The 118,122-nt window shown below is 36.2% G+C and overlaps 13 protein-coding genes and 1 non-coding gene across 21 annotated transcripts; 7 read left to right on the top strand and 7 right to left on the bottom strand.

The window, feature by feature from the left end:
- Positions 1 to 14,973: 14,973 nt before the first annotated feature.
- LOC110751580 (uncharacterized) lies at positions 14,974 to 16,075 on the bottom strand. Its single transcript, XM_021952066.1, has 3 exons — positions 15,861 to 16,075; positions 15,658 to 15,794; positions 14,974 to 15,569 (listed from the first exon to the last, which is right to left on the bottom strand). The coding sequence occupies exons 1-3, from the start codon at positions 16,073 to 16,075 to the stop codon at positions 14,974 to 14,976; spliced, it is 948 nt and encodes a 315-aa protein (XP_021807758.1).
- A 5,310-nt stretch (positions 16,076 to 21,385) lies between these two features.
- Positions 21,386 to 28,338, top strand: CHR17 (chromatin remodeling factor17). The gene is made up of 25 exons (XM_021952068.2): positions 21,386 to 21,752; positions 22,322 to 22,456; positions 22,565 to 22,671; positions 22,900 to 23,012; positions 23,130 to 23,227; positions 23,411 to 23,590; positions 23,684 to 23,905; positions 24,155 to 24,289; positions 24,377 to 24,659; positions 24,754 to 24,827; positions 24,958 to 25,178; positions 25,280 to 25,367; positions 25,457 to 25,550; positions 25,642 to 25,830; positions 25,954 to 25,985; positions 26,107 to 26,180; positions 26,268 to 26,357; positions 26,467 to 26,536; positions 26,649 to 26,703; positions 26,791 to 26,849; positions 26,930 to 27,095; positions 27,183 to 27,361; positions 27,460 to 27,675; positions 27,809 to 27,907; positions 27,996 to 28,338. The coding sequence occupies exons 1-25, from the start codon at positions 21,513 to 21,515 to the stop codon at positions 28,011 to 28,013; spliced, it is 3,237 nt and encodes a 1,078-aa protein (XP_021807760.1). The 5' UTR covers positions 21,386 to 21,512; the 3' UTR covers positions 28,014 to 28,338.
- Positions 28,339 to 29,398: 1,060 nt separating this feature from the next.
- On the bottom strand, positions 29,399 to 35,382 carry LOC110751582 (Protein kinase superfamily protein). The gene is made up of 5 exons (XM_021952069.2): positions 34,861 to 35,382; positions 33,740 to 33,936; positions 33,321 to 33,510; positions 30,761 to 31,152; positions 29,399 to 30,626 (listed from the first exon to the last, which is right to left on the bottom strand). Exons 1-5 carry the CDS (start codon positions 34,988 to 34,990, stop codon positions 29,997 to 29,999), a joined length of 1,539 nt encoding a protein of 512 aa, XP_021807761.1. The 5' UTR covers positions 34,991 to 35,382; the 3' UTR covers positions 29,399 to 29,996.
- Positions 35,383 to 43,666: 8,284 nt separating this feature from the next.
- On the bottom strand, positions 43,667 to 44,381 carry LOC110748526 (monothiol glutaredoxin-S10). The gene has a single exon (XM_021948498.2). The coding sequence runs from the start codon at positions 44,143 to 44,145 to the stop codon at positions 43,837 to 43,839; it is 309 nt and encodes a 102-aa protein (XP_021804190.1). The 5' UTR covers positions 44,146 to 44,381; the 3' UTR covers positions 43,667 to 43,836.
- Positions 44,382 to 50,976: 6,595 nt separating this feature from the next.
- On the top strand, positions 50,977 to 51,795 carry LOC110744533 (Thioredoxin superfamily protein). The gene has a single exon (XM_021944522.2). It carries the CDS (start codon positions 51,221 to 51,223, stop codon positions 51,527 to 51,529), a length of 309 nt encoding a protein of 102 aa, XP_021800214.1. The 5' UTR covers positions 50,977 to 51,220; the 3' UTR covers positions 51,530 to 51,795.
- Positions 51,796 to 62,581: 10,786 nt separating this feature from the next.
- LOC110760711 (Galactose oxidase/kelch repeat superfamily protein) lies at positions 62,582 to 68,606 on the top strand. The gene is made up of 17 exons (XM_021963023.2): positions 62,582 to 62,716; positions 62,886 to 62,974; positions 63,163 to 63,241; positions 63,322 to 63,474; positions 63,591 to 63,668; positions 63,824 to 63,928; positions 64,233 to 64,299; positions 64,393 to 64,454; positions 64,931 to 65,070; positions 65,206 to 65,332; positions 65,457 to 65,571; positions 65,779 to 65,867; positions 66,401 to 66,484; positions 66,561 to 66,908; positions 67,168 to 67,692; positions 67,795 to 67,854; positions 68,190 to 68,606. Exons 2-17 carry the CDS (start codon positions 62,937 to 62,939, stop codon positions 68,262 to 68,264), a joined length of 2,145 nt encoding a protein of 714 aa, XP_021818715.1. The 5' UTR covers positions 62,582 to 62,716; positions 62,886 to 62,936; the 3' UTR covers positions 68,265 to 68,606.
- Positions 68,607 to 68,977: 371 nt separating this feature from the next.
- APC7 (tetratricopeptide repeat (TPR)-containing protein) lies at positions 68,978 to 76,125 on the bottom strand. Its single transcript, XM_021963012.2, has 18 exons — positions 75,920 to 76,125; positions 75,747 to 75,815; positions 75,609 to 75,659; positions 75,166 to 75,300; positions 74,988 to 75,050; positions 74,499 to 74,614; positions 73,658 to 73,742; positions 73,213 to 73,272; positions 72,765 to 72,810; positions 72,440 to 72,513; positions 71,784 to 71,834; positions 71,360 to 71,560; positions 71,237 to 71,281; positions 71,028 to 71,121; positions 70,731 to 70,876; positions 70,420 to 70,649; positions 70,001 to 70,061; positions 68,978 to 69,542 (listed from the first exon to the last, which is right to left on the bottom strand). The coding sequence occupies exons 1-18, from the start codon at positions 75,986 to 75,988 to the stop codon at positions 69,456 to 69,458; spliced, it is 1,683 nt and encodes a 560-aa protein (XP_021818704.1). The 5' UTR covers positions 75,989 to 76,125; the 3' UTR covers positions 68,978 to 69,455.
- Positions 76,126 to 77,703: 1,578 nt separating this feature from the next.
- LOC110760692 (RING/U-box superfamily protein) lies at positions 77,704 to 80,408 on the top strand. Of its 2 annotated transcripts, none has more exons than XM_021962994.2 (5): positions 77,704 to 78,103; positions 78,195 to 78,314; positions 78,403 to 78,463; positions 78,566 to 78,819; positions 79,353 to 80,408. In XM_021962994.2, exons 1-5 carry the CDS (start codon positions 77,754 to 77,756, stop codon positions 79,426 to 79,428), a joined length of 861 nt encoding a protein of 286 aa, XP_021818686.2. In that variant the 5' UTR covers positions 77,704 to 77,753; the 3' UTR covers positions 79,429 to 80,408. The 2 variants fall into 2 exon arrangements, with proteins under 2 accessions (XP_021818686.2, XP_021818688.2); XM_021962996.2 differs by having other exon boundaries at positions 77,707 to 78,103; positions 78,406 to 78,463.
- Positions 79,968 to 84,749, bottom strand: FASS (tonneau 2 (TON2)). The gene is made up of 12 exons (XM_021962993.2): positions 84,422 to 84,749; positions 83,529 to 83,620; positions 83,283 to 83,345; positions 83,085 to 83,183; positions 82,668 to 82,826; positions 82,504 to 82,575; positions 82,211 to 82,343; positions 82,066 to 82,130; positions 81,863 to 81,938; positions 81,423 to 81,524; positions 80,962 to 81,154; positions 79,968 to 80,405 (listed from the first exon to the last, which is right to left on the bottom strand). The coding sequence occupies exons 1-12, from the start codon at positions 84,561 to 84,563 to the stop codon at positions 80,165 to 80,167; spliced, it is 1,437 nt and encodes a 478-aa protein (XP_021818685.1). The 5' UTR covers positions 84,564 to 84,749; the 3' UTR covers positions 79,968 to 80,164.
- On the bottom strand, positions 80,640 to 80,759 carry LOC148297326 (small nucleolar RNA snoR104). The gene has a single exon (XR_015833176.1). It is a non-coding gene; the product is annotated as a small nucleolar RNA snoR104 (small nucleolar RNA).
- Positions 84,750 to 88,276: 3,527 nt separating the features above from the next.
- Positions 88,277 to 91,136, top strand: LOC110760707 (putative serine/threonine-protein kinase PBL21). 5 transcript variants are annotated; one of them, XM_088247638.1, is made up of 9 exons: positions 88,300 to 88,564; positions 88,656 to 88,765; positions 88,919 to 89,118; positions 89,210 to 89,466; positions 89,663 to 89,789; positions 89,871 to 89,942; positions 90,028 to 90,211; positions 90,320 to 90,452; positions 90,737 to 91,136. In XM_088247638.1, exons 3-9 carry the CDS (start codon positions 88,965 to 88,967, stop codon positions 90,980 to 90,982), a joined length of 1,173 nt encoding a protein of 390 aa, XP_088103764.1. In that variant the 5' UTR covers positions 88,300 to 88,564; positions 88,656 to 88,765; positions 88,919 to 88,964; the 3' UTR covers positions 90,983 to 91,136. The 5 variants fall into 5 exon arrangements, with proteins under 5 accessions (XP_088103767.1, XP_088103764.1, XP_021818709.1 ...); XM_021963017.2 differs by having other exon boundaries at positions 88,301 to 88,564; positions 88,656 to 89,118; XM_088247637.1 differs by having other exon boundaries at positions 88,301 to 88,829.
- A 4,179-nt stretch (positions 91,137 to 95,315) lies between these two features.
- On the top strand, positions 95,316 to 101,185 carry EMB269 (GTP1/OBG family protein). Of its 3 annotated transcripts, XR_002527285.2 has the most exons (8): positions 95,316 to 96,416; positions 96,976 to 97,249; positions 97,707 to 97,998; positions 98,181 to 98,334; positions 99,218 to 99,326; positions 99,460 to 99,599; positions 100,665 to 100,922; positions 101,017 to 101,185. XR_002527285.2 is itself a non-coding variant. In XM_088247334.1 (7 exons), exons 1-6 carry the CDS (start codon positions 95,371 to 95,373, stop codon positions 99,553 to 99,555), a joined length of 1,971 nt encoding a protein of 656 aa, XP_088103460.1. In that variant the 5' UTR covers positions 95,316 to 95,370; the 3' UTR covers positions 99,556 to 99,599; positions 101,017 to 101,185. The 3 variants fall into 3 exon arrangements, 2 of the variants coding, with proteins under 2 accessions (XP_088103460.1, XP_021818680.1); XM_088247334.1 differs by lacking the exon at positions 100,665 to 100,922; XM_021962988.2 differs by lacking the exons at positions 100,665 to 100,922; positions 101,017 to 101,185 and having other exon boundaries at positions 99,460 to 99,693.
- Positions 101,186 to 109,241: 8,056 nt separating this feature from the next.
- On the top strand, positions 109,242 to 110,570 carry PUCHI (Integrase-type DNA-binding superfamily protein). Its single transcript, XM_021962987.2, has one exon. The coding sequence runs from the start codon at positions 109,355 to 109,357 to the stop codon at positions 110,447 to 110,449; it is 1,095 nt and encodes a 364-aa protein (XP_021818679.1). The 5' UTR covers positions 109,242 to 109,354; the 3' UTR covers positions 110,450 to 110,570.
- A 1,519-nt stretch (positions 110,571 to 112,089) lies between these two features.
- LOC110760686 (Zinc finger C-x8-C-x5-C-x3-H type family protein) lies at positions 112,090 to 116,442 on the bottom strand. Its single transcript, XM_021962986.2, has 7 exons — positions 116,014 to 116,442; positions 115,715 to 115,857; positions 115,301 to 115,366; positions 114,947 to 115,066; positions 114,527 to 114,832; positions 114,129 to 114,452; positions 112,090 to 113,145 (listed from the first exon to the last, which is right to left on the bottom strand). The coding sequence occupies exons 1-7, from the start codon at positions 116,099 to 116,101 to the stop codon at positions 112,750 to 112,752; spliced, it is 1,443 nt and encodes a 480-aa protein (XP_021818678.1). The 5' UTR covers positions 116,102 to 116,442; the 3' UTR covers positions 112,090 to 112,749.
- Positions 116,443 to 118,122: the final 1,680 nt, after the last annotated feature.

Below are 118,122 nucleotides of genomic sequence, written 5' to 3'. Positions count from 1 at the left end.
CATGTTCACCATCTTCCCGTCGCCGGACTTCACCGGCAAGGCCCAACTCGTCTAAGCTTGGAGCTTTCATCACCCATCTTGGCCGGAGTGATCTAGGTGGTTTTGTCTCAGGTTCATCTAGCCATTCTTTGACCTCTGCTCTAAGCCATGGACCAAAAGGTTTGAAATCCCCATGGTTACTAGCGGACTCCCGAAGTGAACACTGGTTTAGGACATGATCACAAATGCCACACAGATAACAAAATTTTGGTAGCTTTTCGTATTTGATCAAGATAAGATGACTCCCAACCTCTGGGAAAGTAAACCGCAAAAATCGTTTCAGGGGTTGAGTCACGTCGAGAATAACCTTAATTCTCAAGAAACTCCCCAAACAAGTACCTCCTCTTCCAGAATCAGCCTCAAGAAACCGCCCCAAGATATCACTAATGAGTTGCCCAGTACTCCTCTCCATATAAGCCAAAGGAACACCCTTCACTCTAATCCAGAAAGGTTGTGTAGTGAGGGGCACTTGATGGGGGTCTTCAAGTCCATCAGTTTCACCTAAGATCAAAAGAGCATTCTCAAAGGTCCAAGGGCTTCCTTTGAGCACACAATTTCAGTCGCTTTCTGATAGAAAGGAAAACAAGAATCGACCATTCTCCAACTGGCAGATCTCTACACAAGCTCTGGGTGACCAGAGCTTCTTCATAGTCCTCATAAAGAACTGTACCTTAAACTCCTTCAAGGTGAGAAGCCTTCCAACCAAGAAGAAGCGTCGAACCTGCCCATTGTTACCCAGAGGACGCTCAACTACTATAGGCCTGTTTTCATCCTCGGTGAGATTGAGTTGCATAGTAAGTTTGTCCACAATCGCATCCATGGCAGCAAGTAGACAGTCAAAACTTTTACCCAACCAAAAGAATAAAGCCAACCACAATGACATACACTCAACTACAGTACCAAAGTTCTTGGACTCTCTCGCAGGAACTCAATTTTCTCTCAAATACTGTAACCTCTCACGACTCTTAGCAAGAAGGAGAGACTGCTCTTAGCAAATTATCCTAAAATTGATTATGACTATCTTGGCAATCCATGTTCTACAATGATACATAAGATTTTTATAAATTTGTAAGGACATCGTTTAAAGACTCAAACTATTGTTTTGTCCAACAAATATCATTACAAAGAATGTTCACAAATAAAAGCTGTCATAAAATCATCTCAGTCCAAAATTGACTTTGAGCCCTCTTTCCTTAAATAATTCAAGGGGATATTTGTGAGCCCATACAACATTTAATTATGGATCACTTCACCAGTTTTATTGAATGTGCCTACTAAAATGGTCACATATTTGTCTCTTGTCAAGACGCTTACGAGAACAACTCCCACATTATCCAATACAGTCAATTTGACTTGATAATGATGATGAGTTTATTTTCCTAAATTTTGAGACAATTTTCCCGCTGTTAGGGGGAGTAATGACAGTTCCTGAAGAACGTCGTAAAATAGTGTTGAATCGGTCCGCTTTTGTCTCATCAAAGGTTAATGCATATATAAGTTATACATATACTAACATGGATTGATATTCTCATATCACAATCCATTAATATGATAACTATATATATAATGCATGCCTGGAGCATGATAGAAATATAAGTTCTAAAGACTTATCTCTCAGAAGTGGAGATTATTTGAAATATTCATGCCCTATAAAAAAAATAACGCTATATAGGAGGTTATGATCCACATATTCTAAATAATTCATCGTAAAAGAGATGTTTGTCCCATAAGTGACAACATAAGCCTCTGAAGAGGCATTGGTACTCCAAAGCAATGAGATGCTTATAAATTATGCATGCGCATGCACATGAGAATTATGGGATCACGAATTGATGATACATTTGGTTTATTAGTAGCTACTACAATCATCAAGGGCTATGATTATATTAAATTTTGCCTTATGAATGTCGACAAGTTAAGTGATTGGCCAAAAATGGAAATAGGCAATTCCATTTATCACTAAATATAAAAGGTTGGATATTGAACCTATAACTCAAACACCAAATTACAAATGTTAAGTATGAAGATTACGGATTGGTGTTTGTGAAGTGAAATAAGATCACTAATATGACATAAGGTTTCCTGGTAGAGACATGGCTTTAGTCTCCCTTCTCATCGTAGATGCATCCACATTTCTATAAGTACATTTTTTATTTTAAGGCAAAACTTATAGCGTGTGTTAAATGCATATTTATTAAGACTGTATGGTACATAGAGATCCTCAAAGCTCATGAAATATTTGAGATATATCGCATGAAGCAACTCCTTGAAGGATATAAAGTACCACAATATTCTTGATTAAGAGTTAACACTAAGAGTTTGAGTATTTTGAATTCAAATTTAATATTGTTGTAACATTTTCTAACTATTAGATTAGTTGTTGATGCTACTAAAGAGTTCAATCATTTGAAAAGTGAAAGACAAGTCGAATAGTGTGATAAACGATCATGTATGAAGACAATGTTTCTTGTATTGCTCAAATCAGAGAAGGGTTTATCAAAGGTGATAGTTTCAGAAAAAAAGTCAAGAGATTGGAGTCAAACAAATTTCTTCACAAGATAATATGGCGAACATTTTTACCAAAACTTTTCCGAAATCTATATGCCAGAAGTTATTGAAAATCAATGAGAGATATCAATCAGGGGGAGTATCCTAGTTCTACCACATATAACACATATGCGTGTTGTACTCTTTTCCCTTCTATTAGGTTTTTGTCCCACTGGGTTTTTCCTAACAAGGTTTTAATGAGGCAACATAAGCGCATCCAACACCATATCAATGATCCAGAAGAAAGTTTCACTCTTTTTACCTTCGCTTTGGTTTTGTCCCACTGGGTTTTCAAAGCAAGGTTTTTAATGAGGCAACTATGTCATTGTATGGTGGACATCCAAGGGGGAGTGTTATAAATGCATGAGTTGGTGGATAACCACCATACCTCTTAGTATTCCACCGTTGGATTTTATGTAACATATGCACTAAGTATTTGTAATTAGTGCTTGTAACCTATAGATATATTGTAAATGATGGTATTCAATCTCCTATCTTGTAAGCCTATAAATAGGTGGTTCTACCAAAGATTAATAACGATAAACATGGTGAAACTTTATCCTTAGCATATCATTTCTCTCTATATTTTCCTCATCTAGTTTTATAACAAGAGATAGTTTATGTTTGATATAATTAAATGTATGTTTAATTTTGGTTTGTATAAATGTAACTTGGGAAATCTTTTATGTTTTATGTATACATATACATTGTAACAAAAAATAGATATACATGTACATCTAAAACGAAATAAAAGTATTTCACGTGGTATTAGCTAATGACAATTTAATAGAAAAATAATTTAGTATTGCTCTAGATAAGCACACATATATTCCTATCATGATTCATAGGTAACAAACACACATATGCATTTTTGTTATATAGTATAGTCAAAAATACATAATCTTAAAGTGATATGTATGCACATATATGTATATATAATAAACTTAAGTATATATAGGCATGTGTATAATTATGATGTATACATGTATGTGTGTTTTATATATACACATACATTATAACAAAAAATAGATACACATATAATACTTAAGTATACATGCATTGTTGTTATATAGTATGTTTGCATATGATAACCACACATATGAATTTTTGTAATATTCAAACAAAAATGTTAGCCAAAAATACAGTCTTAAAGTAATATATACTCCTATGTTTAGTATACATGTATATATGAATATTTGTATGTTGGAGGGCACTTAAATATAACAAATAAGAAATGAAACATATATAGGACCTATAAACATATGTGTTAGTGGTAATAGACACTCTATGTGATGAGTGACTTAGCACACTCTTGATTTTTCCATTATCTAGTTTAAATAGGTTCCACACATCTTTAGCAATTGTCTTACGAGATGGCGGATCAAACTTTGGTTGGACTTCTCTCATTAAATCTCTAAACCCCACATCCTCTTCATGACTAAATGGAAGCTCATCACGAATAATCATCTATACACATGCAAGTCTAGATCTCTCCTTACTAAATAACAAACTCACTATACTACCCCCATCATCCTTCTTGTCAAACGATAAGAGTTTTTTACTTTTGTCATCTCTAAGTTGAGATGTCTTACTGATCGGTTCATAATTGTATATCATTTTGTACCCTTCTAGCTTATGAATTGTTTATGTTTTTGAGTTAAACTTGTTCTTTTAATCCCTTTTGTGTTTATCTTTCAGTTCATTGAGCTCTTAGGTAGCAATGGTGGTTTTGGATAGGAAAAGATGCAAAATGGTGCAAAAATGAGCAGACTGAGTTAGCAATTTGTTTCAGCCTTAACTTCTTCCTCCCAACTTGTATTGGCCCAAATAATATGAGGTTGGAAAGAGGAGATTCTGAACTGAAAGATGGACTACTAAAACGTATCAATTAATGAAGCCAAGCCCAATCCGTGGGCCCATCAAAATGCACACCATGCTTAGGATTGCAGCTGCCAGCTGTTGAGCCTTGTCACCTCCTTTAAGCCATGTGCCTCACCCCAGCTGTAACTGACTTTGGACCCAACATATTGAGTAAAGTAGGGAGACATTTCAGCTATGAAAGTCTAAAGGAGCAAAAACAAGGCATTGTGGGAAACATGTTTGGATAAATCAAGAAGCACTTTCCAGGCTGCTGATGGGATTAGTTGGTACATGCTGGAGCTATTAAAGAGAAAGAATGTGCATGGATGTGAAGCAAAAAGAAAGGAAATAAAAGAAATGAAGTCAATTCCAGTCTATTTTCGGCAGTCAACTTGCAAGGCCCAAAACGTACACTTTCACTGCTCAGATGAGAATACATTCTTCATAAAAATTGTTCCAATGGGTGTCTATTATGACATAACCAAATTTGAGCCCCATTGGATACATATTGAAACCTCAGGCCTTCCTACACCAAGCCTGTTTCAAAAGAATCGTTTTTTTCAGCAACCAAAAGAAAACCACATGGGTTGGTAGCAAAAGGCAGCCACAATTGAACACCTTTGAAAACCCATGTAAAGAAAGCTTGAGTTGCAGCAGCAAAAGAAGAATGGGATGGAATTAATTCCAACCACACTAACATAGACAAGATGAAGTGAGAGTTATGGATTGTATTAAAAGAGGAATGATGGTGTTGGAATTCATCATGATGTTCCTCCCTCTTAGCCCTATAAATAGAGAAGTCTTCAAGCTTCAAAACACTCCCATCAACCCCACACACTCTAGGTACACAGCCTGGGAATCATAATCCCACAAAAATCCTCTCCTTCCATCCTCAAACACTCCCATCAACCGCATACACTCTATGTACACAGCCTGGGAATCACAATCCCACAAAAATCCTCTCCTTCCATCCTCAAACACTCTCATCAACCTCATACACTCTAGGTACATAGCCTGGGATTCACAACCCCCACACAATTCACCCCAGCCATCCTCCACACTTCTATCATTCCATCAACACATCCAGAAATCATCCTCAAACATTCCCACAACCCCCAAACACTTCAGCAATCAACCTAATACTCTAAATTGCCCCAAATCACCAAAACAGCTCCAGAAAGCCTCCCTTCCATTTCCCTATGAATTTCCTCTTTCTCAGCCATTACCACTCACCCAAACTCATCCCAAATCTCCTACTAGTTGTCATACATTATTCTAAACGTGGGAAAGCTCTTGGAGAAGCATTAGACGTGGAGAAGCACTTGAAGAAGTCTTGGACACCACAAGAACATCAGAAAAGGGGTTTTTCTACTCTTACTACATTCCTTATGTTTTCTCATTTCTATCTAAGTTTCTTTCCATTATGAGAAGCTAATTTCATAACTAGGGCTTCGATGTAACCTAACATGAATATTCTGGGTTTATAAGTTTGAAGTTTGGAGTTTCAAGTTGGATTCATGATTCATGTTCTTATTCGTTATGCTTATCAGTTAATATGCTTGTTTGAATTATTGATCACAATTAGAACTTGTATGGTTTGAATTAAGAGTAGACACCATGCTTTAATTCGAATTGAAATATGAATAGGAAGAGTATGTATGGACATTCGACAACAGGGATTAGATACATGCTTGGTTGTTTAAATTGTTCTTCTATGTTTAATGGGTTCCTAATGCTTAATTTTAGGTTAGACAACAGATGATCAAATTAGGGAATAAGGAACACAAGGTTAGAACCATACACCATGGCCTAATCATACTTTAGCTAGAATCAATCTTTGATTATGAATTAGACTTGTTACTTGACTCCTTATAACCCAGAATTGAATTGTTATGGTGATTCGAATCCCCTAGTCTCCAAGTCTGTTTTCCAGCTCTTAAAACCACTCTTTGTTACACTTACTTACTTTGCTTTTGTTTGCAATTTCATTTTGCTTCTTTTGTTCAACAATCACAACCACTCTTGCTTTAAATTCTGTTTTAGACATAACCTCCTACTTTCTTGAATTTGGTAATCTAAGTACATAACTAGTTTTAACTTCTCAGTCTTCGTGGGTACGACCTCGTACTTGTCTTGCTATACTACTAATTGCCCAGTACAATTGTGAGTTAACATAATATTAACAACACTTACATGTACTCTTTAAATGATACCATAAGGAAGAAGTACCGTTATGGGAGTCACATCCATAATCTTGCTTACAATACTTACATATGCACCTAGTTCATCATCATTCATATCGTCTTTTTCCTGTATCTTATCAAAATATTCCCACACATTAGACAGAGCTGTAGTTTTTCATTTGTGGACGTGGGGAAATGACATTTGATGAACTATCTGCAATTAGTGTAGAGCTTGGTGTTGGGGTAGAACTTGGGTTTGATCTCTTACTCATTTGTAAATTGTACTTACAAGAACAAGCCTAATTGTATTAATAAACAATTATTCAGTCCAACCAACATCATAAAATAAATTGATATTTAATAAAGTATATGGACTTATTTAACAAACAATTATTCAATTGAACAAACAATTATTCAATTAAAGAAACTGGCTTGAGCATGTGCAATTATTATTATAATTTCTATGATGAAATTTGAATATTAGAAAACAATAAATTACTCATGAATATAAATACATGTGCAATTGAAGCAGAGCCTAGAGGACCCAATTTCGTAAAAACAAACCTCACGCAATTGAAGCAAAGTCGAAATGATGTCACACGGGTTATAGACAACAACGGTGCTTGCTTGTGGGTTAGAGACGTGGTGTAGAGGGGTTGATTTGAGCTGATAGAGAGACGAGATATCAGATGCTTAGGGGCTTAGAGATTGGGTGTTTGAGGTTTGAGCGGCTGAATGAGAAACTAAAAGTGGCAGAGCTAATTTTAGGTTATGGTGTGCTGTGTTCTAGTGTTTTGCAACATATGATAACTTTCAACTCCACCACTAATAAGTTGACATGTGTATATTAATATTTAAATAATAAAATAATTATAAATATTGGATTGGTACAGGTTTCCTTCAAGTTAGGGATATTGTTAGGGGTGGGCACGGTCCGGTTTGGATCGATTTTCTTAAATAAAAAAAATGAAACGTGAACCGAAAATGAAGACAAGTTCGGTTTGGACCAATTTTGCTAAAAATCCATACATAAATCCAAACTAGCCCGGACATGTTCGGTTCTGGTTCGGTTCTTGCGATTTCGGTTTAAGCCTGGGCCCAAAATTTTATTTTATAATTTTTTTACAGACCTGCCCAAAATGTATTTATATACTAACATACCCCAAATTTGAGCTTCCATCAAGCTTTCAACACATCAAAAGGAATCAAACTTCAACAAAATACAATCCAAATTCAATCCAACTTCAACAACATATAAATTACAACTCAAATTCAATCAAACTTCAGCAAAATAAGTTCCAAAATAAATTACAACCCAAATACAACCTAAATTCAATTCAAATATATATTACAACCCAAATTCAATCCAACTTCATTAAATTCCTCCTAACATTGAAAAGTAGCTAGAGTAGACTTGGTAGGTGTGGATGAACTCATAATATCTACATAAAAAAACATAAACCCATTAAAACTTTAGTCAAACATACATATTATATAATACATTAATAAAACACATAAAATTATAAAGACATACCTAATTCAATCAATTGATAGAACTCCATCTCTTGAATTTTTGGCTCATATTGTAAAGAGGATATGTCATCTGACCTTAACCAATTTTGAGAGCAAATTAAGGCCTCCAAAACCTTAGGAGTCAAAGAAGCACGAAATGAATTAACTACCCGACCACCCGTACTAAAGCATGATTCCGAAGCCATCGTTGATACTGGGATGGCAAGCACATCATTTGCAATAAGTGCCAACCCCGGATACTTAACCCCATTCAATTTACACCACTTCAAAACATCAAATTCGTCAACCATATATTCAATAGGGTCGGTGATGTATCTATCAATCTCATGCTCCAATATCACAACATCATTTGCTCAAGTCTCTTTTCTCCAATTTTCAGTCATTTGCCTTCGTTTCTTTTCCCCTAGACTTAGGCTACTATTTGTATTCATGGTAGTAGTATCACTAGAACAATAACTACTACTTTGAGTTGATGGTGGTCGTGGTGGCGGCGGCATGACATACTTCTCATAAAGCTTTTTTAAAATCTCTTTGATCTCATTCTTCTTTTTAACCGCATCTTCTGGATTTTCAAACTAGTTCTTCAAGATAAACCCCAAGTTCCACAATTTGTATCGAGGGTCAAGAACAAGAGCAACCATCAAAAGTTGGTTCAATTTATAAAGGTTATCCCAATACTTTTTTAATTTCATCTTCATGTTAAGTGTCATGTCCTTCAAAACCTTGGAGGTTTGGGTTTCACTTAATATTTCCTCCTCTTCCATCAACAAATCCTCAATTTCTTCTTCTATTGCAATCAAGTTGTGAAATGTGGTGTGGGAAACGGGATGCAAAGTGACACTCATCTTCAATGTAGTATCATAAAATACCTTTAAAAATTTCACAAAGGTACGAGCATTGTTCCAATCCTCATTAGTTGGTGGCCCTTCCTTCTTTCTAGAGTAATGAGACATAACTACCCATCTTCGAGATCTGGTTCATCTTCACCAAACCAAGAAATATATGGGCCTTCATCATCTTCTCCCATTCTCCAAAAGGCTTTTTCAAACTTTAAAGCGGCTTCCAACATCATATATGTGGAATTCCACCTAGTTGGCACATCCAACACCACAAGCCCTTTGCATTCAATTTGCTCATTTTTAACACAACTCTTAAAGTCCTCTAACCTTTTGGGAGAAGATCTTACATACTTCACTGCATTTCTTATACACAATATGCTTTTCTCCAATTTCTTCAACTCATCACGGACTATCAAATTCAATATGAGCACAACACCTAATGTGCATGTACTTTCCCTCTAATACAAGACTACCATTTCCGCGACGACCCATTTTCGACTTCAAGTAATCTATTGCCTTTGTGTTTGAAGAAGCATTATTGGTCGTGATGGTTAGTATTTTCTTCATATCTCAATCAAGCAAACATGACTTGAGGAGTTTACCGATTGAGTTCCCCTTGTGATTGGAAATGACACAAAAGTTCAAGATTCTTTTGTGCAAGTTCCAATCACCATCTATGAAGTGTGCCGTGATGATCATGTAATTTATGTTTTGAACACTTGTTCAAGTGTCCGTTGTGAGGCATACTCTATGTAGTGCTAATTCTGCTTTCAATTTTTGTTTCATGGCATCATACATTACTATGAAATGCCTCACAAGTGTCCTACGAGATGACACTTGGAAATGGGGGTTCAAAGAATTACAAAACCGCCTAAACTTTTTTTCCGTCAACCACACTAAACGGCATCTCATCCATTACTTTCATCTCTACGCATGCTTTTAACCACTCTTCTTTACCATGCATTGCTGATGTAAGAACCCCATGTTCTTGGTCAAAAGACAAGAGCTTTTGCCGTTTATCTTTAGGAACCCTCCCCGGATATTTCTTACATAAGTTTTCAATATGCTTCCTCAAATTTGAGGTCTCATTTCTAGTAAAGTCTGCCGCATAGCTCATAGTGCAATACTTGCACCTAGCTCTCTTCTTAGTGGTTGCATATTTGCTCTTATCCTCTTTCACACTCTCAACCACATCTTCATATCTCTTAAAGTGATCTCATACTTCCGATTTTTCTCTTCTTGGGCCGGAATGAGGTAATGGTGGAAAACCACTAGGTTAAGGTGGTGTTTAGGCATGAGGTGTATTTTGAGTTGGTGTTTGAGGGATGGGTAAATTGGGTAAAGGTGTTGATGCAGATGCGGATGCGGATGTGGATACGGATGCGGATGACGAACCAATATCATATTGTTACTTGTTAACCAAACCAAACGTTTCAGTACGGATCGGATCGGAATAAGTAAAATTAAAAAATAATTATTTAATTAAATCAAACCAAACCGTTGGTACGATACGGTCGGTATGCGGATAATTCGGATGAGATGCCCATCCCTACACAGAAGCTACTTGCCAAAAATTGTTAAGAGGAGGGGCAACATTTAAAAGGCTAACAACTCCACACACCCAAAAAAAAAAAATTTACTTTAAAAATTTTGAATTTTTTTATACAAAAACCACCGTATAATTCAAATGATACTGTTATTATTCATAATTTATGAAAGAAACAATATTTTCTTATTAATTGAAAAAGATTACTGATGAATTTTTTGTTTTTGTTTTTGTTTTTGAAGGACTTACATGATGCACATTCATGTTTTGAATATATTGATTAATTGGATTTACAATATTGTAACGTATATATGAACTAACAAAATATTCTAGTATGCTTTAATGACCACTCTACCCTCAAACTAAAGCTGCAACATGTTGTGGTCTTTAATAGAACAAAAACTAAAATACATGTAGTGCACATAGTGATTTTAAAATATATTAATTTTGTTTTGGCTAGATCATTAAAAAGAAAAATAGATCGTGCTGCCTTGTTACTTTGTTGCTCTTCATTCCAGCTGTCACGCCCCGATTCGAAAATAGGAATTATCTCCAAATTAAGGCATGAATCATACCATATTTATAGAAAGAAGCTTCTATAACTATGTTATGATAAAGTAGAGTCAACAATATTACAAACTTATTTAATAAATACAAAGTCAGAGTCGCAGTAACTCAAAGTTTGTTACACACACTAGAGTAATATTCCAATAATTTATTCCTTAATAATTTACAAACAGTAACTAACAACACTGATCTAGTCCTCCGGTGAAACTTCTCCTTTCTCAGGATTTGCATTGGGACCTGCATCATCTATTAGGGTGTGAGCATTTTAATACCCAGTAGGGTACTGTAACATCCCCCCCCCCCCCTCAAAGCCAGGTATCACCCCTAATCAAAGTGACATGCATTAAACAATTACTAGATAAATGTGCTATGCATATGTGATGACGTCATGAACTCACTCCCTTCTTGTTTGTACCATATCTGACCCTCCACTCATTCAGTGACATGTGGATTAGTGAAACTCCCCAACTGCCCAAGGCTGCGAACAAACGGTATCGGCTACCGATGATATTACCCCAAGGCAGCGAACGGTCGACACCGCCTAGCAGAGTCCACAATCGGTACCCTCTACCGATTCTGCAGAATCAATCTCGAAGGGCCCGCTCGAAATATCTAAAGACTCGTGTCAACCTCATAGGGCCCTCTCACGAGTCCCACATCGAAATTAAGTATTAAGAGCATACCAAATGCCTTTTATAAATAGGCCCCTTCACTACAATACAAGGGTAAGACTTTTCAGCTTGACTTTTATGCTAAATACATTGTCAATAGCAAAAGCTCTTAGAAACAAACTTACTTCGGCATCAGAGGGTCTTAGGCTGGTTCCACACCAGTTCCGTAGACCTCACGTGCCTCGGCTTCCTTCTATTCAGGATCAGCATCCAAGGACAGGAAGAACCTGCGTCAAGCACTCAATCGATCTCTAGATCGTCCACATCACTTGTAAGTTGCACTCATCTCTACCTGTTCAGTTTTTAGTGCCAACACTTCTAAACCCACTAATTCATACTTTAAGGCATCAAGCCTACATGTCTCATACCATGTATTTTACCACTATGGCTCCGAATATCCTAAACTATGAAGTAGTGCCCATCTATCCCTTACCCCATGTTTATTTTGTTTACGAATTTCTCAACTTTCACTTTTCATTAGAGGCCCTGCTCCCATCACCTCAATATATTCAAGCCCTACTCTCGTCACCTGAATATATTCCACATTTTTTTTACTCAGATATATCTAAAGTCTTCCCCTACCCCTTAGATATACCTTAAACTACACACAAACCCAGCACAATTGTATTTATGATCCATATGTAATGCAGCTCAAACGTTCATTAATCTTTGCAAAATGATAATAATTCAAATAAAATCATAATATTTCAAATTTAATCACATGGATAGTAATATACTAATATTCATCTAACATCACATAATACTCAATAAACATTCATAAAACAAAACAATAGTATTCACCAAACAATATCCACCAAGCAAAACAACAAAATATTCATGTTTAGTACTATATATAAACGCTAAGATTAAAAGTGATATAGTCTAATCATTGGGGAAAAAGTTAGATACCCTACCTCGTGTCTAATAAGCTAAAATGACGAAATTACCCTTAAGAGGTTGCCGGGTTCTCTCCCGTTCCTAGATTTGAAAAATAAATAGCATATATGATGTTAGAAATTTTTATAAAAACACTTTTTCTCTTAACATAGAGAGTGCACTCCACTCTCCAAGCTAAAACCCTCAAAACGACCCAAAACCTACACCATTGGACTCGGATCAAGAAATCGAGTCGGATGGACAAAAAATATGGCGTTGGAGGCTGTCAGAACAGCCGCCATGGGCCGCCACTTGCTGAAGCCACGAGTGGGCTTGTTTCCGGTTACTGTTTATCGTTTTAAAAAAAATCCTGCAACTTCCCCTGTTTTCCAGATTAAATCCCAGATTTTGTGAAGCATTTTGACCGACCAAAAGTTAACGAAAATGGGCAAACTTGTAGTGGTCTTGAAGCTTAATATCTCTAATTTCTAACTCAACAAACCACACTGAAAACGAAGCTAAAACGATGGAGAAAACCAGCTCCAAAGTTGGGATCGTGGCTGGTTTTCTGCAGAAAACAGATTTTTTTCCAAACTTTGCACATGTGTTTGACCTATCAAAACTCAACCAAATTTGACGAAACCAATTGTTTTTTGTTCCTTGCCATGTCTAGTTTAAAACCCAACAATTGACTTCCTCAAACACTCAAAGTATTATGAGAAAAAGAGAGCCAAAGTGAGGCTCGCGAGCTGAAATTTTTTCGAAAATGACATTTTCCAGATTTGTTTCAAAGTTGTTTTCAACCATTCTAACACCCCCATATTGTTCCTAAGGCTTCCAAAACTCTTCTAAACTTCATACATATCGTAGAACTCATCAAAAACTCAAAATGGAACCAAAATCAACAACACCCACACTTGAAAAATTGCTCTGTCCACCCAACCCGAAAATAAAAATTCAACATCTTCCAATTCAATTTTCTTAACACTCACATAACTCAAATTATTCTTTAAGAGACGAAAATCGCACAACCACAAAGTAAGAACCAAAATTTTCGAAATTGACTCACCTTATTGATTTTTTTCTTCTCTTCTTCCTATTCTCCCTTCTCTTCCTCACCTCAAATTCTATCTCCTTCATCCTATCTTATCTTAATTTATGCAATTAATACTCTTAGCCTAGACTAGGTGATTCATCTACAATAGGTTTACAACTCATCCAAATTTGAGATCAAAACCAGATTCTTTAAGAGATTGTATGAGGGAAAGGGGAAAGAATTAAAGGAATAACAAAGGTTTGGCTTACATGTTGCTTTTCTTTTTTTCTTTTTCTTTTTTAACATTTATAAATTTTATTTTAAACTCATAATTAAGGTTAAATAAATATATTTTATTATTATCTTTTTTTATAAAAAATTTTCCTAGATGTTACACTGGTATTTCCACAAACATGTTGTGGGCATTCTTGGCCAACCACCCAGCAGCCTAAGAGATTAAGATGATTGACTTCTATGGTATTTTTAGGAGAGAAGAGGTGCAACTGCACCTTTTTGCGCCTCTATGAGTCCACCACTGCATGCATGTACTCAGTGGCGAATCCAGGAATTTTCCTTCCAAGGATCAACGTCTAAAAGGTTAACAAATTTCTATCAAAATGGACTAAAAAATGAAATGATAATATTATAATTCCTAATTAATTGAAAAAACCACATTATAATTGTCTACGACGAGTTTTCATATTATAAAAACATCACATTATAGTTTCGTTATCAATACAAGTAGAACATCGTTCTTAATATAAACATGTAAGCAATCACTCAACCATTGATCTCCTATTCAGTTGCGAAGTGGACCTTTCACAATATTCATCGCATAAAATGCTCTCTCTAAATAAGCAGTTGCAACCGGTAGAGTTATGACTAATGTGAGAAGCAAATAAATATAATTAAATGTTATATGCAACCATTTCTCTACCATTTTTCTTGCAAGGCTATCAATCCCTTGCAATTGAGAAAAATTACTCCTCGTACGCATATGATGAATATAAATTCCAAGTTGATCTTCGAGTGCCAAGAGGTCTCGGGGAATAAAATCTTGATGATAAAATTCAGCAAAACGAAGTAGCTTTTGTTTGTCAAAAACTATGAATGAATCATTCGGACTCAAACATGTCAAACAAAGAAGCAACTCAGTATTTACCTCACTGAAGCGATAATTTAATTCTACAAGTTGCCACTTAATGATTCGAATAACGATGTCCACAAGATAATGATGGAGGTGTGTTATTCTAAGAGCTCTCCAATGTGATCTCTATTAAGCTACATATGCATCATCCATGTTTGAAACCTTAGTATCATGTTTGCCACAAAAGGAAGATACTTGATCAAGCAAGGCTTCAAATGCATTCTCTCTCATGTGTTGTAGTTGGTCCTTAGAATCTTTGACTAAAGTCATTGCATTCCCAATATATTGGTCTTTTCTTTGTAATGCTTGTGACAAATCATTTGTGGCTTCCAATATAGATCTCATGAAAAATATGTGAAATACAAACTCAAAAGATTGTATTTCTCTCAATGACCTATTTACTTCACCTATATTATCAGTGAAGCCATCCTCAATAATCAATTTAAGCACTTTCACCACAGATTTGAACATGGAAATAATACTGAGTAATGTACTATAATGTGAGTTCCAACGTGTATCACCAGGACACTTGGGAGGAGTTTCTTGATTTAAGCCCTGCCATGTTGGAAGAGTATATTTTTCAAGAGCTTTCGTAATATCCTTTTGTAGTTGATCTCTAAGCATGTCACGACGCTTACACGATACTCTGACAATATCAATCAACCTATTGCAAGATGTGAAGAAAGTGGCAATATCAGCATTTTCCTTTGCCACGACCACAAGAGCTAATTGAAGTTGATGTGCAAAATAATGAATATAATAGGCACAATGATTTTCTCTCAAAATATGTGTTTTAAAGACCATTGAACTCACCATTCATATTACTAGCTCCATCAGATCCTTGTCCTATTAGCATGGAAATACTTAATTCCTCTCTTGAAAATAATGTGTCAGTAGCCTCATTTGGTGAGTTCGATGTAGTGTTGCCAACACGTTGAATGCCCACAAACCTTTAAATTACATTCCCACTTTTGCCCACATAACGAAACATCACCGTCATCTGTTCTTTTACTAACACATCAGGTGATCCATCAACTAATAAAGAGAAGAATGCATCATCCATATCCTTAATGATTTTCTTAATAGTTTCAGTGGCACAAGCATTCACAATATCTTTTTGAATTGTTGAAGCTATTAGCTTGAGATTCCCTTGAGCATTTTCTAACACAATGGCCTTAACTTTCTCATCATGACCAGTAAGAAATTGTAAGAGCTCCAAATAATTCCTCATGTTTTTTGAAGTGTCACTCTCATCATGGCCACAAAAAAGAAGACCTTGCTTCAACAAAAATCTCACGCAATCAAGATAAGATGTCTAGCAAATGTGATAATCAATATGAGTTTGGTCTGATTGTTTTTTCAAAACTATTTGAATATGTTGGTTCTGATTCATAAGATCCAAACAATATTGTCTAGATTGATTATGAACACTTCCAGCACCTCCAACATGTTGCCTACTTTTATCTTTTTTCTTCCAATTTCTGAAACTCATCTTTGTGAAGGCATTGCTACACCCTTGACCAATTTTGAAATTGGATTTGAAGGGATAACAATAAAGGTAAAATGAAGCATCTTTACTTATACTATACTCCAACCAGTCAAACTCATCTAACCACTTGACATTAAATCGTCGATCATATCCTGAAAGATCGGTTTGTGGAAATATGCAATCCTTAGGCTAACATATACTCTTTTGTAGATATGCTCTTCGAACTTCGTCTCAAATGTTAGGATTATAATCCAACATTTGAGGTCGAAGTCCAAGGTCTACAGGAAGATTAGCAATGACATATGCAATTCACTTTCTTTCGAACTATCCACATCTCTAGAAATACCCACATCTCTCGAACTTGAATTGCCCACATTATCCAAACTAGAAGTAGTTAATGATAACTTTCTCTTGAGGTATCGTTTTATAACTGTATTGGTAGAAATAACCAATCAAGCATCAACAACCAATCCACCAACCAATTGAATAGATAAAAACTAATCCAATTTTCCAAGAAGATACAATCTAATTAAAGCATAAAAACTAACAAATACAATTACAATCTATTCAAAAACCCCAAATTTATTCAAACTAACCAAAATAAAATCTCAACAACCAATTAAATTTAGGATATAATCTAACATAAAACCCTAATTTATTCAAATTAACTAACCAAAATAAAACCTCATCAACAACAACTAATCAAGAAAAACAAAACCATATAAGAATCTTTATTAATTAAATAAAGCATAATGAGATTGGATAACATACTTTCAAATTTGCGGGACAAATACATCTTTGAAATCAAATTGATTTTGGGGATGAATTTTTTACTTTGCTGATGCTGCTGCCACCGCCACTATGAGGATGTCGCCGCCGGCGTCAGATTTGTAGGGGAAGCTGCCATCAAATTGGGTGAACCGGTGTCAGATTTGTAGGGGAAGCTGCCATCAAATTGGGTGAAGGATGGTTTAATAGGTTTAGGGGTTTGGTCGTTTAGGGTTGAGAATTGAAGAAATGAGTTCAAACTCATTTGGGGGAGCTTAAATATCGGGCATCAATTACTGCCTTTTTTATTATTATTTAAATTTTGTTTAAACCTATGCCAAAACGACGTCGTTTTGCCTGGTTTATATATATATAAAAAGGTGCTGCGCTCTAAAGGAAGGAACAGCCTACGATGCGTGCCCTTTGGGGCCTTTCATCTAACAGTTTGCGAGGGTCAAGTTTTTCCCCTTTAATGGGGGATTCCAGAGGTTGTGGGGGTCAATTAACCATAGCTTCTCTATGGATCTGCCCCTGCATATACTTACAAAGCAAAAACCCCATAATGTATGCATGCAAGTTAGAGTTGTAACACTAGTTACCACCATATGTGTTGGAAGCATGCATGATCGATCAACTTGCTATATATGTTCATTTTTGGACACCTCGACCACATTTATTGTCACGCATGGATCTCATGGAGAGTATAGGAAGCTTACATAGGTGGTGACGGTGCTTAATGGGGCCATCTTACTAAGTTCTGCTTCATCTCCCTTTGCGCGCCGCCAGATCGATAATGAACTGACCACGATGCGTTTTGACGTCGGGGCTTATTCCAATGGCTTTGATGGATGGGAGAATAATAATATCTAGTAAGACAAGCATTATAGAGGCGGCCCATGCTAGTACAACTCAGATTGCCATTCTATGTGTATGTGTGCCCCTTCTATTTTTGGGTAGTGTGTTACTTGCTAATTAAGTAAAGCATAGGATAAAGTGCACCCTCAACCAACCTCAGTTGTTGATGAGAAAGAAGCTGTAGGTAAGGCATAAAAATAAAGTTTATCCATTATGTATAATATAAGTAGTAAATTTGGCTTATCCCCTCCAAATTGAATTTTCATTACCCGCAATTCATCACTTTTTGTTCATATTAATAAAACCCAATTTTGATAATTAAAAACCCATGATTAGGATCCAATTCATCAAGTTACCTCATTAAGCTCAATATCTGATTTATTATAATGTTTAAATTCCCAAAATACCCTTATTTACAATTCAACGTGTTATGTGGTGGCGTTTTAATTTTTCATTCCCCACTTTATTGTGGTGATCCCTAGGGGTGGGCAGGGTTCGGTTTGGATCGATTTTTGCCTCAAATTAGAATCGATTCGGTACTATTCATCCAATTTGGTTCGGTTCGATTTTAATTAAAAAAAATTCAAAAACTGTCCGGTTCTTGTTGAATCAGTTCCAGTTCGGTTCAATTTTGAACCGGTTTATAAAAATTATTTTTTGATACAATTTTTAACTGAAATTTTCTTTTTTTGACTTGAAAATTAACAAATTATTTAATTTCATATAAAAATAAATATTAAAGCTAGAAAAGAGAGATATTTTGAAATTGAACTTGGATAAATATTAATTATGAGATTAAAAATATAGCATTGAATATAAATAAATATTGAAATTTTATACTTTTTAATTTGACCGGTTCGGTTCGGCCTGGTCCGTTTTTGAAGACATAGAATCGAAACCAAAATCGGTCCAGTTCAGTTTTTGACCCGTTGTTGACTTTTTGGTCAACTCGATTTTTTTTCGGTTTGGTTCGGTGCAGTTTGGCTTGGATTTCCGGTTCACCAGTTTGAATGCCCACCCCTAATGATCCCCACTAGAATTTTTGTCTGCAATTAATTATTCGTTTTAATGATGGGGTTGATTTCCATATACCTATTATCTTTTATAAATAATAATTTATCTATTATCTTTTATAAATATTAATAATGTACCTATTATCTTTGATTTTCGATTTAATTTACCTATTTTTCTATACAAATAATGTACCTTATTTTATACATAAATTTGTATCTATCTATTTACCTATCTTGTATTAGATATGTAGGTAAATTATTTTTTGCATGTATCGCCATAATTTTCCAATAGACAATTACCTAATCAATATACTTTTAGACAAAAAAGATTAACTTGTAATAGGTATATATTATCATTGTTTAGCTATAATATTGTTATGATTTAGGTAGTATATTACTGTACTGTATGTATTACATTGTTATTTATGTATTCATTAATTTATTTTTTGTCAAAACATTTCAATATTAAATAGGTGCCTAACTAAAAACAGTTAAATATAAATGCTAAACATAAGGAATTTGACAAGTTGGTAGATGGCATAGTGTATAAATATTTTATAATATTATGACAACTATTAACCTATATTTAAATTTGGGTTTTTGATAATAGTTTAAAAATAGATTGATTTATGTCTAGGATATAAGAGTTACAATGGTAGCCAATATATAAGTGGAAGCTAAGCTAGCTATATATGTTATGTAATAATCCCCACTACTTTATTTTAGCTTAATTAAATTTGATCACCCTTTTGTCTTTCATCTTCTAGATATAATTAAATGATGTACATGATGACGATTTAGGCGTTGTGAATGCTTTATATATATATATATATTGTGAAATTATAGAATTGCATTTATGATTTAGCCAAAAAAGTCACTAGTCACAAATGACAATATAAACTAGTTACAAAAGTCATTACAATTATGGGCGGAGCCAATTAGGCCCACAAAGGTCACTCGACCCTTCTAACTCTTTGATAATTTGTTTATGTATGTATTGCATTTGACTCAATTACTTTCTATATTACATGGCTGACCCTTCTCATCTTTTGAGTTTACTCACTTTCTCCCTTTCTCCTTTTCTTTGTTTACTATTTAAATCGCTGGACTATAACAATTAACCAAGTACACTACAAAATCCCTCTTGGCTCTAGTAGTATCTTTTTTCGAACACAACATCACATAAACACACCTCATAATTCCTAAGATTTCTCGTGATTTCTTTAATCGAATGAGCCAATCAATTAGGCAAAATTCTCACTCACTATTTAAGGTTGACCCTCTTTAATAAAATTTCTTGCTTTGCTACTAATTACAATAGCGGAGAAATTTTAAATATTGACAAATAAATTAGCTGATGTACATGATGATCAAGACGCTTCTAATTAATACACTTATTTCAAGGCATATGTATAAATTAAAAGTTTCTTAAGCCATTGATTTTTCTGTTGTACTTGCATAATTAATATACACATTTTTCAGACTCTTAGCAGTACATAATGTATAGAGTAATGGGGTAATGTTTGAATTTGTGCATGATTCAAAGATACTAAACACAAAGAAATCACCAGCAAGTTTATCTTTTAACATACTAAAACAAAGATGAACTTGAACGAGTGAGAATGATATCCTTCACATATAATGATTAATTAGCATTTGATTGCTTGAGGCTTGAGTGAGAGTAAGTATAGAATTACCACTATAAGGAATTTCAATATGATTTCTAGAAGTATGTTTCCTCCAATATTTTAATTTAATAATGGAGTTTTGCATTCTTATGTGACACACAAATGCAAATATATATTGAAAAAACTAATTGTTTAAAAAGAGTGGATAATTTAATTAATGAAGGAACATGCAATTAGACACAATACAGATTTTCATCTTCCTTTTACATACATCTTTATGAGAACATTTTGAAAGTGGTTAAAAGCATTTAATCCTATATTTGATATTCTAAGGGCTCGTTTGGAAGTAATTCTAGATAGGCCAGAATCACTTTTGGGGAGAACCACCTCCCATGTGATTCTCCATATAATCACTTTAAGTTCGATTCCTCTCTCCCCAATATCCCGTCCCTTGTATATAAAAAATAAAATAAAAATCATTATAGCCTCACACAAACCCACAGGAAAGCAAGCCCATTTGCTAGGGGACCAGCGTTGAAGCGCATTTACGACCCAAAAAAGATGGAGGCTCGAGCCGATAAGCCTACGGGTGCCCGACCCAAAGACCCGGAGTACCAACCCAATTACACACGAGCGGGAAATCACGTTTCCTTATTATTGGCGGGAAATTCTCACTTTTCTCCCTCTCCCCCAAACGCAATTCTATACCGCACATCTCACATTTCCAAATCGGACGGCTACAAACGCAATTATTTAATAACCCACCCCCAAGCGCACCACTCTCTCGCATTTTTCAATTTTTCATTATTTTCGCCGAGTGACTTCTAAATTCTAAAATTTAAAGTCGGTCCATTCTCTCCTCCTGAGCGTCTCCTCTTTTTCAATTTACGAAACCCTCGATCTGAGAAAAGAACTATGGCGAGAGCCTCGAAGCCGCAGGTGTCGTCCGATGAAGCCCTATCCAACGGCTCTAATTCGTCCGACGAGGAGCCGATCAACGACCAGGAGGAGGAGGTGGACGAGGAGGAGCTCGAGGCCGTGGCTCGCTCCGCAGATTCTGACGACGACGAGGCCGCCGCCGGCGACGCCTACCCTGGCTCAGACGATGACGTGGCTGCCGATGAGAACGGCGATGACGGCTTTGAGGAGGATGAGGTATGCATTTACTATTCTGCCTTTGCGGCAGCTTCTGTGGAGGGGTTTTGGGGTGTCGTTTTGTTGGATCTGAGTTCGGTTATGTTACTGCTTGTGTGTACTAGGGTTGTTTAATTTATTTTAGGGAACTTTTGCGCTAGGGTTTTGGTGGTCTAGGGATTGGTTATTTTTGCCCATATTGGGGTCAGAAGAATAGCGAAGGAAGGAGAGAAACGAATACTTGGGATCCGGGTTTTTTATATGATTTATCTCCATTTCTATGTTCTGCATGGTGGTCCTTTGTTTCGAAGCTAGAGATGAGTAAAGGAGAGGAAAAGCAAGTTTCTTTACGCGTTTACTGTATCTTCTGGTATGAAAGCTGAGAAACCGATGCTAGTGGTTGATTTTTGGTTGGCTTTACCGGATATTTCTTCTGAAATTTCTCTAAATTAGTTTTCTTTTGGTTGATAATCATTGTCATTGTCATGTTTAATTGAGTTTGTGTCTTCAAGGTTTGGTGCTGTAAACGCCAAACCATTTGGGTGCACCTTTTCTTCCCTCATGTCCTCTTTTGCATGATCGTCTTGCAGGATGACGACACTAATTTGAGTAATGCTGAAATTGGAAAACGTGAAAAGGCCAGGCTTAGAGACATGCAACAAATGAAGAAGCAAAAGGTTCAGGAAATATTGGATACGCAAAATGCAGCCATTGATGCTGACATGGTGAGTATGTTGGAAGGGCTAATATGGTTGGCGTAGTTTACTTGGTATTGGATATTTATAGTCTGTTTTTTACGGTAGCTGATTCTGTCGGTGTTGGTTTAATGACAGAACAATAAGGGGAAGGGGCGGTTGAAGTATCTTCTGCAGCAAACAGAGTTATTTGCCCATTTTGCCAAAAGTGATCAATCTGCATCCCAGAAGAAAGTGAAGGGAAAGTAAGTTCAACAACCATTTAAGAGTATTGCATATTCATAATTCTTACTGTATTGGGTTATTGATTATTGTCGCTGGTGATTTATTTACCTTGAAGAAATAAATAGGAATGCTAGAGTTTCCGACGCTCCAAAAAGTAGGATGAATGCCTTTAATGGGTTACTATTGTTGCATGAATGAATTTTTTAAATGTTCTTACTGGTGCTTTCTTCCTTTTTCACACAAATTAGAGGTCGCCATGCTTCAAAAATAACTGAAGAGGAAGAAGATGAAGAATGCCTTAAGGAGGAAGAAGATGGTTTGTCTGGGACTGGAACCACACGACTGTTGACGCAACCTTCTTGTGAGAGATTTCTCTTAAATTTAGTTGTTTTTTGAAGGCTTTTATTTAATGACAAACTTCACAGTTCAGGGGCAGCTTAAAGTTGAACCCTTGCTTTTCCCTTTTCCTTTTTTGTAGGTATTCAAGGGAAGATGAGGGATTACCAACTTGCTGGGTTGAATTGGCTCATACGACTCTATGAAAATGGTATAAATGGAATCCTCGCAGATGAAATGGTAAGCATTGAATTCTGTCTTTTAGGGTTGGCTCTTTCCTTTCTTCCCCGTGTTGGATTGGGTATTTACGTTTTGTTTTCGAGTTGCAATGTGCCTTTGTCATTCTGTTTTTAAATAACATGAAGGATATTTTACTTTGGTAGGCTATGGTAGTGATAAATGTTTTTTGTTCTCTTCCATTAGGGGCTTGGTAAAACATTGCAAACCATCTCCTTGTTGGGATACCTGCATGAGTTTAGAGGGATAACTGGCCCTCATATGGTAGTTGCTCCAAAGTCAACACTTGGAAACTGGATGAATGAGATTCGGCGTTTCTGCCCCACCTTGCGTGCTGTAAAGTTTCTTGGTAATCCTGATGAAAGAGTAAGTCATTCCGGGTTCGTTTGTACAAGTGAGTCATATTTATATTTTGGTTTATACTCTGCTCAATATTTCATTACTTTCTAAATCTTGCAGAAGCATATACGTGAGGACCTGCTGGTTGCGGGAAATTTTGATGTCTGTGTCACAAGTTTTGAAATGGCCATCAAAGAGAAGACTTGCCTACGCCGTTTTAGCTGGCGCTATATAATCATTGACGAAGCCCATCGAATCAAGAACGAGAATTCACTGCTTTCAAAAACTATGAGGCTGTATAATACAAATTTCCGCCTTCTAATTACGGGCACACCACTTCAGGTATCAATTGTGATATTAGGGACATGCTACATACTGGATGTAATTTAATATGCTGATGCTTTAAGCATGCTTATCTTGCATTCACTTGAAAGTTCCTAATCTCTTTTGCCTCTATATAACTTTCGGAGGGTAACCTGAGTTCAACTCAGTCTTTCTTGCTCTTTTGAAGTAGCAACAATATTTCTTTCTCTGAATTTCGGATTGCTGTAAGGATTCTTGACTCTTTTTTTTGCTGCGGTCAACTTGCAGAACAATCTCCATGAACTATGGTCTCTGCTTAACTTTCTTCTGCCCGAGATATTTAGTTCTGCAGAAACTTTTGATGAATGGTTTCAAATTTCTGGTGAAAATGACCAGCAGGAGGTTGTTCAACAGCTTCATAAGGTAGGCCTAAAATATTCTCAACTGTTTAGTATTGTGGCTCCTGCTTTTATCATTACAGTATCTCACTTCATTTATGTGTCCTTTAAGGTCCTCCGGCCATTTCTTCTCCGAAGGTTGAAGTCAGATGTTGAGAAAGGTTTGCCTCCGAAAAAAGAAACAATACTCAAAGTGGGCATGTCACAAATGCAAAAACAGTACTACAGGGCTTTACTGCAAAAAGATCTTGAAGTTGTTAATGCTGGTGGAGAACGTAAGCGCCTTCTGAACATAGCAATGCAGCTTCGTAAATGCTGCAATCATCCATATCTTTTTCAAGGTGCTGAGCCTGGGCCTCCTTATACAACTGGAGACCATCTTATCACAAATGCTGGTAAGCTTAACATTTTGTGAGCCATGGACCTCATGGATGCATATTGGTTGGTCGATGGTCATTTGACTCATCCTTTCTTAAATCTCCATTGTAGGCAAAATGGTTCTTTTGGATAAGTTGCTTCCAAAGTTAAAAGAACGTGATTCTAGGGTCTTAATATTTTCACAGGTTTGTTCCATTCTGTAAAATCATTTATTGAGTATTGGTATGAATTCCTGTGAATGCTTGTAAGCATTTATGTTGCTGTGCATGCCCAGAGATATTATATCTCATCTGTGTCCTTTGGTTTTAATATCAGATGACAAGGCTGCTAGATATTCTTGAAGATTATTTAATGTTTCGGGGCTACCTGTATTGTCGAATTGATGGAAATACTGGTGGAGAAGATCGTGATGCTTCCATTGATGCCTTTAATAAGCCTGGAAGTGAGAAATTTGTTTTTTTGCTATCAACCAGAGCTGGAGGACTTGGTATTAATCTTGCTACTGCAGATATTGTCATTCTTTACGATAGTGATTGGTAAGCATCTGCAGCATTTTCATTATAGTGGTAGTGATTATTGTTCTTCTGTCTGCATGCCTATACCTCTACTGCTTGATAATGCATGTGACGTGTTATAGGAACCCTCAAGTTGATTTGCAAGCACAAGACCGTGCTCACAGGATTGGTCAAAAGAAAGAAGTTCAAGTGTTCCGGTTCTGCACTGAGGTATGAACGTGTCCTGATATGATACATTTCCAGCTATGCAATGCTTGCACTATGTAGTTTATCAGAAAATGATTTTAATTTTCAAACAGTATACTATTGAGGAGAAAGTGATTGAGAGGGCTTATAAAAAGCTTGCGCTTGATGCTTTGGTGATTCAACAAGGGCGATTAGCAGAGCAAAAAAGTGAGCCACACAATTTCTTCAAGATATCCCTCCTTTAAAATGCATATATGAAACACAAATTTATTCCCTAACATTTTATTCTTGGATGCAGCTGTTAATAAAGATGAGTTACTTCAAATGGTGAGGTTCGGTGCTGAAATGGTTTTCAGCTCCAAGGACAGTACAATTACAGATGAGGACATCGATAGGATCATTGCTAAAGGAGAAGAGGCAACTGCTGAGCTTGATGCAAAGATGAAGAAATTTACTGAAGATGCTATAAAATTTAAGATGGATGATAGTATGTTTACCAATGTTGAAAAGTTCTTGGCATTTAGTTTTATCCTTGATTATATTTTTGTTCTTGCAATAGACAATGTTAAAAGGGAAATTCAAATTTTTAATTTCGATACTGTTTCTGCAGCTGCTGAATTGTATGACTTTGATGATGAGAAGGTAGAGAATGTTTTTGTATTTTTATCGATTATTATAGTATATTGATTTATGTTACCATAGTTATGGCCCATATTTGAAATTTATTGGCCATCTTATATGTGCATCTTTTTACTTGATGAAGGATGAGAAGCTCGACTTCAAGAAAATTGTTAGCGACAACTGGATTGAGCCACCAAAAAGAGAGCGGAAGCGCAAGTAAGGGGTTTTACTTGTCTGCCTCTTTAGTTGTGTATTAATTTCATTTAGTTTCTGAAATATGAATTTTTGTGCTTTCACTTTTAGTTACTCAGAGTCAGAATATTTTAAGCAAACAATGCGCCAAGGTGGTCCAGCAAAACCAAAAGAGCCTCGAATTCCACGCATGCCTCAATTGTAAGCACCTCTTGAAGGCTGCTTACTGATTGTTATCTGTGTTGTGTTCTCTTATCAATGTCTCTTATCAATGTTTGATAATATTATCTCTTCTTGCCTTTGTCTTCAGACATGATTTCCAATTTTTTAACACACAGAGGCTCAGTGAGCTGTATGAAAAGGAAGTACGGTACCTCATGGTGTGTATAAGTGAACTCTCATTTTCCTTTTTATTTTAGCTGCAACAATTTATGGTTTGAGAGTTATTGCTTTGCAAACTATTTATTTATCTTTTTGATGAAAAATTCTCAGCAAACACATCAAAAGAATCAGGTGAAAGACACAATAGAGGTGGATGAACCAGAAGGTACTTATTTTTTTTCCATATGAATTGACACCATGTGCTGATCTGCTTTCTGCTATTCCATTTGCTAACTGGGTATTGAATGTTTAGAAGTCGGGGATCCATTGACTGCTGAAGAGGTGGAAGAAAAGGAACGTCTGTTAGAAGAAGTAAGTCTATTGAATATGTGCTGCAAATGAGGTTCTCATCTAGGTTTTCTTTATTGAGCTTTATTATTGGTGAATTTCAGGGTTTCTCTTCTTGGAGTAGAAGAGATTTCAATACCTTCATTAGGGCCTGTGAGAAGTATGGCCGAAATGACATAAAAAGCATTGCTGCCGAGATGGAGGGGAAAACAGAGGAGGAAGTTGAAAGATATGCAAAGGCTTTTAAAGAAAGATACAAAGAGTTAAATGGTAAGTGATGTCCAACCATTTTGCTGTTGCGTTAGGTAAAGAATGTAGCCTTTAAATCTAACTTGTTGACTCTATTGATGCTTCCAGATTATGATAGAATCATTAAGAACATTGAAAGAGGAGAGGCTAGGATTTCCCGGAAAGATGAGATCATGAAAGCTATTGGGAAGAAGTTGGATCGTTACAAGAATCCATGGCTGGAACTGAAGATCCAGTATGGTCAGAACAAGGGGAAGTTGTACAATGAAGAATGTGATCGTTTCATGGTACAATTTGAAAATATCTTTATGAAAAAATTATTTTATACAGACTGCGAATTTTTGATGTCCATTACCTGGTTATTCATGTCTATTGCTCAATGCAGATATGCATGGTTCACAAGCTCGGGTATGGGAACTGGGATGAGTTGAAGGCAGCATTTCGCACGTCACCCTTGTTTCGTTTTGATTGGTTTGTGAAGTCTCGCACAACTCAGGAACTTGCTAGGAGGTGTGATACATTAATAAGATTGGTGGAGAAAGAGAACCAAGAATATGACGAGAGGGAGAGACAAGCCCGCAAAGAGAAGAAGCTTGCTAAGGTTTGTTCTGTGTTCCCTACCCCAACGTATTGAAAGAACCGAATGCACATTTCTTTTTTGTTATGTTTGTGGTCTAGTTAGTGCCAAATTGGTGAATGCATTATCATATATTATGTATCATGTTTTGTTTCAGAGCATGACACCATCAAAGCGTGCCATGGGTAGGCAGCCGACTGAGAGCCCGATTTCCGGAAAGAAGAGGAAGCAATTAACTATGGATGATTATGTCTCGGTATGCTTCATTTCTAGTTGCAGAGTAATATATGTTGGTTGATGGCCAGAATAACTGAAGCAAGTTATGTTTCTTTTTTTGGTTGCAGGGAAAGAGGAGGAAATGATATAAAATTGAGGATCAGGATATTTTAAGGGGCTTGGGAAGCATGGATGCCAGAGTTTAGGTTTTTCTTTTTATTATTAATTTTCCCCCAATGTTTTTGGGATCATGATCAGGGTTCAACATTACCCGTGATCTCAACAGTGGTGGTGGAATGGAAGGCATAACCAAATTATGAAGCTGTAAAAACGAATAGCACCTAGTACTGATTTACCCCCAATGTTTTGAACACCAGGAATATTACTATTAGGTCATTTAATGAGATGTATATTTTTTGGGTAATTGCTTGTGTTTTGTGTTGTGACATAATAATATGTTCGGTTAAATCATGAAGTGTGCCTGCCCCATTGAACCTGAGTTCGAACTCCTTTCCCTTGCACTAGAATTGTTTTAGAATTTGTCACAAAAAATCATGGATCGTCAGAATATCAGATGTTGAGGACAGTATCTCAATACTTTTCAAGTGACAGTACTTTTGAGCAAATTGGAGCTTGAAATACTTTCCAATGTGTACTTGCAGTAAATATTTTCCAGCAGAGGGTAGAAAGTAAAATACGAAGTAACTTTTGTCCCATTTGTGAGCAGTAGTAGCTGTTTTAGATTTACCCAACTGAGTAGGTCGAGTGAAATTGTACAAGCATCTTCGAAAGTCTCATCAAAAGTAGTCCGAAGATTTGTGTTTTTCATTTTATATTAATTTATTAATTTTTCTTTTAGTGTGGGCCTAGTTATGGTACTTTGTAACGTCATTTATTGCGGTAAAATGACATGCAGATTGGCTTTCATTGGTTTCATTTCATGTCGTGTTATGAATTATTAGCTACTGGGGAGTAGATATCTTGTTTGCCTGGTGGGCAGTACGAGTGGTTGCAATTCTGTTGTCCACCTGCACGCCATTTCCCGTATTTTTCTTGTGCCCTAGGCTTTATGGATGCTCAACTTCATTTGTCTTATCATTGAGGTTATAAATGTACCATCTATAAATCAATTCTTCCTATGTTAATGGGGTCTAGTCCAATAGAAAAAAGACAATAACATGTAGACCAGTGGCTTCGAATACGAACACCCTATGTATGAGAAATCCCTTTCCTTTTCCTAACTTTGGCAACATAAAAAATATAAAAAAATCAATTCTTCCTACACAGATGTGGCAGACTGATACTAATAAAGTGCCAATATCATTGTCGATAATATGCCAATTAAAAAAAAATACTTCGACACATTATCGATACATATTTCTTCAATTTGGGTCCATGCTGAACAAACGAATGTTATGACATAAAGAAGAGAATGATGGAAGTATGTAGCTTCACATAGTATGAAGGCCAATATTTTGCAATAGGATTTTTTTGTTCTTTTTCGCACTTGAACATTGAAGACTTCAAAACATTTGGAAAATAGCTTTGATAAGGAGAGAAATTTACATGGAGAACAATCGGATCAAACGTTTCTGTATAGGCCGAAAACATGACTCAGAAATCCATACATGAGATTGTATGAGTACAAAGATGCAACAACATCCAAACCAAACCCACTAATTCCCCCACTTACAACAGGCTAATATATGGGGCAAAAATTACACATCGTCCTGACTCTCCCTGTAATATGAGCATCAGAACATAAATACAAAGATGAATATGTTCCATACAACCATTCTGCTGTGGGGCTACACCCGTAAATCCCCCGAAATCGTGAATCTACCCCCTTCCTCCAATACCTCCCTTTCTCTTACTGTTTTTCTTTTACCACAATACCCAAGCATTCAGTTTCCATACTCAACTACAAGAATGACATATGACAAGCAAACAATAGCCAAAGCCGGACGATGAAAGGACACTTATTCCCTTGGTGAAGATGGAAACCAAGATCGTAGAGGATGATCTACCCCTCGCAATTTCTCTTTCATCAACAATGAGCCCCAGAACCTAACAACACTCTTTTTTTCCTCAGAAGGTGATAGAAAAATTTGCTTGGCATGTTGGTGCATTTACTCATTTGTACCATCAAAGCTACCCATTGCATTTGCTCGCTTCTTTTCTCTCCAATTTTCACCCCAAACCTTTGCCTCGGCCACTGCACGTTCTCTATCTAGATCACGATTTCTTGGAGTTTCCCTTGCTCTCCCAGCACTCACTGGACTGTCTCTCTGAGACTCTTGTCGCTCTAACCCATCTAAACCCCACCTTCTCCCAGACCCTGTGCCAGTTTCAATCCTCCCTAATTCTACGCCAGTATTCAAGTCCCTGATGGGGTCTCTCCTTCTGTAATCGGGTGAGTTTTTATGCGTAGAAGGGGAACCATGCCGCCCACCACGTCCAGGTTCATCTGGGCTATCCAGTCCATCTGCCATGTTCCTTCGTTCGTCCTTGTGCCTAGGAGTAGATGGACCAACTCTGTTACTATGACCACTGGCTGAGTTTGGATCATATGTTTGAGAGGCTAAGTATGTGAGAGCCGTCACAACATCCCCTATTAGAGGCCTTGTAGCCGCTTGTTCCTGCAAACACATGGCTGCAACAGCAAGAGCTTGGTAAAGCCCTCGCATTGGGTAACGGCCTTGCAATAGTGGATCAGCCATTTTTGGGAACTTCCTACGATCCTTGAAAAGTGGCCGTGCCTGAAAACCAAAGAGCCGAAAAATGGAAAGACAAACAAAAAAAGGGAAACCTTTGCTTCAAGTGAATCCATGAAAAGTTAACCAGATAAATGCTGACAACGCAAAAAATTCTCAAATGATAAATGAATACTTACCCATGCAACAAGATTATGCTCTCCATGACCTCTGGTATTATCAATGGCTTTTCGCCCTGTAATAAGTTCGAGGAAGACCACGCCAAAACTGTAGACATCGGACTTCAAAGTGAGTTGACCAGTCATAGCATATTCTGGAGCACAGTAGCCATATGTCCCCATCACACGTGTGGAGACATGTGTCTTGTCACCAACAGGACCTAGTTTTGCAAGCCCAAAATCAGATAACTTTGGGTGAAATCCCTCATCAAGAAGGATGTTGGATGATTTCAAGTCTCTGTATATGACGGGAGGGTTTGCTTTATCATGCAAATACTCCAACCCCTTAGCTGCACCAGCTGCAATCTTCATTCTTGTATTCCAGTCCAGGGGTTCCTTGTCCGACGGAAGATCTGAAAACAGTAAACGAAAAGCAATCTGGGTAATTTACAGAAATTATACACGCACAACACAAACTTCAGACTTTTACTTGAGTAACTAAGAGATTTGTGGGTATAATAAGTTGCTCAAGGAAAATACAGATAATCATACTGCAAAATTTTAAAATTAGGCTCTTAAGCATTTTCAAAATTACAATCCTGAAGTTTTGGTGATATAATTAAGCAAAATAATTACAGATGCTTCTCAGTACATTAAATTAAGTAATTATGACTTAGATCTCTACGTATTCACGGTATGACATTGACATCACTTGTTCATGAAGTGCTCTATACATATATGAAATGTAGGCATGTGTGGGCATTCTTCCATGTGATCATTGACTTGTATTCTTCATTTCGTATACTAGATATGGCAAAAGTAATCATCATGTTTGCAGAAAAGGCCAGTAACCATCAAATTACTCATCTAGAGAATTCTGTTTATATTATTTACTGTCTCATGTTAACATTTTCCGGTTAATATAGTATTTCTTTCACTGAGCAGTGTTTAGTTGTTCACTTGTTAGCACTGAGAAAGGTTTCCTAGAGATCCTTGGTAAACTTGAACCTAGGTATGGGTAGTTGACCCCCACAAGACTTTATTAGGGAAGCAGTCCACATCTTTGGAGATAGATAAATTGAGTTAGAGCCTTGATTCTAACAACTTGGGAATTGCCAACCCCCTTTTTCAGCTTAGCTTCATTCAGGGCCTTTTCAAACTCTATTTTCCTGTTCCAATACTAATTTGAGGGCCCTTTGCCTTGAACTTGAATCTAATCACCTCTCCATACTATTTAGATCTTTTCCCCCTCACCCCTATCTCATGGCCCAACAAAGTGGTGACTAGATTAAATATACAGTGAAGATTCCTCCCCTTCTTTCTTCAAGACAAAGTGGTGACTAGATTAACAGCTTCCTCTAAATTGGAATCAACATCAATACGATGTCAGCTTTACATAAAGGGCTTCTGTACATATCCCGTGTACATCTCAGTACTGCTTTTCTTAGGACCATTGTGCCAATGTACATTCAAGTGATGCCCTTCCTAGTCTTCTAGTATCCCCAATTTAAACAGTACATGGATTGACAAATATGAAAAAAATGAAATTTGGAATTTCAACTACGCAAACCAAGCCTAGAACTACAACAGAAACACAAAATGTCCCATGAACGTAATGAACCAAAATAAGAGCCATACAAAAAGTCATAGACCAAAGATTAGCTAGGCAGCTAGATTTAAGAACTTATAATAGTGAAGATTTTCCACGTCTTCTCCAACAATCATTGGTCATCACTGGTTTTTCTAAATTTGAATTCCCCAATAAACTTTAATTACATTTTCCCTGTAGGAAGGACATCCAATCTCACTAATGATAAACATAACAGAGTCGGGTAAAACATTGTATGATGGTCAAGGAAATAGCAAAAACCGTTAATCAATAGTTCACTATGTCATGATTCTTCTTTTTTGACTTGGCGAAAACTAAAAACTATCCACTATCACTAATTATGTGAATTTAATCATCAGCACTCCCATCTACTTCAGTGATGGTAACCTATTTGCATGATACTAACTCACGTGATAGAACTTCTTGACATTGTACATTAAAAAGCTTCAGGCCCCAGATAATTTTTGTTAGGAACTCCTAGATAATGCCTGACAGGCATTTAATTTCCTTGACTAATGCAACATTACTTCAGTGATGTCAATTAATTAGTATTTTTGACTGCAAACCCCCATAAAATAACTCAATTCACAGGCCATAATAGCTCTTACATTTTTTAAGACAGCCGTCAAACAGACAAATACCATACACAAAACATGACGACACAACACAAAGCATATACATACTTCATATATTCTAATGGAAACAACTGAGTTTTCACTACTATGCACAAAGCTTTTGCTGAACCCCTGATTAACTCATGTTTCATGTGAGAAATGTTGCCATAAAAGCAATCCCTAAAAGCTTATTGCAAATTCAAAAGATCACGTAAAGGAACTAACATTTTAGGACTTACACATGCAGAACTAGTTATCCAGATATGTATTTATCATGTACAATGTATAAGGTGCATCGCCATTAAATAAAGTAAAAGTCTTTATCTTTTCTATGGGAATAAAAGAAATTCAATCTGACCGTGTAAATGATCTTCCAAGGATCCCAAAGGCATAAACTCATAAACAAGGAGGCGTTGATCCCCATCAGCACAATAGCCAATCAAGTTGACAAGGTTTGGGTGGTGCAGAAGGCTAAGCATAAGAACCTCCACCAAAAATTCTCGATTTCCTTGAAGGCCATTCCGGTCAAGTTGTTTCACGGCAACTACCTGGAAACAAATTATTCCAAAGTAAAGAGATCCATCATGGAGTAGATGGAGACTCAACAATTGAGTTCTGCATAAGTACATATAATCTTTGGAAAAGCAAAATGTAGAACGATGTAGAATATGCTGAATAAGATCCTAAATCTTACAGATAGGATAAATGACTCAGAGGCAAACACTCAAAACATGCTTTGATGATGATTCTCATTTCATTTTCAACCAATCAACCTACCTGTCCTGTGCTCTCCAATCGACCTTTGTAGACACGTCCAAAACCACCTTCACCCAATAAACATTCTGCCTTAAAATTCTTTGTTGCAGCTGCAAGCTCCCGGAAAGTAAATGTCTGTGCAGCAATGTGTGCCGTAGGTCCATCTTTTGGAATAGCTGGTTCTTTCTTATGATCAGAACCATTTCGAGATTTTTTGTCTGCAAAAATTATGCAAAAGGAACAAAGATGTTAAAAAGGTGTTTTGGTTAACAATGAAACTAAAATACATAGATCCAACATAACATCTTCCCTGAATTTCTTGAAAATATTCAGTAGCCTAATGGACGTTTATAAAAATGGGAAAAAGAAAACAAGAAGTGAGATGGTAATGGCCTTTATGTTTTCTAAATGCAAAATATACAAGCAAACATATTACAATCAAATCATTGAAAATGATGATTACTCCAATATGTCCACTATAATATCGCATAACACACATTTGTTGGATGTCCTATGCTGGACAAGTAATCCAAACCAGTACTGTAGTCTGTATTGCACACAGAAATTGCCATGGTAGTGATTCCAACGACCATGTTAATTTAAAGCTTAAACATTTCAACTAATATAGGTTCTAAATTGTATACAGAGGTGCACAGCATCTGAAAAGAAAAAAGTTTTCTGTTCTAAATTTTGATTGTTCCATTAAAGCTTTCACCTCACTTATTAGAAACTCTTTCTCATACATTTGGCAGTTCAAGAATGAACAGAAACGTCATCAAAAGAAAGCAAAATGCTTGAAACTTCAGAAATTAATTGCAGATCTCCAGGAATGATCCATTTGCAACTCCATCAAGTTAAAGTCCAAACGACACAAATCCGCAAACAAGGAATCACTCTAACAGAGAAAGCATGAAAACCCCAATTAGAAAACCAACCAAAAAAATAAAAAACCACCACCACCACAGACGCATCAGATCAACATAATAAAAAATTCCACCAGAAACCCACCATCAGAAGACTTCCAAAAACACCATAAATTTACAAAATTCAGTACAACCATAAGAAACCCAGTAATCAGACTAACCAAAACTAAAGAAAACCCAGAAACAGTTGTGAAAAAAAATTGGGGAAAGAAAATTCACCTGAGCTAACTCTTGTAACATGGTGAGACTGAGCAGCTGAGCCTTCTTTAACTGAGTCCTTCTTGGTCACTTCCTTTACACCACTACCCTCCTTGTTGGATGATCCAAAACAAGGAAAGCACCCACCCATATCAAAGTCCAAGCAAATCAAAGCCACCCAACAAAGCCCCACAAAGCTCAAAACTTTTCACAATCATTCATCAGTCATTACCTACCGTCTTCTCCACAGACACAACCCCATATCACAATTCCAATCAAAATTCAAATTCACCCACTCTGTCTCTTTGTCTCTCTCTCTCACCCTCCCTCTCTCTCTCTCTAGGATCCCCAGTGGCCATTTAAGAGAAAGATCGAGACCAACATGTCTGAGAAGCAGATCAACAAATCGAAGAAAACTGATGTGGTGTGTAATAAGAGAAGGTAAAGACTAAAGAAAAAGAAGGCCCCCAAAAAATAAAATAAAGTAACAAAAAATAAACAAATATGTGAAATAAGCAAACCCACAATAATGAAAATAATAATAAGAGTCCTTGGGGATTAACTTCGAATTTAACTATGGATTTATGTTGTCATTAAGAGCTAAATCCTCATACGTAATGTAATCTCTTGGAATAAAAAGAAGATGCTTTATGCCACCAACAAGGAAAAAAAAAAATAAGAAAATGCTTTTTCGGGTTTTGCTTTTTTTTTTTACCCCTCGGAATGTCAAAATATTACAGCCAAAGCAAGGGTTAATACCAATACTAATAATCATCATCACGGTCGGAAAAGTGGGGCCCGCCTCCCAAGGAGATGTGCTTCCACAGACTTGTGATGGACATTCTTAACACATGTCTTAAAACTACATTCAGACTTTGTGTTTTTGTAAGGAAGAGTGATGATCGGGTGCGGTACGGAGTATTTTATGCGTGGTATTGGGCTGTGAGCCGTTGGATGGAAAGATGAGTGGGTGGCTTGGATAAAAGGTATGACGTCATGGTGCCTGATCCAACCTTGTGGGGAGCTCAGAGTAGCACAGTACACACTTCTGACAAATTTTTTTAAAAAATATAAAAAAACTAATACCAGTACAAAATTTTATATTTTATACATTGTGTGGTTAGAAACTACAAAAAAATTTGTTTTTATTTATTTATAAATAATAATAAAAATATTTTTGTTGTTGTAGAGTGTGCTGTGAATTGAAATGGCCCAATAGGATTGTACAAGTTGCTTGTTATTTTATGTTATTTTTTATGTATATTTTCTAGTCAAATAAACCAACAACTACTGCCTAACATCCCTACCACAAACCCAATTCCTCTGACTCAAAATTAATATTAAAAAGAAAAACCTTGTCAAGAGAAGATAAAGTATGAGTTCACACTACACAAATAGGGGTGTTAATGAATTCAAATTGCAGTAAAAAGAAAAGGAGAGACTTGGTCTAAGGGCTGAAAAAATTTCAAATTTTTACCATTTAAATTAAAGGGAGTTGTTATTAACACTCTAAAAAAGTCATTGTGTTCTCATTTCTTATATATATATATATATATATAGTTATTCTTTTATCCGAATGTCTACACATCATTATCCTGCGAAAGCAATTGTAAACAAGCAGAAAAGCAGAGAGTGATAGTATAAAATACATGGCGTTCGCACCATAATAACGTCCGGATGTCTGCATAGGAGAATTTTTGTATATATACCGGTAATGAACACCCTCCATTTTGTTTATCTTATTTTATTTGGTTAATTTATATTAATTTATATAACTTTTATATGTTTGTATCTTCAATCGACATCTTTCATCCATTGAACGCAGCCACGACCTAAGAACACCCTCCATTGCCGCTCTACAGCTCCTCCATAACCTCCGTCGTAGTACTATCACCATCATCGCACAACTTCTGCAGAAAATTTTAGGAAAAAGAAACTCCATTTTTTTTAACAACATCAGATTTAACCTTACATAAAAATAAAAAAAATAAAAAATAAAAATCCGATGCAAGGGATATACTCATCTATGTAATCCATAACATTAGTTTTTTTCCTTCATTTTTTTTACGATGTCTCGAGCCATGACATATCTTCTCTGTATCTTTTGGAGTGCAAACAAGAAAGAGCAATAATACAGATTCACCAACCCAAATAAACTTCATAATAAAAAAAAACTGAATAGACATAATGAAACTAGTACGTAGGAAAACCAGATCTGAGTCTCAGGTTTGGAGTTATAAAAGATCATCAACTATGAAACTCGAACAAGAAATATATATGCAGGGCTTTGGACCCAACCCCATCTTCCTCGTTGCTAAATCCACAATATATGCTGCTTGGTACTGGCGGTGGGTTGGGTGACTGCAACAAGAACAACGATGGTCCCAAAGTTGAAGATTGGGTGGGATGGCACTGGGTTGTTTGGCTGCAGCAGTGGATCACGGTATATGCTTGATAATTACAAGGGGCGGAGGATTTCTCATGGGGTTCAAACTTGAAACTACTGTTCTGCAAGTCAAGACTCTTTTTTACTGGATTAGACCCGTTAGCATTAGTTATATAATTTAACCTAAAACAATTGGGCTAAAGCACTAGCTTAATTTTGAGCTTTTAGCAATGTCCACGAGCCACGAGAGAATGGGCACATTTCTAGAATATGCGCTCCACTTGAAACTTCAACTTAAGATGATTATATCCCACCCAAACCAACCCAACCCAAGATGCACCCCATATCCATAGCCATAGGCATAATATTAGCTATAAAAAGCTGAATCTATTGGGCACTTCCTATGGCTGTGAGGCTTTTGGCTCCTGCAGACTTCGCAGGGACGCACCAAATTGCATGTGCTCGTGTCCAGTAATAACCAATAACCTCAGTTGACCACCCAACTCTCACAATCAAAGTGCCAATGTCAAAAACATTACACGATTGCTTCAACCCAAATAGCACCTACCAATTTAGGGCTTTCTAGGCTTCTTACTATTAAAATATTTGATTTTTGCTAACCTTGTCTACGAGCACAAATTTGATTCATTAATGTGTTGTTAGTTTCACATGCATCTATGGTCAGAAATTGTGTTCGTCCCTAAGCATCTAAGACCTCCTTTATTAGAAAAAAACAAAACAAAAAAACAAAAACAAAAACAAAAGCCAATACTAATTCTATGTGAAGAAAAAAGAAATCCCTTTAATTGGAGGATAAAAATGTGTAGCACAATGACAATAAAAAGCCAGCACATTTATATAGGTTTTCCCGTCATCTATATGAATGAATATAAGACTCTGAAGATCAAGGCATTATGCCCACTTAATTTAATTTGTTAGCCTTGGGAAAATCTATACTAATGGCATGTTTACTAATCAGGAATTGGAATTCTCATCCGGAATTGAATTCCGCTTATGGAGAATTCATTCGTTTACTTCACATCAAGGAATTGAAAAGTAAGCGGGGCCCACACAAAATTAGGAATTGGAGGTGGTATTCTAATTCCGGGAGAATTCACCCATTAGGAATTCATCTTTTTTACCCATTATATCCTCACACAATTTTCAAAATTCCAAATATGTCATCTACTTTAACCAAAAAATGTGGACATTTTAGTAATTAGTAGCACTTCTACCCCAATTCCATATAGTTTAGTAAACAACTTCAATAGGAATTCGGAATCTAACTCCCCTCAATCCATATGGTTTAGTAAACAACTTCATTAGGAATCCGGAATCTAATTCTCCTCAATCCAACTCCTCCTCAATTCAATTCATCCTCAATCCAACTCCTCCTCAATTCAATTCATCCTCAATTCAATTCCCCCTAATTCAATTCCGGATTAGTAAACATGCCATAAGTGACTGGAAAAGAAGATGTGATATTGGAATCTTCACTAATATATTTGTACAATTTTGCAAAGGAGAATTTTTTATTTATTATTTATTTGGCTACATAATTAAGCTACCATATGTCTTTGCTGGTGTGGTTTAATGCATGATTAAATCAGCTAATCTATTATTAATAGTAGATTGGTACGTAAAAGTTTTTGAATCACTCTGAGTTGGGAATGTATGTCTTTTCAAATTAACACTGGCCTGCCGACATGAAGAATTGATCTTAATGGCCCTTCTAATCATCTTTTACTTTCTTTTAGATGATATCAAGTACCTTTTTAAGTTCTTGAATATGCATTGAACTTCAGATGGATGACATGAAAAGCAGGATAAGTTTGTCTGGTAGAATCTGCCTATAATATGATCGTTGGGTTGCTAGCTTTCCTTTCCCTTCTAGCTTTTTTCGCTGAATAAAGCTAACATTGAATTAGGGACGAAGCAACCAATGCCACCAATGAAAACATCGTAAATCATCTTTAATTTCATGCAAAGTCTTTATATACAAGTTACAACAATGTAAGAATGTTCTCTTATCAAATAGTCTGACATGTTATGTTGTTTATTGTCAACTTAAATGATTAAATTTTTACTTAAACGAGTAAACTTTTCCTTAAAGGGCAGTCCAAACTCAACTACCTCTCAATATAAAGATCTTAACTTGATTAAACTAGGTCCAAAGTTCATTCCCTCAGCTTCCATTCAATAAAGAAAAAAAAAACATAAAACTATATCCTAGCTACATATGCATACATTAATTAGAACTTTAGTTGTCATTGACAAAGTCTTGAGGGAAAAGCCCAATGATGTAGCTCTTGAATATATTGTGGGGCTCATATTGAACCCGAACCTCATTGTAAGCCCAAGCCTCTTTTTGCAAAAGTTGCCACAAGCTTCAACATTATATACCATCGTTGAGTTTTGCAAGCACAATATTTTTATTTGAGTACAAGCGATAGTCTAAACTATAGAGGAGGGGGGTTTCTCACAGACACACAACTAAGATGCTATGGGAATTCGAACATGAGATTTCTAATCTGCAAATCAAAGTCCATTTCAGTGGGCTAGATCTCGTTGACATAAAATGCTTGCGATGGCTTCTTCTTTTTTCCTCTTTTTCATGCTTGGTGATTGTTAATTTTTTGCATATTATAAGATAACGTGGAATCAATTCCAACACACAATATAGACAAGGTGAATATATTGCCTATCTAGCTAGCTTTTCCAAAATGGAGCTACAAAGTGCCGCATATATAATAAAGGTGAAGTATCTTTTTTCCCCCAGGTTGGAATTTCAGGTTGGCTGAGTGGTTTTGTAGGCAAAACATCTAATTGCAGCCTTAGAAGTTCATATTAGCAATTGATGGTTGAATTGAATTATTGAGCCACTTATTTTGTGCTTAATTAGTTCATTTCCCCTCCTCCCCGTCCAAGTTTGTGGTCAAATGAATCTTCATTACAACATCAATATAAACCTAAAACATTCTCAGAAGTATTATCATCTGTGCATTACATCCAGTTTTGCCCTAAATCAAATAGATTATAATACATAGTAGGTTGATGAGATCGATCATGCTCGAGTACGTTTGGACAACAAATTAAGAAAGTGATGAAAATTATGAGGATCATGATCATACTAAATATACCACAACACTAAGCACTAAGCACGGGGGAGCTACACTTCAGTATGAGGTCGTGCCCCTCTCTGATAATTCTAACATTTCATGTAAAATTTATATTAAATTTATGTAATTGTTGCAAAATATTGAAAAATCTATGTTGTCGACCCCTGAAAATAATAAATCTATATTATTGGCCCCCCCAAGAAATGAAAATAATAAATCTATATTGTTGGCCCCAAAGAAATGAAAGCTAACTCTGCTTGGGAGTGCTTATGGGAGGAAGCGCTTCTGACAGCGTTTGGGAAAAAAAAATTTAAGTGCTTATGGGTCATAGAAATGCATTTTGGAGAAGCACCCGTTATGTGCTTCTTCATAAAGCACTCCCAAGTGCTTTTCCAAGAGGCACTTAGATTTCTTATGAAAATTTCAATATCTTTATAACAAAAGCGCTTTTTCTAGAAGCGCTTATGAGCAGAATTGCTTCCTAGAGAAGTAGTCCCAAATGAGCTCTAGCTCCATGATTGGAATATACACAAAATTGTGAAGGAGATTTGGGATTGGGAGCATATATATATGCTGCTACGTACAATAATTTGGATATATACTTCAGCAAATGTGTCATGCCCTAGCTCTAGGCGACTATTAAGTACAACAATTAAATATGACATTCCTAGCTCATTCTTTAATAGTTTATATATGTATATATTTAATAAGATATCAGAGCTCTAAATTTATAATCGCAAATGATATCTTTGTCTTAAAATTGTTACAATTTTCGGGCCCATTTGATAACCATTTTAATTTTAGTTTTTAGTTTTCATTTTTGTTCTAAAGTATAGAGGAAAATGAGAGCGAGAATGGGAGTGAGGATGATAGAGAGGGGAGGATGGGAGGGAGAAGTAACAAAAGTGAAAATGACGCAGCGTGACAATTGATTGGCTAAACCTTAGCCTAAAACATGTAACTCTGGAATCCACCAGGAAGCTATGTTGCCCGGACACGGACACGGGTACAAGGAAACGTGACACGGCGACACAAAAAATCTCAAAAAATTAAGACACGGACACGGCTAGAACACGACAATTAAAATAATAATAAATTCTAATAAAATTATAATAATTAAAAATTCATACTCAATACTTCAATGTCATAATATCATAAAACAAATTCATACTCATTTGAGTTAACTTAGCATTACTCATCTTTCCCTCCTAAACAAAATAAAGAATGATACACACATTTATTTACACATATTCATGATTCATCATAAACCAAATTTCACACATTTTCGTATATGATCTATCATCTTCAAAATAAGAAAATCGATTTTCCACTTCATAAAATAAGAATCAAGTTTGCATAAATAAATAAAAAAACAAAGTGAATGAATTACCGACTCAAAAAGATGCTTCTCTCACGACCAAATTGCTATCAAGGTCCTTAGTCAACCAAAAATATCAGCTCTGCAATGAAGGAACAAAGGAAAAAAAAACATAATAAAAAAAATATATTGATTACATTTTTAGCCACTTTTTAAAACTATTTCAAATATGTCCACATAGTTTTCAATAATTATATTTTGGCCATAGTTTTTGTTTTATAATTTTCAAAATGGTCCCTGCCGTGTCTTGATTTCAGTTGACCGTGTCAAAAACGTGTCTTGACCGTTGACCCATGTCCAAGCCGTCTCTGAGGCTTGTCCGTGTGTCCAACACCCCAACACTTCGGCCTAACGGAGTGTTCGTGTTACATAGCCAGGAAGATATGAGAGAACCTCAAGGTTTACTGATAAAATTAGAATAACAAAACATAACCATAATCATGGGTATAGTAGGTTTAAATACTCCTAGAAACCCTAGGAATAACAAAGGAGTTAAAATAGGAAAATAACAAAGTTTCCAAAAATTGTAAAAATTTTAAAACTGAATTTTGGATGGATGCCCGAAAAAGTTCATACATCATGGCAAAGTAATGAGTTTTACTTGTGACGCCGTTCTCTTCGAATTGACGAGTCATGTGCCACATTATGAGCTTGGAGCCCAAATCTACAATTTACCTGATTTTCCCTTGCACGCGTGTCACTCCAACTCCTTTTCGATTGCTTCCGCCATATGTTCAACATCACAAAACAATTTCAAATAGATTTCAGATTTTTGTTTTTGTTTTCACTTTTGTTACTCTTCCCTCTCAATCCCTTCTCCAGTATCATTCTCACTTACATTCTCTCTCTTTTTCCTCTATACTCAAACACAAAAAATAAAAAATTTAAATTTAAATTTAAATAGATATCAAATGGGCCTTCATTTCTCACTTCTATATTATTTATCTTTAACTTGATCATAGATTCTACTCTAACACACCATAAGAATACCAAATGATCATGATGATGATTGGAATAATATTTTGATGGCATGGCATGCAGATGTGTTTTGATTTATTTAAACTTTGAGGCTGTCCGGATCAACCCCACGACACCAGAATCGAAGGGCCATGCGTGATGGAACAACACTAACTAGAATATATGTATATATATAGCTCCAATAAATTCGATCCAATTTCTAATTTAGCTCGTTTAGCCATCAAAGAATATATCCATTTCGTTGAAAAGACATTGCAAAATTCGATCCTTTTTTTTTTTGTGTATATTGTCACCACGTAATATTTGTTGCAGAATTTCAGAGTTTATTCCAAAGGGTACGTGACGCAAATTTAAGCAACTCAGAATCTTCAGCTCTATCTCATTCGATTAATCCTTTTTATATGGCACTCGCGTATGTTTTGTTTACTTAGAAAGCATCCTAGCTTTATATATAGTGTGGTCACTGCTAATCATCTTTTTTTTTGTTTTGTTTTCCATTTACTACTTTTCTCAGTTAATTAATTAAAGATCACTACTTGAATATCAATTTGAAGCATTATTGTACAATAAGTTTCTTTCAAGATCTATCGTTACTTGTATATACTGTTCATGTTGTGAGAGGAATGCTGCATATAATTAGTGCACACAAAATTTGTACGAAGATTTTAATATCGGCCTTAGGAAACTCTCATCATGTCTTAGCACTATATTCTATCATCAATCATTAATCTACAACTTCAAAAGCATAAAATTGTTAACATTTAATAGTTATATACCTCTTTTAAAATTAAAAGGGAAGTATCACTAACTAAGAACTAGTTGGCGAGGTACTTATAACTTGAAAACTGAGAACTAATTAGCGAGGTACTTATAACTTGAAAACGGAAATGACTAGATAACTAATCATACAATATAGTTCTCTATTTAATAGTACTGCACTTCAGAAAGTAATGTAGTTATACAACGTTGTAACCACAACTGAAATTAGTATACTCTCTATATATTATTTTCCATACAAAATGTACTTTAAGCCGCTGGACGTAAGAGAAAGACAAAAGGAAAATATAAGTGACGAGTTACCCTTAATTATTTGGGACACACAAAGATTACTGCATAATATGCTCCATTTAGGGTTTCTAAAGCCATATTGCCCCAGCATCTTTTAGCAACTTCTTTAGAGAGCCATTGAGATGAAGGGTCATGACTGCGTTGGCCGAGCCGACGAATTTGCCTCCGATGAAGACAGCTGGCACTGAGGGCTGGCACCCTAGCCTCACCAAAGCCCACTCCATCTCCTTCCCTCTTGATTCTTCATCGAGCTCATAGATTGCAGGGCTCACCCCTTGTTCATAGAACAGTCTCTTGATTGCATGGGACATGCAGCATGAGCTCTTGCTGAAAATCACCACTGCCTTCTGTGACGCCAACTTTGCTACACGATCCATTTGAAGAAAATAAAATGTACCCAAAAAGTGAAATGTAGTTGTTAAGGATGGCTGAGATGGGATTTAGGTATAATGGTTCAAATGGGGTTTTTGTTTGGAAGCCAAGAAAATTAGATGGGAATGTGTGGGAAAATTGTGGAAAATGGAGCAAATATGTAGAGTAGTAGAAGTGGATTGGTTTGGTGTTGATGGAATTGGATCTCTTGTGAGCATGTATATATAGGGTTAAGCCGTATGGGAGAAAGATAGAGATGACATATTATATTATATGCATTTTTTTTATAAATAAAAAATCCAAAGGAGAAAAGGGTAGGTTCGTTTAGATATTTGGATTGATGCCCAAACTACCCTTGACATGAAAGGAACTTGTGTGGCTTACTACACTAGCTCATTTACCTCTAGTTGTGCCAAGAATCTAAGATACCATAAAGATAAGCCAAACGTGGCCGAAAGTGGGTTTAATTTAATAAGAGAGATCAAAATAATAATAATAATAATCAAATAACAATTTTGACTGTATGCACGGCGGCGAATGTCAACTTTGGATATAACTGGTGATGATGATAACGTGGGAGGAGGGAGGATATTGTAAGTGTTGGATGAAGACTTGCACGAATAGTTGCATCACACAAAGACGATGATGGCCGTGATGCATGCATGGCTTTTTGAGCATTTTTTGTACAATTCATTCTTCGTAAAAGTTGGGAAATTTCTAGATGAGATGATGTTTGCAAATTGCATATATAGAATATCAAATCCCAATTCAGTAGAGAACCTAAAAAGTAGTGAGAGAGATGGCTGAGAGCTTGCCACTTCTCTGTTGTGTGTCTCCGTTCACTGAACAAGAATTTCTTTGTAACAACAAATGCTAAAATTTTAAGACGCAAGTTGATGCGTATTTATTCCATCAGTTATTATGATTGATGTTTAACTAATACATAAATCACTACATCACATTGTCTAAAAATAGGATGTCTCTTATGATTGATGTTTAACTAATACATATATCACTACATCACATTGCCTAAAAATATGGTGTCTTTTGTCAAGGGGTCTAATCCAATGAAAAAGGGTCTAATCCGTTTGGAATTGCTTTTTTTTTTTTTTTGGGTCCAAAAACCTGCTTCACTTTAAAGTTAAGCAGTTTAAAGTGTTTGGTAAAATTAAAATATCATGATTATTTTAAAAGTAGTGGCCTTTCAAAAGAAGCATATGAGCCCTTAATGAATTTTTTTAATTCCCAAAATACCATCATTAATTTTTAAAAATTACACCAACTCCACCACCTCCACTACCACCGCCACTGCCATAACCACCACCTCCTCCTCTACCACCACGCCGCCACTGCGACCACCACCTCCTCCTCCTCAACCTCCACCACCTCCACCTCCACAACCACCATCCCCACCACCACTGCTACCACAACCACCACCTCTACCTTCATCGCCACCTCCACCATTACTACCTTCATTTTCATCTATTTCACCACCAACTACACCACCACCACCACCACCACTACCACCACATGATTAGCGCATAACACTTTCAACATCATGTCTATTTTAGTCATTATTCACAGTTACAACAGTTTTATATCCTAAAATTTACCAACGGTTTTGACACTACTTTTTGTACTAACAACATTTTAAAAATATTGTTTACCAAACATGGAGCAGCTTTACTTTACAACTAATTATTTTCAAAGCACAGCAGACGCATTTTTTTTTTAATTTATAAAAAATGACAGCAATCTTAAACTGGCCCTTAGACTATCACTTATATTAAATTAAAGAAAAGTGTCTCTTCATTAGGTTTGGAAAGCAATGTGAAAATTTTATTGAAGGAACTTAATGAACGCGACACAAGTCCTCAAGCACCACATCCTGCAAAGTAACTTGAGGTACTTCTAATTGACAAAGCGTAACGAGCTAAACAATAAGTTAAATTGAGTCTCTCTTAAATACCCAACCTATAATTTTGTAAATTGGAGACGCATTGCTAGTACTAAGCACATTTTAGCTTGAACACATAATTTTGTGAGACCCTAGGGTAAATACTTTCTGTTGCTTGGAAAGTATTTTATAAATTTTTAGATGTTTCATTTCCACACTATATTTGCTACATTTTGTTTTTCTAACCATATGTCTTAAGTTCTATTGAGAGTGTAGTGTTATGATGTTTGGTTTTAACATTGTAACATTGCATTATCAATAAGGCGTGGCATTGTTACGTGCCTAGTTTTCTAGGCGTGACAATTTTCCTTTTTGAATTTAATCATCAATTACACTTTTAAACTATGTGTAACTTAAAATATATAATTTTAACCTAAATTTGAACCTAATATGTACTTTTGAAGACTATGTATAAATAGTTTGGGTTGACACGCACCCCTTGACCCATATGCCGATCCACGATTATAAGCCCTTATTCATTCATGGTTCATGGCTAGGCTAGCTCATGATTGTGGGTTATATTATAATCTCCAACAATCTTTGGAATGCTAAAATAGGCGAGCCATATCATCAAAAAAAATTCCAACAACCTTGTCAAACGCAATCATCAAAGCTACAACATCTTTCTCTCTCTTTCCATATTTTTCATATTTTTCATTCATTTCACATATTTTCACATCAACAAACTTCAATTTGAAGAGTTTGATTTGCTACTACTGTTGATGAAGATGCTCAATATCCCTTATCTATAACTTACTGGTCAACAACCCTCAAGGTTGACCTTGGGTAGTCTCCTTTGCCTCAAGAGGAGTTGGTAAAAGCTGACGCGCAATTGACTCTAAGATTTCTGGCTTTACTAAAACCAGTATTTACATATGCATTTACTTCTAAAGTCTTCAAAACTCTATTTATCCAAACTTGTAAAGAATTTTTACAAATCAAGTTTGATCAAACTCTCGATTGACTATAGCGAAATCTAAAAATGGCGTTATGCTTCTCAACATGAATTGAACATTATTTGTTTGTGGTCCCGAAAATTTCGACTCCAACAAAAACCATATTCCACCCTTACTCCATAATTCGAAATGTTCCGATAAATCATCGAGATAAAGCAAAAATTGCTTAAACTTGTGCACGTGTTTAATGCTGATAGATAGAATCATAGAGAGGATTGACAAATTAAGCCCCCCCTCCCCCTCGTCCTCTATCCATCCTAATTAGCTAGAAGATGCCAGCACCAACAAGAACATCACGAATCATGCTCTCCTCCAATCTTAACATACAAGATATATTTGCAGAATAATTAATTGATTAAAACTTTTGATGATTAATATATGATCCCTTTTAGCAAAGCGAGCCAAGTAGTTATCATATAATTATATTGTTCGATATTAGAAATGACATATATATGTATAGAAATTCTCTTATGCGGACATTCAAACGTTATTATCGTGCAGACATCGTGTATTTTGTATTACCCCTTTATGTTTTCCTACTTGTTTACAATATGATCCGCACGATAATAATATGCGGACATCCGAATAAGAGAATAACTGATATATATATATATATATATATATATATATATATATATATATATATATGTCAACAATATAAGTTGGAGAGAGATTTTGATTCTTTCTTTTTCTGCTTTAAGATTTTGGACGGAGAAGTATTCTGTGTGTTTTCGTATCGGCAAAAGCAAATGGGGGCCCTCATCATCAGGCATGCATTAAATTAAATTAAATCATCCCTTTCCTTTCTTTTTTCTCCGATGGAATAAAAACAAGAGAGAATCTGTACAGGGCCTGTACTCAGAACACACATAATCAAATTGTGTGGTGCCACTTGGACTAAAATAACAATATAAATCAAACTTGTGATGCCACGATCCGTCCTCGCATACCTTCTTTATCTTTAATAAGTTTTTTTTTGTGCTTAAAGTTGACATTCTTTTCTCAACTTATTACGCCACCCACACACACGCATGTATATGGACCTCATCCCCCACTCTCTCTCTCTCTCTCTCTCCCTCTCTTCCATGCATGCATGGTACATATATGTGATGATGGTACAGCGATGTTTATGATGCGTTTGCTATAACCCTAATAAATGAACCTATGGCAGTAAATTAAATATGTTCTTTGGAATGTTGAGAGTCATGCATGCATATATACATACGACATGATCACTAAGAACCCATGCATGCATGGTGATGGTTGGCATATGTATGCGTCATGATCATGCTGTAGCTAATAAGTACGAGCGAGCAGTGTAATGTACGGTCAAGGAACATTAGCTACAAACTGGCCCTTGGCCTCCTAATTGAGCCATTGTTCCTTAATGCCCTGAAATCACATATTTATATATATAGCATAAAGAACTAATACACATATTTATAATGTTGATATACTGTATACATACATATATATATGTATATATATACACCTAGCCCAAACCCTAGTCCCCTCTCTCCAATAAAAATAAAAAAAAACCCTCCTAGAGCCGTTTTCACTTTGAGGGGGTAGGAAGCCATTGTTCTTCCTTCCCTCTCCTCTCTTCTCTTCGTCCCTATCTTCTCCCCTCATTTTCAGAGACAAAATATTTCTCCTATTTATCTTTGTTTTGTTATGATTTTCCTCCAACCATCACAGGCGGCTGCATCTCAGCGTAGAATCTCCACCTGCGTTTCAGCGTCGAATCTTCACCGCCATCCTTTTTGCAGTTTCTTTATGTTCGGAATAAGTCACAGAGACTCTTTAGGTTATTTGTGTAGTTTCCACCTCTCCTTTTGTGAGAGCTTTTCACCTCTCATTTGTGAGCTTTTCATCTCTCTTTTGTGAGATCTTTATTTGTATTGTTATGGCTTGGTTTTTTCAAGTTTTATCTCTTTTTGATTATTCTGAGTTTAATCTTAGTTGTGATGCCTATGTCAGAGTTTCTTTGATCCTGTGATCTTAGCGGAGGCGTACTAGATTGTCTTAATTTTGATGTTAGACCACTTCGTTATTGTAATGGCCTTTTGTGGCTAGTGACTTTTTTGACTAAATTATGAATGCAATCCTAAAATTTCTCAATATATATATATATATATATATATATATAGTCCCATTTTATTGAGGAACACCCTTTCGGTTCCCCTACAAATTTTTTTTCAACAATCCAAAACATCTATTTTTTCACATCTTCATTCATAGATCATCCTTTCAAAAATTCATGCAAATTGAAAATCATTAAGGCATCTAATTGAGACCAATAAAATCAATGAACACAGTGCCTCAAGAAAGTACTTAAATTTCAATAATTTAATTGAGTAGTCAAATGATATCTGATTCAAGTGATTTTTTTGTAGAGATGATCTTTGAATGAATATCTACAAAATAAACGGTTTGGATTAGTGAAATACAATGCGAAGTGGGCGATACAAGATTGTCCCTCAAATCCCTTAACGAAAATTTAAACGGAAGTGACTAATATATATATATATATTACGTAGGTATACTTTGACGTTACCATCAATTGCATGACCAATATTCGAATTGGAAATGGTGACGGAAAGTGGAAAGAAAGTGAAGGAGCTTTTCATTTGACGGAAATCACCAATTCTTATACAGACGACTGATCATCGTCTCTCTCTATACCTTTCGAAAATATTTATTTATATATGCGTAGGCGGTCCACAGTCGTAGATATTATTTCATGGAAAATAGACACGCAAAATTTCACACATGACGTTTTTCCAGATATAGAATATAAAAAAAGGCAGCTAATTACTCTACATCAATTCGACATGGAAAAGGCTATACAGAGGATAACGTTTGGGACCTCACAGCATCATTGTACGTACGGCGTCATGTTTTTTGGATTTGGGACTTGTCATCGATGGAAAGTGAGAGGGACTGATTTAGAACTAGTTAATTATTAATTCATTAGAAAGTTCATATTTTAGGTCAAAAAAAATTAGTTAATTAATTACTCTAGCTATTATTTATTTTTGGGTAAGCTCATAGAGACATATAGATGATATCTTTGCAATTAATAAATAAATAATATATATATATATATATATATATATTAGGCTTCTTGATCAATTAAAACTTTTGATGTGTATTGTGCATGAACACACATGTATATGTATAATTCATGCACATTTGTGTTTTCTCTTTCACTTGGCTTTCTGTTTCGTTTTCATGAATTGGATGCGAATCCAAATACAAAAAGGAGGTCCCAAATGGATAAAACCAACTTGTTTCTCCAACTCAGCAGATGCTCGATGATAGATATGGCAGATCAAAAAAACCAAGTATGGAAAATGAGCCACCTAGCTAGCTGCTGTTCATCATCAACTCACCAAGTATTCTCCAAGTACTATTGCGCCGGCCCTTTCTGCTTTCTCTAGTTCTATGGGCAGAGAAACCAGAGCACAGAAACGGGTTCCTTTGAAAAACAAGACAGGAATATAAACCCGGAAATGAAAATTTTGGTGGATATGTTCGCATGCCACAAAGTGTTACCATCACATAGAAAAATTCCTCCGGAAATATAAGCATGACGGAATAATAATGTATGAAAGAAGCAAATCAGGATAAGATGTGAAGAAGAAAAAGAAAAAGAATACAAGTACACAAACAATGTGCATATTTAGGCAATCAGCACATCAAAAACAAGATAAGAATGTGAAGCCGTACAAAGGACACGTCTCTATATTTCCGTAGTCAAGAAGATTCGATCAAATTGGATGACTGTCAAGTGAAGATCAAAGCAAGATTTGGCAAGCAGTGTCGAAATAACATTCTTCTTTTCCTGCACAGTGCACTATCAAATTAAAATCCCCTTTTAATTTCTAGCAAAATAGCTAAAGCCAACAATGCCAATCCACTTGAACTCTCCCACCACCATGTCCCTATATATACACTCCCACCACAACCCAAATACTCACCACACAAAACCTCAATTCTCACAAAGCTCACATTGCTCATTGCTCTCCTGACCCTTTTCTTAATAATTTCCTCTAAATTTCTGTCACACATTTCACTTCAAATCCCAGTTGAAAATCATCTCACCAAACTTGTCAACCTTTGATCAATTGGGCATTGTGCTGCATTTTACCAGTTAGCTTAGCAATGGAGGTGGTGACCAAGATGGCTTCAGAGAGACCAGTTGTGATCTTCAGCAAGAGCTCATGCTGCATGTGCCATTCAATCAAGACCCTGTTTTCTGATTTTGGGGTGAACCCAGCAGTGTACGAGCTTGACGAGATGCAGAGAGGGAGAGAGATAGAGCAAGCTCTTTCAAGGCTTGGCTGCAACCCTACTGTGCCTGCAGTGTTCATTGGGGGAGACTTTGTGGGTGGAGCCAATGAGGTCATGAATCTTCATCTTCAGCGCTCCTTAATCCCGATGCTTAAACGCGTTGGAGCGTTGTGGGTTTGATGATGATCAGATCATTAAACCTAATTAACTTTCATATAACAGGTGCTATTAAGAATCATGGTTATGCATGACTGGTTTTATATATATATATATATATATAACAAGTATGAGAATATCGGCCGATATAATATATAATAAACATATATAGCATATAGAGCCAGTAAGAGTTTGTAATAAGACGTTATTACTTAATTACATATTATGTACTCCAGCTTTTTTGTAATGCTATATCTGGATATAATAAAAATATTACTTTGTGGTGAGAATTGATGCTCTGTTTTTATTCATATATATATAAGAATTAGTAGATAATATTAGTAGAATTAGCTAGTTGATATAATGCATGCATGCACATTTAGCCTAGTTTTACAATATCCCTATGCATATTTAGCTACATTGTGCAATTCATTGTCCACTTTATTTTGATTAACGAGTCTTCACTATACTTACTTACACAGTCGTATCATTATCATCCGAATCATTCATTGTTTAAATCAGAATTCAACGATCATTTCTGCAAAAATCAATCAAATTGGAAATAGCTTAATCATCCGTATGTATCAAACAAATCCACAATTTTTGTAACAATTAAGATCCTTACAAGTTGTTTTTAAAGGGGAGAGTCGGGATGAATTCCAGTCGATTGCTCTGAGCTCAAGTGAATTAGGTTCTCTTCTGGGAACTATGTTATTTGGGCTTGTAGGCCTCATGTCATCTTCTTCTTCTTAGCAGGGTCCACCCCTTTATTCCCACGGCCCTAACCCACTTTCTAAAAATTTATTTAAATTTAAAAATAAATAAAGACAACCGTGAACTGGGAAACGAAAAATACGTAATTAATTGTCACTACATACAACAAAAACATGTATGCTGATTCTAGAGTAATTCCAAAGTTTGGCAGTCTTACACATACAACTTCAATCAAGGTATTTCTCTGTTATGGGTTCCATGACATATGAATTATGTTTTCCACTTATATTATAACACCTAAGTTCATAATATCAAACTTAAAAACTTCTTGAATATACCTATAAATTTAGTTCCGTACATTCTATCATATAATTATGAATGACATTAGTATTGTTTAAATTTTAAGAATATTTGGTTGTCAGGTTCAAATCCCCGCAACATCATAGTTGTGTGTGTGTGTGAGAAATTCCCCTATCCCGTAATTTAGACTATCGCTTGTACTATAAAAAATTGGATATTTGGTTGTCTAAATTTTTCTTTGAAGCTTTTAAACCTTTTAAGTATTGCCCCCTACCTTGAAAAATTCATGAATCTGCCACTTGTATATATTTAAACTTCACATGTACTAAAGAGATAGTATCAATAGTTTGTCTTAATAAAATAAGGGGATTATTATAAGAGAACAATTTTTTAAAATGTAAATTAAAGTTTGAGGATGCACCGTGACATGGTAGCTTAGCAATGGTGAAGCCATAAAGTTTTATGAGTGTAGGTTTTTAACTGTAGACGTCTTTGAATTTTACCTCAAGTTTTAATTGAGTCTCGTAATTTTTTTTAAGGCAATTACATCCGTGAACTCGACAAGTAGTTCATATGGGGTCCTACCGTCACAGAATGCGTCAAGTGTAGTTTCTAATTGGATGGGCAAATTGACAGACTATCACGGTAGAATCTAATTGGAATTACTTGTTGAGTTCACAGATGTAATTTCCTTAAAAAAAGGGTTTCGGGACTCAATTGAAACTCGAGTTAAAATTCAGGGATATCTACAGCTAAAAACCCTAGGTAATAATTAAAGTACGACTATATTGGTACTAGATAATGAACTCATTCATTTTGCATGCATATAAATAAAATAGATGGATGAAAAATATTCTTATGATTTATGACATGAAATTTCATTCTACCTAATAATCACATTTATTCTGCAATAGTGGAAAATGATAATTTCCTGTCATTTCAAAATGTTCTCATAAAGATGTATATAAAGGGGAGGGGTAAATTTGTATAATGTATAATTGCATTTTCGTTCATTGAATTATCCACTCCTTTTAGATAAATTTTTTTTCTTTCAATTTTCCACTAGTAAATTAAAATATTGGAGGGAAAATATTAAGGCAAGAAAGACAATATGAGAATGCAGTCTCTATTTTTGATGTCCCTACATATCCCATCTCTAATTTCTTGACATGTGTCCGCCTACTTACTAACAATTTTATTAAAATAAAAAAATACTTTTGTTTGTACCAAAATTATTGTAAATTTGCTCTAAATTAAATGAAGAAATTATGGTTCTTGCAATATGGTTAAATTTGATAGCCTAGACTTCCAGTCAGATCATTCTAGTCACTTCGATGAGTAACTTCCAATGCTCAAATGTAGTTTCTTTCTTTTTTGGAAAAAAAAAAGTAGTTTCTTTCTTTGTGAAGGTTATTCATTTGGATGTTTAATACAACATACATTATTTGGATTCATTTGGATGTATACTACAACATATCCAAAGTTGACAGCATTTGGATACGTATTGAATCTTCAGGGCATGAAATACTGAAGCATAGTTTCCAACTCAATCTGCCAAACTTCTAGTCGGATAAGCAACTTCCAGTACTCAAATGAATTTTCTTTTTTAATCAAAGTTGTTCATTTGGATGTTTCCTACAACATATCCAAAATTGGCGGCATTTCGATAAGTATTGAATCCCCAGCGAAGCAAACACCGGATGAGAGTAGTAGCAGTCTATTTGAGCCTGATCGAAGTCCGACCATGCGTCTTGGAAAACCAATAGGCCAAAATGCAAATTGGCGGCTCAAGGTGCCTAATGGCCAAATCGAAACAAGAAGGCCGGACTTAGGGGTCATCATGCACCCTATGTCGTTTAATCTTCAATAAAATCTATAGCGAATAGAGAAATCTTTAGTTTAGGGCAATTATCCGTCATTATTTGCTTTGAGTTTGCATTGATAATGAACAGAATTGAGAAATCTTCAGTTCCATATCATATTCTTCATTTTCATTTCTGTTATTTTTATTTTCTCTTATCTTCGCATTAGAAAAATATTGAAGTCCTCTTCATTGAGGCATAGAAAAAAATCTATATTGGGTCAATTCCCCACCCAATTCACAATCGATTGATTAGTCGATATTGGAGCGTATTTTACATTTTTCAATCACTTTCTATTGGAGCTTTCGCTGCCAACAATGGCACGCCTACATAACAACAAGTGAAAACAATCCCACGGCCAACTCTGGGGCGCCACGGATGAATTTTCCGAAGTAGAATAAACAACTTTTATAAAAACTAGGATATAAAATTTAAAAATAAGCAGCGTAGCAGCCACCACAGCGCACCCAACCCCAGCCCATCAACCGGCACCTCCACTCCGCCCTTGAGCCCCTCCACCCCCTCTTCTTTGTCTCTCGCTCGTGCTCTTTCTCTCTTTCCTTTCTCTCTCTCCCCCTTTTCTCTCTTTCCCTCTTCGTTGTCACTCTCTCACTGCCCTTGTCCCCCTTCGCAAAACCTGTTCAGAATTATTGTAAGTCTATTGAGGCAAGTCCAACGCTTTTTGAAATTTTTATGGATACCAATTGAAATGAAAATGTAACTAACAGTTGTATTGGGAGGAAAAAAAATCTCATATTTAATAAGATGTTATTTAATTACTTATTATGAAACTTATATATATATATATATTTATGTGTCAGAAATTACAAACTGAGAATTACGAAATTAAACAGGATTTAATCAAATTAATAGAATCCAAAGCAGAGTCTAGTAATCCTTTTGGAAAATCTAGTTCTGAGTCAGAACCTGAGTCTTCTAACAAAGAAGATAAAGTCATCAATCTAATTAAACAAATTAATTTTAGAAAATGGTATTCTCAAGTTAGTATTTTTATTAACGAATTTAAATTAAACACAGTTGCCTTGTTTGATTAAGGAGCCGATTTAAACTGTATTCAAGAAGGTCTAGTTCCAACCTGGTATTACAAGAAGTCAAAAGAAGTCTTAGGAACAGCATCCAATAAAGCTTTAAAGTTAAAATACGAGTTACCCAAAGCCCATGTTTGCCAAAATAAAATATGCTTTAAGACGTCCTTTGTCCTAATCTAGGATATCACAGATGAAGTAATTTTAGGTTTACCTTTCATATCACTACTTTACCCCTTCCAGGTAGAATACGATGGAGTCACATCTAGTCACCTAGGTGAAAGAGTTAAATTTGAATTTTTAACCAAACCTAAGTTACACAGTCTTAAGTCACTACAAAAGTCTGCAGTATCCAAGTCAGTAAAATTAATCCAAAGCAAAACAAAACAAGTTAATTTTCTAAAAGAAGAGATTAGATTTAAACGAGTAGAACAACAGTTAACAGACAAATCTTTACAGTCAGCAATCAGTAAGTTCGAAGATAAGTTAAAAAATGAGGTTTGTTCTGATATGCCCAATGCTTTCTGGCACCGAAAGCAGCATGTCGTTACTTTACCTTATGTCAAGTCATTTAGTGAAAAGAATATTCCTACTAAAGCCAGACCAATCCAAATGAGTCAAGAGTTAATGGAATTATGCAAACAGGAAGTCACCGAGCTAGTCCAAAAAGGAATAGTAAGAAAAAGTAAATCACCCTGGTCTTGTCCAGCTTTTTATGTTTAGAAAAATGCCGAGTTAGAAAGAGGAGCCCCTCACTTAGTTATTAATTATAAGCCCCTTAATTCAGTCTTAGAATGGATTAGATACCCAATTCCTAATAAAAGAAACCTAGTTAACAGATTAGGAAACGCAGTCATCTTTAGTAAATTTGACATGAAAAGTGCATTTTGGCAAATACAAATCAAAGAGTCAGATAGATACAAACCGCATTCGTAACCCCCTTTGGTCACTACGAATGGAATGTTATGCCTTTCGAATTAAAAAAATGTGCCTAGTGAATTCCAAAATATAATGAATGAAATTTTTAATCAATATAGTCAATTCTCTATAGTTTACATTGATGATGTCTTGATCTTTTCTAAGTCAATTGAGCAACATTGGAAACATTTAAATAAGTTCCTCCAGATAGTTAAACAAAGTGGTCTAGTTATTTCTGCTAAGAAAATCAAGTTATTCTAAACAAATGTCAGATTTTTAGGATTCAACATCAGTCAAAACCAAATAAGCCCAATAGATCGAGTTATCCAGTTCGCTGATAAGTTTCCGGATCAAATTCTTGAGAAGAGCCAACTTCAAAGGTTTTTAGGATCTTTGAATTATGTTTCTGATTTCTATCAAAATTTAAGAAAGTTATGCAAGCCCCTGTTTGATCGTCTCCAGAGCAATCCGCCTGCCTAGACTCCTAATCATACAGATTTAGTTAAACAAATCAAAATCCATGTCAAGTCTCTTCCATGCCTTGGTATTCCTTCAGTTAATTCATTCAAAATTGTCGAAACAGATGCCTCTGAGTTTGGATACAGTGGTATCCTAAAGCAAAAAGTCACTCCTGAGTCACCTGAGCAAATCATCCGTTTCCATTTTGGTATTTGGACATAGTCACAAAGTAATTATAGTACTATTAAAAAAGAGATTTTATCTATTGTATTATGCATTAGTAAATTTCAAAATGATTTATTAAATCAAAAGTTTTTAGTTAGAGTCGATTGTAAGTCAGCAAAACATGTTTTAGAAAAAGATGTGAAAAATATTGCATCAAAATAGATTTTTGCACGATGGCAAGCAATCCTGAGTGTTTTTTATTTTGAGTTAGAATATTTGAGAGGAAGTGAAAACAGTATTCCTGATTTCCTTACCAAAGAATTCTTGTAGGACAGTCAAAAATGCTCACCAGAAGTAAAGACAAAGACAAGCAAAAAGAATGCAGTCAACCAAGTCAATCCAGTCAACCTAGAATCCTACCCAGTTCAATGAATCCAGTTAAACAAGAGTCAAGTTCCCAAGTCGTCCCCTTCCCGGGATGTTCCCCAATCCCAGTCAGCAATAGATTCAACCCCCTGAGTTCCGGTTCCTTACGCCCAAATTACCAGTCAGCCTTAGTCTCCAGTTATGATCCTTTCATAATAAATCCACCCTTATCCATGCCAAGTCCAGTTACTCAAAAATCATCTCCTTATTATCCCAAAAGTCATTGCAACCTCTTTGTAGTTGAGTCAATTTATGAAGAGCTTTCTGACCCAGTCAAAATAATTAAGAAATTCTTCCCTCCAAATCTCCACTATTTCCCAAGTCATCCCTCAAAGTCAATCAAATTCTATAGAGATATCCTCTATGAAACCCAGTCAATTGAAATCAGGCCAATCAAAGACAGAGACAACACTAATATTACCCGTTTCCATTCTCTCTATATCCGCCAAATTCTCAGGCCACAAGATTGGAGTCAAAACCCTTATGATCAGTTACCTCTTTAGTCAGGTCTCACTTACAATTATGGTGACTACATTGATGCCTGGTACACAATCTTCTTCCACCAGCATCCTGATTTTAGTCACTCTTGGTTCATAAATTTCGATGCCAAATTCAAAAGTCAATTCCCCTTCTGGTTTCTTCAGTGGTGGGATATCCTTGACCCTCTTTGGGACATCATTCCAGTTAGTCTCCAGAATTACTTACTTTGGTCAAAAATACAAGTTACAAAAGTCAGACAAGTTCTTCCCTACCCTTCTTCATTTTGTAGCCAAGTACAAAGTTCCTTGGATTATGAAATGGAATTATCAAGTTAATTGGGATACCAGAATTTTATCTCGTCATTTTTCAGTCAAGTGGTGAGATAAGTTTGGTATTGACAGAATCATTTCTCAAGTTAACACAGAGTTTTCGCCTCTCCAGGTGCCGGTCAAAGTTACTTCTCCCAACAGTTCTCATTCTTCCATCCCAATCGAAGGAAGATCCAAGAAAGAGTTAAAAGAATTAGCCAGACAAATCCTTGATCAAGTTACTCAAATGAAGGACGAAGATAGTGATGATGCCAGTCCAAAATCTGAGTCATCCTCCAGTCAAAAGCCAAGCCAAGCCACACCAAAGTTCAATTGGGCAGACTATCCAGACAGTCAAGACCCATATGATTTAAATGAAGACTAACTTCTCAGTTAAAGCAGTCGAAAGCAAAAGTTAAAACAGTTTCACCAGAGTAAAAGCAGAGTTAAAGCAGATTCTTCGACAAGTGAAAGTTAAACCAGTTTCACCCAAGTTAAAGCAGAAAGTAAATTCAAAAGTTATTTTGTCTTCTTTTGTTTGCCAAGTCTGTAAGTTAAACCCCGAGTCATTTGTATTCCCCAAGCTTTGTAAGCATTGTAATTTCTTTCAGTCTTCAAAGTTCTCTCAGACCCATTACTCTGAGATAACAATTGAGAGTCTTGTGAGTGTGAGTGTCCTTGTGGCATTGCTCCTTGCTCTTATAAGTCTATAAGTTTTACAAGCTTCATTGCTTCACTAGTTTCAAGTTAATAAAGTCATTAATTTCAAAGTTAATCCTATTTTCGTTCCTAAGCATTCTTTTCATTCTTTTCATGATTAATTATATTTTCATTCATGCTATTTTAGAATTAAGAATTTTATGCATTTACGCCTTGGTCAAATTTTATTCTGAGTTATTCCAATTTTATCGTCTGATCTTCCTGGTTCTCCCCATCTTGGTATCAGGAAGAACCCAGTTCCAATAACCTCCTAGGTATTAGGAAGAACCCAGTTCCAGTAACCCTCCTAGGATAAGTCTTAACACTACCCTAGAAAGGTTTAGTAAAAAGAAGGAAGTCACTCTTCAGGATCTTCAGTTAGAAGTCAAAACAGTCAAAACAGTTAAAAATTGAATAAAAACCACGAAAATTGTAAGAAAAACTTGAAAATTTTTATTAAAACTTTGGAGAATGTTTATTTAGTCAATTATCTATTAGTTTATCACAAAAAATTAGAAGGAAATGCATTGCATGATGGATTTAACTGATTTAAGTTGATTATACAGCGAGCTGACAAACACTGTGAGTGTAGAAAATATGTAGTAATTATGAAAAAAAATTAAACACACTTGATTTACTACAATATTGCACTTTATACATTGCATGGTAAGATACATGAGTGACTTAGTACCACATAGAGTTCCTATGAGGTTCAAATTTTTCACTATCTTCATCATCTCTATGTGTATAGTAAGTGTATTGTGAAGAGTAGTCATCAAATGATAAATCCCCAAAATAGTTTAGCATATTATCACAAAAACATAAGTGATATGGTGGTTAAGGTGTTGGAGGAGTAAAATGGTAGGGGTTCAAATCCTCTTTGTGTTTTTTTTCTCCCTTTTTTTCCTTTTTTTTTTTTTTTTTTTTTTTTTTTCCTTTACATCGATATTTTCGATATTTTAGCGATATTACACCGATATTTTGACAAAAATATTGCTGAAGTATGAGCGAAATTATCGACATCAATATTTTCCGATATTATCGTCGATATTGTCGATATTTATACGATATGTACATGGATATGTTCCGAAATATCCGTGATTCGAAAAAATCGAAATATCCTCGATATTTCGTCGATATTATCGATATTTCAGACTATGCTTCCGCCTTAGACAAGTTTGACTATTTTAGTGCAAAAAAATCATCCTTCGAACATGGCCTTAGTAGTATCAATCAATAGTGGTCTAAATTCTTCTTGTGTTTAAAAAACAGACGTCCTCTCTTGAAAAGAAAAACATACATTTTTTATAATAATAGAAAAACAAATTTTTTTTTTCAAAGAAAACTGACATTTTTTTATTATTTAATTTATTTAACAAGGTGATAAAATAGATATAAAATAAAAAGATAAATGAAGGAAATAAAAAAGCTAATACATTTAATAAGGGTAAATTTGGAAAACAAAAAGTAGCTTGTGTGATGCATTAATGACATTATTTTAAGTGTAAGGAAATTGACACATGTCATAAGGAGAAGGTCCAAAAGAGAAAGTTAGAGAGAAGATTGCTAGCATTCTCCATAAATAATTTATATTTCCCTAAATTAGGGAGCATGGTTGAAGTTGAAATTTTATAAGGAGCACTTAAAATAACTTTCTAGTATTTTAAACCAAATTTTAACTAAAAAATAAGAAGCATGATTGTGGATGCTCTTTAAGATGTGGATAGGGAGCATAGTTGGAGTTCTATTTTTTCAAATTCTCCCTAAAATTTGCCTAAAAAAATGATTTAAGGAGCCCTTTATGGATGCTCTAAGGAGAGAATGAGAATGAATTCCCATCGATTGCTCTCAGCTTGAGTGAATTGGGTTCTCTCATCTGGGGGACTATGTAATTTGGGCTTGTAGGCCTCATGTCATCTTCTTAGCAGTTTATTCCCGCGGCCCTAACCCACTTTCTCGAAAATTATTGAAATTCTAGAAGAAATAACAATATTAAAAATAATAAAAATGCAACCCGTGAAATGGGCCAACAAACGCAAAATACGGAATTAATTGTCACAATCCTATTTATTAGATACAACAAAGACATACGTCCGACCAAAGAGAGAAAAAACAAAGACATGTTGGTCCTGGAATAATTCCAAAGTTTGGTACAGTCTTCTTACACATACAAATTCAACCAAGTATGTTCGTTACTGTCCCCATTTTCATGATACGTCAATTATGTCTTCCATCTATATTATAAGTTTCGTACTGTCAAATAAAAATGCGGCTATGAAACCTAACAAAAATCATCAAATAAAAATGAGACTATAAGTAATTAATTATATGAGACTCAACTGATGTTGATACTAATAATGAACTCATTCGTATTGCATGCCCATAAATAAAAAATTTCTTATGATTTATCACATGAAATTTCATTCTACCTGACAAATCACACTTACACCGCAATAGCGGGAAATGAAGATTTCATGCCATTCCAAAATGTTCTCATAAAGATGTATATAAAGGGGAGAGGAAAATTTGTATTGTGTCTAATTGCATTCTCTCGTTTATTGAATTATCCACTCCTTTTAGACAATTAAGTTTTTTTAATATATAATTTTCACTAGTAAATTAAAATATTGGAGGAAACTAATCACGTGTTTGGTTGTTATTAGTTGTACAGCTCAGTATAAATACTGAAACTTAGCATTGTAACTCATTCAGAAAAGAGAAATAACAAATTATACAGAGCATTCTCTCTTGTTTTCTCTTTGTTTCTTCAAACTTTTCATCCAAACCTCCATAAGACAACATGATATTTATCGGCGAGGTACAAGTATTTAAAAGAGTTTGCCTAATTACAAGTATTTATAGGCTAGGTACAAGTATTTATCGGATATTTATAAACTCTTCATCCAAACCTCCATAATTCTAATAAATACTGAAATTTAGATGGTTTGTACAAGTATTTAAAAGAGTTTCCCTTATGAAATGCAAAGTATCATACTCTCCTATTAATAAAACCTTGAGTTTGAGTAGTTCGTTGTTTGTTCCATCGGTAGAACTGAAAGCACAAAATGTGTCAATGATCAAATTGTCATTAATATTCTTCTTCTAATAAACAAAAATAAGAAAATTAGTATGTTGGTAAACAGAAATTAATAGTAATTGCCTTTGCTTTTAATGGTAAAAATAAATTTAAAAAATTTGAAAAAAGTGGTAGAAATCCAGTGTTTTTGCACACCAAATCTTATTCATTAGAATTATGAAACATTTTTAAATGTGAGAAAAGTGGAGGTAAAAATATCTTACTAATCTTATTCCTACATTGTCCATTAGTTTTAAAGTGGAGGTAAAACAGAGATTTGATCTTCAGCTTGGAAACCCCAAGTCCCAATGCATCCTCGCGGGACCCAGTGCCGCACACAATAAATGTCTGTTTACTCTCGATTATACCTCGAATATTTAAACCGCGCTCTTCTTCACCCAACGGTCGTTTCACACCACGAAAATAAATAAATTTTTTTTTGGGTTTCATTTTGTGTGTTTTTTTTTTCCCCACAGTACGATGCAATTGCAATATACAAAATACAAATTGCTTGTTATGATAATTTCGACAAAAAATAAAAAGAAAGAAAAATCATATGATCCACTACAAGACAACCTACGGGAAGATGCTAACGTGCGCATCTTACCTCTGCTCTTCTTGTTACAGTGTCCCCAGGCCTCCAGCTCACTTACTTAGAGACTAGAGAGTGAGAGAGAGAGATAACACTAAAACAAGCTCGTAATTCGTGATTTTTCTCTTGCTCGTTTTCCTTCACTTTCTCGGCTACCAAACAGAGGGTACTTACTTGCTCATATCTCCTTAAAAAATAAACTTTTTATTTATTTATTTATTTATTTTATTTTACTGGGTTTAAGAACTTGAATGGCTCTAGATTCTCTCATACTCGAAGAATGTAGCTTGCTCTCTGAAATTTAGGAATTTTCTTTGATGTTTGTGCTTGTTTAGGAAAAGTAGAGGTTCTTTCCTGCTGTTGAGGCTCTTGTTTCCCCAACAAAAATGTTCGGTTTTTCTCGCAGACGCATGAAGCTTGGACGGTGACCTTTTCTTCTTATTCTATTTTCTGCTTTATCTCCACTTTGAGCTTTCTTGCTTTTTTTATTTTTTTGGTTGAAATTTTTGAGCTATTTTTCCTTCAGTTTATACCTCTTAATCAGTGAATGTTGTGACATTTGAAAGTTTGATATAAATAAAAGTAAAAATCAGTGTGTTTGTGTGGGCTCAGATTAAAAGTCCAGCTCTCAGACTCTGCTCAGGGAACTAGAAGCCCCATAAGACAACCGAAACGAAATAACAGCTCCAATGTAAGGGTTTTAGCTTTGTTTTGCATATAAATTAATTTGGCCTCAATCAGTCCTGCACTAAGCCTATTTGAAATTTCCAGAGTGAATGTGATGCCCCTGCAAGCAGTAATTCTGATGAGCTCGATCACCAGTGTTCGTCTGCTGCTCCTGAGATTAGTAATTCCACAATGGGGAGCTCCGAGAATTGGATGGTGTTGTCAGTTTCTGGGGACAAGCCGACGCCCCGCTTCAATGTAAATTGTTATTGATACTTGGTCCTGTAATTGCTTCACATGGTGCATTGATTTAATTGATTTTTTTTTATGGTGTTGCTGAAATTGAAAGCTTTGTGTTTAATGTTCTTGCATAGCATGCCGCAGCTGTAATTGGGAACAAGATGATAGTGGTTGGTGGTGAATCTGGGAATGAATTGCTAGATGATGTACAGGTAGGATAATGTTCCTTACGTCTCAAGGGAATTATTTAAACTTGGAGAAGCTATCTTTGGCTTTTATTTGATAATGAATTCAATGGGGACTCATGTTGCAAATCATTGTGTTGGATTGGATATACAATAACAGCTGGTGTTTCCAATTGCATCAGGTGCTTAATTTCGACAGTTTTACCTGGACCACAGCTTCGTCTAAGCTTTACTTGTCACCGAGCAGTCTACCATTAAAGATCCCTGCATGCAAGGGCCACAGACTGGTACAATCATATATTTGTACCAAATGTTGTGTCATGTTTGTTTTTCTTTTCCTCTGTTATGATGCTCCAGTGTATACTTTGCTATGTTAAATTGGATATATTGCCTGGTGAGACACATTGGATATCAAAACCCATGTAGATGAGGAATTTGGGGAGCTGGTTTCCTAGAAAGCTATGAACTTAAAATTTGAAAGAATACCAAGGAAAAGAGTTACCATATCATAAATTGGAATCAATAACAATGTCTAGGTAAATCAGATTGGTTGATCTTTTGAAAGTTTTGTTCGTTCTTTCTCTTGTCTAGGTGTCTTGGGGAAAAAAGGCACTCCTTATTGGAGGAAAAACTGAACCTGGGAACGAAAAAATTTCAGGTTAAATTTCTGTCTTGAAGCTCACGAAATCATCTCCCTTTTTTTTTGGCTTGTGCTTGTATGAAGTTGTCCAATTGTTCTTTCATTTTGCAGTTTGGGCATTTGACACAGAGACAGAATGCTGGTCTCATATGGAAGCTAAGGGCGATATACCGGTACTTCTTTTAACGAGTTAATTACACAAACATTTCTTGGGGTTTAGCATAATTTTGACTTAGGCCTTACACTTATAACACGACTACTTGAGTTTTAATTATGGTTGCATTGCATATACACACCCCCCCCCCCCGTTAATCTACTGTGAGTAAAAAACTGACCTCAGTTTAATTATTTTCTTAAAATGCCAAATTTGACCTCAGTTGTATGTAGTTAATAATAGTAAAAAATCCATGAAAAACACCAAGACACCATAAACGCTACAATAAGAGGAGCTATTTTTGAGGTGAAGATGCTAAAAGGACATGGCATCCAATGACCAGTGGTGGGTTGCTTATTGAACCAATAAGTAATTACTACATTGTCCCTGTAACTTATTGTCTGCCTCAGTAACTTCGAATTAGTGACCTAATGATAATTTAACGGAGTGATAGTTTAATGCTAAGCAGTCCCACCCACATCTCACGCATGGCAGGTTGCTCGCACTGGTCACACTGTTGTCAGGGCAAGCTCTGTATTGTTCCTATTTGGGGGTGAGGATGCTAAAAGAAGGAAGCTGAATGATCTGCATATGTTTGATCTGAAGTCCTTGACATGGCTACCTCTTCATTGCACGTGAGTGAGTTTTGCTATATTGTGTGAAATTCATTGTTCTAATGTTAACCTCTTTCCTTTTATGGAAACCCTTGTTGCAGGAACCTTTTAACTAAGATTCTTTGTAAACTTTTTAATTTCTTGATATGCGTACAGAGGAACAGGACCATCTCCGAGGTCCAATCACGTGGCAGCTCTTTATGATGATAAGACTCTTTTTGTATTTGGAGGCACATCAAAATCCAGGACTTTGAGTGATCTGTATTCACTTGACTTTGAAACTGTGTGTGAATTCTCTCTCATTCTTATATCTTTTAAAATACTGGATTATGTGGCCAAACATTTCATCTCGTTATGGATGAGAATTTGATGTTTATCTGTGATGTGCTGATGGACTTTTTCCACAGATGGTATGGTCAAGAATAAAGAAACGAGGTTTCCATCCATCACCTAGAGGTGGTAGCTGTGGGGTCCTATGTGGAACCAAATGGTATATTGTTGGGGGCGGAAGCAGGAAAAAACGTATGCCTCATAATTGAAAGACATGCTTGAACATTTTTACCAGTTTCTTAACGTTGAGCTTTTACATATGATATGCATGATTGTTATGCTTCCTTAATGTTAGCTTTGAAACATTAAAAAATGTTGCAACATATTCTATTGGCTTACCTATAAAAAAAACAGATAAAAAAGCATATCCCTTAATGCAATTTTTTCTAATCTTTCCAGGACATGCGGAGACTCTGATCTTTGATATCTTGACATTTGAGTGGTCAGTGGCCATTGCATCACCTCCTTCTTCAATCACCGCCAATAAGGTGTGCAATGGTGATTTTTACCTTTGCCATAATTTTCATAGGTTTTGACGTTTTATTTTCCTTTAAAATACCATAGTTTTAGTAATGTTCTTCTTGTTTAACACATTTTTTAACTTATAAAACAAATACTCACTTTTATATGTAGTCTAAATAGATGGCATTTTCGAACGCTACATGATGTCAGTAAAACTAGCTTATGGAATGCATGAATAAAATTGACACTGACGCTGGGCAGGGACAGAGGTGGTTCCCTGCTTGTGCTTTGTCTGAAGGTTAGGATTCCCATCCCCGCCTTACATACATGGGGATATGTAAGGTAAACGCACAATAAGAACAGAGATACTGTAATAGCAAAACAAATATTACTAGGGTTGAGTGGGGATGAGAGTCCTAGGATGGGTACTCTGTCCCTCATGTAAGGGCTATGGTCGATCCCTGCAAGTTCCAATTATTAAAATTTTCCATTCTTATGACAGCATGAACATAATTCTTCGGTTGTTACTTTATGCATAGTTCTTATGTTGCATTCTCAGGGTTTCAGCCTAGAGCTTGTGCAGCACAAAGAAAAAGATTTTCTTGTTTCATTTGGTGGATGCAGAAAGGAGCCAACAAATCAGGTTTGTAGAAACTAATGTTTATAGTTTAGTTGATTTCTCATTAACATGCCTTATTCCCTCAAAAAATTTGTTGCAGGTCGAAGTACTGACCATGGAAAAGAATGAATCATCCATGAGTCGCCGATCTTTTCCCAGCAAAGTCCCTGGAACTTTGTTGCCTGAGAAACGCTCATCCACTGGCCTGGTTGGTCAACTAAATAATGGTTCTTCTCAGCGCTCAGTTAATTCAGTTACTAGACAAAATCTTGCATCTGCAATTGAACATCATGGTTCTGGAAGAAAATCTTTGTCAGAGTCCTTGCTTGTTGATCCAAATCCTGTTTCTGGTAATGTTTCACTTAGGAAACAATTCCATAATGACGAAGAATACAACACGACTGTTAGGGTGGTAAAGAGTTCTGAAGATGAAAGCTCTTTCTCACAGGTAAGTTGCGGAAGTTTTTCTTAACTAACTACCATCTGACTTATGGTACCATCTCTATCACTAGTTAAGAATTGAGTTATAAAGCGAAACTTATATGGTTTGAAGAAAGTTTTGAGTTCAGTTTTGCTTTGTGTTCCTTAGATGGCCCAAAGACTGTTGGGGGTTGCCATACAAATCTGTTTCATTGTGCCGAGTCATTTTTAGTTGTAATTTAACCTGCTTCAATGATGTACTGACTTAAATATTATATTCGTTTCAGCCAACAGAAAAGAAAAACAGTCAATCTGATTCAGGAGTCCAGACTAACGTACTTGGAAGTAGACTCTATTCGGAGGAGATGCTCTCTGGATATGAGTATGAAAATTCAAATCATCACAATCATGGAATCGGAAACCTTTCAGTTGATAACAATGATGCAATGTTCCTAGAAACTGATAGTAAACCAGGGGCCCTATCAGCTCCGTCAAGTATTTACCACTATTATGAATCAAAGATGGCTACAATAATAAGAAAGAATGGAATTTTAGAAGGGCAGTTGGCTGCTGCATTGACCAGCCGAGAAGCGGCTGAGAAAAATTTATCATCTGCCCTCAAGAGCAGACAGGAGATGGAGAGAAAATTAGCAGACACTGCAAAGGAGATGGAATTGCTCAAGGAAAAAGTTGCTGGTGTAGAGATAGCACAAGAGGAGGCTAACAACCTCTCAAATATTGTTCATTCTGACAATGTGAGGCTTGAGCACGATGTGGCTTTCCTCAAGGCAGTTTTGGATGATACTCAGAAGGTATTGTGAACATCACACTTTAATGTTCTCATTTAGTATCCAAGTTATCACTTATTACATTAACCAATTCAAATCAATTCTGGTGATTAAATATAAATGCAGGAGCTCCATTCAACTAGAGGAGTGCTTGCAGGAGAACGAGCAAGGGCATTCCAACTACAGGTATGGCTTTGAAAGGGGTGAAATTTCTGCTGAATGTTGCTTTACATTAAAATTCTTATAGCATCTTTTATGGCAGCTCTTCTTCAAAATAATTTATCTCGAAACTTTACAATGCATGTGCCATTTTACCAAAATCCATATATCATAGGTTTAGACGTTTAGTTCTTAATTTTGTTTTTCCCCTTTAATAACCTCATTTTACATATATCAGGAGTTGAATCCAATGCATGGAACTTATAAAACCTTTTTATCCTTCACTTTTTAAAATTAGACTTGTTTACTCCTCCCTGATTTGTTTTAAGCCACCGTCGCCATCCCTTCATGTTGCCATGCAGGTCGAAGTCTTTCATCTCAAACAAAGATTGCAATCTATGGAGAATCGAGCACCTACCCCAAGGAAACCTTTCTAGTCCGTAGAAAACAAAGGGTTGAGAGTTAGGGACGTCAATATCTAATGAAAGGCAAGCAGGGAACTGTGGAACAAATCACAACTGCACTCCAATGGCACAGGCCCCAACCCATAGCAGACGTCAAGCCGCCTCAATCTTTGCTTGATTACAAGCCCAGTCACACACCTCGAGAGCTTGTTGTGGTGAATCCTACTTGTTCTACCATGTACATAAGTGTATCAACCAGTCACCTTAAACATGTATGTTTCTTTTTTGGTCAAAAGCTTGAAACGAAAGCAGATATGCTACATTTTGTGAGCTTTTTCCACGTTCAGATGAGGAAAACGTTGATTCTGTGTCTAATGGCGACTGAGAAGCTAATTTCTGTGCACATTGTACCCTTTTTTGGCAGCGATACTTATTACCATTGGCTGCTAACCAATAAATCCTCACCCGTTAGCAATAACCATTTGATAGACGACACAATTTTATGTAAAGACGACATTGCACCGAGGCAGCCATATTAGCCAAAATTGGCAGGTACATTTAAATCAAAATATTGCAAGGGAGTGACAAGAATTCGTCAAGGTACAAATAAAAAAAGACTGCAAACTGAAAATATTTCTTGTAGGTTAAATTGGGTGATTCAATCACGTTAACTTTGTCTCCATCTTGATAATATGGAGAAAAAGAATACTAAAACTTACAAGAATTACATAAAAACTACATAAATAAAAAGGCAGAAGCAAAATGTCGATAACATGCGCTAATCATTCTTCATCTTGTACTTAAATTAGTTGTGAAGGGCTCCACTTTATACAAGTTGTAACATGAGATCACAAAGAAAATACACTATATGACACTAAATGATGTAACAAAATTTGACAAAATTTGTAAGGAAATGGAAATGACACAGGGTTGCCAACTTGCCACAATGAGGAGGATTTGCCTGCCATGAAGATTGTAACTCCGCAGCCACTGGTGAATACTCTTTCTTGCTCCCTATCTACGCAGCATGACCTTAGGCCATTCGTACCATATTAATACAAAAAATTCCGTTGGTTGCATGACGTGATACCAAGAAATATATCGGAAAAGAAAGCATTTCTTAGGGGTGTCAACTTGCTTGCAGAACGGCAACCCCCAACTGGCATTCTTTGCAACTACAGTCTCTTCACAAAAGCTTTACAAAATACCTTTAGTTAGCTTAATTCACAGAAGCTCAGTCTCTTCTTGGTCTCCATCAGCATCGTCAACCTCATTTTCTTCATCTTCTTCAGGTGCATCGGGATCCACCCCCTAGAGAAATAACAACTTTTAAAATTGACCTTGCTGAATTGCATCACCATTATTGAATATTTTGGAATTAAGAACATCATTAAAATAGAATACAATAATTGGATTCGTGGATTTAAAATGATGTATTTAGTTTAATTTGTTGCACCAAATGTTGAAAGTAAATTAATAAAACAGAGTTTTGATACTTTTGTAAATTGTAACAGATTGAAAAGAAAAAAAAATTGCACTCTTCTTCTATACAAAACAAGATCATTTATTTTTTTTAAAGAATTTTAGTTGAGTGATTTAAAGAGTGAATTTGAAATTAAATTATTTTCTTGAGTATTTGAATCCCTACACCACAAATACTGAAACTTGTGGATTTTTCAACCAAAAAAAAAAAGATTACTTCTAAAGTTTCATTAAACAATTTACACTACATTCAATCACCCATTTTAAGCAGTATAAACAGGACAAACCTTCATCTGTTTCTCTAAGCGCTCTAAACCTTTTTTTGCCGCTTCATTCTGTCGGTTTATCCTGTAATGCATGTCAGGAAATAAAATTTTGAGCACATTTTAGTCATTTTATGATCATACCAGGGCAGCATATTCCAACATCATTCAGGGTGTATTAAAGCACTCTATAGTGAATGACCATATTTTACAGCAGGCATATGATCAAAAGTCTGTTGTTTCAAGAAAACTAACTTATAATCCCATGTCATCCATACTTGGCTTTTAACTTCTTTAATCACCTTAAAATGCTATTTATGGAGCAACTGAATTTCCACAGCATACCCAAACACACCCCAGCAAAAGCTCCGTGAGAATGTAGATTTTAATTCCTAACACTAACAGCGAAAAAGTGATTCAGGACATATAAAATAATTGTTAACCTCAATGCATCTTCATAATGCGACAATGCCTCTTGGAGCATATTTGTTGCGGCAAATACTTGAGCTAGTTTAACATGCAGAGAGTCATCAGCCCAGTCCTTAAGATATCGTTCTAGCAGAGACACAGCATCCCCGTTGCGGCCTTCAATAACATGTAGCTCAGCCAGAGCTAATGCAGCTCCAAGGTAACCAGGTTCCAGCCTAAGGGCTGACTCATAGAACTTTTTTGCCTATTTCAAGATTAGTTGAATTCATAAGGAGGAAAACTTGATTTCTGAACTCGTGCTGAAATGATCTAATTACAGGCTTACCTTCTCCCTACCACTAGAGTTACTTGCATGTACATCCCCTACCAATTTTAGAGCCTTCGCAGATTGAGGCATAGCCTTCATAGCTTCCCTGGAAGCATATAGAGCCTCTTTGATTTTAGAGAGAGCTAAATAGGAATGAACCAAACCTGAAATCATAATTGAGTTACTGATCATTAGCTTCTGCAATTACTTCACATATTTCTCTCTTTACAAAATGCTTGGATGAAACAAAAATAAGTCAATGACAGACAATAGATGCATGTCATGCAAGTGAGTATTTTCCTTTACAAGTCCCACCTTGATATGAACGAATATCAGGTCTCAACTCTTGAGCTACCCTGAAGGCAACTACAGCAGCTTCTGCTCGCTTCATTGATAATAATAGGTTACCCTGAAAGGTTGAAATAATTTTTTTATATCATTTGAGAAAAGGGGAAGAAGAAAGATACTGATATATTTATAAACACAGATGCTCCAGGCTATCAAATATAAGATCATATCAATACCTTCATTATATAACCCGGTATGTGTCTCTCATCAATTCGTATACTCTGATGCAAATAAATAAGGAACTTATGAGATGAATAATTGAAAAAAACACCAAGCTTACACTATTTTAATTAACAGACCTTCTCAGCATAGGACAAAGAGCCTCTCTCATCTTTCCTTTCCCAAAGTACGGATAAGGCCACAAAAACTTCTGGCCTTGTAGAATCAGTTATCAGCAAATCATGCACTAATTTGTTTAGCTTTGAAAAATCAGACTTTGTTTTTAGAAGCATTGCATACTCATCCATATATGTTACAACATATGGATCCATAGATCGAGCCTGCAAACAACATAAACTTGAAAGTATGAGTTCATATTTACATGACATGTATTCATAGGGTGTATGTGCAACCGTGCTTGCGTGTGTGGGAGTGTGTTTGTGTGTTTGTGTGTGTGTGTGTGTGTGTGTGTGTGTGTGTGTGTGTGTGTGAGAGAGAGAGAGAGAGAGAGAGAGAGAGGTCTATGAACACTTGAATTACCATAATAACTTAAAAATGAATTACCTTTTCAAAATTCATTATAGCCTCATCATTTTTCCCAATAATAGCTTCAACCTTCACATGCAATTATATATACAAAAGCAGAAATTAAAATGCTACCTTGTTAGAAACAACATAGTATAATTATAATTTAAGATCTCATATATAAAAATTTAACCCAAGCAATTAGATTAAAAAGTACTCTTTGTAATCATTCAGTGAAATTTGTTGTATTCTTCATAGGGCCAAAAGTCAGTATTTTCAGAAATAATTAAAAAAATGATGTAACTACATTTCCGAAAGTAAGTTATGCCCACAGGTAATTTATATAAAGGATAAAACTATAATTATCAGGGTTGAGCATTTTGGTGGGTGGTAATAGTGCACACTCAATTTTGTTTTTTGTCAAATTATACCTAATTGAGAGTAGCTGCAAAGGATTGAGAACTTAAAAGAAGCAAACGCACAACCCAGAAACTCTCGTAAAAAAAAACCTAGAAATTCATGGTCCATATAAATGAGAGATCGTGTCAGAAGCCTATTCCTCCCATCAAGATAACTTCATTCAGAAATCAGTGCATGCATATATTTTCTAATTATCAAGCAAAACCAGTAGACAACAAAATACCATTCTTAGCATAGAAAAAAACCTAAATAGATCACATACAATCAGTTCTAACCTTTGCAACTTCAAGTAACAGGTGTAAATTATTAGGGAAACGTTGTAAAAGATCTGTAAAGAGTTCCAGACCACCTGCAAAACCAAAAATAAATAAGTATAAACTGTAAAAAGTTGTAGACATTAATCATCAGTTATTACTCAAACAAATAATGCAAGTAGAAGTTTCCCTAAATACACCATGAAACTACATCTAGGAATGGGAAAGGATATGAAAACTTTCTACTTCCATATAGGAACATTGTACAACATGAAATCAACAGTAATAATACCCAGTTTTATCCATGCAAAATCCCCAACATTGCAGAAGAAAATATTCCTTTTACCTTTGTAATCATTCGAAGCAATGCAACACTGGGCCTCAACATAGCGCTGCACAAAGAAAAACAAATGTAAAAACAATTTTGTTGGAGTAACAGGGTTTCCTCTTCCCCCCCTCTTCTTTCCAATATTTACACAATATGCACAATATGTGCTCAGTTGAGGAAGGAAAGAATTATGTGCAAGCTGAATTGCAAAACGCACATGCATGACAAAACACCAATACAGACTGACCAACAAAATTTTGTCTTGAATCAGTGCTATGATAACTATGCCTAAAGAAAGCTCCTTTCAGTATATGTCCATCCAAACAAACTTTAAAAATTTGTCAGGAAGAGTGGGGCAGTTCATGTGGATATGAATCCATCTAAACATGCTTAGCATAAAAGAGGAAAAATTGTCCAATGTGTTAGCTAATAATAAATGACCGCTGCTTCCTCATTTGTTACTTACATGTAGCCAGCGACTTGAGTCAAAGTGATCAAATGGAGCCCTCCCGCTTCTATTTGGAGTCTGAAATTGAAAGCCAAGAAACGGAATTGAAAAAAACATTGCCATTGGGCATTCTTAAAAGATTTCCTGTTTTATTATAAAAGTCAAATCATATTTTGTAATCAAAATCGAGTCTTGAGCTCCAACATTCAACTTATCCAAGTAACATTTAGAGGAGCTCTATCCAAGTAATCAGAGAACTATGGATTGATAAGTTATATGCCGCATATGAACACTGCAACTTTTTTTTTCTTTTTCTTTTTCTACAGATAGCATAAGTCAAATACAGCTTCACTATGACAAGCTTTACAGGACATCCAAGATATAAAGAACTTAACACGACACCAGACATGCTAAAATGATTTGATCAGCTAAATTTAAATGGCTTCATGCTTCAGCCAAAAACCTGAGGAATCAAGGAAATAATGTCTTTGGCAGCAACTCCTAGTTCTGCTAAGGCTACAATAGCCTCAATGACATAAGGGCAATGCCTGTCAAAAGCACCAAAAATGAAGCAGCGTGAATATAAAAGATAATATATTAATTCTATAGAGATTGCTAGCAAACCAAAAAAGCATTAACACAATTGTACACATAGATGAACAAGGATGCAACAGGAAAGCTAGAATTCACATGATAACAATAATCTCTGTGAGGGTATAGTCCAGCCATACTTAAGTGAGCAGGGGAAGGAAATCCAAGATTTTTACATTCAATAGTAATATCTTGGTCATTAACTTTTAAAAAGTAATTTTCAGTGATATCCTTCTTTAATTACATAGGACGCTCTCAGAAAAAGTCAAGCATATTAGAGGGGATTTAAAGGGTGTGCAAGCCATAGATATTGACCAAAACAGAACACCTATAAATCGTGCAATGGAGAGAGAGAGAGAGAGAGAGAGAGAGAGAGAGGTTAGGGTACAGTGAATTCTGAATCTTTAACCTCGACCATCACCCTGTAATTACTTCAATTGCAATATCCAATTCTTAATAATAATAATGCTCAGGAAGAATCTAATACTGCCTACTCCAGATAAACAAAGAACTCAGTGATTCTTGTGATTCAGAGTATTAGTGCAGCATAGAGATCACACGGAAAGCGTGTTCGCAAGCTAGTATTTCTAGAATTTTATGACAAGAACACATGAGCTTATAAAAGATACAAGTAAAAGAGAATCTCAAGATATCTACATTTCTTAAAATACAAACTGAGTTAAAAGATGATATGCACAATTTGATTGACATACCTTAGACATTCTTTGAAACAAGAAACAGCAGAACGGTTCTGTCTAGAGTACCGATAAAGCTTTCCCATCAACAGATTCATCTGCAAGTTTCTCACTTTGCTTGGAATGTTGTCCATCTGCAAAGTTTTAAAAGTGCATCAGACCCCAAAGTGAATGTGCTAAAAGTGCCATATGAAATATAATTATAGATATAGATAAACGACTGGTAGAACTTATCCTTGCAAAATCGGCTTACAAGGAAAGAGCCATGTGTTTATATATGACATATTCCAAAAGGTACCCCGGCAATGTGGGACTATGCTAACAGATTATATATTTAGGATAAATAAATAGAAAACAGATAAAACAAAAGACAAGGAAGCAATCCCTGATTAAAACCAACAAAATTTACATTGGAACTATCAAGATTCTCGTACTCAGACCTGAAGTTTACACAAATTATAGTAGGATTTGCCTTGCCCATAAACATTAGTGCATGTATGTCTGTACCTCAGAAAGGGCTGTTCCATTCTCACCAAGCGAAAAATGACAGGAAGCAATTTTGAACTTCACCTGTCATGTAAGAAGGGGACTTTGTATAAATAGCGCCAAACAGAAAAGAAACACCATTATCCTCTGAAAAAGCTCAACATAGAAAATAACTATTTGGCGAATGAAATCAGCCTACCTCATTCTCATTAATTCCTGAAATGTTAAAAAAATTTGGAGAAGAGGACCTGTTTGATGACAATGAACTTCTGGTAGATGTTGCATTTGTTTTGGAAATCATCTTGCAAAATTGCAATGCTTGCTTGTACGTATGCTGTCGGCGAACAAGAAAAATGAATTATATAATCTTTCAAAATTTATAATGTAACAGCATAATTAGATAAAGAAACAAATCCCAAGTTGGTTGCATACGGTTCTTAACATGAGCATAACTACCAAATGGACTTTTCCACCTAATGCTTTAGCTCACTTACTTTACAGTTAGTCATCAGTAGAATCAGTACTTGCAAAAAAGGACCACTTTTTTTTTTGTTCTATAAAGAGGGTCTTTTGCTTTGTGCAAGTTCACTAATTTGTATATTACAGAATAAAATTAGTGAAAAATGTGTGTGTTTATCTTACAATTGCTCTGCGATACTCCCTCTCGCGAAACAATGAATCTCCAAGAAGCACCTGTGCAGAAAAGAAAAAAAAGAGAGAGAGAAATTTAACAAGAGAGAGAGAGAGAGAAGGCCATCGATGGGAGTTGAAGATTCTGACCAAGCTTTCAGCTTTAAGGTGTGGGTTTACTTCGGCATTAGCAGCTGGTGAAGAAACAAGAAAACAACCCTACCCAATTTCCAAACACAAACAACATTTCAATCACCACGAAAATTTAAGAAAAAAAAAAAGAGAAGAAAATTTGAAATAGGAGGGGGGAGAAGAACGATTACGAGCATCTGAGCTGAGTTGTAGAGACCATGCTCCATTAGAGTAGCGATTTGATCCTTTGGGACGTCCATTTATGCGAGTGACTGAGTGAAAGCTTTGCTTCTGTCACTGAAATTTTTTGAACCGATTGGCGTCAGTGTTTGGAAGTTAACCCAAAACCCGCTCACCGTCTCCTCTGTCAGTTGGGTGTATAAATGAAGGGCGTGTTTGGTGATCGAAATAGATTTGCAATAATTCTTCATTTCTCCGAAATTTAAATCAATGTTTTGAGAAAACGGCAATAATAATTGTGCCGTTTCCTAGCAATTAGGCCAACACTTGGCAACTTGGCGTCAAATTACCCTAGGCCCCATTTGGTTCATAGAATGGATTTGAGGGGAAATCACTTCCCATGTAATTTTCCAACGGATGAGAAATGGAAGATTCTTTTTCCACATTTGGTAATGTTGGGAAAGTAATCGGGAGATATTACTTTATTTCCTTTCCCATGTTTGTTTTGAGTAGGAATAGAAAACAAAGTTTGTATAATTTTTCAATTATACCCATATTAAATCAAATAAAAAAATGCATTTAATGATATATTATAATTCTAAATTGTTAATGGGGACAAAATGGTCATGAAAAATGTGTATTTAATGTTGGCTCATTTTCCCAAACTTTCCCATGATAAGGGAAAACAAAACCCAAGTTGGGAGGGCTTTACTTTCCCTCTACTTTCCCATGAGCCAGGCAATGGCTTTCCATGCTTAGACTTACCAAATATGGAAAAACAATTGATTTCTCATCCCCAAGCATCCTTTCTCATGAACCAAATGAGGCCTACACTCAAACACGACTTTTTTTTTTTTTTTATACAAGCAATATTCTATTTTAATTTAATCTAAACTAAGGGAAGGTGGATTCAAACTCTGGTGCAGAGTTGGGAGTATATCCACTCTCGCTAACTTGGCCAACTTTACTAAACTCAAACACAACTTGTTAACTTATCTTGTTAATAATATATAAAAGTTAACCTCATCCGCACATCTAATATGTCATGTTTTGACTAATTAGCTTTTGGTCCGGTGATAGTTCAAATTCTACATTCTCATTAATCAAAAGTAAAACAAAAATGTTTATAATCTTATTGTGTTGTATTTCACTTGTTTTTCTCTTATTTTTGTCAACCAAATATGAAATAAAAAGGAAGAAGATGATATCAATTATAGCATAAATAAGTTTTGGGCATGTACACAAAAAATGTATTTAAAAACATAAATCACAAATAAAATGATTTTTTCTAAAAGGAAAGAAAAAAAACATGTCTTTTTTTGGTTGAAATACAAGTAATAATCTAATTTAGGAAAGGAGGATTCGAACCTAGGTGCAAGGAAACAAGTTCATTATATTGGCCAATTGATGTAAAACCCAAATCCACCTCTAAACAGCTTTAGGGGGGTGTATTCAATTATATAATTTGGTTATTTATCCATGTGGCATGATTAATCCATGTTATTATATAATTTTTATTTCATATGAAATCCTAGAGCAAATCTTTTGATTCTTTGGAGAATACAAAAAAGTCCTAAGTGAATCATAAGAGAATCATGTAATTACAATCTATTAAAATCATAAGTAAAATCTTGTAATTACAAATCTTGCTGAAATCCATTACATTAAAATCATATGATTACAATCTATTAAAATCCTAATTGAATACACCCCCTGGCCACATCAGATGGACTTTGACCCCAAATCCAGCTCAGATCCACATCTAATTCCTCGGCCCAAATGGTTGTAAAAACGCGCGTACTTCGGGCCTTGAATCTCTCTCTCTCTCTCTCTCTCTCTCTCTCTATGGAAGCGTCTCCAAGAAAACCATCGGAGAAAAGCAGGAGCCGCGAGAAGCTGGTGGGGAGGGTAATATGGCCGGCAATCCGAGGGCAAAATTGTCCAATATGCTTGGGAGCCCTGGAACCTCGCAGCGCAGTGGTGCTCACGTCGTGTAACCACGCCTACTGCGTCCGATGCATTCGAAAATGGAGCGGGTTGAGACGAAAATGCCCTCTCTGCAACGCCGACTTCGATTCTTGGTTCTCCCATATCAGCCTATCTTCTCGAAGCTTCCACAGAGAGATTTTGCCGCCTCTGGATAGCACTTCTAGTTCTAGAAGCTTCAGACTTCAACAAGAAGAGCATCCTTCAAGGTCTGATTTTCTAGTTGTTTAGTTTTTGGTCCTCCGCTTTTGTTGAAATTGCGATTTTGAGCTCAAATTTCGCTCTTTTATAAATAATTAGGCATGTGAGAAATAGTGAACGGAGGCGATCAAGGCCTTTGCCATGGCGGCGATCGTTTGGACGGCCAGGATCAGTCACTCCTGATGTGATTTCCGAAAGGAAGCTTCAATGGCGTGTCAGGTAACTTTTCACCCTGATTTTATTGTTGTTTGCTAATTTGGGCAGTTGGAATTTTTAGTTTTTAGTTTTTAAATTTTTTTTTTTAAAGCAGCGTATATGAAGGACGCTTGCAAGCTGTTCCTTCAGCTCCAAGAAGTCGTCTTCAAGTGGTTAGTGCATGCCATTACTCTCTCTTTCTCTGATTAATATCCCAGTTGACTGATTAGTGAAGAAATGGTGGATTGAATTGTATTTTGCGTTTGAAATTTCAGAGTGTACCAATAAATGACGGTGTTAAAGAGAGAATTTTGCAAAGAATAGAACCATGGATTCGTAGGGAGCTGCAGGCTCTTCTCGGAGACCGAGATCCATCTATTATTGTTCATGTGGCCACCTCACTCTTCATTGCAAGCCTTGAAAATGAGGGTCATGTCCCTTCTGGACAGTGTGATGTTCGAGATGACTTCCTTGCACGGTTGCGCCCTTTTCTGCTTGATCGAACTGATATGTTTTGGCACGAGCTAAGGTAGCTTAATGACCTCAGAATGCTTATTCGTTTAATGCATTTGTGTTTGATGCTTCTCCTACTTTAATTTACGGCTGTTTACTGTCGTCTTTCTCTGGTTCCTTCCATCATCTAATATTTGTCAGTTAAGCTGAATTTGTAATTTTATGTTGCTTTTGTTTACTTGTGAATAAAGTGAAGTTTACTCAGTTGCCTAAATGGAAAATGTATGTTGCCTTTATTCACTTTGTGGTTAGAAAAGTAGTTGCCCGTCATATGTGATTAAAAGAGAGGAAAGAACCGGGGTTACATGTGAACAGATTTTGATTAAAAGAGTAAGCAACCCTTAGGTGTGGAATCGTTGTAAATGTTTATCACCAATTAATCAGGTAAGATGGAACATGCCTTAGTAGCACTGTAGTCTATGCTTCAACTCAAATTTTATTCCTCTAAAAATAGTTGGCTCTGTAGAGGTGAAGAAAGCAAGTAATCTGTATTTTCCATTTGTTGCTTTGCTTGTAAATGTTTTCTAACTGGAAACTACTGCCCTGCAGATGTTTTGCCGAGAGTTCATTTAACATGGAAACCTATGATGCAGTGGTTGAGTATAAAAGGCTCCGTCGATTGTAGAGAAGAAACTTCAGACTAATTTGTGACTTGCCTATACGTAGGAAGATATGGTGGTCTCCTCAACGAGGAAGTTAGAGCGGCCAACTGCTTGATTAAGTCATGTGATGCATTTTCAGGGTCATAAGAGAAAGTAATGAGTAAAGCTTAACGAGGGCTTTAATTTTTAACGGCAGCAAAATTTGAAGTTGCCTTTATGCCAAAAGCCAGTGGAAGGATTCAAGAAGCAGGGCCTGATTTCTTATTAACTCACAATCTCATGTTAGCTGGAGTTGCTTGGTAGGTCATTATTGGTACAATGATTAGTGCTTCTGCTTGCCCTAGACCAACGAGAAGATTACTCAAGGAGGCATTTGAGTTACATTACTTGGTCCTCAAATGCGTTAGAAGATTAGCGAGATGCTGTTTCTGCATATGGGCAAGCATGAAATGGACTAGTTACAGAATTGGCATGTTTTGGGATATTCCACCCATTTCTTAGTTGTGAAAAAAGTCTGTCAATCACCACAGTTAAATTGTTGGAGAGAGAGAGAGAGAGAGAGTGAGCACTCCAATCAACAATCAGCTATATTATTATTTTACATTTCACATTGACTTACACAGTTCTACAAGGATAGCTACAATTCGATTCAATTCATCTCGTTAACACAATTAAAAAACCAAGAACCAAAAACCAAAAGAAAACAAAACCCTCTAAATTTGTTAGTAAAGGAACAAACTTTCAAGTCATCAAGTGTATTTACGATTCTTCTTCGGGTTCCTCCTCTTCTTGAAGAAGATTTTCTCTATTGTCATGCGCCCAGAAACCACGCACATCTATGAGCATGCTGGCTACAGTGCCACCTTGTTTGCAAGCTAGTAAATCAGCCAATGTTATCCGTAGTGGATCAGCTGGCTTAACCATGTCCCAGATTTCGTCCCTTACGTCCTCAATACACAATTCATAGTTCCCACCCTCGATCCATTTCTGATGTACATCCCTGTTTCATAAGTCCAGGAAATAAGATCTTTCAGCTGACACAACATGCTAAGGGATCGGTGCTAAAGCATATCTGGAATTGCATACTATTTAATGCATTGGATGAACTACTTGGGGACCAGGATGAACAATTTTAAAACATATCATATTTTTTGCTTCGCCCCTCTCCAAGGACAAATCTCTGATTTTGCCACTTGATTGAATGGCACTAAAGATCTTATAGGTTGTTAAGCATTCATGTCTCTGATAATCTGAGACTTGCAGATATTGCTAAGTACTGCAAGCAGGAAAATACTACAGAGATTTTCTGTAGGAAGATTGTATCAGGTAGCATCCCAACTTTTGGATGCTCCTCTTCTTTACTTCCATATTTGGCTCTGCTTGATTGCTCAGAACATGGTGAAAGCTATCCTCACATTTTGCAACGGCAGCCAAGCAAATCATAGAATAAAATCTAACAACATAAGTCCTATGAATGACAAAATAAAATTTTCTTTTCTTTTGGGTTTCTTTTAAGTGGCCCCACAAACAAGTTAAAAGCAGAAGACAAAACTTACCTGAAAAGAGAGTGTATATCAGCTGTTGTAAGGTACCCCCTCCCGTTAAGATCAAGACATCGAAACAAATATGTTAACCCTTCTGGAGTGTCTTTGTTTTCTAAGGCCAGAACAAAGTCCAGATAACTATCAAAGTCCATCTCCCTTGAACTTGCTCCCCCAACTTTTCCTCGTCGAACATGCTCATCAAACACTATTGAGGGCATATCAAATGCAGAGCATGAATAAACGGAACTAAAAAAAGTAAATACAAGATGCATTATAATTTATAACATTTAGACTGCTGTTGATTTATACATTATGCGATAGCTTTACGGTACCATGAGGAAATGTGTGACCTGAAGTAAGGTAAATCAGGTCGGGGCATCCTCAAATATAGATTCCATATTATTTCTTAGCATTTTTGGGTAAATTAATATGCACGTAGTACAAATAATGGATGTTTAAGTTTTTATGCATACCTCTTTCAATGATAATTTCAGTCAATGCCCCATCCGCATATTCTCGAAGCTCCTGCTTGCTCAATGTTCCATTGTTATCTTTATCAAGCAAAATGAAGATGTCTACAGAAAGCACAGGATGCAATCAGCTATAGGAATTAGAGTATATTTTTTTTAAGTTTTCAGTTATAACCATCACATTTCGGGCTCGAGAGTGCCAGGCATATATTGAGCATGGGACTTTAGCATTGGCAAACTCATGACTTGTAACGACTTGGATGAAGATATCTAGAACACAAATAACAACTTGGGGACTCAAGACCATGAAGAATAAATCAAAATAATATAATGCTTGTGTTACACTTAATAGCAACACAAATAGGTCACATACAGAAGCTAATCAATTAGACAACAGCAAACAAGGAACGAAAATGGAACCCAGAGACATGAAAACTACGCACCACATACGCGCTTGGCAGATGCCATAGAGAACCAGTTTTCAGCTTGCTCAGTGTCAGTGACTTCTTCCTCACTTTCCTATTATTGAATCAAAGTACAGAGCACATGGTTAGCAGAAGAGCAGAATTTATTGCAGTATATATACCTAATAAAGATGGTACAATTTGTAACGTAGAATGTTTTGACAGATTCTTTCACAACCTACCTGGTGCAGTTCCATTAGTTCCTGGAGACAATTACTTAATAACACCTTTTTTATGCACGCTTTTCCTGTATGCAAAAACAAGGTGTAAAATTTTCTTAACTAAAGGAATAATTATCAAATGCAGTATCACTGATTAAAGTCAAACCTCGTCTATGAGGGTCACAGAAGAAGAAGAACTTCTGCGCAGCTATGCGGCAATACATTTGAACAAAGCTTGCAGGCATGTCCCGTAATTGCGCCAGATTAGGTATAAGACCTCGTATATAGGCCTCCATTTCCTGAAGAAAAACAAGATCAATACAGTTATAGCCAAGGATGGAGAAAAATAACACATTTTTTCTCTGTTAAACATCATACTGAAAGATAACGTAGCTAAAGAAAACGGCTCAATATTCTAATATAACCCTTAGATGCTCAAACTTTGCAATAAGTTCATACTTGAGGTTGAAGGAAACCATCAGAATCCTCATCAAGCTCGCTCATGTCAATTCTAGCTTGGGTAAGTGAAACCTGGAAGGTAAAAAATAGTAAGTAGCATTCCGGACTTTTATAATTCAGACTGCAAGAAAAAGCCAGGTGAATTAATGATCAATTAGACCCACCGTTCTCATCACATAAAGGTAAAAGGGCAGAATGGCAATTCTTCCTTGTTCATCTTTCTCAAACTTCATGAAATTGGAAGGGCTGAAAAAGCGACGGCATTTGGGCCCTATCTGCTCTGTACATACAGAGGCAATGTGGCAAAAGTCTTCATAATTCATCTACAAAATGATAAATAAGGGGACTTATTAGAATCAGTCAGATACCTAACAACTCAATTAAGAAGTTATTATGATTCAAAGCCATAAACTGAAGCGCAGATGATAACATAATGGAAGTAGATGAGATACCATAATACTACAATGTTAAACTTCTTTAAAGATTTTGATAAAACATTAATAACCATTTGTTTGAAACCCATAAGAGATATTTACAACATATGAAAAAATCGAAAACAAGATTAAGATGGAAAACCAGACCTTTTCTGCACCAGTTGCATCATCAATCACACAATTTTCCCTTAAGCAAACCCACATAGCATCTAGATCATCAGCATTTAGCAAAAGATCAGATTGCTTCTGCAGAAACAAAGGGGTAAATGCCACCAATAAAGCATAATGTTAGATACTTAGCCAATGTAATAAAACAACAATAAGGACGAAAATCCAGATGATTACCTTTAAAAACCGATATTTTGCCAGCCTCTGGACCCTATGACTAATAGATCCATCTTCAGGTTTCTGAAAAAAGGGAAAAAGCTTTGAAAGTCATAAAGGACCTAGGAAAGAGCACATAACAAGAGTGAAACAAAAATGAAATAATTTTTTTTTTGAATTTTCTATGACATAAAAGTAATGCCTTCACACTCAAATTCCCAAGCATGAACAGAATCATTGAAATACAACAAAAATCCTACTACATGCCTTCTTATAGAAACTTGGTATTGTGCCAGCTTCAGCACTTTTTTGTTGCTTCTCTTTGAAAATATCAAGCAAGATTCTCTTTGTTTCAAGCTCTACACAGGAAAAATACAAAATACATAAACACTTAGTTAAATCGTAAGCAGAAAATAAGGTATCAAGATGGAAATGTGTGGATTACATATGTCTTGGCTTCATAAGTGCATGTCTCAGAAATTACAAAATCCGTTTCTAATCCGAGCTTGCACACACACACACACACACACACACACACACAGATGAACTCATAAAAGCATATTACAGCGGCCAAATATCTACTAAAAACTTGGGAAGGGACTCAAATGGTCAATGAACATGTGCCGCACACTTCACAATAAAAGACCAGAGAGAAAGAAAACCAACCTGAACTCTTGAAATTGGCTAGCACACAAATGAACCATTGTCTCAGTCTAGTGTATACCAAAATTCAACCATTAGCACAAATGAACAATTGTGATAGCTTGACATCAGCCCCCACACTCATAAAAATTGAAGCTTGAAGGCTGTTTTCATACTTATTTGTGTTGTTTTAATTATCTTATCTTACAAGTGTGATCACACTCGATTTATCAGTTCTAATCAAGGTTCCTAATTACTATGAAAACAGCTTAATAAAGCTTCATTATCTCTAGAACAAAGGAAAAATTGAGAACAGCTAAATGCTCCAAAAAACAAAACCCAAATGCGTAAGACATGGTTCTATATCTATATCTATACATACATTTATATACACACATATACACATACATACATGGAGCTCGGCATACCCAGAAAAACAATATTTGACAAAAAAGAAAGAACGAAAATTGGAATGAAAAGCATGGAAATGAGAGAGAGAGAAGTGTGAGGTAGAATACCCATGAGGGCTTCGGATCCGAGTCCGGTACCGGATCCGATGAAGCGGCGGAGGTTCCGGACCCACAACATGGACGAAGCAGGCGGGATCTTCCTCTGCGCGGCCTCATGGCCTCCTTCGCCATCACTGGACCCACTGTACATTGCTGAACTCGGGCCAACTCAGAGTTCGCGTACGATTAGACTCGCTGAACAAAACCCTAGCTAGGAGGAGCCAGGGGCATGTATAATTTACAGAGTGAAAAAGATCTTAGCTTGAACCCGGATCTACCGAGGAAAGTGGCAACAGCAGAGAAAAGCCTTTGTTTAATTTTTCTGTTTTTTTTTTTTTTTTTTTTTTGGGGTTAACTGATTTTGTTTAATATATAAATTTATTATGAAAACAAGTATTATCTATCTTTTAAATAGAATTTTAGTGTTCATTCCTAAATTTGTTTGAATATAAAAAAAAAAAAGATGGTGATGTCAAATTTTCATTTTAGTTACTAATATTTGGAGAGCAACTACCTAACCTACCTAAAGATCAAATTCATTTTCCCTTCCACAAACCCTATATAGTCATATCTTATAAATTCAAATGCGTAGCACTTTCAACATTTTTTTAGTACAAGCGATAGGGGAGTGGGATTGCTCACACACACAATTATTATGCCAAGAGGAATCGAACCTGAGACCTCTGATTTGCAAATTAAGGTCTTTTTTCATTGGACTAGACCCCGTTGGCCTCAACTTGTATTCTTTTGTTTGTAGCCAAAAAGAAAAAATAACTTTTATTCTTTTGTTTTTTAGTACAGTCCTTCAAATCTAGTGTTCAAATCAAATCTAACTTAACTCAATAATTTGTAAATTTATCCGCTAAATGATGATTCATGTGTCCATCAAGCTTCGAACTCTCTGTATATAACTTGTGAGATTTTGCATCAACAATAGAGATTCTGCTAGCCTTCTATTCTTCTTATGGGTGGGTTCATTTCCACTTATTTTTCAAAATAACAAAAAGTTTCCCATAAAATTGTTCCATGGACCATTGAATCCATGACCTTTATTGTTTAATGGAATGACCAGAGAGTTGTTCACGTACTTTTGTTTTATGGCATCAATTTATGGGTATTTTTTGGGTAGTATTTTCATGTTAGATGATGTGAGAGTTTTAATTTAAATTTTGCACAAAGCCTTCAAAATTTCATAGCCAACCCTCATAAACAATGAATCTTAGTTGAATTACTATAGAAAATCCGGCAAAATGCATTGAACACACATACTTTTGATATTCTTTATGTGTTTTTATCACAAATGGTCCATGACCTTGTTAAAAGTCCTCATTTTAGTCCTTAAACTCTCAAATCAATCAATGTGATCCTACATCTTTTGGTCTACAAATTAATTTGGTCTCTATTGTTGCATTCTGAAAAAACATTCGTTGAATTTTGTCTCATATCATCACGTGACCAACTTTAAAAGAGCACTTTCATCCAAATATAGCTCGTTTAAGTTATAAAACTCACATTTTTGCTCAAAAAGGTCATCTTTTCTCCATTTATTAGGGATTTACATTTGGGTTCCATCAAGGAGAACGAATAGCCTTGTTGAGCTAAATACGTGAGATTTACTTTTTGTTATGGGTAGATATGTTGTGCTTTGACGGAAAATACTGCTTCAAAGTTTATTACATGATGAATTTTAACGAAATGCAATGAGAGAGACAACTAATGTGTTGAGCAAAACATTAAGGATCAAATTGATTGATTTGAAAGTTGAAGGACTCAAATGAATTTTTTTGAAAAGTTCAGGAACCATTCGTGATAAAAACCATTTCTTTATTTATTTAGCTTTTTTTTTTTTTTTGGATAGACGATTGCTATGTATATCATGAAGTATGTATCCGACAATTTCTTTTGTGAAACGAAATGAGAAAGCCATTGGTTTTGTATTCTCTCCAAAAAGTCTACATTGAGACCCGCGGTTTATATTGTGATTGTCGACTCACAAACGTTTGTGGGTCCTATATTATTCCGAGGGACACACCTCAAGCATCAAACTTTTTTCAGACTAGAGATATATTCAAATCTTGATCAAGAAAAAAAAAAGAGAGAGGTTCAAATCAGAAACCAAAGATATAGGTTCAAATCACAAACTAAAGACATAGGTCCAAATCATACTAAAAAGTGATTGCTGCTTGTAATTTCACAAGGGAGAAAAAAGAAAAGTTCATTCGAGCAATGTAACAATTAATTCTTGCCTTCAGTTGACTTGAAAGTCCTAAATTTTTCGAAGACGTAAAAAACAAGCCTTTGAGACAAGGCTCCATCATGTATATTTTATTCTGAAATAATTTATTGAAATTTTCTTTTGATCAATGATACGAAGTAACGTAATATGACAGAGTGTCTTTAAACGAAAATTACTTAGAGAAAGTATATATTGATTTAAGAGAAAGAAAAAAGAGAAGACTTTTTATGTGCATTAGATTCCTTGCTCACCATGTGCTGCATCAGCAGTCAGTTTCAGTGGTCATGAATCAAGTGCAATAGACTGCATGGTTTTATTCCCTCTACAAATTAAAATGGTCCCCTACACACAGCATTTCTCGATTTTATTCCAAGCATGCATATGATCTGGCTGAATGGTACAATTGGGACGATTCATCCTTGACCCAATTAGCTTGCAGCACAGAGATTCAAAAACCATTTTAAACAAAGAGGGTAAGTGTAACCTTGCAAAAGGCTCACGTGAATAGTAATAGCCCTTGCCTCCCCTTGCCTTTTGCCATGGCAAATGGGTGGAGTTGCTCTTAGTGAGAAGCAAGTATAAGCATGAAGTTAATTGGTTTTTTAACCAGGGTTTTGCAGAAAGAAATATCAAATATCCCCACTTGTCTCTCAGAGTCTGAGACAATATCAGATCCAAAACCACAGCCAATTTGAGATTTGAGAAAATCCAGCCTTCCCTACAAGGCCTTAGTCTGTGTGATATGGACATTGTATATAGACCTGCACAACATGACAACCCTCTTTCCAAACCCTCTTCTCCTTTTCCAACCAAACCAACAACACAACAAATTTCAGGAAAACAAACAAAATGAATTAAATAACAGGAGAGAGACTTACAGCTCAATAGGCATCCCCACCAATATTTTGTACAGCTCAACCAAATGCTGGAAATATAAATATATACAGTAGCAGGCAAAGGGAAATAAAATTTCCACGTGCCCGTTTTGCCAAAACAGAAAATATATTCATTCTTAGAACAATAAAACCAAGGGCATGTAGCCATGGAAACTGAGCACCCTGCTGAAACTTGCTGTGCTATTATGTGTTGTTGGATCAGCTGTCAATGACCCCATGTGAGGAAGAGACCCCTTATTTGTACAAAAATAGAAATTGCCTCCCTCTCTTTCCAGATCAGATAACAGAAAAGAGGCAAAAAGAAAGATGGAGTGAATTCAGGGAAAAGGGTTGATAGAGTGAGGGATAACTACCTTTTCTTTTGATCCCCTCCTCAATAATTATGTCTTCCAGTGCCCAACCAATAAAAGTCACTCGCACACCTGTCCGCATCTACATAGTAAAAACTATAGTATTTTACAGTTGGTAACAACAACAACAACAACAACAACAAGCCAATAAAGACATTGAATTTTTTATTTTTTTATTTTTTATTTTTGAAGGATTTCTTTTTTTGAAATTTTTAAGTGGAGAGAAACCACAAAAAGATGCTCAATGATCTCTTTGTACATCCACTGATATCTGCATAAAGTGTGCTTAGGTTGTCACCTCTTTCACTTGACAAAAGTGTCTGCTGTGCATAATATAATATTATTATTATTTTTGTTTATTTTCTGATCTGCCTAAGATAACAATTACGATTTTGAAATTACAGTGTCTGAACATGAAGGTTTCTGTTGTAATCAGAACTGCCAAATATAAACCAACATGGAGTGTAACAACAGTAAGAGAAAAGAGTAATAATTTCTGCTTTATGTTTTTCCCACTTGCTTCAAAAATCACCCCTTTACCTCATCAAATTAAACAGAGAAAGGGGGTGGGGATGGGGAGGTTTTGAAAGGACAAGGTGTTCTTCAGTGATGGGGCTTCTCCAATGTCATTTTTGATGAGATGCTGAATACTTAACAGCAGCAAAGTGGGGTACAGTGAAAAGCAAATGAGTTGTCTTTCTGATCTTTTGTTTAGATTTTAGCAGCATTAATGCTTACAGAAGTTCTCGTTTCCTAAGTAGATACTTGAGATCAGCCAGTCAACATTTCTGAGCACTTGTCGGCACCAAAACCCCACTAGAAAGTGCTCAAATGCCAGTTCAAAACAAGGGGCAATATATCTCAACCAAGAGTACCGCTTGATCTTCAATTTCCATTTACTGGTGGCAAAGGCTACTATTCTTGGAGCCTCTTAAGTTGTGTTGCCACAGATATGAATAGTTCATTCCAACTTTGCTAAAATGCTTCTTCAACTGACCAGTCTCTTGGTTCTCATGCATCACAGGTTCAATGTTTAAGTTTGTTGCTGGAGAAGCAAAGGCTGTAACCACATGTCAAAGCCATCTGCTGCCATAGTTGGAGGTGCTGCTGGGGCACTTGCCTTGGTGGCAATAGTCATCGGAGTCGTGTGGTTCTACAAGACACATTGCAAGAATCTTTCAAACAAGAATTCAGAGACAGGTTCCTCAGATCCATCTGCAATAGGTAAAGATCAGTTCTTTTTCATGCTGATGAACTTGGAGAGTTTTAATTACATGAGCTGCTATTTAATGCCACATTGGCTAAATGCCTGTAGTGTTGTTAATCACTCACCCACCTTCCTCCCCAACATTGTCAGTGGAATGGAGTAGGGGTGGACCCAGTTCCGGGGTACGGCAGGGAGCAAGGCTCTTCACATTGGAGGAGCTAGACCAAGCTACCAAGCATTTTGATGAAAGCAGCCTCCTGGGATATGGAAGCTTTGGCCTGGTTTATAAAGGGTTGCTCCGTGATGGGACGGTTGTGGCTATCAAAAGGCGACCTGGTGCTCCTAGACAAGAATTTGTCTCAGAGGTATAGCTAAGTGGGACACATAGCTCCTAGTTAACTGATTGAAAAAACAAAAATGTTCAGCATTTGTATGCATAACATATTGTAGCTCTTTGCTATGCCTAAAATGAAGATGGGGTTAAGGATCATAACCAAAGAACTTTTTATGAGATTAATCTTATAAAAATTCTTGAGGAAGTAACAAATTATGTGGCAACAGGTAACGTATTTGTCGGAGATTCATCATCGAAATTTAGTTACAATACTGGGTTACTGCCAGGAAAGTGGATTTCAAGTATTGGTATTTGAATATATACCAAACGGCAGCGTGTGCAATCACCTATATGGTAATGGTATACCTCCTTTTACTGGCAGTATATAATACTGGTTTTATATGCATGTTACATATGCTATTCATTTGGTGGCAGATACTAGACTAGAGTCATCAACTAAACTTGAGTTTAAGCAAAGGCTATCCATAGCTGTAGGGGCTGCAAAAGGTAGACCCAATCCAATAGAAACTTGATAAGAAGTGAGAAATTAAGGATCATATTGAAGATTAAATTTGTGTCTCTAACTTTGCAGGGTTGTGCCACTTGCATGGCCTAAAACCTCCCTTGGTACACAAAAACTTCAAAACAGCCAATGTCTTGGTTGATGAGGACTTCATTGCCCAGGTTGCAGATGCAGGGATTGCAAAACTACTTGAAAAGATTGAAGAAGCAGGTCCTTCTCGCACGTCTAGTGTCAATATTTTCCAAGATCCAGAGTAATTCAATGTCTTCTGCATGAACTCTGTTTTAAATGTGTTATGGTAAAACATAAGATTTCATCATATTCAGCTAATAATACATGAATGTATACCAATGAATTATAGGGTTGGAGCATCTGGGGTTGCGTCTGAAATGAGTGATGTGTACAGCTTTGGGGTTTTTCTTTTGGAGCTTCTAACTGGACAGGAGGCTTTGGACATTGGCTCCTTGGGATCAAATGAAAGCTTGTTTCAATGGGTATGACCAAAATATTCTTTTCTCCTTCAATGCCTTGCTAAAAGATGCATTGTGGATATTAATTACTAGGTAGTTTAAGGAGAACTTTAAGTAAAAGTCATCAATAAAATGAAAGTATTTGTGCCCCATTTACCGACTACATTACTGATCACATCTCTTGTACGAGTAGGGGCTAACACAAGACTCACCGGTGTGATCGAATCTCCCTTTGGTCATATAATTTTGCGCTAGTTAGGGGCTATCAATTCTTCGTCTTCTCTATCGATTTTTCTGACTGTGTGAAGGTGGAACCACGGCTGAGTTCAAATACTCTGGTGGACAGGCGGCTAGTAGGAAGCTTCACTGGAGAGGGAATGAAGGACTTGATCAGGCTGACACTGCAATGCATGAGTTTTCCAGGAAGAAGAAGGCCCAAGATGGAGATGGTTGTGGTTGAGCTTGAGAGAATTAAAGAGAAAGAAATGGCAATGACAACAGTGATGGGGGAGGGTACTGATACATTCGCTCTCGGGAGTGTACTATTCACTTGAACATGAGCTTGGGCAAAGCTCAAGCTCTAACCACACCAACAAAAACATCATCTTATAGCTTGGCTAGAACGATTTGTAATGCAAGACCTAAACTGCTGTAAATTTGAGTTTCCATTTTACATTCAAAATAAATGCATGGAGCTTCAGGATTCAATTCAAACCAGTTATCTAACAGTTGGATAAATGTAGCAAACCAAATGTAAAACCTCCAAATACTTGATTCAAACAATCATCTCAATCAATCCATATACATATTCACAATTTGTAAGTACCAAAAAAAAAAAAAGAACATAAAACTGGAACTACACAAAGCCGGTTTATAAGTGAGAGTTAATATACAGGGACGGAGCTAAAAGCAGGCCAGCCATTTTACAATCCCCTCTAACACTTAGGGAAAAAAATATTATAAGTAAATTTCACAACTAAACTAATGTTGGCCGCTCCGCCCCATTTAAGATGATAAAGTCATTTATAGTTAAGTTTTAAATTTTGGCACCCGCAATCTAAAAATCGTAACTCCGCCATATCTCGTACTAGGTCTAGGTTTACCAGAGCTGTTTATGTCCCATCCCATGTTTTATTAATCCACTTTCTCCACATTACATCAAAGTCATGAGTTTCAAGTCTCAAGTTTAAACATCAGAAATAGAACCTTAAAATATGCACTTGCCAATCTGTTTACCGACCAGAATATACCAGCAAAATAAAGGTGATGCATACCAGCTGCTACTTAGTACTATGGACATGCCTATCTGGTGGTCTCTTGTTCATGGCAGGAAGACCACAAGAATGGCTTTGTAATTTGTAGGGGCCATTCCACCCAATTTTACAAAACCCGCTTCTCACATTTTAGTGTTGAGTTGAAATGACACCACATATGATCTTTGATTGGTGACCCCCATTTGGTACCCTTTCAAAACATTGTCTCATAACCTTTTGGATCATTCAAATTTCACATCAACCCACTGAAATGACTACTTATCCGGAATAGTACTGGAATGATTCCAATTCTTGTTTTTCTTGTGTTTACTAACACATGGGTATTAGAACAATTTCAATTTCCGACTTGTTTTTCCGAAACTAAACATTTTTCACTCGGTTAAAAATTATGCGGTAACCACATTAAAATTAGTAATAAACTAAGGGAATAGTTAATCTGATTCTAATTCCTTAATTCACTAAACTTCCCAATTCATAATTTCCTCCATTCATGTGGTAAGTAAATATGCCATAAATAGTTGGACACATATATGATCGATCAAATTATTAGTGATTGTCCTATGACACACTCTCATATGAAGCCAAACATAACACAACGGATTCCTAGCTGCTATCTGACCCACAAAAGTCATTGCCCCCTCTATAATTTGGGGAAGGGGTCCACAAAGATTTTAGGTTGCCCTACTAAAATTTGCTGTCTTTTTATCATTTCAACCAGAGAGTAACTTAGTGTCCACGAAACCGGGATTAGGCAAACAAAATAGGGTGTTTAAGATTCGATCTAATTTAATTAACAATAACATCATACACAATGTACACATTCACACATTTTGTGTATATTTGTCCATATTATTAAGGATAACATTTTGCGCGCTACTTTAACTCAGTGTCTACCTTCATCATCATTCTTAATACTTGACATATGTTCATAAGTATAACCATAGTTAACTCTTTATTTTTTATTTTTCTGATAACATTATTATGAAAGAGAAATAATACTTTAATAACATATTTCCGGATTTACCTTTCTTCACTTGTAACCCAGCTGCTCTCTCCTTGAGACGTTATTTTACTCAACTCCAATCTAACAGTGTTAAACTCTAATTCAAAAATAAAAATAAAAACTAAAAACTAAACGAAAAACCATAATCTTCAAACCTTATGTGACTGAAATATGTGGGTAACATAAAAACTAAAGCTTAGTTGCATATCTAATGAAACCAAATCACCATCCGTGAAACAACCTGAAATCATGTCGGAGGATTTACAATTAAATTGAATCAGAGCATCAAGTGAGATGATGGAGAGATCTGAACCCATGTTTCCATGTCGAGCCAAAGAAGAATCAAGGTCATCTACAAAGCCACTCATTGGCATATCATGACCTGCTGATGCAATTTTTGACTTCCGGAAAGGGAAAGCGAGATTGTTTTGTTGCTAACCCTGCTTGGCTGTTCAAGGAGATCAAGACATGATGAGTTTTTATAAAAGATAGCCAAAATTTACTCTCACTTTCTAAAAAAACTCACATAAATAGACTCAAATGCCCTCAAGACTAAAACCCATATAAACTTAAAAAGCAAAAGGTTCATCTCTTTTGGTTGTTTTGTGTTTGCAATCTTAGTTGGGATGCCTATGCCAGAGTTTCTTTGATCATGCGTGATCGTTAGTGAAGGCGCATCAGATTGTCTTAATTTTAATGTTAGATTGCTCAGTTATTGTAATGGCTCTTTGTGGCTAGTGGCTTTTTTGTCTGAATTATAAATACAATCCCAAATTTCTCAAACAAAAAAAAAAAAAAAGACAACCAAAAGACTCTCTAGGTCTCACAAAATAAAATTAAAAAAGATGAAACAATGTAAACACATACGTATATATATTTTTTTCACAAATGAACATTTTCAATAAGAGTTTTATTGATGACAGTACAAAAAGGTTTCCTTTAATTAACAGGGTAAATGTATCTAAATTTTTAGAACATACGTGAAACAATACAATATACTTGATAAACTTGAATGAGAGCTTTATATTCCCTAGACTATTGAAGCGAACTGACCATTTACGATCTACTAAGTACTGCAACTCAAATACAAATATGTCAATTGGTATTATGATCATGTGTGTATGTATATACTTGTAATTACATCAAGATTTCATATAATGCATATAATGAAAATCATATTAGTATGGGGTAAGATAAGTGTAGAAAACATATTATAAAACTTCACTACCATGCTAATTTGACTATGTTATTAACAACTTGATTTGCACTTACTAGGGCCATATGCAATCAGATTTTGACCAAAACTAAAAAGAAAAACATGATTAATCAAGTGTAATGGATCATCATTCAGACAATGTAATAGGTAAATCTATTATCGTTGTTTTTTTGGTAGATAGGAGGGCTAAAGCCCACTATTATAGTTGTTTATTTTCTTATGAAGTCAATTTCAGATGTCCATTTATCCCCATATTTTCTGCCAATATGCCCATTATTATTATTTTAAAATAAGACTTATATTAAAATCGGGCAAAAAAAAAAAGAAAAAAGAATACCTTGGAGCTCAAACATCTTTGCACTCACAGGTAGTTTGACTAGGGCTCCAATACTTCTTCAAACCTGCGTTTAAAGACTCTCAAATTTTTATTTAACATAGTTTTTTTTAATAAGATCTAACAGTGGTTTGATTTTTAGGTTTATTTAGGTTTTAGTTTAAGAGCATTTGAGTCTATTTAGGTGAATTTTTTATTTTTTATTTATAAAAACTTGATCAAGAGGGAATAATGAGATCATTAGCTGATCTCGAGGCCTGAGCAAACCAATTAAAACCGAAAGTGCTTTAAAAAGTAAATAAATAAATTTAAATAAAAATCAACTAGATAATGGATTAATTTCTACAAGGCTCATAATTCACGGGTAAAACGATTGAAAATCCTATATGAAATTATATCCCTATTTCATCAAACAATTTTAACAACAAATTTCTAAACTAAGGTTTTTATAGTGATTATCGTTCCCTACTTTAAAGACTTTTAGCTTGGAAATTTTCTCTTAGAACCACCATCACATGCACACGCATCATATGTGTGATACATCTGGTTTACAATAAAAGTTATAATAAAATGAGAAAAATTGCGAGCGAGGGAAAAAATAGAGTTGGATTACTATATAATATATCACTCTTATTTTTCAAATTTATTTTTAGGCTTATGCAGTATAAAATTGACATAATTGAAATTATATATGCTTTAATTGATTTAAAAAAATGACTATATTATATTATACAATATAGTAAAAGGTACAAAAATAATTTAAGTTTTTTTTTGGGTGAAAATGAAATTTAGTATATGAAAGCACCTAACTTTTTTTTTTTTTCCGAATACAAACTATAGTCTAAACTACAAGGGAATGAGGCACCCACTCTCCATGAGGGTTCGAACCTGAGACATTTTCCACTAGGTTAGACTACGTTTGCGAAAGGACCTAAATGTTACCAAGAAGGGGAAAAATTCAAAAAAAAACCCATCAAAAAAGGAAAAACAAACCCAAGGCGGAAACGCTGCGTTTTGGAGCGTAATCTAGATGGGGATAAGCGGCATAACGACAAACTCCGTTAGCAGTTTACCAGCTCAAGAAAACTTGGAGTTTCATTTTGCCGCGCCTGGAAATGGCGACCATATCCATAAGTTTCTGTCCGTACGCCATGGCTCGGCCCAGGGTCCCACAAACTCGCAAACCTCCGGTGAAGAAGCAGACAGTACGGAGCCCTAACCCTAACCCTAGCCATAGGCTGAAGGCTCGAACTGGCGCCAAACAGTTGTCATCCATCGGAGTCGAAGCCACTACCTACACTCGCTTGCCTCCCAGAGAGGACTTCTCCCTCCCTTCTTTGGATTCATCGTCGTTTGAGTTCTCATCCGAAGTCAAGCTCTCCGAATCAAATGTCGCGCTTAAAGTTGAGAAGGAGATTGATAATTTAAGCAGTGAAGAGGAGGAAGAAGAAGATGAAGAAAAGGGCTTAGATGGTAATTTGGGGGTGAATTATGGTCAATTTGAGGTCTTTCAGGGGACTTATGATTCTGAACTGGACGAGGAAGATGATGATAGCGATATTGAGGGGTTTAGTGATGAGAAATTGGAAAGTGTTTATCAAAACGACGACGGTGAATTGCAAGGGTTTAAGGAGGGCGAAACTGTGAATTTATCCGATAATGAGGGCAAATTGGAGGAAGGGGAAGTGAAGGAGAAGGGAGTACCAGCAGTAATGCGGTGTTTCGACCGCGCAAAAATCTTCGCGAAGGCAGGGGACGGAGGGAACGGCGTCGTCGCAATGCGGCGTGAAAAGTTCGTGCCTTTGGGCGGTCCTTCAGGCGGTGACGGTGGGCGAGGAGGTAATGTGTACATGGAAGTAGAGGGTTCGATGAATTCACTTCTGCCATTTCGAAACAGCGTTCATTTTCGGGCAGGGAGAGGTGATCATGGAAGAGGGCAGTCCCAGAATGGGGCTAAGGGAGAGGACGTCGTGATTAAAGTAGCTCCTGGGACTGTTGTTCGAGAGGCTGGGAAGGAGGGGGTGCTTCTGGAGTTATTGCACCCCGGGCAGCGTGCACTGTTGTTGCCGGGAGGAAGAGGCGGGAGAGGGAACGCTTCGTTTAAGTCGGGGACGAATAAGGTGCCAAGGATTGCTGAGAATGGTGCAGAGGGTCCTGAAATGTGAGCTCAGCTCTTTTGGTTCTCTAATCAACCGAATTGCATTGCTTTAAGTTTGTGCTTCTTGTTGTTATCATTAATGTTGTTTGGCTCTTACATTGTGATTTTTGATAGTTGGAATTTTCTGTTAGCATGTAGTCATTCAAATGTAGAACAATGGTGAAAAACTTGTGAATTATTTGAGACGTTATTCTGGCAGTAAATGTTGATATGCACCAAGCATTTAAAAGAACTGATAGTGTGACCCAAATATTGGTGTAAGTAGAAGTTAGGTGCATTTCCAGGATATCTCTACTCATGTTAGTGTAAAGGAGGTTCTCTTGTAGACATGTAGTGTTTCTCTTTGTTCTACTTGCAGGCTTCGAGTTTTAAAAATAGGCAATCATTAGCTGGTATGAAACAGTTGGGGTTAGCTTAGTTAATTGGTAGAGGTTGTCTGATATCTTACAATATTGGCCTCTCCTTGCTCCCAGCCATGTCAAAATTAGAGATACTTGCTATCTTTGTGTTATCACTTTCACTGCTTGAACAGTATGAATGAAATGATGGTATTCTTCATCAGGTGGTTGGAGCTGGAGCTAAAGTTAGTTGCAGATATTGGAATAGTGGGCGCCCCAAATGCAGGGAAAAGCACACTTTTGAGTGTGATAAGTGCTGCTCAGCCAACAATAGCAAATTATCCCTTCACAACTTTACTTCCTAATCTGGGTGTGGTTTCTTTTGACTATGATTCTACAATGGTAGTAGCAGATCTGCCAGGTTTACTTGAAGGAGCACACCGGGGTTTTGGTTTGGGACATGAGTTTCTACGGCACACTGAGAGGTGTTCTGCCCTGGTATAAGCTGTGACCATCATCTCCCAAGTTATTGAAAACTTAGTTACAAATACTTTTTTATGCTCAGGGATGAAAACAAGTTGATTATTTTTATCATCTTACTGTCTTTACCTTATCTTAATGTCTGAGCCCGTGGAAACACAATAAGTATTGTCTTTCAACTAACATATATAGTGTTTTTTCTTGTCATTTTTGTCAATTTCTTGTATTATATATTGGGTCCTTCCTTCCTATTTTACAATACATACAAAATTCAGTGGACTAAATTTTGGAATTTTAGTTCTACTTCTCTCTCTGGCTAGGGAAAACAAAAGAACTCCATATTTATTCTCTAATTACTATTTTAAATTTTGTTATTTAAGTTTTATTTAATTCCTTATCATCACCATCATTATTATTTGCCTTGTATTAACAATGTTGAATATTGATATGAACTTCATCTTTCTGGAAATCTCAGATACATGTTGTTGATGGCTCATCACAACAGCCAGAATTCGAATTTGATGCAGTCCGTCTAGAGTTGGAACTGTTTAGTCCTGAAATTGCTGAAAAGCCTTATGTTGTTGCTTTCAATAAAATGGACCTTCCAGATGCATATGAAAACTGGCCATCATTCAAAAAAAGTTTAGAAGCTCGTGGGATTGAAGTTTTTTGCATGAGTGCAGTGAAAAGAGAGGGAACTCATGAAGTGTCCTCCGCTGCTTACCAGCTTCTACGAGAAAATAAAGTGGCCGAGGACAAGTTAACAGGTCAAAGTTTTTTTTTATAAAATTTCTTATTTTAAATAAATTATTTCTACATTCCCCTGAGAATTTCTGACAATTTTTAGACATACATATATTCTTTTTCGGGTTTTGTTCTATAGGATAGATAAGTTTTAACTCCATATGTTATTTTGTCACCATGTTGACAAGTCTCCTTTGAAGTACAGAAGATCCGGTCAATTTAAATCATGTAGCTGAGATGGTGCGGAAGCAGCAAACTGCGTCTATTAATGAGTTTGAGATCACTCATGACAGCACTACCAATACTTGGCATGTTGTGGGATCTGGTTTGCAACGGTTTGTTCAGATGACAAATTGGCGGTAGGTTGACAAATCTTTATCGTCGCCTCCATGATTTTCCATCTTATGCTTTCTTGAATTTTTAAGTCTGACCTGTTATGATATCACATTTGTATCATTAAGAAAAGCTTTAGTTTCTAAATGCACATTGACGGTATGCAATGAAGATGCATTATTATGCATATAATTCTTATGATTCTAGTAACTGATAAAAGTCTTTTCATTTTGTTGCCTCACTCTTCGTGAAAGAATAGAGTAGGGTAAGGGGATTGCTCAGTGGTGTGAGGCGGACAATCTCACTAGTAAATAGAGTGAAGCAATATCCACCTCTTCTTTTGATGTAGTTTGGTAGAAAATATCTAATGAATACGGATTGATGAATTGATGCAGACCAATTTAGCCACTCTATCACTGAGAGTTTTTTTTTTTTTTTTTTTCCCTCTCAATTTTGGGGTTTACTTTTCTGGTTGGGACATTCCCTGTTTTTAGTTGTTTTCTGTGCGTAATTCAATTCATGATGTAAAATTATTGTCTCTATCGGTCTCTTCAATTGCTTTGTGTTGATATAGTACTCCAAGTAAAGGATTTTCCTGAACCTGAATAGCTTATTAATGGTTTCAATACATTTTTGTTTTTCATATTTTTTTTCTTAAAAAAAAAAACATGTGCATTGCCTTTAACACGGCTCTAAATTGCACCCTTGTTTTATTATCATTGGGACCCACACACATTGTATCATCAAATTACTGCTATAATCTGCAGTCAGTCGCATCTTACATCATTGAATGTTCTCCAAATTGATCGCAATGCCAATGCCTCATTGTATCTGTTTTGGAATAACTGACATCTTTCTTTCTGTTGGTCCAATACTAATGACCAAATTATAATGAATGTGTTCGAACAGATATGTGGATTCTGGGAGAAGGTTCCAACATGTTCTGGAGGCTTGTGGTGTGAACAAGTCTCTTATAAAACTTGGTGTCAAGGAAGGTGACACAGTGATTGTTGGAGATGTATGTTTTTCTCTGTTATTACTTTCTTTGTGTTACATTTTGAATCCTATGCACATGAACTCACAGCATCTTTTCTTTCCTTTTCTTCTAATATAATTAACGTCCGACAACTATTCTCCTTTGCTTCCTCCAGATGGAAATGATATGGCATGATGCTGCAGATACTTCTGGTTTTTCAAATTTTAGGAAAGGATCCACAGAAACAACCAAGTGGCCTCAGTGGAAGTGACGACGGTTATGTGTTATTTAACTGCTAACATATGAAAGAGAAAGGTATTGTATTGATTAACGTTCAAGGTCTAGGCATTTTCATTCATATTAGCATAGCAGGGGAAGATTTATATACATGGACATATATTAGCATTCAGAGTCTCCTCCAGCCTTATTGTGTCAATGGCTTCTCATGCGATGAACAATTTGGTGGGAGGGATGGGAGCAGGATTGAACAAACTAATTTCAAATCGAAAGAATTATGAAAATAAATTAAGGGAAAAGAATCACTCATAAATTTGAAATTTAAACAATTAATGATCAAATGGTCAAATTTGCATAAAATTGTGTTCGTGTGTTGAAAATATTGCTTAGTTATGATTTTGTGGTACATGTTTCAGGGCAACCGTATGTGTTTTATTTTTTACAAACAATATTCTAAATTACACTAATTTACACATTAATTTACCTATATTTATATGTTGTAAATTAAGTTACCAAAATTTACAAGTTCAATACTGTACCTAGAGGTAAAAATATACAGGTAAATTAGTTTCTAACAAAAACATAGGGACCAAGAATTTGAGGGAGCAAGAACACGTCTTGCCTTTTGAACAAGTTAATTTCAAATCATAACAATTATAAAATTTGACAATTTGATATAAACGAAGGGAAAACACTGGCCTATCAATTTGAAATTCAAAACAAATAATGATCAACTACTCAAATTTGCAATAAACTCTACCAATAGCAACGAGCATATCCTAAAATGTATGTCATAAAAAATAAAACTGGAAAAGGATACACAGTCGTCCGAGGTTTCACTCCAGCACCAACCCTTGACCTAGATTTTCTGCAAAAGTGAATAGCACACTTGTAAACCCAATAACCCTCTCAGCCTTTCCACCTCTTGGTGGTTGCCCCTCATTATAACTTGTGGTAGATAAAGACACCTACCCTACCCCCCAAGCTTTAATCCCTTTGTGTGTTTCTAGTTAATTGAAAGGTTTTAGAGAGAGAGAGAGAGAGAGAGAGAGAGAGAGAGAGAGAGGGTTAACCTCTAATATAAAGGAAGGTTTCCTGTTCATTATATTTCTCATGTTTTGTTTACTGTTCCTCTTCCTCTAGGTTTCCTAGCTAGCTAGCTAGCTAAGCCACTCTATCTCGATCCTTTGGGGGGGCTATAATCTTCCATTTCCATACCTTTTCATCACTTGGGGAAGCCTATTCATCGTGTGGGCAGCTTATTGGTTGGTGCTATTGCGTGCCATACTTCCATATCCCATTTGGCTTCCGATGTGTCTAGCCTATAATCTCATTTTGTTCATCCAAGTGGGTAATAGGCTACGGTTGGTACGCATATGAAACCAACTCAGGGGGAACTAGGTATGTAATTTTTTTTTCTCTCTTTCTTATTTTTTTTAATTTTTATTTTTAAAAGCAATAATCTTTTTAATGTTTATTTTATTATTTATGGCAGTATCCAAGGTTGGTGGTGGGTCGAAGATGAAGAAGAAGAAGGGAAGAAGTGGGAGCAAGTTCTCCAATGTTTAATGTTTATTTAGTCATTTTGTTTTGTTCTTTCTTCTTCGGTTTAAACCCATGTATATATTTTCTCTTCAATTAATGGACGCAAAGCCGTTTGTGAACCTCCATAATTTTGAGGCAGAGGTGGCTTCAACCTTGAACGCAGATCCATACTATAAACAACTGCATAGCTACAACGTTTGAGCTGCTACTTTCAAGTTGTCTCATAACAAAGCAGACAAGGCCTCAACTTTTTATGGGCGTTTTTGGGTTTTTGACAACTTGTTTGTTCATATCTTGAACTCAAAACCTCAACCTTTGATCCATCAAACACAAACCTCTTGGTTATTACGATCTCATGATCTCAAAACCTCAACTTGATGCATTTCCATTCTCCTTTCCCGCCAATCCTCTGCCATAACTGGTGCATTCATTCCTCAACCGAGAGAGAGAGAGAGAGAGAGAGAGAGAGAGAGAGGTAAACTCTATCATAAAGCAAGCAAGATTCCCTATTCATTATTTCTCATATTTTGTTTACTCTTCCTCTTCCTCTAGGTTTCCTAGCAAGCTAGCAGCTACTCTCTTCCTTCCTCCTTTTTGCTTTCCTTCATCTTCCTTCCTCGTCTACTTTGACTCCTCCCAATCTTGATAGGGTTTAGGCCATGTCCTTTTGCGCATTACGTACATGTACAGTGAATGCTGTTGATTATCCATTTGACAAACTATTGCTCTATTCTTGTTGGGCAGGGATGTTGATGATATGGTGGAGGCTTCTAGTTATTACATATGAGCTTCCATTTCATTCCATACGTCCATCATCACTTCACTTGGGTAGGCCTTTTAATCTTCTGGGCAACTTTATAATGAACCCAATAACTCGCTCAGCCTTTTAAACCCTTGGTGGTTGCCCCTCGTAACTCCCCACAAGCTTTAATAATCCCTTTCTGTGTTTGAAGTTAATTGATTATCATCAATGTCACAACCACCCATTTCCATTCTCCTTCCCGGCCAATCCTCTGTGCATTCCTCAACCGAGACTCACACAAAGGTTTTAGAGAGAGAGAGAGAGAGAGAGAGAGAGAGAGAGAGAGAGAGAGAGAGAGAGAGAGAGAGAGAGGTATACTCTACATAAAGCAAGCCCCCATCCACCCACAATATTCCTGTTCATTATTTTCATATTTTGTTTCCTCTTCCTCTAGGTTTCCTAGCTAGCTAGCTACTTTCTTTCTCTGCCTCGTCCTTTTTTGTTTTCCTTCCTCTTCCTTCCTTGTCAAGTTGTCAACTCTCACTTCTCCTCAGTCACTATGGACAACGCCAACCAAGAACAGAAGAGCTCCCTCGTGCTTACCGTCATAGTCGCGCTAGGGCTAGCTTTCGGCTGTGTCTCTGCAGTGAATGGTGGTGATTATCCATTCAACAATCCATTGCTAGGGATGTACATTAGATTGTGGAAGCTTCTAGTTATTCAATACAGTCTTCCAAAAGTTTTCACCATTTTGGTACTAATCTTCATGTGGGTAACTTATTGGTTTCAAATGCATGCCATACTTCCATATTCCATGTGGCTTGAGATGCTTCCGTTTTGTCTAATCTGTAGTATCTTTTATATCATCCTTGTGGCTGTTGTGCTGCTACGGTTGGCACGCAAACGAAACCAACTCAGGGGAAACTAGCAACTTGGTATGTAATTTTTTTTTCGTTCTTTCATAATTTGTTTTTTAAAATTTATTTATGGCATTCTCAAAGGTAAAATTTATTTATGGCATTCTCAAAGGTTGTTTGTGGGTTGAAGAAGAAGAAGAAGAAGAAGGGAAGAAGTGGGTGCAAGTTCTCCAATGTTTAAACCCTATGTATATATTTTCTCTTCAATTAATGGACACAACTCAAGCCGTTTGTCTTTCTTCGCATTATGAGGCAGAGGTGGCTTCAACTCTGCTTGAACGCAGATCCATAATATAACCAACTGCGTGCAACGTTTGAGGTGCTACTCTCTAGGTCTTGACAACACAAAGATTTCGCATAACAAAGCAGACAAGGCCTCAACTTTTTATGTTTGTTTTTGGGTTTTTGACAACTTGATGCATTGGTCATATCTTCATCTCAAAACCTCAACCTTTGATCAATCAAACACAAACCTCTTGGTTATGAGATCTCATGCTTGTTGGTGATGAAAACCCCTAAATACCCATCCATATTTCTTGGTGTGAAAATTGAAGCTGCAGAAAAATCTGGACCCAATATAGCTATATTGTTCCCCTGTGCACAAGTAGAAATAGCTACCCAATCCAATTACTTGATCCAGCTTGAATGTGTTTGGGCCAAAATTGACTTGGGCCACTTTAATGGCTAGAAAAAGGAATAAAATGAATTGAGCCCAGATTTTTAAACCCAAAGACAAGATTGGGTTGCAATGAACCAAGCTCATTGAATGGCGTTTAGGTCTGTTGGGCTCAAAATGCGGAGTAATTTTTGCATATTGGAGGCACACCACGTGTTTTATGTGGATTTATTTTATTTTTGTGTCTTATGTGTATTGGACAATATTCTCACATGTTCTATGTATATTGGATAGTATTTGACTCCGAGACTCTCTATCTAGTTAGAGGCATCAAACGCAAACCTCTTTGGTACCCTGTTCTTATTGTGATGCATATGCCTGGAGGCTGGACGCATCATATCCAATCCAATATTGAACTCCTTTGGTGGGAAGAGTGCGGCTCAAACAAACTTGCATTTGAGAGGTTGATGATCTCCACTAGCTGTGGCATGGCTGGCAGCCCAAGTTTTGCTGAACATGAAATGAGATAACCAATAGCAAACCCTCCACATTAATTCAAAATATGTTGAGCTGAACCCCTAGACTAGAGCAAATTCATTAACAACGTACATCACCCAGTTCCAATGAAATGAACTCACTGAGTTCATCTGGGATTGGATTGTTGAGAAAATCACGAAGCGTGCACTTGACTTGTGCTTCAAGATGGGGAATCCCCTCATCATTGCAATTAAAAAAAAAAAACTTATAAATTGTATGTATAACACTATAATGTTTGTGCCCAAATTATCGTTTTTTTCTTTCCACGTATATGATCTTGTCACAACTATTAATATCATTCTATCTCTGATTTGTTTTCTTTCCATGAAGATACAATAACAATTGAAACTGATGTGATGCATTTGACACTCACAGATCTTTCTCTTCTCCAAATTACAATAAATTTTACTGTATCAGTTTGGTTTGAGTTTGTATGTGGGCTGGGGACTTGTGGAGCAACTATCGTGGTTTGTACCCCAAGGCAAAGACAAGAGGATCCTTTTGGCCGTCCAATCTGAATCTGAATCTCAATCAGATCAGATCAGACCGTCCAGATTGAATCTTTGACCACTCCTTGTAGGGTTTTACTCTTTAGATTCGCTTTCACTGTTCTCTGTAGAAACTTCTGAACCTGCTTCATTCCCAACCAACCTCGTATCTCATATCTCCCCTCTCCCATTTTCGCTTTACAAGGAGGCCCTGTTGGGTTTTTTCCGTGATTTACGTAGTCTTTACATGTGTACGAAGATCTTTGTTCTTCTATGCCACGTCACCGTGACATCAGCGACACGCCTGAGAGCTCGACACGCATGCACTTAGTTTGAATGGATGATTGATGATGATGATGGTGATGGTGGTGGTGGGTGCTACAGTCCTATTGCATTGCATGTTTACAGTTTCCGATGGCAACAGTGTCCACGTGTCCCGGACTGGTTGGCCTTAACCTCAAATAGTAGTTTGTGACTAGCTTTGGTATTGTTTAATTTGACATAGAAGGCGGGGAATTTAGGCAATCATTATCCAACAACTTTTTAGATAATTTATGGTTAGTTTAAATTCTTATTTACATTGTAAGTGGATAGTGTTTTTCTGTCACTTAGAACATGTCAATTCTAATTTCACTTGTTTAATTAATCGTGTCAAAATTAAAGAATTTATGTTTGAAATTAACTTGTCATCCATGTTATATATGAGTTCGTGTCAAGTGGTGTCATGTTATTTGCAGACTTGTCAAGTAGTGTCATGTTATTCTCAATTCGAGTTAGATTATCGCCGCGTGTATTCAAGTTGCCACCACTAAAATTCAATTTGTTAACTTTATGCATCACCTAGTGAGTTTGAGTGCATCTTATGTATACTTTCACACTTTTGATGAGATAATAGATTTCTGACTCTCATCTTCTTTTTACTTAAATGGCATGCTTGCTTAATTAGTTACTTTCAATAGAAATAATGAATCAAAATATTAGGAATAGAGGAGAGAAGGACTGAGTATGAAATCAACTCTTTCCTCCTAATTATTATTCTAATTTATGGGTTTTCAGGTATTAGACTGTAAATTTTAATATAAAACGTATATAATTATTGATTCCTTATGTTATGAGTTAGTACAGGTGAGGAAATAAGTAATCAGAATAATTCAAATATTCATGTATTAATAACATAGAGAAAATCGTGAATTACAATAAAATGGTGTATTTACTAATTAGGAATTGGAATTTTCATAAGGAATTGAATTTTACCTATGGAGGATTCCTATGTTTACTTTACATTAAGGAATTAAAAAGTAAGTGGGGGCACACACAAAATTAGTAATTGAACTCTTGATTTTGGAGAAATTTAATTCTTAGATGGGAGGTGGAATTCTAATTCATCGAGAACTAACCTATTAAGAATTCATGTTTTTTACCCATTATATCCCCACACAATTTTAAAATTTTAAAATTTGCCATTTACTTTAACCCAACAATAAAGACATTTAGTAATTAGTACTACTCATACTCCAATTCCATATAATTTAGTAAACAACTTCAATAGGAATCCAGAATCTAACTCCCCTCAATACATATAGTTTAGTAAACAACTTAAATAAGAATTCGGAATCTAATTTTCTTCAATCCAACTCCTCTTCAATTCAATTCCTCCTAATTTAATTAGGAATTAGTAAACAAGTCATAATTTCAATACTTGTTTTGCCTTGCCACTGTATAAATAAGCTCCAGTTATGGGGACCAAAGACACAGCTGTCACCAAGGCCATGAAAGCATGGATTTGCCAGACTGAGAGACCAGTCTCAGTTGCATGATGAATTGATGATAAACAAACAATTAGAGAAAAAAAGCAGTGGTCTGCCACCTTGGGATTATATCAGAAAGCAATCACACAAGCCACATCCCCCAATGCCAAAACAAAAACATTATGTTAATTTGCTCAGAAAAATAAATGGCTTATTATTATATGCATAATGTGACTGCAGCTTACTTAGTGGAAGGACACGAGCGCGTTGCATTTTACTAGAAAGTAGAAAGTAGCTGAACCACAAAAGGCTAAAATCTAACATGGGATTTGGACACATTTTGAATCAAAAGTGCACACAAATTTTTTTCAATGTAAAGACCACTAATCTCCAAAAACTTCAAAACCCTCTCTCTCTCTCTCTCTCTCTCTCTCTCTCTCTCTGGTGTCAAAGTCCAAAGTCCTAAGTCATAACAAGGGAAAGACACTTCCATCTTTTTCCCTAAATCCCGGGCGAACCTTTAACACTAAATGAAAAGTGTGTGTGCCTGTTTTGGGGAGTGTGCAAAATTCCCATTTGACCCAAAACCAGACCCATGTCAAAGAAAAAAACTTGGAACAATGGATTGGACAAAGTGTCATAGTGAGACAGAGGAGGAGGCCCTCAGGTCAGGCCCCTACCCCATCTCTTATATTATTGTTTTTGGTCAATATTAATACAAAATTACAACTTCAAGCTCATCCATTTTAAGCAAAATCTAATAAGTGCTTTGTCAAGTTGCTGTGCTCCATCATCCTTTCCAACTAGCTTAACACTTTTTCTCAGATGGGGCTTGACTAAAGACTAACCTTTCTTCTATCATCTGGTGTTGAAGTCATAAATAAATATAAAAACCCTTCACTTTCAATAGAATTTATTCAGATGGGGTTTAATGAAATTATGGAACAATCCTATCTTATTGGTTTTTGTTAGTGGAGGAGTCAAGGGTCATAGATTCCAATTGAGTCCATCTCATTCTGGAAAGAAACAATTTTTTTTTGTAAAACAAAACAACAACAAAACTTTGATGAATTTTAGTCATTTTATTGTTTATCCTTTTAAGTTGTAACCCATCTCTATGTCTATGTTTTGTTCAACTATTTGAAAATATACCCCCACCCCCCCTCCCCCTTTTTTTTTTTTTTTTTTTTCCTCTCATTGTTTATATCTGTTAGGACCATTAGATTTAGGCAATCACAAATAGACCATGACAGTGACCAGTGGCAAAGCATTGCAACATTTTGGAAATGCTAAGTGAACTGAAAGCAGGTTGACCCATTTGCTGTTATGATTAGTTTATGTCATTCCCAATGCTGTTTAGGCAATGTGAGGTTTAATCAAAGGGATTAAATAGTGCTTTTCAATATTGGAAGTGCCTAATTAATTAATGGATAATGCTTCCCTCCAAATGGGTTTATTATTATGCATGCCCCACTTATAGCTTTTGTTTGGGCAGTTTTAATCCCCCCTTTGCTTAGTAAGAGTTTTTTGTTTGTTTTAAGCTTTTGATTTCCTTTTGACCCAAGTCCCTTTTCTGATTACTTTGAGGGTCATGTCTCCATCAAAATTTGCTATATTTTACTTGAAAAGATGTTACTTAAAAGGGTTCTTTGTGAAGTAACTTGTAGTAAAAATGGAATGTTCACCATCTGTTTGCTGCATTATATATTTGTCCTTTGTCTCCAAATTTACCATTTAGGCTCTGTTTATGTCTGCATCTGTTTATCATCACTTTATCCCTAGTTTACCATTACACACCAATGGCCACTGTCGGTCGTGGCTACGCAAACCGTGGCCTTAGTCCTTTTTTCTAGTATGTTTATAATTGACATTCCCAGTTGATTGAATATTTTTATCGTTCTTATACCCTCAGAGAATGCCAGAAGTTAAAACTCTGCATATGTCATATGGTTACTATTTCTACTGCTACTAAAAAAAATATATAAATCGTACATAAGAGGCATATATAGACCAGCAAAACAAAACAAGCATAAAACTTTGAGGCAATGGGCCCTTATGAGGGAGCCTATTGTTTTTGTACTCTGATGTGGGGTTGTTTCCATGATGCAGACCAAAAAAACAAGCTCAATAGAATATGCTGGCTCTTTGATAATTTCGATTTTAGTTGAGAAAATCTTAACTGCTCCGTTTGAAAATCATGAAGCAGACAAGAAGTTACAAAGAATTTGGTTGCAGAAAATGCGGATTTACATGTGAATATTGGAGATAAATTTTTGTTGGTACATCATGAATTCAAAATTTGTTTTTAAAGACTTTCTGTAGGAGGAGTAGGTACTCAGAAAAACCACGCAGCTGTTTTGATCATTTTTCTGGTTTTTATGTATGCATGAATTGATCCCCCAAGTTTTGATGGGGATTTTATCTACCAGTCATCTTCTTGGTCCTCAAACTTTGACATTAATTTCAACTTGGGTTGTTCTGAAACTTTAATTATTTTTAATAATATTAAATGGTTCATGGAGCTTTTCAAGCATAAAGTTTACTACTTGTCAAATTTTTTCACATAGATTAGACCTTAGCTCCACACGTGAGTGGATCATATGAAGATTCAAAACCAATAAAACTCTCTCTCACCAAATCCCAATAGTTACATAGACATGATGCAATAATTACCTCATTAGTTAAAAACTACAATTTTGAAGGGTTGAAATTTAGTGCAGATGATAAATTATCAGGGTGTTGTTGGAACTTGGAAGAAAGTGACTGTAGCTAGAAAATGAAAAAACTGCAGAGCAGCTAGTAGATCTCCATTTTGAGTTTTTGTTTTGACAAGTACTGCTGGGAATCTCCTACATTTTTCACCTACAAGTGCTAGCTTCTTATTATTTTCCAGCTGAAAAGCTGTGGGATTAAATAGAAATGAGAAAAGGAAAGATTTTTAAAATAGTAGGTGGAAAAGGGAAGGATGGTCTTCCACAGAATGACATCTGCAATGTCCTTTTCCTTGCCTCTCTCCCTCGCCCCTCTCTCTCTCTCTCTCTCTCTCTCTCTCTCTCTCTCTCTCATGATTATATATCAGTCTTTAAAAGCCTTCCTACAACTTCCACATTCTTCACCATTCAAAAACCAAAACCAAAACCAAAACCCAACTCATTCATTCAACCACATTTTTGGCTTTTCTTCTCTAGAAGTAGCACATTTTCTCTAGTGCTTCTTTCTACTTGTAATTCTACCACGCCAATGTCCACCTCCAAAACCTCAGATAAACCCTTTAAAGCTTATGAGCAGGGCCAGGCACAGATGGGTTTTGCTTCTGTGCTTCAGAGGAACACACCTCCCTCTCAATCTGGTGAGAGAAGGGGCCGAAGAAAGCAAGCAGAGCCAGGGAGGTTTCTTGGGGTGAGGAGAAGGCCTTGGGGAAGATATGCTGCTGAAATTCGAGACCCTAGCACTAAAGAAAGGCACTGGCTTGGCACATTTGACACTGCTCAAGAAGCAGCTCTGGCTTATGACAGAGCTGCTCTGTCCATGAAAGGCTCACAAGCAAGAACCAACTTCATTTATTCTGACAACACCACTTTTCACTCTCTCCTAACACCCTTTGATCTCCAAACCCTTTCACCACAACAATCACAGTTTTTCTCAGCTGCCAAACAACAACCCACCAATCACAACAGTCCACCTCATCAGTCAGGCATTTTTCAGAATGATCAAACTCAAAACCCCAATATCAGGTCCAATAACATTAACACATGTGGAGCTGAAACCTCTCATGGTTCATCTTCACATGATGGGGATGATGATGGTTTCTTTTTCTCCAATGGTTCTAATTCTAACTCAGGCTACTTGGCCTGCATAGTTCCTGACAACTGCTTGAGGCCTCCTTCTGAATCTGATCATCATGCCACTAATCACAGAAGCTCCAAAACCAGTGACTTTAATATTGATCAAGATTGTAGCTTTGCAAACACTAACTCCATTGAAACCAAATCACATTGTCTAGATGTTATGAATGTGCAAGCTGCATTAATGGCTTCTAGCACTAACCCTCCTGGAGATCAGCTTCCTAGCTTTGATGAATTCAGCCAGGGATTCTGGGACAACCAGCAGCCAATATGGGAGTTGCATTCAAGAGAGCTGTCTGCAGCCATGGTGGACAATCCATTCATGATTGAAGATGGATGCATGGGAGGAGGAGCTTTGTATCCGATCGTCGAAAATTCTAGTTTTGGCTTAATACCTCAGGCAACTACTTCTTCTTCTTCATGCTCTTGTTCTCCATCAGTTCCTCCTTTTGGTGATGCAGTCTTTGATTTTGGCCAGTCACTCTTTTGATTAACTTTTGGTGGGTGCATCCATGGATTATCAAGTGAATTTAATTTATGTGCATGCACTCTTTTTTGTTTTCTTTTTTGTGTCTTGGGTTTTTTTTCCTTCTTCTTGCAACTCTTTCTTTCATTGTAACTACCCTAAAAAACCTCCATTGGAGCCATTTGAGGAGGAGATTTAGATCAATGTTTACCATGGCTCTTACAAGTTTTAATGGAAATTGTTTGAAAGAAATCTAGTACTACTTTATGAAGTCTTTGTCACATATATCTTTTGCACCCATTTCATAATACTGCCTATAGCTTAGCTCTTTATGGGGTCAGCATATATAATAGATGCATTATGTGTCTACCTTTACGGCTATTTGCCTCACCTTTTACTGACAACGTAGCCTAAAAACAATAGATGCATGCAACTTATAATTTAGATGCACAAACACAGAAGGACCACTAATTGCAAAAGTATTAGTGCTTTGCAATAACGCTTCTCTTTATTTACTTTCTGTTTGGTCCATAGTTTTGGTTCAGTTAATGGTGGGTTAAAATATGTAGAACCAAAGTTAAGAAAGCGTCGTATAGCTCGAGTAGTTTAAAATATTTACTTCTGCACTCGAGATCCCTTTTACTCTAATTTCATTTTGTATTAAAAAAAAACCCTTATACTATTTAAGAACTTTGGAAGATTAAGGAGACCAGGGTGACTAAAGAATTTATGCTCCTAAATTTATGCAAGTAAAAGGGGAACACAAGGCTTCTGAACATGTTGGAGTTCTTCTACACTTGAAGATTAAAGTAGGATAAGCACTTCATTTCAGTGTTTTTTTTTTGTCCCTTTGTTTTTCTTTTTAAGGATGCCTTGAGCACTACTAGTTTGCAAAGCAATGAGATCCATTAATTTTGCCAACATAGTTCATTGCCTTCAAACCTGGATTCATCTTGTCTTCTTGTCGGTCATGCCATGAAATAAATTAGACAATGGAAAATATGACTCAATGGCGTATATGGTTGGAAGAGGTTGTGACTTCAGTTTCTTTTCCGTAACTTGATAGGTAATAAAGTTATTATGGGCAATGCAATAGTGTGAATTTTGTTGGAAGGGAGAAAAGACATCACAAGAAAATTGGAAATAATGGGTATTATGGGAAATTCCTGCATAAACCCTATAATATCTTTTCCTTGGGAATATGTTCTGCTCAATCAAATGGTACTTGGGCAAATCTTTGAGAGGGTGAAGATATGACCAAAGCCATAAAGTTCCTAAACTACCGCACATCCCATCAATTCAATCCATATTTAGGATGGAAAGAAATTAAAAGGCAGGAGTCGTACCCTTCAATGGCAGAAAAACTTGTGTGAACACTGTTTTGCTATTCTTAACCAATCACAGATTGCCACATGAAACATTTATCACGCATGGCATGATGTGATTGGCTTTCACACATAGTGTTTCTCCTTCAATGGACCAAGTTTTGCATAAAATGGTTTTTAATATTTTTTTAAAAAATTAATAAAATGGATGAAAAGAATTTCCAATTAGCCAAAAAGGTTCATCTTCAAGCCATGCTGCCATATATCACACTGGAATGATTTGGCATGCATACAATACAAGCAATCTACAGGAAAGTAAGAGATATCAAGGAAGAGAGATTATTACACAGTCAAGAGTGATACTTTCATATATTTTGTATTTCATAATAAATTTATGAATAACATGGTCAAGCATTTCAATTGACTGACACAGAATAACTATGTATCTGATCCCACATAAAAGTAAGCATTGTGATATGCCTCCTTGGGTCTTTAGTTTTACTTCTCTTTCTCAAAATAGACCTTGGACAAAAAGTGGGGGAACAAGCATTCAAATTTCAAAGTTTATGTGAAAGCTTGTTCCCCAATTTAAAAGAAAATTCAGAAAGGATAGACATGAATTACACACGGTCAATCTAAAAGCGAGAACACCGTGGAACTAATCTTTTCATTCTGGAAAAGGCCACAAATGAACATAACACACCCCAAAATTGGAGAGCTGGACACAGATTTGCCTAACGGAACTGCAAATTCTTTCACGGTTATTGAAGAGAAAAGTGGAAGACTATATGGGGTTTGCTGAACTTTTGGAGCTTGGCCATAGCTTATTCAAGATAAAAGGGGAGGCCATATAAAGATGATATAGACACAGAGATGAACATGACTGATGTATGCTAAGCCAGTGAGATAAGCCTCTATTGGAGGACTTGAAAAAAGAAAAAATGATGCTTTGGGAGAAAGTTGATCAAAAAGGAAGAATGAAAAATTGCTTGGCATTGCTTAGCTTGGACTATGAGACTCTGTACTGCTGCCACTGCTAGTTGAAGGGCCAGAACCCTGAGCAGACTGTTGAACACCCAAATGGGCAATACCACCCTTAGAAACAGTTGAACCAACTGATCCACTAGAAGTGCTCAGTGATGAAGACATTCTGGCTGAAACTAAGTCCTTTCCAGAGCCTGAATTAAGCTCAGGCCGCAATTCTGTGGATGAGGATGAGGATGATGGGGCTAGCGTACCAATTGATGATCCCACTGGGTACGGTGCAACTGGCATATCAGCAAGAGAAGACGCTGATGGGCTGTAACTGAGTGTTCCCATTGGATGGTCGAATTTGCATGCAGGCCCAAACTTGCATACTCCTCGTTGTGCATAGTGAGTGCAAAGTGGTGCACCCTGATTATCACATAGAATTTCAAATTCACAGCAGAAAAACGAGCATGTGAGAGAGACAGAGAGAGAGAGAGAGAAGTGCATAAATGACCAAGAAGGCATTCACAGTACAAGAAAGCACAAAAAAGAATATTGAACACATAATATAATGCTAAGAAAGAAGGCCAGCAGATTGAGTTAAAAATGCAGAGGACAAGCAGATTTTACAGCCAATATCACCAATAAGCAACCAAAAAAAGAGAGGCTTAAATGCAAGGAAAAATAAAGAAACCCAAAAGACTGGAAAAAATAACCCTGAGAAAGTGATGCTCCCTAAAGTGGACCCTAGGTCCAAACAATCATCATCATCCAGATAGCCCTAACTTACACATTTTTCCAACTAAATAACGAACCATCTATCAGCGGCAAAGATTATGTTTCAGCGCATATTTCCCACAGATATTAAGTGCTGCTGTGTAAAAATATTCTTCCACAGGTGAATATATCAAAAGACTGGAAAAAATAACACTGAGAAAGTGATGCTCCCTAAAGTGGACCCTAGGTCCAAACAATCATCATCATCCAGATAGCCCTAACTTACACATTTTTCCAACTAAATAACGAACCATCTATCAGCGGCAAAGATTATGTTTCAGCGCATATTACCCACAGATACTAAGTGCTGCTGTGTAAAAATATTCTTCCACGGGTGAATATATCTAGATGTTTTCCGTGGGGAATTCCAACAGTTTCTCTAGTTTCAAGTTGGAAACATCTACAATCTTCCAACGAAACCTAACAGTCCATATATCACATATATTTTCATGAAGCACATGAGGATGACGAAACCTCAACAAGCTAGAAGAATAAAACATTCCTGAATAAGAGAGAGAGGCAGAGAGAGAGTTTGAAAGATCATTCACTAGTAAATTACAGTTTTAAGTAAGAACACGTTCATGGTTCATGCCCTAGTAAAAGCCTACATGGGATTTGTAAGGGCGGCTCACCGGGCGCGAAGGAAGACCACTGGGGCTGAGGGCAACAGTTGTTTTTGGTCCAACAACTTCTGGTGGGTGATGATATCTACATGAGGACCCAAATTTACAATCCCCTGTTCTCATGTAATACTGACAATCTGGTTGACCAGGTCTTTCAGGAAATAAGTGCTCCTTCTGGCTGGTGGTTGGAAGACCAAGAGAAGAAGGTAAAGGTATCGGCTGATACATTCCTGTATATGCAGCTGCTGAAGGAGATAGTTGACTCATCCCATAAAGTGTCCCAGAACCGACACCAGGTTGAGTACTAGGAGAGGGCAATGGGCTTGCAGGTGGCTGCACCACATGGCTAACAGCTTAATGGAAATCCATGCAATTTAAAAGATAATGGAGCAGAAAATGTTTCTTACCTGATATGGACTCCAACCTGGAAAAGGAATTGTGCCAGGGGAAAGCAGGACTTGACCATAGGGACTTTGAACATATGAACCCGGTAGCAAAGGAGGCCTTGCAAATACTACTCCATATTGTTGCGATGAAACAGACGGAGATTGCACAGTTTGATACAATGCAGGTGCAGCAGGTACAGGTGAAACTTGAGGGGCTGGTGATGGCACTGGAAGTGGTATGCCAGCTGGCTGTGGATGATGGAATTTACAAGTTGCACCAAACTTACACTGTCCAGTTTTCACATAGTAGGAACACTCTCTTTCACCCTGTTTTATTTGCAACATGATGGCGATACTTTACCTCACAGTCATGAAATGGGATTTACAATATGACAATTTTTTTTTTTGAAGAATTGAAGTTAAAATTTAAGAAATACAGACCTGTCGTAATGGGTATCCATAATAATTTAGAGATACAGGGCTACCAGAGCTTCCTCCCTGCTTAGGATGGTGGTACTTACAAGAAGCGCCAAATTTGCAAGTCCCTGTCCTCATATAGTACTGCCATCAAAGAATCACAGCACAATCAAACAAAGGGGATTCACAAACTTTCAAGGATTATCCAACAGACAAAGCATGTAATCATCTTTAGATGACGGTCCTCCGTCCAGAATGGACACGAATGGAAGCTGAATATGTGATCTTCCAGAACTAAGCAGATGTATACCACTCCATGGTAGCATTTTGGCCTAAACCCCAATATTCAGAACCAATTAGAAAAACCAAGTGAAGTACCTGGCACACAGGCTGGCCCGCTCGCTCAGGGTACTCCAATCCTCCAGGTCTCGCAGCTCCCGTAACCTGAGAAATATACATCTGTCAACCTTAACTAGTAAACCGGTAATAATATCAACACCAACCACATAGATCTTAACAAATATACCCAGGAAAAGAGAAATTACAAATTTCCCCACAATGACTTAAATTCAATGAATTCAGAACAATCCCACCAACCAAATTGCTTAAAAATCATAAAATTCATCATCAAATCTGCATACAAAACCACAATACCAATACTAAAAGACAAGATCAAACCAAATTGGACCCCAGAAAACCAAATGATCACAGTGGCAATCAATCAAAACCATCCAAATAAGCCCCAAATTCAACCCATTGAAGCAGTAAAAAAGGGTAATTCAATAAAATTACCGCACTACGATCACGAGGATGATTGTACCGACACCGAGAGCCGTACCCACAAATCCCAGTCCTCAAGTAGTAACTACAATCGGTAACGTTGGTTCGTTCCGGATACGATTCCCCGGGTCCGAGCCCCAACTGCCACATGGACTCTGCATTTTGGCAAACACGAAAAGATCAAACCCAATTGCGAAACCGGACCACATTCGCTCCAAACCCACCAAATCGCAATCCCCAAAACCCGAAATTCGATCGAAATTGAAATGAAATTGAAATGCAGAGTGGTTTTGGACAGAGAAAGCTCTCACCTTCCAGCCCTGTTTCGGGTCCCGGAACAGTCCACTCGGGCGACGGATCGGACTGTGACCCTTCTGTGGTCCGACCGTACCGCTCCATTGTACGGTCACACTGAATCACTTGGGTTCTTCACTAAACAATCTTGATGCTTCCACAATCTCTCTCTCTCTCTCTCTCTCCTCCTTCAAGGAATGAGATTGTGAGAGAGGTTGTGATCAAATGGGGTTATCAAAGAGAGGAAAATATGAAAAGGGTTTAGATTTTCAGGGCTCCCCTCTCTCTCTCTCTCTCTCTTCTCTCTCACACATACACACAAACACTGTGTATGTCCCTCTCTCTGTTTTGGTTTTGGTTTTGGTTTGGTTTTGGATTTCTCTCTCTCTACTATCAGTTTTCAAAGCGTTTTTTGGTTTTGATCTCTTACTTTTCTCCTCTTCCTTCACTTTGAGAGGTTCTTTTTTATTTATTTATTTTTATTTTATTATTTTATTTATTTTATTATGGGTCTCCCTGAGTCCGTTGGTTTATATACGCGCCAAACCTACAACAAAATTACCCACCATTATTTCTTTTTCCCTTTTTTTTTTTCTTCTTTAAATATAAAATAAAATATATTTATCTTATTAAATAAACCAAAATTCCAAAAAAAACAAAACAAAACAAAACAAACAAACAAACTGTGTGAGTTTAGCCATGCCAGAAAAGAGGGGGGAGGGTGGTGATGATGTAAGGAATGACGAAATTGCCCCTTCATTTAAAACATGTGACTAAAATAGGACCATGCAGTGTAGGAATATGACGCAGACACAGAGAGACAGAGTTGTCCTTTTGCCAATAAGATTTTATTACAGTCTACGGTGCAGACAGTTAATGATGTGATTAAACTAATCCTCTGCAAACAAAGTACAATGCAAAGGTAACAAAATAAAAATAATAATAATTAAGGTTGTGAATGTTAATGTTAGGAGGACAGATGCTCATGCTGTCTTGCCAACGTGGCATTGGAAGAAAGATATAAACCTTAAATTTGGTTAAAAACTAAAAGGAAGGTTACAAAGCACAAACACTAGTACAATTGAGTGGGAGTTGAGGCTTTGTTCCCACCTCTCCACCACTCTCCTCTAACTCAACAATTCTTTCTTCTTTTTACTTTTCGTTTGTCCTAAGAACACACAAATTATAAATCTGGCATGTCATATGTCTGATAGCAATTCATATTTATGTCAAACTTTAAATCAGTTTTCATTTTCTTATAATACACTAAATTCAATATTTTAACGACATTCATCTTCATCGTCTTCAAAATCTCAAATCAATCAAGTATCCTAAATTAGTCAATTTATGTTTCATGTATTCATAGAGAATAATATTTTTTAATTACTATTTTTGTTAGTAAAATTATTTTAAAATGACGATGAAGTAAAACGACAAATTTGCTTTATTGCTATGACGTCCACCTAAAATGAACAAACCAACTTTGGTACGTTGCAGGTATACAACATAACACGCTCTATCTCGTTACGTAACACCACTCAGATTTATTAGCGTGGACCACTTATAACGGTGACACTCTCCATTTGTCTTGTTTATATGCTCTCTTAAAAGAAGTGAAAGAAGCTTTTAGAGAGAATGCTGACAGCATTCTTCTTGGATTTTACCATATTCACATCATATTCATGTTTATACATTTTTTAAAAGAAGTGAAACATAACATGCTCTAACTCGTTACGCAACACCACTTAAATCATTAGCGTGGACCACTAGCAGCAGTGACATTGTCCGTATGTATTGTTTATACATTCTCTAAAAGAACTCAAAGAAACTTTTAAGAGAGTGCTAACAACATTCTTCTTAAATTTTACCATATTGACATCATATCCGTGTTTATATACTATTTAACATAAGTAAAGAAAATCTCTTTAAAAGGAGTGAAATATGTGCCCTTTAAAAGAAGTGAAACAAGCTTTTTAAGAGAGCGATGTCAATATTCTCCTTAAATTTCACCATATCGACGTCATATCCATATTTATACACTCTTTAAAAGAAGTGAAATGCGCGTCCTTCAAAAGAAGCGAAAGCATCTTTTAATTGCCCTTAAAACATTCTCCTCAAATTTCACC

This window comes from Prunus avium, chromosome 1 (assembly GCF_965620075.1).
Source record: "Prunus avium chromosome 1, drPruAviu1.hap1.1, whole genome shotgun sequence".
NCBI lineage: Eukaryota > Viridiplantae > Streptophyta > Magnoliopsida > Rosales > Rosaceae > Prunus > Prunus avium.
This window is presented reverse-complemented; position numbering and strand designations above follow the sequence as displayed.

Coding starts and splice junctions, on each gene's coding strand:
- LOC110751580 (XM_021952066.1), bottom strand. CDS start 16,075: ATGAGGAATTATTTGGAGCTCTTACAATTTCTTACTGGTCATGATGAG. Junction 15,795..15,860: donor GTTGATGGATCACCTGATGT/GTTAGTAAAAGA, acceptor TGTAATTTAAAG/GTTTGTGGGCATTCAACGTG. Junction 15,570..15,657: donor TGGAGCTAGTAATATGAATG/GTGAGTTCAATG, acceptor AACTTCAATTAG/CTCTTGTGGTCGTGGCAAAG.
- CHR17 (XM_021952068.2), top strand. CDS start 21,513: ATGGCGAGAGCCTCGAAGCCGCAGGTGTCGTCCGATGAAGCCCTATCC. Junction 26,181..26,267: donor AAAAGAGAGCGGAAGCGCAA/GTAAGGGGTTTT, acceptor TTTCACTTTTAG/TTACTCAGAGTCAGAATATT. Junction 26,850..26,929: donor AGGAACGTCTGTTAGAAGAA/GTAAGTCTATTG, acceptor GGTGAATTTCAG/GGTTTCTCTTCTTGGAGTAG.
- LOC110751582 (XM_021952069.2), bottom strand. CDS start 34,990: ATGGGTGGGTGCTTTCCTTGTTTTGGATCATCCAACAAGGAGGGTAGT. Junction 33,937..34,860: donor TGTTACAAGAGTTAGCTCAG/GTGAATTTTCTT, acceptor TAATTTTTGCAG/ACAAAAAATCTCGAAATGGT. Junction 33,511..33,739: donor GATTGGAGAGCACAGGACAG/GTAGGTTGATTG, acceptor ATTTGTTTCCAG/GTAGTTGCCGTGAAACAACT.
- LOC110748526 (XM_021948498.2), bottom strand. CDS start 44,145: ATGGATCGTGTAGCAAAGTTGGCGTCACAGAAGGCAGTGGTGATTTTC.
- LOC110744533 (XM_021944522.2), top strand. CDS start 51,221: ATGGAGGTGGTGACCAAGATGGCTTCAGAGAGACCAGTTGTGATCTTC.
- LOC110760711 (XM_021963023.2), top strand. CDS start 62,937: ATGTTCGGTTTTTCTCGCAGACGCATGAAGCTTGGACG. Junction 66,485..66,560: donor GAAAGGAGCCAACAAATCAG/GTTTGTAGAAAC, acceptor AATTTGTTGCAG/GTCGAAGTACTGACCATGGA. Junction 67,855..68,189: donor CAAGGGCATTCCAACTACAG/GTATGGCTTTGA, acceptor GTTGCCATGCAG/GTCGAAGTCTTTCATCTCAA.
- APC7 (XM_021963012.2), bottom strand. CDS start 75,988: ATGGACGTCCCAAAGGATCAAATCGCTACTCTAATGGAGCATGGTCTC. Junction 75,816..75,919: donor ACAACTCAGCTCAGATGCTC/GTAATCGTTCTT, acceptor GAAATTGGGTAG/GGTTGTTTTCTTGTTTCTTC. Junction 75,301..75,608: donor GGGAGTATCGCAGAGCAATT/GTAAGATAAACA, acceptor GTTCGCCGACAG/CATACGTACAAGCAAGCATT.
- LOC110760692 (XM_021962994.2), top strand. CDS start 77,754: ATGGAAGCGTCTCCAAGAAAACCATCGGAGAAAAGCAGGAGCCGCGAG. Junction 78,315..78,402: donor AAGCTTCAATGGCGTGTCAG/GTAACTTTTCAC, acceptor TTTTTTTTAAAG/CAGCGTATATGAAGGACGCT. Junction 78,464..78,565: donor CAAGAAGTCGTCTTCAAGTG/GTTAGTGCATGC, acceptor TTGAAATTTCAG/AGTGTACCAATAAATGACGG.
- FASS (XM_021962993.2), bottom strand. CDS start 84,563: ATGTACAGTGGGTCCAGTGATGGCGAAGGAGGCCATGAGGCCGCGCAG. Junction 82,827..83,084: donor ATGCAACTGGTGCAGAAAAG/GTCTGGTTTTCC, acceptor ATCATTTTGTAG/ATGAATTATGAAGACTTTTG. Junction 82,131..82,210: donor CTGTGACCCTCATAGACGAG/GTTTGACTTTAA, acceptor TTTTGCATACAG/GAAAAGCGTGCATAAAAAAG.
- LOC110760707 (XM_088247638.1), top strand. CDS start 88,965: ATGTCAAAGCCATCTGCTGCCATAGTTGGAGGTGCTGCTGGGGCACTT. Junction 89,790..89,870: donor CGTGTGCAATCACCTATATG/GTAATGGTATAC, acceptor ATTTGGTGGCAG/ATACTAGACTAGAGTCATCA. Junction 90,212..90,319: donor AATATTTTCCAAGATCCAGA/GTAATTCAATGT, acceptor AATGAATTATAG/GGTTGGAGCATCTGGGGTTG.
- EMB269 (XM_088247334.1), top strand. CDS start 95,371: ATGGCGACCATATCCATAAGTTTCTGTCCGTACGCCATGGCTCGGCCC. Junction 97,250..97,706: donor CTGAGAGGTGTTCTGCCCTG/GTATAAGCTGTG, acceptor TGGAAATCTCAG/ATACATGTTGTTGATGGCTC. Junction 97,999..98,180: donor GGCCGAGGACAAGTTAACAG/GTCAAAGTTTTT, acceptor TTTGAAGTACAG/AAGATCCGGTCAATTTAAAT.
- PUCHI (XM_021962987.2), top strand. CDS start 109,355: ATGTCCACCTCCAAAACCTCAGATAAACCCTTTAAAGCTTATGAGCAG.
- LOC110760686 (XM_021962986.2), bottom strand. CDS start 116,101: ATGGAGCGGTACGGTCGGACCACAGAAGGGTCACAGTCCGATCCGTCG. Junction 114,833..114,946: donor ATGGATACCCATTACGACAG/GTCTGTATTTCT, acceptor CAAATAAAACAG/GGTGAAAGAGAGTGTTCCTA. Junction 113,146..114,128: donor GTGGTCTTCCTTCGCGCCCG/GTGAGCCGCCCT, acceptor TGTGATAATCAG/GGTGCACCACTTTGCACTCA.